The sequence below is a fragment of the Leptodactylus fuscus genome, chromosome 6 (assembly GCF_031893055.1).
Source record: "Leptodactylus fuscus isolate aLepFus1 chromosome 6, aLepFus1.hap2, whole genome shotgun sequence".
Classification (NCBI taxonomy): Eukaryota; Metazoa; Chordata; class Amphibia; order Anura; family Leptodactylidae; genus Leptodactylus; species Leptodactylus fuscus.
Window position 1 is genome coordinate 110940113 of NC_134270.1, and position 144179 is coordinate 111084291.

Genomic DNA, 144179 nt, shown 5'->3' on the forward strand with positions numbered 1-144179 from the left:
TATTTAATAGGGGAAGCAAAAAACCCACTGAATAACATTGTGGTAAAAAAAACTTTAGCCTATGACAGTGACATTATCAGACTGCGTATAAACACACCTACCTGGTAAGAAGAATGTCAATTTATTAATACATTTCCAGAAGGAATTACAGATGACACAATGCAGACTTTTACAAAAGATACTATATGTTTACATTTCAATGGGAATACTAGTAGTGACCCTACTAACATAGACATGAAAATAGGAGTCCTCTTTAGGGTTAGGAAGACTGGCGGGGTATTTGCCCTGGGTACCAGGGGAATTATATTTTCACATCAGCTGTAGTGCGACAGGTTGGAGATCTCAGCTATACGTTATTTCCTCAAGACGGCTACAGAACAGAGCGAATCAGTCCATTTAAGTGACTGCTACATTCATTTCGGTTTATTGCAGGGATCCGCGATATCACACACATTCTGCTCTTGTTCTTTTACCGTACATAGAGTTCAGACGAAGAGCCTCATTACCTTATATTTCATACATGTCTGGTCTCTTTGCTTGCCTCCCTGAGTTAAGCATAGTCCTGCTTGTCTCTCTTACCGGTTCTTGACGTAAATGCAAGGTACTTTAGCAGTGATGAGCAGCGACGGTGTGTCTGGCTGCTCATTCCAGCCGCTCTTCATCAGCCATCTTCCAGTCATCTACACTATTTAAGTAATCAGTCTACCTTGTCCAGAAATGATCCGTAGCATTGTATTTCCATAGCTCCTGCCTATGCAATCATCCCAGCAGCTTGTCCAGAGAGGTTCTCAGCAGTCAATCCCAGCAGTCTATCACTTAGTGACCACAGACAGTCTCATCTCCCATTCATTCCGTCATCATCATTTTTGTGCTAAAAAGAAACCGTACAATACACAGTATATAATAAAGCATCTGCAGCAAAGCGATAATTCCCCTCAACCTTTCACTATATAAGCCTTTGTGAGATCCTTTTCAGATACATTCTCCAGAACTGCTCAGTGCAACAACAGGCAGAATGGAAACAGTCCGAAGTCCACACTGTACAGTCTTACTGCTTGCAGATTTCTTCCAGTGTAGCAAACTTTGGATCAAAATCATCCAGGAAGCTAAAGTCCATGGTATTGTCTGGGAAGGCGATAGAGTCCATTGAGTCAATCTGCTCCAGCTCTCCCTCGTAGGCATAGGTGCGGGGTTTGTATGTGCTTATTTCATCATCGACGTTGATGCCTTGAAGTCTCTGATAAGAAGAAGCAGTAAATTCATTATGAACCAGCTGTTTAAAAACCCATCAAAGGGTATTCCCAAAATATAACGTGATAGCATATTATTAGGACAAGCTATTACATTCTGATCAGTCGTGGTCCAACCTTCAGGATCCTCACCAATCCCTAGTGCTGTAATGCTTATACACCTCTGTGTTTAGTTCTAATTTTTTCTTGCACAGTGGTGCTCCAAACCACAGATGAGCAGAGGAACAGCAACACAGCTCTATTCAAGTGAATGGGGGCAGCTACAGCACCGCAAGGTAAAAGGTTCGCGGTGCTGAGTCCATTCATTCTTATGGTTCAGTAGGGATCCCAGAGATTAGACCTCAATTGACCATAAAACATACTTGACAACATCTGACAGCATAGATCCAGAAGAATGGCACGATTCATGCATCACACACATATTTAGGCAAAGTCATGTCTCTATATCCATGACTCCTACCCCTTTTGTGCATGCTACGACCATTTGCGACATGGGAAGACAATATGCTGGTTACTCCCCTTTAGCATTTTATCTTTATAAAGAGAGAGTGCACCCAGGGGCTGCGGGAGCCTTCCACAGTGCCTGGGAGATTTGCCCACAGTTACGGGAGTCGAGGAGGTCACCTCTCTTTTCACTTTTGAAATTGGCAAATATGTCAGAAAGTGTTTCTCAGACTGGAATACCTATGTAAGTGAAGAGAGCTGTGTCCAGAATCTCCATCACTATCCTCTCCTGTGTTATACAGACAACCCATTCTGGTACTGTATTTCCCCCTATACTGCAGGACAATTGCCCAAATGAAAATGGACTCAGATTTATTAACTCTCTATGTTGCTCACAGCAACCACTCACAGTCTAACTTTCATTTTCAAACTCCTTAAACAGTAAGAAATGAAAGCTGCACTGTGATTGGTTATTTTACTATTTGGAGAGAGGGAGCAAACAAAAAAAAACTACAACAAAAGGGGGGAATTTATTAAGACTGATGATTCTGATGCCAGTCTTAATTCATTCTCCACCAGGTACACGACTGGTCACAGATCTATGCCAGTCAAGGACTAGTGTAGATTTGTGGTATAACACACCAGTTTTCTGAGTTACAGTGAATTAACCAACTGTCTATAAAAGTGGCAAGTGGGACGCAGAGGCATTTTGCAGGTGCATCTGCATTAGTAAATGTGGGCCACCAAGCGGGTGTTCGCCACGCAGTATAAATAATACATTAGTTTCATAGCAATATTCATTATAATCATATTATAGTGATGCTATATCTGTAAATGTTTTTTGCTTTACATAATTATTTTTCTGTGAAAACAACATCATGGCTTTTCTGCTTTTTTTTTTTTCTTTTTTTAAAGTAAGTTTATTTTTTTTCTATATTTTTTTTCATTGTCCTAGTATGAGACTTAGAGGACCTTTCATGTCCGCAGGCACATGCGGCTTTATATACTGCTAGAAAGATAGTGCCCTGTTGTGTGCCCCTGGAGATATCGGTGCCGTTGTAACCACCCAGCGATGACACTGATCTGTCAGGAACGCCCCCCTCCCCTTCCTGAGTGTATTCATCCATGGACTAATACTGGGGGTGTTCTTCACAGCTCAGCGTCATTGCTGGGTGGTAAGGAACGCCCCCTCTGACAGTACAGGCCTATGGACAGTACTGTCAGTAGGGGCATAACTCACAGCCCAGCTACGCAGTCAAGATCAGCCTTCTGACAGTGGACAGAGATCAGTAATGGCACCAATATCTCCAGCCCCGGGGCACATAAAAGGAAACCGGACAATGTCCTGAATTCAGCGCACCGTCAGCTTCTATAACTGCATGTGCCTGAGGACAAGAAAGGTCCGGTTTAAAGAAGTTGTCCAGGAATTGGACTAACCCCTGAGGAGGCTAGGGGAGGTGTAAAATAAAATAAAAAAATAAAAAAACATATTTACCTGTCCCCCACACACCTAGTTGCAGGAAGTCCTCATATATGTCGCCAGTTCCTTAACATTGACCAATGAGGCCACAGCAGTCATGCAAGGCACAGAACTTCTGGCAACAAGACCCCAGTTATCCAGGGTATTAAAATATATGGCTTATCTTTAATATAGGCCATTACTTTTAGATAGGTGGGGGTTTGATTCCAAGTATCTCTGCCGTTCAGCAATGCTCTCGCCCAAGCTAGAGCTTCTTCAATGTTAACCTCAGATGCCATGTACTGCTTTATTCAGAACACGGTGTTTTTCATAGTGGCTGCTCTGAGTACTGCAGCATTATCCCTTTCAAGTGGTAACACTACATGTTTCATTACAGGACTCTGATAACTGCACTGTAAGTGCTAAAAGTGATCATGGTAAAATGAGACCCCACTTCAGTTCAGGACCCCATGGTTATATGTAACTGGAGTGGTTGCAAATACAAGAAATGTTTGCAGTACTATAGCCAGAAACTCTAGGTAGCACTTCCAAAGTAAAAAGATCCCTTTATTCCCACAGATGCGATGTTTGAGCCCTTAGGTGAGCTTTTCTAAAGCATAATTCTACTAATAAATTGCAAAAATCATGCCAACAGGTAATGTCCTCAAAAACTGTGAAGTACGATAAAATGTATGCGTTATGAGGAAATTGCTATAATTAACTACTGTGCATATATATTATGTGCTAGTGTAATTCCTAGAATAGGAGAAATACCAAGAATCATCAAATTTCAGCTTTTATTTGTACCCAGAATTTTGTTTCATGTTGCAAAGGTGACGTCTTCAATTGTGCACCTGGGCTGGAACTGACAAGTGGTGGCAGATCACAGCACGCCGTGACACGCGTATACCTTGTACTATAAGACATGCGTGTGTCCGGCTGTAATAGCATATCAACGCCTTTGATGGGTTTATTACAGTCACCAGCTGTGCAAGGTGTGCATTCCTCTGACTTGGATGTGATCCAGTAGTCGTGACTCATTACAGTTGTACTTAACACTTAAAGGTGTCTTCTAATTTGCCATGTTATTAGATTTGCCTATTGTTACTGCAGGGAAATGCCAATAGGTGTAACGATATAATTGTCGGAAGGGTGGTAAGTTTATATAAGCAGGACGTAACTTGGCTCCGACACCAATGAACAAGCTACGGGCTGTGGAAGGTATAATTATGTGCTGAGCTAGAAAAAATGCAGCTTACCACAGAAAGTTACTGTCAGGAGCCATCAAATCCTGTTCCTGCTGCTGTAATATTCGGAGTACACAAAAATGCTTATTATAGTAGATTAACTTTTAACAATTTACAGTCTTTCCAATCCATATACCCTGGGTTGGTGATGAGCACCAATGTCCTGCACAATGTGACAACTCAGCAAGGAGCACAACTGAGTGATGTCTACGACGAGTCACATCCTTAAGGTGACAGTTTGAAAAGGGCATGTTGGACATTAGAACTTTTCCAAGTAGAACAATGGAGCCCTGAACTTAATAGGGATCAATCACCTGCATGGAGACGCGTAGAATGGGAGGGAGTGCTCTTTATCACTAGCAGACTCTTAAAGGGCATGTCCATTTTTGGACAACCTTTGTCTCCTGCTTATAGTTTATTACAGTAGCAGAGCCAAATTGTTACAGATTATTTTCACTGCTGCATCTTAACAGAAAATATAATGCATATAGTAGAAGTGTTAAATAATAAATCTATAGAACTGGGTATACGATGGACAGACTTCAGAAGAGCTTGTCAAAGTTGAAGTGTTTTTTCCACTACTGATACTACATACTACATATGCTATCATTCTCTGACTGGTCAGTACCTAACTTCTGGGACCACATGATCCTTTTAAAGAAGGGACTGTAGTGCTATCTAAGTGTTTTTCCAATTCTCAGTGCTTCCCTGCACAGGGACATTAAGAAACATATACCATGCAGGAAACAGCAGGACAGCCCAAATATTTGACTCTTGCTTACACAGTGTGTGCTCATAAGGGTTGATGAACGAGCCAAAGAGACACCAGTCCCTCTCTTCTATGGATAAGAGGAGATCCTAGAAGTTGTAACCTTTACCAATGATAATACTATGACATATATTCTTCTTTAAAGGGAGTCTATCACTAGAACTCAGCATATCAAGCCACCCAGACACATAGATTAGGGTCACCTGAATCAAACTGTGTTCTGACCTTGTGAATCTGTGTCTCTGTTGCTGTTTTTGTCAATATGCAAATTAACTATTTGGAGCAATGAAGTTGTTGCTGCTTACATCTTTGAAGGGATGTCAATATCCTTGTTGCTCCAAAGAGCTCTTTTGCATATTAGTAGAAACATTAATGTCTCATGATGGTGAAAATTCATTGAAGATTTTTATTTACCTGACTGAGCATTTCTCCAATTTTCTCTGTAAATGCATTTTCATATCTGTGCTTAAGTGATCCAGTCCTCACGTATTTGCCATTCTATAGTGAAAACAAGAAATATGAAAAATCAATAAAAGCATACGTATTATGTGTTTGGTTTTTTTTACAGATTTATGTTCATTGAGCACACATAACTTAAATACTAGAAAGGGATGCCTTCTACCTGCTTGTAGTTTTTTTGGGGGGGTTATTATTTTATATTCTTAGATTGGTTAACTGCTTTATCTATAGGCAGTATTTCTTTTACGTTTAGGACATCTAGTGGTAAAACAGGGAAGTGCATGCATACATTGACCTGTTCAGGAGATAACTGCTCCATCACAGATAACACAATTATAGTGGTTGGAATTATTGCCAATCATTGTCATCTCCTTGTTAAATTGTTGGTTTGCTAGGCCATGTGTGCTTACTAAGGGGAGAATATGTTCCAAATATCTTGCCATTGTACAGACGATACCAGTTTTAAAGCAGCTTGGGAAAATAGAAGAAATCATCTCATTGCTTGCTGTTGGTGATACTACTACCTTACTTTTGCACTTATTTAAAACCAAAATCCTGGAAAACCTTTAAACTGAGTCTATCAACCCCCAAGCCAATACAACTGTCACCACTGTGCTATAGAGTACATTACAGTGATAAACAACATACAGTACTTGCGTAAGATATGTAACTTTTATAGATTTGGAGAAAAACAACTTTGAAATCTTATGCAAATGAGGCAGTTGGTGCACTGGGGGTGGGCTTTCAGCTCTGTGGGGCACCGCTCTTTTCACTCACACCCATACCATCTTCTGCGTGTGACACCCTGCACAGTGGTAGCTGAACCTCCTACTGCTATGACATCCTCATCCTAGTATAGTAGCACAAGAGGAAGTGAACACCCGCCCCCAGTGCACCAAGTGCATACCGCCCCAACCGTCACGATTTTCGCGGAACACTCACACTTTCCTGCCCCTGTCCCGCCGTCCCGTGCAGCTCCCTACATGTCCCACTATATCCCTTTAATGATTTACTGATCAATCATTCCTCCGATCACCGCCTGCTCTTACAACAGATAAGAGGCTGCGGTGATCGGAGGAACGCTTTACTATGGTTCAAGGACCTTGTGTGACATCACACGGTCATGTGACTAGGTGGGCGTGTCAATGTCCCGTGCAGTGAAGAGAGGAAGAGATCCGTGTAAGGTACTGAGAAGGGAGGGGGAAGGGGGGGGATCTGAGATGCAGGATGAAGAGAGTGTCTGTGTGTCTGTATGTCTGTCTGTGTTTGTCATTATACTGGGGGCAGAGATGGAGGAGGGACATGAAACTGGGGGCAGATTAAATGGGGATATGAAACTGAGGGAGATGAAACCAGGGGCAGAGATGGAGGAGGGGACATGAAATGGAGCAGATAAAGGGGGCACTTAAAATGGGGAACAACTGGAGAGGGCATTAAACCGTGGGATGAGCTGGAGGGGGACCTGTCTGCCTCTAGTTGCCCCCAGTTTAATGTCACCCTCCACAGATACTCCTACGGTTTAATGTCTGCTTCTAGTTGCCAACCGTACTTCATGGCACTTCAACTGCCATTTATTTATTGTCCCCCTCCAACTACCCCCACTGCAAATGTCCCCCTTCAGCTCATCCAGTTTCATGTTTAAACTGGGGCACCAGGAGAGGGACTTACTACTGTGGGGCAGTTGGAAGGGGGACATTACAATGTGGAGACATATAATGTGCGGGTGACTGTAGGAGGATTATACTGTGTCGGGGGACATGAAAAATGAATAAGATTGGGCGGAGTCCACATAAAAGAGGGCGGCACTAAACTTGCTGTGGCACGCCATGCACGCCGCACATTTTGTCCCTCTTTCTATTGTTCAAAAGTTGGGAGGTATGCAACTGCCTCATTCGCATGTCACTTCAAAGTTTTTTTTCTCTAAAGCTACAAATTTAACATAACAATGATCAACAAATATTCTTGGGGGAGCAGGTAGACTCCCTCTAATGACTGTTTGACAGAAGTTAGTTATTTTAGATCTGTGGCATCTCTATGGACATTCAAGTCATTACATATATATTTGTATCTAGGCTGGCATTTTATGTAAGTGCAGTTCTTATCTACAGCAGGTATAGATTGTATAATGCAAGGAAAAGACCTTACCTGATGCCATGTGCCATTCTGGCTCAGCATGGACTGGTTTCCCTAAAATACATTCACATGTTATATACATTTCACATCTAGCCAGACAATAAATGCAGTGTGAACCTGGACTAGCTTGCGCTGAAGAGAGCACACAATCCAGTTATAAAGTCCAACATGACCCTTTTAATAATTTTATTGAATCTTATGTATCAAATATGGGTATAATATTATATCAGAGAATGGGCTCACATGGGCCCTCTTGTCTTTTTATGGTCTAGTCGGAGCCCAGTTAGTGATCTTATACAACCAACGATTTCCTCCCTCCTCTCTTACTATATGTGCCATCTGACCATAACTAATAATACTAATAATTAGAGAATTGTTGTTGGGGCCATTTCGTAATATTTAGTCAATTTCCTCTTCAACCAGTTATTTTAAGTTGACTTACCGGTGGTGTCCAGGTCTGATTTTGTCCTGTGCGCTTTGAAGCAGATCGTATAAGTCCAGCACCATCCTGTTAATACATATATGATTTCTAATATATACTGTTATACATCCTATTAACTTATAGAAGAATATTGAATATTAGAAACCAGCAGAACCTTTAAGGCGGCTCTGGGCTATGAACTAAATAACTTAAACTTACTAGTAGGGACTGGGTGGAGATACTTAGAGACTAGTCACATCTCTACAATAACATACTTGTGTACATTCAGAATTCTCCTTTATTGGAGCCACAGTCTTTAGACTACCTATTATACAATTATTAGAACACATCTCCCTTTTTTGTACAGTCAAAAGGGCAGCAAAATGTTTTTGCAACTTTTGTGACTGGGTTACCAGAGATAGTATAGGAACAGCCACCCGGAGCACAATCTGTTGCTTTAACAAGTAAAGTACTTAAAGGATCATGAACATTCAGGAGCATAATCCACAAGCCAGTTATTTACTAATCCCTTTTTACACTCACAGTTTCCCAGGGCTGATGCTGTGTGCGTGCTGCAGGGGATCGTCCAACTGCATCCTGATACAAGAAAGCATAACATTTATTATGATTATGGTATATGGAGTGTGAAGTAGCAAAGTACCAATAAGAAAAACACTTACTGCATCCCAAGAATGAACCTGAGCCCTTGGAAATGTACTCGAGAGGGGACGTCCAACTGCTTCTTTATCCTGCAATGAAGCAATATATGATAAGGTAAATGTCCAATTCAAGGCCTATACAAATATATGTCACCATAGCAAAACTTAATATGCCCACAATTCAGTGAGAGTTCTAAAAAATGTACAACTTTTCTTTTATTAAAGGGAGTCTATCATTATAAAATTATGTTTTGAAGTAATGGCACGTTGGAATAGTCTTTTAAAAGGCTATTCTACTCCTCTCATTTTCTTGTGCTCGTTTCTGTAACAAAGCGTTTCTTCTGATATGGAAATTATGCTCAGGGTGCACACGGGGTTTTCCCCCAGTGCTCAAAGCACACCAGTATCATCAACAGTTCGCCACCCCTTAGTGCCTCCTGTTCACTCTCCCTGAATCTTCTCCTCTTCTTCTACCTTACGTAGCCATACAATGCTGCGCTATACGTGGTTGAAATCCTGCGTATGCGCAATCTGCTCTGCCACTTCCGGTTTGGGCAGAGCCGACTGTGCATGTTCAGTCGGCCATTTTGTGGTGGTCTGTTACATGATTTCAGCCGCAATTAACGCAAGATCGGATGCCTACGCAAGGCTGAAGACGAGGAGAAGATATAGGGGGGTGCACAGGAGGCATTAAGGGTCGGCGAGCAGTTGATGACACTGATGTGCTTGGAGCAGAAGGGGAAAGCTCTCTGTGCTCCCTGAGCATAATTTCCAGAAGAAATGCTTTATTTACAGAAATTGCAGAGAGCACAAGAGAATGAGAGGTAGGAGTAGAATAGCCTTTTACAAGCTATTTGAATGTGTCATTACTTCAAACCGTCATTTTCTAATGATAAACTTCCTTTCAAAGTGTTTTTGGAGCCCCATGGCACTTTTCATACTAAAACTAGGGCTGGACGATTATAACCCCCAAAAAAATAATGATTAATTGAACATTTTACCTCAATTCTGATTAATGAACGATTAATTTGAGGACACTCCTTTGTTACCAAACAGGCCCACTATTAATTTTCCACTGAGTTTTGCTTTCATTTAGTGACTTTTCAATCTGATCTAGGAATCTTAAATTCTCATTAAATAGCGTACAGTTACTGACATATCCTTCAGTAACTGGAAGTGTAAGACAAGATGGCATGGATGGAAAGTAACTGAAATAATTGACGTCAGTAACTTCCTATTTTATTAACTGAACTGACTTTGCATTTCAATTATTTTTCAATCAATTGTTGTGCCCTACTGATGACCTATATAAGAACAGGCCATCAATATCTGATCAGTGGGGGTACAACCCAACCCTGCACTGATCAACTGTTCTGGGACTAGAAGCCTTCAAGTTGATGATCACTGCAGCTCTGTCACGCTGTGCCTCACATTTTACACCAGACAACAAATCCTCTCTTGTAGTGATTGCAAGTAAATACTGTGGATATATAGTTGGGAAGCAGGAGGAGTCCAGCACCAGGCCCCCTCTCACTAATTGGCCTTTGGCTTCATGTTGAGTATCCCACTGGTCCAGTTGTTAAAAAATTTATATAAGGTAAGTAACTACCTATGGCTTAATGTTTATTATCTATTTTTCATCAGGGTGCAGATATATATATATATATATATATATATCAGGGCACAGTCACCTCCTGCCTTATCTGAAGCTCAAACTATAGCTATGAACCAATGACTCTGAATAAGCACAAGCTTATTGCAGGCTTGTAGAAAGCTAGTGCATGTAAAACTGTCAGATGACCCACAGGGACACATCCACCAGCGGGCCTGCACTTGTGTTGAATGTAATCTATCCCATAAAACTGGCACAAATGACAGGACAGCCAGTCTAGCCCTCTTTTCAGGAAAGTGATATGGTTGGAGTAAAAAAATGCCACTTGCAACAAGTACTGTCACAAGTGGCATTTAAAGAGTTGCCGGCCACTTTTTTTGCACCACAAAAGTGACATAACCCATAAAAAATGTGCCCTAATGAGTAAAAAGAATGAAAACTGAATTCCACATCTCACAGTAAGGCCTTGTGTACAATGCCATAGTACAGCTCCATAAAGAAGATCATGGGGCCTTTACTGCAAATCAGTTTGTCGCCTAGCACAGAGTTTTTTCTGACACATATACGTCAGAAAATAAAACAATGGCATGTTCCATTAGATGCCCTACAAGAGCAAAATTTGTGTGTGCTGCCTCAAAAACTATACATAAGGCCTTTAACTCAGAAGGTTTACAACTATGGTATTAGTTTACCTTTATAGCATGACCAGTATTTCCATTTCCATTCGCCATGAGAACAGCCGGGGATGCCTAGCAGTGTAGAATGAATAGAATTTAATGAGATGATATCTTGATATTTATACAAATTATATTCTTGTAGTAATATTATAAAAGAATTATAAAATGGCTTATATACTAGATCATACTATATACAGTACATACGGTGGTAGATGGGGCTATAGCTAGAGACAAATCTGTTAATCCAGAGAGTTCTGCTACAGCTCAATAAAAAAATATTTATACACTTGTATTATATACAATATCATTTCTTTAATCCATAAATTTTAAAAGCCTTCAGGGCTAAACTGCCAACATTCAACATCTGGTGGAATCTCATAAGACCACCTGATGAAACTACTAAGTATAAAAGATCTCGGTGCTCCAGGATACTGTGATCAATGAAATGTTGGCTTCTGTGTTTCACCGACAACAGATGTTTCTTGATAAAGGCTTACAGCCGAAACATTGCTGTTACTGAACCTGGTTATTAAAGGATATACTTCAACTACCAAGCTGGATATAATTGATGCAATAAACAAGCATTACATCCATCACAGTAACCTCGAGTGCCATGATCTTTTATACTTATGGCACCCGTACTCTGCAGGAGTAACAGCTGTATTTATGTCAGGATAAAGGGATGTTACTGCATTGTTCTTTTGTTACTCATTACATACTGTATATATATCCACATAGAAAATCATAGGAGAGGTCTACATTTTGTCAACTACACGATATGCCACCTGGTGGCGATAAAAGGGGTTTGAATTACAATGGAAACTTGCATGTATCTGTAGTGTAATGCTTGTGGAGCAGGAGCATCTACTCCTCGTATCTAGCAATACTTACGTGAGAGAGGGCACTTCCCCCCTCCTCATTATACTGAATCAAGGTTTGATTGCCCTCATCATTTGCAGGGATGTTATGACCTTTCTTTGCATCAGAGCCACAGAAGAAGCACATGAGCAAACATAATGCCACTGTTATATAAAAAAAAAAAAAGAAGTGTAACTCCAATTATGAAACAGCTTTTCACACATGAATAGTAAGAAGCTTTGTAATAGAATATTATTAAAGAAATATTTCCTTCTCCACTCATTAGGCTGAGTTACTTTTTACGCTAGGTTCACACCTGCGTTCAGGTTTCTGTTCAGGGGGTCCAAAGGGAGATCTTAAAAAAGCGGTTACCCATAGAAACCCACAGACCCCATAGACTATAATAGGGTCTGCTGGGTTTCCACCTGAAAGGGGATTTAAAAAAAAACTGATAAAAAAAATCTGCTTGCAGTGCTTTTCTCTCCACATTTTTCAAACGAAATTCCCCAGTGGATAGCAGGCGCAGGTGTGAACCTAGCCTTACATAATAGTCTATGGAGAGGAGAGTATGAACAGGAGTCTGCTGGAAAAGACATACAAATAATTGCTGCTGCTAAACTCTGCTACCCTGTGAGTGAGTGAGTGAGTGAGTGAGTGACCTCTCTCTCAGAAACAATACCAGGTCCATGCAGGACAAATAGCAGAATTACTTAAATGTACAGATGCAAGTAAAGTACTTTGATTGTGATAGAAAGTTTCTATTTAGCTGCAGCATCAGACTAAGCCTGTGTTTCTTCGCTTATCTTCTGCACTTTCTGTTCACTCATCCCCCTACCCGCTCCACAGACCTCTACAGACATGAACAATCTGAGTTATGTCCTGCAGGCCATCTTGAGATACATATAGCAGGAATTTTCAGAGTGATAGGTACAATAAGGACGGAATCAAGAAAACAGCAGAAAGGGGCACTTCTCTGTCAAGATATATAGCATGATTTCTGATATTCGTTTGCTCTATTAATTTATGCAAATTATGCTGAAGCAAAAAAAGCTTATTTAAAAATCACAAACAAAACAGACAAAATAATGTGGTCTTGGGTTCAGTACAGTTTTCGTTCATGCTCCAAAAACAGGTATATTTGCTCCCTATGAAATTGGTTTGAGATTTTCTGTCTGTGTGTGTGTATGTATATGACATAGGGAACACTCAATTTTGAGTGCTGTGAACTATGTTCATATATGAACAATAGCAATTAAACCAGATACAAAACTGAGCTCATCTTATACTTACATAGGAGGAAGATCAGAGTCCCAATTATGGCCCCAATCGCCCCACCACCCAATTGATGTGAGGCTGGAGCCAACTTTTCACAATTCACTCCATCTGGACAGCTGCACACCCGTACATTGAGGATTTGTTGGCTATGAGTCCCCTGTCTGTCATAAATTTCCAGGGGTATTGTGTAGTTTCCCTTAGTGAGACTTTTTCGCATTGAGAATTCAACAGAATCGTCTGAAAAAAAACCCAAAATTAAACAAACAAAAAACAAACAAAATTACATCTACAGCATCTGAAAATGTTTGCATAAATTTGCACAATTTGACAATTACAATGCAAAATAGATATCCTTTACAAGAAAGAAAACTGCCTATTGGTGACACCAGGGGAACACCAGGTTTCTTTGTTCAAAAGGGAAGTTCTTCTGAGACAAAGCTAATGACAGGACTTACCACTGCTCTGTCTCATATCCCAGGTTTCTTTCACACTCCTGGAATGATCTGCTGGAACGTCAAACTTAAATGGTCCAGCATATGGATCCAGATCTTTGTCTGCAGCCTGAACAGTGAAAGGCATGTTGTTCTGCTGCTCACATCTCTGGAGATATGGTGTTACCAACTGTGGAGTGTTGTCATTGATATCAGATATGTAAAGAAGAACAGTACCAGTCCCAGTTTCTGGAGGGTCACCTAATGATAGAAATAAAGAGTGACTGATGTAGTATAAACCTTGAAGAGCAATTGTTAAAAAGGAGAAAAAAACAGTTATCCTTGTTTCCACAATAGCGCCACTATTGTCCTTGGGCTGTAAAGGAATATGAGCAGTGCTGTTTCCAACCTAAAATCAAAACTTTTTTCTGAATTTATCAATCCCTTTATTAGGACAATTTCTTCAAATATGCCAGGGTTCTACAACCTTCAGCACTCTTACTATTGTGACACTACAACTCCAGGCACCTCTATTCCTCCATTCATCTCTGAGGGAAATTCAGGAATAGTCAAACAACTGTTGCCCCATTGTACACATACAAAGTAGTAATATCTGCCCCATATTTTCACCATCTACCCAGTCCCAGTCTGTGTCTGTCCTTAACTGTCCGTTCCCAAAGATGTCCGACTTTTCAAGCGGACAGTAAAAACCTACATGTCGGGATTTGCTGTCCGCTTGAAAAGTCAGACATCTTTGGGAACGGACACTTAAGGACAGCCACGGACAGTAAAAGAACACACCTCAGGGGCCACATGGTGGCTCAGTGGTTAGCACTGCAGCCTTGCAGCTCTGGAGTCCTGGTGTTCAAATCCCACCAAGGGCAAAAAACCATCTGCAAGGAGTTTGTATGTTCTCCCTGTGTTTGCATGGATTTCCATCCCATATTCCAAAAAGACTTACTGATAGGGAAAAAAATGTGCATTGTGAACTCTATGTGGGGCTCACAATCTACATTTAAAAAAAAACGCACGATGTCCATTTAAATCAATGCAAAATGTCACGGACACAGGTAGTGTCCGATGCTAATGTCCGCACAAGATTTTGAACGGACACTAGCTGTCGGACACCGTACATATGTATAGGGGTATGCTGTCATCTGGCAATCTAATACACTAAGCTGCTGACAGTGTAAACAATGGGTGAACCCAACATTAGCCCAAGACAAAGTTATTTTTATGAACAACCTTATTAAGGTTACATTACTACATTACTCTCTTTTCTGTTGTACTGATTCATCAAATACAGCAGATACAAATGTAAAAAATTGTGTTTGTATCCATCTTTTTTTCACTTCAATGTTAATAAAAATGAATGGATATCTTCCCTTCTTGATGGAAAAAAAATTGTGCCGTAGTCTGGGTTATTTTCTCAATCTAAGGCTAGGTTCACACTTGTGTCATATTGCAATAGTTTGGGTTAATTACTCCATCTAATGCTAGGTTCATTGTTGTGCCAGGCTTCTGCTAAAACAGCGGTTACCCATAGACTATAATGGGGTCCAGCAGGTGCCCATCGGGTTTCCACTGTTTTATACTGAAACTGGCAATGAGGAAAGTCATCCATGCAAGATCTTTCTCTCTGCTGGTTTTTGGCAGAATTTCTGTCAGAGTCTCTGACGCAGATGTGAACCTAGATTAAAACACAGATACCTGGAGCAACAGAGTTAAACTAAACCAAAGAAAGAAATAGTCCTTTTTGGTTGTAACGATTCTCTTACAGATCAGTACAATGGAAAATGGAAATGTGAAGGCAGCCTGATATAAAATTGATCCTACCATATGTTGTGCTCTTACCATCATCTATAGCATGAACAACGACCTTGTACAAGGTCTTGTTAACATAAGGAGATTCTCTGTCCAGCTCTTGAACTGTTGTAATAACTCCTGTATTTTCATCCACGGTTACCCAACCAGCGGGATCTTCAGCTATTTTATACCTATCAAAAAAGATCAGTGAATTAATTGATCCACAGTAAAAACACAGTAAGACTGTAGATTTATTATTCCATATTCAGTAGACATTATTGCTATGCCTAGGACTAGGTTATTAGATCAGAAGCTTTGCTGGGGATCTGCCCTAAACCGCAGGCTTCTTATACATGCCTCACACATTAACCTATTACACCTTTCTCTTTCCTCAACTAATTTTCTACCTTTGACACCTCCTTATAAACCAACTGGGTATTACAGTGACCTTAATTGATCTTAAATGGATTTTCCAGGACTATGATACTGATGGCCTATCTATGGCAGACTATCTCCCCAGCAGCACTACAGCAAGCATGGAGTCTTTCATTCTTCAACAGGTATACCACCATACAAATGGCAGTGGCTGTTCCTGATACTGATTGAGACGCAGTTGCAGTGAACTTTAATATTTGGCACCCTCACTACTAAATGTATAGCACCGCGCTTTTAAACAATGCTGGAGACATCAATATCTATCTAATCCATCCCTCTAAGGGTAAGTTCACACGTAGTTTTTTGGTCAGAATTTTGAGACCGTATTCGCCTCAAAATCCTGACCAAAAAGACGGCTCCCATTGAAATCAATGGGAGCCGCATAGGAGCTTTTTCTGGGAGCCGGCTCACGGAAAAAGAAGCAGGATGCTCATTCTTCAGGCCATTTCACCTTGCGATTCGGCCTGAAGACACTCCCTCCTCTGGACTAGGCCCATTCATTGGGTCTAATCCGGAGTGGAGGATGCGGCTGGATGCCGGTGTAGTGCACCTTCTTTCAGTCACGGCTACCCGACTTTTGGATTGGAACCTGAGGCGACCTCTGCCTCAGGTTCCGATCCAAAAAGCCACGTATGAACTTACCCTAAGACTGAGTTCACATGGAGTTTTTTGGTCAGGAATTTCGTCAGGAATCCGTCTCAAGATCAGCCTCCAAAAAAGCCTCTTCTGCTGTGAGGCTTTTTTTTGGAGGCTGATTATGAGGCGGATTCCTGACCAAAAAAACTCTGTGTGAACTCAGCCTAACTATCTCTGTCTCTCATGTCCATCCATTTATACCTCCTATCTATCTATCTATCTATCTATCTATCTATCTATCTATCCATCTACCTATCGCATATCTTTCTCTCTCCATAAAAACTTAATAAGCTCATGATTGATAAATATGCAGGATCCAGAGTTGGATGCTATAAGATGGACTCAGATACCAGAATACCCTGTTAGTGAATATGTTCGACTATACCTGATTTTATTTGGAACCTTGTCAGGATCAGTTGCATTAAATGTTCCCAGGACTGTGCCCGGCTTGAGACCTTCTTTCTCTCTGATTGTTTTAATTGCAGGAGAGAAAACTGGAGCATCATTTGAGTCTATCACACTTATGATGACCGTTACGTTGCTCCGCGCTACTGTTCTGTCCATCCTGAGTTTGTTACTTTGACATGAGAAGAATGGCTCTTCATTTTCAACCGATATGTCAAGTGTTTTTGTGACTGTTCTTTCAAAATCCAGAGGCTGAAAAAATTGAGACAAAAAGTTGTAAAAGTTGGGGCTGTAATAGCTCATTAACCATCCATCGAAGCTTATGTACAATGGATATTTATACTATAAGGCTATGTTAAAGGTCCATTCACATGGAGGAATGATGAGGAATTTTGTGTGCAATTTCAGCGCTGAAAAAAAAAAGCATCCCATTGACTTCAATGGGTTCTGCTAGCTTTTTTTTTTTTTTCCGCTAACAGAAAATTCTGCCAGTGGAAAAAAAGCTAGCGGCACTCATTGAAATCAATGGGAGGCTTTTTTTTTCCAGCGTGGAAAATTCAGCGCCCAATAAAGTGCCATTTTCCTCCATATAAATGGACCCTAACAGTGGTTCAACTATCTATTGTTCTGGCCCTCTGACAGACCAAAACAATAGAAAGGCGACGCTAGCATGAACCTAACATAAATGTGCTAGATTCTAATTTAACCTGCACTAAAAAAAACTGGCCTACATACTATGGACTACATTTATTATGTGTTTTAGACAAAGGCTAAACATACTAAAACACAGCTAAAACAAAACACAAACAGAAACACAAGAGGAAAAACCTAGCAAAACATAGTTTTTCACTGCTTGACTGTTGCCTTATAATATTTTGCCTTTGCTCCCCACCCATATAAACATATGAAGAAAATGCAGCATTTTCACATATAAAACTAACAATGTTGCATCTTGCAAAAACACATGCCTTTTTGAAAACACATTTTCCACATTTTAACATTTTTCTTTTTACACTGTGTGGAAATTAAAAGAAAATTACATTTCCTTTTGAGCTCCACACAGCGTAAAAGCCACAATTTGGCAAAATCTGCAGCGTTTTACAGTGCCTGAAAAGTGGATGATATTCTGGCTAATCCCATCCACGCATTGTAGAAAAAATCCACAGCAGAAATGATTTTGTAAATTATACCTATGGAAACGGTAGCATTTTCCATATAGGTCTAATAGAGGCAGAAAGTCTGGAGAGGAAAACTCTGCAGACTTCTATGAATAACTCTAGAAAAAAAATGTGATGCATCTTTGCAGTGTTCTTTTATGCAGTGTTTTTCGGCTTAAGCTTGCTATGTGGGGCGGCGGGGCCTTAGGGTTAGTTCACACGTAAATAATGTGTGGCTTACTTTGGCACCAGAAAAAAAAGCTTCCTAATTAGGAAGCTTTTTTTGGACCTTGCCAAGCTTTTTTTGGTGTTTTTTTTTTGTAAAAACAGCTTTAAAAAAAGCCAGGCTGCTTTCTCCTCCTGTAAAGTGAATGGGCTGAAAAAACCACGTCATGTTTTTTTCTCGCAAAAAAACGCGCAGAAAAAAACGCGCGGTTTCCGCCTCCCTTTCCGCCTGAAGAAAGGTCATGTCGCTTCTTTTTCTCTGCTAGCAGAAAAAAAGGCTAGCAGTCTACATAGACTAACATTGTATGGAGGAGGATTATGACGTGGATTCCGTTGTCAAAATCCTCCTCCATGTCCCCGTGTGAACTAGCCCTTAGCCTTAGACGGGAGTGGACAATCTGTCTGCAGACCTTTACCTTTATAATACTGAGAATTCCTTCATTGGTGACCGGGTCCGTCGTCAGGTTGTAATTTTGGTCATCATTTCCAGTTAATATCTTGAATTTGGCTCTCCAAGCAGGTGTCTTTGGCGCATCCTTGTCTTCTACTTTTAGCCGTAGGATATCATTCTTGACTTCCCCCTCATGAACAGATAGTTCATACTGAAAAGAATAATGAGACACATGTAATGTCTTATGGGGTTTTTTAAGCATTTACTTACACAGGTGTAGCATTAATTTTAGCTTCTTCACTTTAAATAATAGCGACTCACATTTACTAAGCAGTTTATACCAGTTAGTACCAAACTGCTCCAAATGTCAACTCTGCATTACAATTTGTAGATTTCGTATTCTGGTAGTTTGTTTCAAATGCGGCAACATTTATTAAGAGGTGTGCATCTTTTAATAAATTTGGCACACGTTAATACAAATATCTTGCAAAAACGCAGCGCTCAGGCGGCAGCAGAAACACCGTGGCAAATAAAGTTAATTATTGTGAAAGGTCTTTTTCTGTTCCAGCACGATTGAGCCCCAATGCGTAAAGCAACATCCATATGGTTGAGTGAGGTTGGTGTAGAAGAACTTGACTGGTCCACACTGACTTCAACCACATCAAACATCTATGGGATGAACTAAAACAGAGATTGCGAGCAGGTCTACTCATCCAACATCCGTGTCTAATCTTACAAATTCTCTTCTAGATGAATGTGTAAAAATTTCCACAGACACTACAAAATCTTGTAGAAATCCTTCTTAGAAGAGTGAAAACTGATTTAGCTGCAAATGATGAGAGGTTGGCACTCCATAATAATGCCTATGGATTTTGAATGGGTAGACACTCCTGTAAGTGCCCCTATATTTTTGTCCATATAATGTATGTATATTTTCCAGGTCAACAAAGCAGCTACGTTGGCGGGTTTAGGTTGGCATGCAGGTAAATAATTTCCCATTATTTGTATTTTAGTTTATAATGAGCTTATTTATTTTTGGTACATAATATGTCCAGGGGGTCAAAAGATACCTCTAAAGGATATTTACAATTTAGAAATGTATTATATTTTATTTAGCAGTTTTCCACTGTAATTCAGTCATCCATAAGAGCTCCAGTTATAGAGAAAAACAGATCCCTGTCGTGACATTATTCACTGGCAAAGCTGATCAGCCATACAACGTTGCTGCTTCCCCTGTTAGCTAAATACTGTTGTGATCAGTGAAAAAGCAAAGCCAGAAATGGTTATAAATCACTTCCGTGTTCTTTTCAGAGCACCGGACCTGTCCCAGCTAGAATACATGTACAGAAGTGTTACAAAGTATGGGTGAAAAGGATGGAGTGCCCCTTGTCTTTTGAGGAGATTTTATATATTATTTATATTATATATAGTTTATATATAGTTTAAGGTTAAAGCCCCACATTGTGGAAAATCTGCTTTTTTTGTTGCAGACTTTGCTGAATTTTTTTGAGCCAAAGTCAGGAGTGGATTTAATAGAAGAAAAAAAAAAAAGCTTATCCTTTGTATTTCCTATCTCTTTTCAAGCCACTCTTGACTCAAAAAACTGCAGTAAAATCTGCAAGAAAAAAAGCAGATTTTCTGCAACGTGGAGCCTTAGCCTAAAAGATTATGTTTTCAACAGCAAGATTGCACTTTGACCCAGAAAAGGTATGTTCATTATGCCACTATCAGCACCTACAACACCATATAGACGGTTTAGAAAAGATTTTGGTGTTGGTAGACATCCTATAAAGTCTATGACTGTGTAGCAAGAAGGGATTTTAACTATTAAGTAACAGAATAAATTACAATTCAATGTTTAATAATACTCACTTTGTCGGTAGTGAACACAGGCATATTATTGTTCCCATCCTCTATACGGATAATAACGGTAGTGGTGCTTGCCAATGGTTCGGGGGCATTGTCACGTGCACCTACAATCAGCCTGATCATGTTCGTATCCTAAGTGGCAAATGTCAGAAAATGTCATTTAAAAAGTGCCAAGCTCTCACTGGTTTAGCATTGCTTTATGTGGAGAATTGGTGAGGTCCCAGCACTTGGAGTCCACTTAGTAAAAACTTGGCGTTCACTTTCTGTGGGGAATATCCAATTAAGGACAGCTGAACTCAGGGGTACAAGTAAAAAGGCAGTAAGGTTCAATGGCAGATTATAACCAAAAATAGTTATAGTGAATAAACTAAAATAAAATCAAAATAACAACAAACCTCAAAATTCAAGCAGCCTTTCCCACGAATTAAACCATTGACAGGATCTACACTAAATTTTATATTAGGAAGGTCAGGAATCTGATTAACAAGATGATATGAAACTTTAGAATTTAAGGTGTCTTCCTTATCATGGTCTATTGCCGTAACATGAAAAATTGGGTTATCTGAAATAAATCGGAAAGGAGATTAGTGAGTTTCACAGCCCAAATCCTACTGAAATACCTCTTATATTATACAATTAAGTTCAGCTGTAAGTCACTGTAGCAAAAAACACCTGGAATCAGATGGTATTTGCTGCCACTCACCTACAGAAATTGCTGGAAATATTCCACCACAAAGATTGAAATTTATTCTACTAGTTAAAGTAAAACCCCCAAAGAAGGTCACCTCACAATATGTGGAAGAGTTTTGCTGCTACTGTAGATTGCAATCCCTCCATGTATAGAGATAAGCTTTCAAGCTGAATTTTCTAAAACCCATAGAACTACTATTGTCTTTAGACTCCACCGTATAATAACCGGAAGCGTGGAAACACAAAAAAAAAAAAAACTCACTTTCTCTCACCTCTCCTGGGGTTCCTCCCAACCTTGCGGTCCTCCCTGGATCATCATGCACAGAGTCATAACTTTGGTGCACCCCATGTGGCTTCTGAGTACCTATCAGGCCTCAGGGGTACTGAAGAGGAACCCAAAGAAGCGCTGGATACCACAAGAATGCCCAAGAGAGGTGAAGGAAGGTGAGTATAACTGTTTTTATTTTTCCATGATTACACTTGTTATACTATGGAGTCTGAAGAGACCCTGGAGTATATTAAAAGCACTTCCAGTTTGTGACGAACAAGTACAGCCCGAAATGAAAATTTTAACCTAACCACCATAACTAAATGAATCTTCAGCGGTTTGCCCATCCTCTATCTAACTCATCCAAAAGTGTAGGATTTAGGAGTACTGATTTACATAGCCATACATAGGGAACGTAAATCAACAAGTTAGCTTCATTACTAGAGTTGTGAGCATTAGAGTAGTGGAGTTTGTGATCTCACTGTAAAGAGCTATAGTGAAACCACTAAAATAGTTCTAGTTCTGAAGGCCTTCAAAAACATACTAAGAATAAACAATGGGTACAAAGGTAGATTATAAAATTTGTGGAGGGTTTCAATGATAAAACCTATAAGAGGAGGTATAAAGAGCATTTGTATAACCTGGAGGAAAGTATGTGTTAAGTCTTCTATGATTCTGTAACTTACCCAGATTTGCAGTTTCTTTTACTGTAACTTCATATATTTTTTTATCAAATACTGGGGCATTGTCATTTAGATCCTTTACTTCTACATTAAAAATAAGTGACTTGTCCACAATGGTGCCAGTTAATCTGTCTGCAGCATCAAAGCGAATCTATATGCAAAAAAAAAAAATGTTACTATAAACTTGGAGTGTGTAATCCTAGGCAGCCTGTCCAGCCAAACATCTATAGGCACAAACAAATTACAGTATAATATTTTGTTATACCTTATGAACCCCATGTAATACTTCAGTAAATCTAAATCTGCAGTTTCTAAATTAAGGGAACCCCTTCCTCTATGATCATTATTTGGAGCCTAACAGGTGTAAGGTATCACCCTAAACTGAACTATCTCACGTTTCTATAGGTATGATATACAGTACACTGGTTGTGCGAGTAGACTTGCAATGTCTGCACGCTTGACTAAAGAATATATGACTCCTATGTGTGACTATAAACTAGGTGAGCTGGCTATTCTACCACAGCATACAAAACATGTCTGTGCTAGGAGAGAAAGCTTCATTGTTTGCTCTATGACATTGTTTGTTCTTTGAGCTATATAATGGCACGAAGCCTGGAGCCAGTATATTGTGTGACATATAAGAGACTGGGTTTCTCATACTCACAACAAAAAGCGGTGTCTTTTCTCTGTCAATAGCACGGTTCACAAAAACCTGGCCGGTGTGATCATTGATAAAGAACAGGCCAACTTCAGGTGGTTCATCCACTCCAGGCCCGCTGATAAGATACTTAATTGTGTAGTTTTCTGATCTGTCATTGAAGAGCTGCAAACAGAGAAAAATTGCAGATGGGTAAAGTAAGAATGCTGAACAAGTAATGATAAAACTACTAGAGACTAGTGATACTGCAGATCCACTACCTGTGGTCAAGAGAACACATATTTCCATATTTGAGTATTTGTCTGTACACCATGTATGAATCAAGATACATTGCTATCAGCTCTTACAACATATCTCCTAAAATAGCAATTCAGCTGTATACTTTCTTAGAACTCCGCATTTCTTAGACATCGGCACAGCATTGGTGGCGGGGCCTGATTTGCCTACAGAGAGATCTATCTCACCCCTAAAATTGTAGCCCAAAACCACCCTGTAGCAGTCAATAACATTTACCACCTTGTCCAGTGTCACTGATGTCTGTAGTCAAATCATCCCCTGCCCCTGATTTACTTGCTTTTTATATCTATAAATCTGCATTATTTCATCAGGCTGTCATCAAAAAAGATTGTTTCAGATTAAAGACCCTTATACAGCATAATGACGCTAGGTTCACTCTAGCGTTCAGGTTTCTGTTCTTCCAGTCTGCTTGAGTACCCACAAAATTAAAATCCTATCTGTTTAAAAAGTGGTTACCTATGGAAACCTCCAGATCTCATAGACTATAATGGGGCTCTGCCAGGTTTCCACCCGAAATGTAGGACTTTTGTCTCTGCATACTTTAAACAGAATGGGGCACGGAGTCCCCAAAATGTCGCACTACACAAGTATGGCTGCAGCCTTATTGGTTTGGGAGACATTTCTGCCTTAATAGACACTGTTACCGATTTTTAGACAGACGTTAGTCATACTAATCACTGGCTGTCCCCAAGGTTATATGCTTTATACTCAAGGGTAATGTGGATTGATGTGATGGTAACACCAAATTTATTCATACATTGCCAGGAGGAAAACAGAAAAGTAGCAAAGCTACAGTGTCACGGAGTGACACTGTTTGGCTTGAAAGCTAACATACTATTACATTTACTTGGTTGTACTTTGCTTGGGGGGAATAGTAGTATTGTGATAAGATTGTAAGCTTTGGTGTTATACAGCCGGTGCCTCTGTCACCCTCATTGAATTGTTCCTGTGTATTAGGGTGCTAGAAGGTAACAGGCAGCTGTATAGTTGCAGCCTGCAGATAGGTAAAAGCTTGGAGTATATTGAAGGCCACATTAGTGGGCACCGCGCTGTACAACACCAGAGTCTCAGCTTCCGGGCTGAGTGAATGTAAATATCCGGGAGTGTTCTTTTGGGGAAAGGTAGTTACTAAACTAAGTAAAATCTTGTCTTTGCTAAATTGAGTTGGACTCACTTCCTTTGTTCATGATTTTGCTGTATCCTGGGGAGCCCACCCCGCTACACGGCTTACACTCTTTTGCCTCAGGGGCATTGAAGCCTCTTTTTTTGTGTTTTGGTCCACTCTTAAGCTATAACAATCACTGACTTTTTTTTCCAAAGCCAGAGGAACGTTGCTGTCCTTGTCTGACCATGGCTGTCAGCCAATTATAAAGAAGTCTAAGCCAGAGATGGATTCAAGCTGTGAAAGTATAGGGTCAGCATAGCTCTCAACCGTCATTGATCCAGCGGGATAGTCATGATTTTACACTGCTGTCCCACCATTCCTGATAGTCTGCAGTTTGTCCCGCTATGCACCTTAAGTGTTTTGCTGTTAACAAACTTTGTGAGGGTAGGGTAAAGGCTAAATGGTAGATGCTAAATCCTTGTGGGCTAAAAGACCTTTGATGGCATCAGGACCATACGGTCAGACTCTTATGTGGGCGGAGCTATTCTGGATACTACAAGACAATGTGGTTGGTCTTACACAGAAAGTGGAAGCTGCTCGGAATGGGAGACTGATGCAAGGTATTGAGGAGAGAAGAGACAGCATGTGTGAGCAAGAAGGGGGAACTGCGGGCAGATGTAAGGGGAAATGAATCTGAAGGCAGATGAAGGGAGCAATTAAACTGAGGTCAGATAAAGGGGGATATTAAGCTGGTGGCAGATAAAGGGGGACATTAAAGAAAAAAAAAAAGATGCTGCAAGTTGTGTTCAGTGACAGCTAGAATACATCTAGTTAAATATAGGCACAATCCACCCATCTGACTGAGGCCAAAGTCGCATCTGCATTTGAGGATCCATTATCAGTTTTTGCTGCAGATTCCATCAACAATCGTGGGCAATTATTCTGTCTGGAAAAATGACAGAGACCATAACAGAAATCCATCACATCCCATCATAGTCAGTGGGGTCTGTCAGGTACTTTTGGTGGCTGTGGGTTGTTGTCCGGTTTTCTGTTGCTACATTTTAAGACTACATTCATATCTCTGTTGAATGTCTGTCCGGAGCAGATCCACCAGAATTTACCAGATGCAAAAGTGCTGGAAGCTCAAATTTGTCTTCCTGCGTTTTCAGTTAAAAAAAATGGACACATGATAGAGACACGAAATACTCCATTATAGTCATGGGCTTTGTTCGTGTCCATCATGGTCGGGATCCTTTCTTTCCTATTTCTCCAATAGACCAAAAGAATGGAAATGAAGGCGCAGATGTGAACATAGTGCAACAGAAGAGAAAAAAAGTTAAAATGATGGAGATATGAACCCGGCCTTAAGACAGAAAACACAGACTTTTTCCAGCATGACAGCATGTGTGTATACATACACATATAGACACAAATATACATCCTTCACACATGACTATCACATGACAATATGACATAAAGAAAAGTTACATGAGAATTTGAGCTCAGTTCAGTCTGATTCTTACATCTCCAGCTAATTTTGGGAAGGGTCCTGGATCATTTTCTTCTAATACGATAGTTGTCAGGACCCATCTTCTTTTGGAACGTCGGAGTGGACGGAGGCTGTCTGCTGTATCTACATGCTGTATAGAAAGAATAACCAGTGTTAATTTAAGTGTATAGAACTAAGACAGACATAGTGAGCACAGGCTTAATAGCTTTACTGCCTTTGCCAGCATTACAGGATAAAAAATTCTTTAAAGAGAATGTGAAACTTTTTTTTTATTTTTTTTATTTTATTAGAAAGCATTAATGAAACAATGTTTAAAAAACTTTTATTAACTTTTTATATTTTATATGTTTAATAGGGTCTTGTTTGGACTCTGTTTCTGTAAATAAGTTTTTTTCATAGTCTGAAATTTTGTTGTTTGACCACAAGAGGTCACTGTTACAAGACCACAAGACAAAGGGAAAAGGCTGTATGCCCCTGGAGTAGTGACGTGGAGACCCTGTTCGGGGGAGGTGGGGTCAGAAGCAGTAGAGAGTGTGTGCAGCAGCCATATTGGACAGTGTGTGCTTTGATCTGAAGTAGAAGGAAGGACTGCAGTGGCATCCTTGTGTGGAGAAGATCCTTATGGGATCAGAGCTACAGCAAAGTGGAGCTGAAGTAGAGACTTCCAGTGTTTATCCAGACACCATCCTGAAGGAGAAGATTCAGAAACTTGGCTGAGAAGTGACACTGTCAGTGAGACTGCATGCTTTCTGGACGAGCCCCTCATCCAACTGCTCCAAATAAAGGTTAAAAAGGTACCTAACAGAAGTAACCGTGCACGCACCACACTGCAAGTTTGGCGCCAAACTGCTTGGGACTGAGTAAGAGCCTGAAGTTAGAGAGTTAGCCATAACCAGCATCACAGGCTGCACTACTGGTGAATTATCTACTGTCCAGTGGCAAGGACTAGGACTTAGAGGATTCTACAGAGTTATATCTCTCAGAAAAGGACTTCTAAGGAAGTCTGGGAGTGACACTGTTTGGCTTGAAAGCTAACATACTATTACATTTACTTGGTTGTACTTTGCTTGGGGGGAATAGTAGTATTGTGATAAGATTGTAAGCTTTGGTGTTATACAGCCGGTGCCTCTGTCACACTCATTGAATTGTTCCTGTGTATTAGGGTGCTAGAAGGTAACAGGCAGCTGTATAGTTGCAGCCTGCAGATAGGTAAAAGCTTGGAGTATATTGAAGGCCACATTAGTGGGCACCGCGCTGTACAACACCAGAGTCTCAGCTTCCGGGCTGAGTGAATGTAAATATCCGGGAGTGTTCTTTTGGGGAAAGGTAGTTACTAAACTAAGTAAAATCTTGTCTTTGCTAAATTGAGTTGGACTCGCTTCCTTTGTTCGTGATTTTGCTGTATCCTGGGGAGCCCACCCCGCAACACGGCTTACACTCTTTTGCCTCAGGGGCATTGAAGCCTCTTTTTTTGTGTTTTGGTCCACTCTTAAGCTATAACAATCACTGACTTTTTTTTCCAGAGCCAGAGGAATGTTGCTGTCCTTGTCTGACCATGGCTGTCAGCCAATTATAAAGAAGTCTAAGCCAGAGATGGATTCAAGCTGTGAAAGTATAGGGTCAGCATAGCTCTCAACCGTCATTGATCCAGCGGGATAGTCATGACTTTACAATGCTGTCCCACCATTCCTGATAGTCTGCAGTTTGTCCCGCTATGCCCCTTAAGTGTTTTGCTGTTAACAAACTTTGTGAGGGTAGGGTAAAGGCTAAATGGTAGATGCTAAATCCTTGTGGGCTAAAAGACCTTTGATGACATCAGGACCATACGGTCAGACTCTTATGTGGGCGGAGCTATTCTGGATACCACAAGACAATGTGGTTGGTCTTACACAGAAAGTGGAAGCTGCTCGGAATGGGAGACTGATGCAAGGTATTGAGGAGAGAAGAGACAGCATGTGTGAGCAAGAAGGGGGAACTGCGGGCAGATGTAAGGGGAAATGAATCTGAAGGCAGATGAAGGGAGCAATTAAACTGAGGTCAGATAAAGGGGGATATTAAGCTGGTGGCAGATAAAGGGGGACATTAAAGTGGTGGCTGGTGGTAGATAGAGGGGAGAATTAAACTGAAGGCAAATGAAGGGGGCATTAAGCTGGTGACAGATGTAGGGGGACATTACCCTTTCCCAACATCCATCGTACTAGTACAGTGGATGCCGAGTGTTTAACTATGGTGGCCGCCTCAGAGCCAGAGTGGGCATTAACCCTTCTGGCACTTCGGGCACAGCTAACCAAGGCGGCATTTTTCCAGCAATTGCAGGCACCCGGAACAAGCTCCAAGGCCTGCATCCCGTTGTTATGACAGCCGGGAGCCTTGTGAAGGCTCCCTGGCCTGTCACTCAGTACATTCTATTGCAGGCTACTCTATGCACTACTCTAGGCACTCTTCTCTATGTAGCCTGCAATAGAAATGATGTTTGTAATAAAATAATATATATATATATATATATATATATATATATATAAATTTAAAAGTGTTAAAAATTCAAATCACCCCCTTTCCCTAATGCTCATATAAAAGTACTTAAATACTGTAAAAGTCATATATTAGGTATCCTCGTGTCAGAAAATGCCCGGTCTAAAAATCTTTAAAGAGGACCTTTCACCACTTTTGGGCACATGCAGTGTTATATACTGCCAGAAAGCCGACATTGCGCTGAGTTCAGCGCACTGTCGGCTTTCCCGATCTGTGCCCGGTGTAAAGAGCTTACGGTGCCGGTACCGTAGTGCTCTATGGTCACAAGGGCGTTTCTGACCATTAGCCAGAGATGTCCTTCTGCCTCGCGGCGCCTATCGCGCTGTACTGTGGAGCGGGGAGGAACGCCCTCTCCCTCTGCTCACACAGCTCGTCCATAGACGAGTATTATCAGGGAGGGGAGGGGGCGTTCCTCCCGGCTCCACAGCACAGCGCGATAGGCGCCGCGAGGCAGAAGGACGTCTCTGGCTAATGGTCAGAAACGCTCTTCTGACCATAGAGCACTACGGTACCGGCACCGTAAGCTTTTTACACCGGGCAGAGATCGGGAAAGCCGACAGTGCGCTGAACTCAGCGCACTGTCGGCTTTCTGGCAGTATATAACACTGCATATGCCCAAAAGTGGTGAAAGGTCCTCTTTAAAAATATTTTTTCTGTACGGTAAATGTCATAATGGGAAAAAAGTCAGAAGTGCCAAACCAACGTTTTTCACTGTTTTGCCTATGATAAAAAATTTGAATGAAAAGTGATCAAAGCAATAACAAGACCCCAAAATGGTATAACTAAAAACTACACCCGGCCACGCAAAAAAGATGTCCTATGCATCCCCATACACGGAAGTATAAAAAAGTTACAGGTATCAGAATATGGCAACTTTTAGAGAAAAAGAAACTGACACAGTTTTCAATTTTTGTTAAGGGTTTATCAAAATCGTAAAATATAAAATACAGTTGACATGTAATTTTGGCTGCACAGTGAATGCCGTAAAAAAGAAGCCTGTAGGAAAGTCGCAAAAATGTGCTTTTTCTTCAAATCCACCACATTCTGAATTTTTTTCCAGCTTCCCAGTATACTTTACAGAGTAATAAATAGTACTATCAGGGAGCCTTCACACGGAGTAAAGCTCCGCGCATTTTGCCCCAAATTACACGTGTAAAAATACACGTGTAAAATGTAGTAAGCCATTGAGTTCCATGGCTTTTTTTTTTTTGTATAGCGCATGTCCAGAGAAGAGCAACCAAAATGGTGGAAGGTCTGCAAACCATGTCCTATGAGGAGCGGCTGGGATTGTTTAGTTTGCAGAAGAGAAGGCTGAGGGGAGATTTAATAGCAGTCTACAAATATCTGAAAGGTAGTCACAGTGCAGAGGGATCTACCCTATTCTCATTAGCACAAGGAAGTACAAGAAGCAATGGGATGAAACTAAAGGGAAAGAGATACAGATTAGACATTAGGAAAAACTTTCTGACAGTGAGGGTAGTGAGAGAGTGGAATAGGCTGCCACGGGAGGTGGTGGGCGCTCCATCAATGGAAATCTTCAAGCGGAATCTGGATAAACATATAGCTGGGATGATTTAGGAAAACCTGCACTCGCAGGGGGTTGGACCCGATGGCCCTTGAGGTCCCTTCCAACTCTACCAAAAAGTAAAAATAAAGTAAAGTAATTTTGCGTGCGCTATATGAAAAAAAAAAAGCTATTGAACTCAATGGCTTACTACATTTTACATGTGTATTTTTACACGTGTAATTTGGGGCAAAATGCGCGGAGCGTTACTCCTTGTGAAGGCTCCTTCATGAAGAACAATTTTTCCCACAAACATTAAGACCTCAAATGGCTCTGAGAGCAGAAAAATAAAAAAGTTATGGGCTTTGGAAGGTGGGGGAAGTCAAAAAAAGAAAACAAAACTGGGGACAGATTGAGGAGTGGACAATGAACTGGAAGAGCAGCTGGAGAGTGACATGTCTTCCTCTAGTTGCCCCCAGTTTAATGTCACCCTCCAGCTGCCCCAGTTCAATGTCCCCCTCTAGTTTTCACCAGTTTAAAGTAAGGTATGAGGAGAGGGACTTAAAAATATGGGGCAATTGGAGGAGAATATTGTAATTTGTGGGCATATAATGTTAGGGTGACTGCAGGAGCAATATACTGTGTTGAGGCACATGGGAAAATGGATGAGAATGGGTGGAGTCAACATAGAAGTGGGTGGGGCTAATTTTTCCACGACACGCATAGCGCACCGTACACCGTACTTTTTCCGTCCCTTGAAAGTTGGGAGGTATGAGTCAGACTCAGTGGTTTGGCCTAGCAACTCCACTGCCTTGTTTAGCATGTTCAGGTATTATGGAAGACTGTTCTAGTGACTGTGGGGAGGCTCTGCGGTCGGATGTGCTAGATATTATTGAAGTGCTGTGGGGAGCTTAACATCTCTGAGTAATATGCTCCACTTGAGCAATATACAGAACTATGTATAATGTACCCCCATTATGTTACAAAATAAAACTGAAATACAATGTGTTAGTGTAATACATTTTGTAATTATGATGTATTTTAGTAGTATTCTGTGTTTATAAAATGCATTAGGTCTCAAAATGCACTGAGAACAAATGGCTTCCCCGAATTAGAAGTAGGCTGTATTGTCTATTATTGGAGCACCCATGCTGGCTCGTTTGGGGCTGTGATGGCTATTATATTGGGAATCGCTTTAGGGTTTGTTTTTTTCTTTTACTAGGATGTGCAATAATGCATATTTGATTCATGTGTGCGTAATTGTATTTTCTGCCTCTGTTATAAAATTAAATTTATAAAAATAGAAAATTGACTAGTGCATGCAAAGAGTTTAAGACTTTTTCTAGGAAAGCCAACTTCCTTCCTTCAGAGCTTTGAGGAAGAGATCCCAGGGGTTTTGTGTTGGTTCCTGAAACCAGATCATGTGTCGCACATCTCTCCACATCCTCCTTCTTCTCCTATGTTCACTGCTAGTTACCTATGTTTTGGGATCTGGCAAAGTAGGAGAAGGGGCTGCGACTGGGTGCTTACTGCTGGTTCCAAGCACATGGACCAGGTCAGAAACAAGCCTGGAACCCCTGGGTTTGGCTCCTCAAAGCCCCAGACGACCCCCTTAGGGTGCATTCACACGGTGGAAAATTGTGATGCAAAAAAGGAACTCATTGAAGTCAATGGGAGGCTTTTTTTCAGCGCTGAAATTCCACACCAAATTCCATTTTGCTCCACGTGAATGGACCCTTATGCTGAGTTCAGACAGAGTATTTTTGGTCTTGAATTTGAGGTGGAGGCTACCTTAGATTCCGGACTAAAAAAACGGTAGCTGCGACTGCATGCCGGTGCAGTGCAGTGCACCGGCATCCAGTCACGGCACTCCGCTCTGGATTAGGACCAAATGAATGGGCCTAGTCGGGAGGGAGTGTCTTCATGCAGACATCCGCGGCTGTACCGGCTGCAGCATCCGCCTAAAGAATGAGCATGTTGCTTCTTTTTTTCCAGGAGCCGAACAGCCCGCTCGCGGAAAAAAGAAATGACTGGCTCCCATTGATTTCAATGGGAGCTGTTTTTTTTGGTCAGGATTTTGAGGCAGATTCTGACCAAAAAACCCCGTCTGAACTCAGCCTTAAGCTTCAGTTAGATAAATAGATGGATTCCATCAGTGTAATGGGTTAATCTAGGTGTGGTTGTGTCTGTCATGAACCTCTCAATCACACCCAACAATGTGGGTTACTTATTTACTTATGTACTGCAGCTACATACCCGCTTTATGCGCCTCTGGATCGCTTTCTTTGGCCGCTCTCCCATGGCAATTACCTGATAATGAAGCAAGGGATTAGATTAGATGTTAATTTTGTTTACGTTGAATATATTTATCTAAATTAAAATGAATACATTAATATTTAGAATCTGTTGATATATAAGAATCATATTTCCTAGAAATATAGAAACCTTTTTCTTATCAATAGTGGAAGAGCAGTTACTGGTTACTTTGGTAGGTTCTAGATCTTTAAACCCTACAAAATGTGCCACCCAACTTTCCTATGATACTGTAAGGCAATCTGATCCATTTGTAGTGAAAATATTTGACAACTCTCTGCAAGAGTGATTGTTGTGGCCATGTTGGGGTCATCCAGCTATTCCAGAATAAAAGCAAAGAAACAGCTAATCTCATATGTCAGTATTGAGAAATTATGATGACTCAGGATGTACATGTACAGTATATCTAGTGGGGAGGGAAATGCCTTACAAACAGCAAGGTAGTTAAATGTGTGGGTCTGCAGATCTACCGTAGCAGTTGGGACCCTTATTGATCTCACAAAAGAGGGATCACTCAAGAGCAGAATATAATATAGGTGGTTTAGGCAGATCTCTGGAGCCTAAGGTTTCGGGGGGGGGGGGGGGCAATGGCTGCCCAAACCATCTACTAAGTTCAATTTAGCCCTATACAATTAACATACATGCAGCGCTCCATAGGGTGAGTTCACACTGGTGTTTTTGTAATGCACCTCAAAGGCCTACTCAAAATATGCCTCCTATTTACCAGCACAAAGAATGAAACACAATTAATCTATTTAGCAATAAAAAAAAATTAATGTTACAAATAAATGATATCATTTGAATATTGATATTTCAGTATGTGAAGGATCTTACGGTGTCTATGAAGCCTGAATCAGACGCCCACAAAGCCTCAATATTATACTGTATTAACCATATTACAGTTGCAGCTAGTGTGATTAGACAAGTAGTCAGGACGGGATTTGCAGTCACAATACCAATACATTAAAGTACCTTGTAAAAGTGTTCATACCCCTGGAACTTTTTCATATTTTGTCACCTTACAACCACAATGTAAATGTATTTTATTGAGACTAGCAGATAATTGTGGACTGGAACAAAAATTACATGATTTTCAAAATGTTATCAAATAAAAATCTGAAAAGTGTGACATGCAAAAGTATTCAGCCCCCTATATCAATACTTTGTAGAGCCACTTTTTGCTGCAATTACAACTGCCAGTCTTTTGGGGTATGTCCATATATTTAATTATCCCTGCGTTTTCACCTATGTATGTTTTTATACATGTAATAATAAAATGCCATTATTTTATTTGGTGGTCATGATTTTCTCATTCTTATATAAGGGTATATGTAGCAGAAGAGATGCTTTTTTTTTTTTTTTTTTTTTTTATAGAAGAAACGCATTTTGTGTTTCCTCTGAACTTATTTAGCTATTTAACTGCCTAATCTTACAAACGATCAGTGTATATGTGTGTTTTAAAACATTTCCCTACTCTGTCCCACTTAAGGCTAAAGCCCCACAGGACGATCTGCAGCACTAAAGCTCTACGGGAAAAACCGTGGCGGGAATGCATCACTGTTCTTCCTGCAGCGCTTTGAACAGAAAGTTCGCAGAGTTTTTCTCCACGGACTTTCCATTACCATTATATCTACGGGAAAGCCGCTGGCGTTTCTGTAGATATAATTGACATGCTGTGATTTCCAAAACCGCGCCAGTTTTGGAAATCACAGCGTGTCAGTGCTGCAGTTTGGAACGCGAAGTGGGCATGGGATTCACATGAATCCCATCTACTTTGCAGATACTGTAAAAAACCATGATTTTTTCCCGCTGTGTTTACGGCCTGTGGGGCCCCAGCCTAAGGCTACGTCCCCATGTTGTGGAAATGCAGCTTTTTTGTTGCAGATTTTGTTGTGGTTTTTTTGAACCAAAGTCAAGAATGTCTACAAAAGGATTGGGAAATATATAGGAAGTTTTTATACTTCTACCTTCTGCTCAATCCAAACCTGGCTTTGGTTCAAAAAACCGCAACAAAATCTTCAACAAAAAAAGCTGCATTTCCACAACGTGGGGCCTCAGCCTTAAGCCCAAAGAAAATCTGTCACACCCCAATGACACATGGCTGAAATACTTGTTTGCTGTCATCTTAAGGCATAGTGTGGAAAATGGATGTCTATTAACAAATTGCTCCAGACCAGTCAATAAAAATTTGGGCAAAATTTCATTCACCTTTGGAATACTGATTTATGAATACAATTGTATTTCGTCTATACCACAGGCATAAAACACAACGCCCATGGGTCAAATCCAGACCGCAGTCTTGTTTTTGATGCCTGAGGGGATAGCCTCACACGGCATCTCATAGAATGAACTGGGGGTCAGCATTCTTTTTGAATTGATGGCTACATATTGGATTATTGCAATAGGTAGTGGCCAATAATTAACTCACCCATCCATGCTCCTGTCCAGGCTGGCCTCTACTGCCTCCTCTAGGCAGCGCTGCTCGTTGCATCACGACACTACAGTATCTGGCACAGCACACCCTGTTGATGGCAGCAGAGGCCAGCTTGGACATGAGTGTGGATGGGTGAGTAAATTAATGACCACTACCTACTGCAATAATCCAATACGTAGCAGTCAATTCAAATAGAATACCGACCCCCATTCCGTTCCATGAGACGCCAAGTGAGGCTATCATATATTATTTGGGCCACAATTATTTGAGTGTATTTTCCTCCCACTCTCCATAGACTTGTAGAAAGTAATTCAGCCTAAAAAGTAAAGGATACATATTTCTTTATTAAAATATATTCCAACCTTTCTTATATTCACCTACACTATTCATTTTTGCAAAATTGTTGATAGCTGGAGATTTGCCTTAGTTAACTATGATCATATATATTGCATGTTAGATGACAAATTGAGATGATGTTTTGTTAACACTTGACCACAGCAAAGACATAATGGTTTACCAGAACCTAAACACATTACTGGCCATATCATATGAAACATTGTTACTTTAATAGCTTTAAAAGGAATATCAAATCCAGCTCTTTCCTTATGTCTGCTATCTGTAGTCTGTGTTATCTCCCCTCACTGGAGTGAAAGTTCAGGGAGTGTTTAGATTCATTTTACATTCAATCTATGCAGTGAAAAAGCCACTATTCACCTACCAGAGGACAAAAGAGTGCGATTTTGGCCTCTGCCAGGATGGTCTCTCCACCATTTCTGTTTCAGTGCATAGAAAAGTACAACAATTTTCCTATACAATTGGCCGTACCTCTGACAAGTGCCTCTGACATTTGCCACTGGTTAGGTCAGAAATTTAAGGCAGCAAGAGGCTAATGTAGATTTCTTTTTGGGCACATGCACCCCCAGAGGATGCCCCTAATATATGACCAGGTATGACCAGACGGGGACCTCATCAAAAATTAGGCACACACCCCAGAATAGCAGGGATGATCAAGATCAGCGTGGAAAAGGGTCCTGGTAAATCAGCCCCATTGTTTTTGCATCTGTCTTGTGAATAGTGGCCTTTGGATATGTTTTATGTGTAAACTAGCTTTCCCAGGGTATACAGAACACACTGCCAATGCCACATGGGAATGTATCTTTTCTCTTTATAATTCATTGTTTTCAGTTTATGTTCACAAACAAAAAAGCTACAATAACATTAGTAACAATGAAATTCCCTCTTCAGCACACTGCCTGCCATTACAGTGTCCATATTAGGACATCCTCAGATATCAGAGTCAAACATCAGATTAATGCTAGTTTACAGCTCTGATACCTGACTTCTGACATCTGATTTGTCTGACACCTGACTGTGATACCTGACTCTGACACCTGACCCTGACACCTGACCCTGATACCTGACCCTGATACCTGACCCTGATACCTGACTCTGACACCTGACTCTGACACCTGACACTGATACTTGACTCTGACACCTGACCCTGATACCTGACTCTGACACCTGACCCTGATACCTGACTCTGACACCTGACTCTGATACCTGACTTTGACACCTGACTCTGACAACTGACACCTGACTCTGATACCTGACTTTGATAACTGACTCTGACACCTGACTCTGACACCTGACAACTGACTCTGATACCTGACTCTGACACCTGACTTCTCACTCCGTCAGAGATCAGACTCAGGCATCACATACAAGCCAGCACATACACTATGCCTCCCAATGATTGGCCAGGATTACAGAGCCCCCTGCTGACACTCAGGAGTAGAAGATACAGTGTATATAGGAGCTGCAGGCTGAGAATCTCAGATGAGACCTGATACCTGACTTGTGACTCCTTCATAGATCAGACTCAGACATCACATACAAGCCAGCACATACACTATACCTGCTAATGATTGGCCAGGATTACAGAGCCCCCTGCAGGAGTAGAAGGTACAGTGTATATAGCAGCTGCAGGCTGAGAAACTCAGATGAGACCTGATACCTGACTTGTAACTCCTTCATAGATCAGACTCAGACATCACATACAAGCCAGCACATACACTATACCTGCTAATGATTGGCCAGGATTACAGAGCCCCCTGCAAGAGTAGAAGATACAGTGTATATAGCAGCAGCAGGCTGAGAAACTCAGATGAGACCTGATACCTGACTTGTGACTCTTTCAGAAGTCAGACTCAGACATCACATACAAGCCAGCACATACAATGGTGGAAACTTATCAAGTGAAATGCTCCAGAATTCTAGTATCATTTTCACCAAGTAAACCCTGTAACATGTTGGGCACCACATTTATCAAGTGTTTTAAATACTTTTAAAACTTGTGAAAAAAGGGGCGTAGACTCACAGTAAAGGGGCGGGACCTACAACATTGTGCTACAAAAATTCACCAATAAGCTCCAAAGAACCTCAACTAATCTTCCATAGGAGACCCTGCTGCAGATTTTACCAAAAAATCATCAGAAAGAAAAGTCCTGCACAAAGTAGAGGAGGAGTAGAGCTGATTGGATGAGACTCTTGCAGCAATTGTCATTGACAGCATCTCCACCAATCAGAGCTTCTGAGGGAGGAACGTTCCAGACTTCAGCAGCTTTATGAAGTTCCCTCCCTCAGAAGCTCTGATTGGTGGAGATGCTGTCAATGACAATTACTGCAAGAGTCTCATCCAATCAGCTCTACTGTGATGTGATGTCTGAGTCTGATCTATGAAGGAGTCACAAGTCAGGTATCAGGTCTCATCTGAGTTTCTCAGCCTGCAGCTGCTATATACACTGTATCTTCTACTCCTGCAGGGGGCTCTGTAATCCTGGCCAAACATTAGCAGGTATAGTGTATGTGCTGGCTTGTATGTGATGTCTGAGTCTGATCTATGAAGGAGTCACAAGTCAGGTATCAGGTCTCATCTGAGATTCTCAGCCTGCAGCTCCTATATACACTGTATCTTCTACTCCTGAGTGTCAGCAGGGGGCTCTGTAATCCTGGCCAATCATTGGGAGGCATAGTGTATGTGCTGGCTTGTATGTGATGCCTGAGTCTGATCTCTGACGGAGTGAGAAGTCAGAGTCAGGTATCAGAGTCAGTTGTCAGGTGTCAGAGTCAGGTATCAGAGTCAGGTGTCAGTTGTCAGAGTCAGGTGTCAGAGTCAGGTATCAAAGTCAGGTATCAGAGTCAGGTGTCAGTTGTCAGAGTCAGGTGTCAAAGTCAGGTATCAGAGTCAGGTGTCAGAGTCAGGTATCAGGGTCAGGTGTCAGAGTCAGGTATCAGGGTCAGGTGTCAGGTATCAGGGTCAGGTGTCAGAGTCAGGTATCAGTGTCAAGTGTCAGGTGTCAGAGTCAGGTGTCAGGGTCAGGTGTCAGAGTCAGGTATCAGAGTCAGGTGTCAGACAAATCAGATGTCAGAAGTCAGGTATCAGAGCTGTAAACTAGCATTAATCTGATGTTTGACTCTGATATCTGAGGATGTCCTAATATGGACACTGTATGCCATAACAACCCTCCCATTGAAGGATACACAGGTCTCACATTGTAAGCCCTACAGGAGGAGATAGGGCAAGGTCAGCCCATAATAAAGTAACAACAGGAAAACGGTCACTGAGAGATCCAGTGCTTCAGATACTGCAGCTTGTGCATCTTAAGGAATGTGTGGAATGTATGTTTTGCTAAATAAGGATCTAGCACGTTTTGTGGCAGGTAAATACAACCAGAGAGGTACATCAGGGTATGGAAATGAGTGGGTTTAAGGGAATGTGTAACCAGAAAATGACCTTTTTTTTTCAACATATTTTTGTTTATACTTTAATTATTTTCCACGTCATTATTTATATTAGACCACAGGTCTAATATTAGACTAACAGTTGCCAATTGTGTAGTGGTTCTCTTTGCAGTAGTTATCTCAGTCAGGAATAGAGTAGAAGATAACACCTCTGTAGATAACACCACTGATCCCTCATTGCATCCACTACTGACAATCAATGATATCTACTCCTCCTCCCCACATAGAGTTTGCCTAGAAGAATTTCCCATAGACCTCAGTGAGTCGTCCCTAGTCAACTGCTATCTATTGTCATTACACGTCTGTAAAGCATATCACTAAATCTTGTTAACAGAAAGAAAAGCTCAAGCAAAATGGCAGCCCCTATGATCATGTACAGAAAGTAGCATTTAAAAATCTATAATCAGAGAATGAAAACACATTAGAAAAAAATGATATATGTCACTTTTGATGGTTTTAATAAAAAAAATGGTGATACATTCCCTTTAACTCATTAAAAGAAAACTTCAACTATTGCCATTACTATAATGGCAAATGAAAGCAGCAGTATATACACCATGTATACAGTCAAGTAGACAACATCTACAATAGACTTACATTGCTCACAAAAAAAAAACGGGGGTTGGCAGATACAATAGCCCAACACACTTATGACCTTCACTTCTTCATAGGCAAAACAGCAGAAAGCAACTACAAGGTATCGTCATTAGGTAGGTCGGTATACAACCGCATTATCTACTCTCTGAGGAAAATTCAACCCCCTTCTTTATGTGCAGGGATTTAGAATAAACTGAGAACACAGGATTATGTCGAGAATATAAACTGGGTTGGTTTTGGAGTTATGGCCAAGATAATAAGGGATGGGTTTCAAGTGGAGTATGTATTATATAATGCCCTAAATTGCCTCTGTATGGCACCATGTTATTTAATCCTAGAAGCAACGCTTATGCAATAGACTAGATCCATAATACAGTGTCTGGTAAAACACCACAACTTTTTTTCTGTTAAATTCAGTGAAATAGTATAATATCCCTTTATTACAATCTAATCAGAGGAGATATATATCAATGTTATTCACTGACATATACCTGAGGCAGAAGCTTGTGACGTGTTGCTATAAGCATATAGTGCAATACATTGGCCACTGTCTACCACTGCATAAGAATGAATACTACAACGTATACTACCTGATATATGTTTTATTGGTTTGTCACTTTGATGACGTAGTGTCCCGTAGAGTCCCACTGAGAACACTACAGAAGGTTTACATACATCTATGTACTTGTCTATGTATCTGTCCAATAACAATGAATGCACCCAACATGGTTTTAGCCCTTCAGTCCAGGATACCCATAGCAACTGCATGATCTCCCTTGATGGAATACATGTAGTTCATGTCTTACAGATACCTGTAATTATATTGAGGGGATTATCAAGTACAGCAAGATAACAGTGTCTGACTTACCCATGAAAATCAGACTCCATTCATTGAATACAGCACTATGATTGGATGTGATGTTTATCTGTCCCAATTATCATTTGCACTACTTTTTATGCACCTGCCCCTACTGAAATGCATGATAGAAAATGATGTTTTAATTCTATTTCCTACCATGTTCTTATGTAGATATTTACAGTAAATGCAACATAAAACACCAACTTCTCCATGATACAGACACCTTAGAACTTGACCACATTTTTGGTTGTCCCAAGCAGATTATACAGTTGACGCTCAAGGCAATTGAAAATGAAGACAATCTGAACATGTGAGCCAGACAAAAGAAAGACCCATCCTTGTTCATAAATCATGGTTAATAGTTAGTAAACCTATAATTATGGCAGGTGATGATTCCTTCTTTAGCCTCATAAAGAACAACAGAAAACATTACACCATGTTCTATACGACCCTGAGGCAAATTTTTTCTCGAATGTCCCGTCATTACAGGATTAAGCTAGACAGATGGGTGTTACGTAGCAGTGATCAACGTTGCCATAAATTGATCATTATCTCCTCTTTGATTGAAAACTTCATCTGTCTTTCAATTACTATCAATGTAAAAAAACAGCGCAAAAAAACTACGCCCAATGGTGTTTCCAGTTTAAGGGACAGCACTTTATATACGGAACAGACTATTCGCCTCCAGCGTCTAATAGCAAATGAGTGGCAGGGACAAGTTAGAAATAGACATTTACATAATTGAGTATAATCCTCATAATAGGACCCGCCTTTCTCTGGAATCACACTGTAATGATGGGTCAACCATGTAACAATGGGTAGCACTGTCTGTAGAAACATTTTAATGCTCAGTCAGGGGAATCAGGTGGGAATTGAAATCTGCAACATTCAGCATTTTCGCAGAGGACAATGGAATAAAATGAATGGGACATGTGATTTACAGTTGGGTCATTGTACTTTTAGGTACAATGACATAAAGATTCAAAGAAAAAACAACCACCTATTAGTATTAACGCCCTTCCCTTTGCAGCAAGTTTTCAATTATTTTTTTTTGTTTTTTTACTTCCTGCTTCTCAAAAGCCTCACATTTTTGAATTTTTCTAAATGTATTAAATTGCAGGACAAATTGTACATCCTAATGGCTACTTTTTATATCCCATAAGATGTATTGGGAAGCTGAAATATTTATATCATTCTTCTTCTGTGGGTCACTACAATAATCATGATGCCAGTTTTGTATCATTTATACTGCACAGTGTTTAAGTCTTAATGTCTTTAAAAAGTTATATTTTTCCAAAGTAAAATTTCATTTCATCTCTATATTCTGACCCTCCGGGGTAGGAGGGAGCGAGCGAGGGAATGGAGGAGCGGGTAGGGAAAAAAGTTGGGGGGCCAGGGGCGAGAGGAGGGGAGCACTGGTGTTGGGCTGGTCCACTGCGCCCACAAGGCAAAGGCGGGGGGGGGGGGGGACAGCACTGCAGGTGGGGCACGTAAGGGGTGAGGTATAAATAGTTATAGAATAAATTTGACTTAATATGAGAATTTGCAGATTTACCTGTTTTTTTTTATCATGATGACCATTCGTGATAAATATTTTTATAGTTTAATGCTTTTGGCATTTTCATAAACGGTGATACCTGAAATATTTATGTTTTTATGCGTAAAATGAGGAAACTTTTAGGGTATGTTCACACAGAGCTTTTTGCAGGCGGATTTTGACGTGGAATCCGCCTCAAAATCTGCATGCAAAAAAGGCTCCCATTCAATTCAATGGGAGCCACTCGCTTTTTTTCCCTGCTAGCACTTTTTTTTCAGCTAGTTGGAAAAAGAAGCGACATGCGCTATCTTCCCACAGATTCGGCGGCTGAGACAGCTGCGGCATCCACGGCGCAAGACTCACTCCTGATTAGGCACATTCATTCAAGCCTAATCAGGATGCTACAATGGGATGCACTGCATCGGCATCCCATCGCGGCTAGATGCGCAGAGAATTCACACAGTGGAAAAGGTTTCTCCCGTGTGAACAAGTGGATTTGGTTGTACTTTTTTTTTTTTTTTTAAACTGTTATATTTAGTTCTATTAGTTTGATTGCTCATACAATGCTCATACAATATACTGTATTACTTCTGTATTGCAGTATATTGTATATATGATAGACTTCTATTACATGCCTGAGGCAGGCTTGTGGTAGGCGATTCCTTATACATTTTTAAGCCCTTGTGGGAAAGATTCCCTTTTCCACGGTACCATTATCAACTCTTATCCCTTATCCACAAGACAGGGGATAAGTGTCCAATTGCTGGGATCCCGAACACCAGTTCCCCAGTGATCATCCTCCATGCGAATGGAGTGCCAGTGCGCTTGCATGACCGCTGCTCCATTCACTTCTGTGACAGAGATTACAGTCCTAGCAGCTCCAACTAAGTGAATTTTACACATTACCTTTCCATTCTGTTAAATGTAGCTATAGAGGGTGAAGAAGTTGCAGCAATACTTGGGCCTATGTGCCTAAAGAAGCCTAAATTCTCGAATACCATTTAGAAAGACACCAATATTATAAATAACATCTGGTGGATGGGAGCTTTGTTACAGACTTTGCAATGTGGCTACTTTTGGCTATCATGCAGTGTGGAGAGGGTAGCAGAAGAAATATAATACTACTTATTGAAACTGGACACTTTGATGCATTTTCTAAATTTAGTAACAACAACGGTAATTGTGGAATACTGCCCATGTCAATAAACAAGAGGTTTATACGCTGCAACATAAGAACTGTTCCTTAGGGTGATTTCATTGCTAATATTTACATATGGATGGGCAAAGCTAAACAGGTTCCAGTCTAAACTTGTAGAACAGAAATGAAGAAAAGCAAATTCTGAAACATCAAAAGCCATGTTCATGTTCACCATCTCATAAATATTTCAGTAACTCTAATTTATAAGGCATAAAGTTTTATCATGCTATAAATCTAACTACGTACATAAAAGTGGGTAAACAGTAACGTGCTTATAAAATCCTCTGCAAGAGATAGAGTCAAAACTAGCAGAAAAGTGCAAAATGTATCGTCCTAGAAAAGGGTCCTTAATTCTGTTCTGGGGGATCGCTGCTTCCCTGTGTAAATAGGAATACATATTTCCAAGGTCAGTTTTGACCCACATAATAAAGAACTTGTAATATTGCCAGGTAATTCTTATATGACTAAGATAGACATCTCGAAAGGCGTCAGCTACTAACGCTACATCTATCCTACTCAACCATACCACCATGTGTCTGTGACTGTCATGTTTTTTAAGGTTTTGTGAATCAATAAAAGAAGTTATTTTATTTCAAGAGGACGCGCTGGATGTCAGTTTTTACCGCACATGAATTCTTATATTACCCAATAATAGTACCATCCAGTTTTCCAATAATACAATATTAATACCATACAGTGCCTGAATAATGAATTATTTGTGCACTGTATAACATTACTGGTGTATTATATGACATTATAACTGGAGGACACAATAAATAGATTAAATATCAATTTTGAGAGCTGTTTACATATAAAAAAAACCTTAAAAATATATCAATATTGCCAAAAAGATCAGTTGTACATAAAACTGCAGTATTTTGCATGATTCACCTATTATAAACAAAACGTAAAGATACAAGATACAAAAGACCAGATGTGAACCCTTTATATAATTTACAGATTCACCACATATATAATTCTGCCATATAGGGGGCCACACGGTGGCTCAGTGGTTAGCACTGCAGCCTTGCAGCGCTGGAGTCCTGGTGTTCAAATCCCGCCAAGGGCATAAAACCATCTGCAAGGAGTTTGTATGTTCTCCCCGTGTTTGCATGGATTTCCATCCCATATTCCAAAGACATACTGATAGGGGAAAAAATGTACATTGTGAGCTCTATGTGGGGCTCACAATCTACATTTAAAAAAGAAAAAAAATAATAATAATTCTGCCGTATAGAACTCATAGATTTTTTCTCTACAGAGTGCTAAAAATAAAACTGCCATATGGTGACAAAATAACACCCACACATACAGAGGAGTAACAGAGGACACCATGCAAAATCTGTAATAGAATATTTTATGTGGCAGAGAGACCAATATAGAGGACAATATATAATACTTCACAGCATTCTTGTTCTATCCAAACATAAAAAGTAACAAAAAAATAAAGTTCTATAAATGGTTGTACGATCATGGATGGATTACTCACATGACTAGCGTTCCAGTTGGCACTAGGTTCACACTAACATCGGCTCTCCATTCTCCTGTCCATAAGGGGACCCGAACAACACAGAGGTGGGCCGCTAAAACAGCAGTTTGACGCACCCTACTGACTATAATGGTGTCTGTCCAGTGTCCTTTCTTTTAAAACTGAAATCAGTATGCTTTTTTCCTTGCAATTTTCAGGTGGACACTGCAATGAAGTCTCCAATGGCGAGACAACAACACAGATGTGATCATAGCTTTATTTGACTTTGCAGGAGACCGTATCCTTGTAACCGGATTCCATGGAAAGTTGTTCTGCTACTTCCTTGTTCATTCATTTATGGCTACCACATTTCCATCTTAATCACTTCTATTGTTCAAGGACAATCATCATTCATTTCTGAAACTCCAGATACTACACTGTCTACCAATAAGTATTTGGATACCTGTGGTAGAATAGAAAATAACATTTATTCCTACTCAATAGTTGGTAGATCCTCCACGAGCAGCAATTACAGCCTCAACCCTCTGGGGCATGCTTTCCACAAGTCCTTGTATGATGGCTAGTAGTATTTTATTCCATTCGGCTTGGAAAAGACAGGTAAGTTCTTTCACCGATTTTGGACGGCTGCAGTTTCGGGGGTCTGCCAACTCGGGGCACGTTCGACATAGGCCACTGTTGATTTTGGGTAATTCAGTTTGCTTGCTATGTCCCTTAAGGATACCTAGCAAAAAAAGGAACCCATTGAAGCCAATGGGAGGCTTTTTTTTCAGCGTTGAAATTCCACACCAAATTCCTCACCATTTTCCTCCATGTGAATGGACCCTAAGGCCAGAGTCCACACAGCGTTTTATAGTGCCTACAAAGTGGATGGGATTCTGGCTAGTTCCATCCACACATTGCTGAAAAAAATCTACAGCAGAAAAGCTGCGATTTCAAAAAGTCTTGCGTTTTTGAAGATCGCAGCATATGAAGTATACCTATGGAAATGCTGATATTTTCTAAATAGGTATAACATGGACGGACTTTCTATGAAAAACTCTGCAGAAAAAACCCAAAGTATTTCTGTTGCAGTCTTTTCCGCAGCATTTTCTAACCTCACAGGGTATTCCCATTTTAGACATTTACGGCACATCCACAGAACATGCACTTATTCTGGGACCCACAACCATTCCCATTGCCTCTGGCCAGTACATCTAATCTCTGAATTGAGAGGAGGCTGAGAATATTGAAACAGTTGGGCTTGCTGTCTTATGGCATTTATGTGAATGTCATATACGATACGTGAATAGGAGCTATGGAAAGAACTTTAACTTTATTGTAACTCACAAGTTATGGAAAAAGTGTAGCAACACTGGCCTCAGCAGACAGACAGAATGTGGTTGGAGGACTCCCATTCTATAGATCAGGACTTTTCAAACATTTCCATTTCGGGCCTCACCAGTCAATCTGTTGTGATGCTGGGACCTTGCCAGCAAAGAAATACTATCATGGAGCACAATATAAGTGCAGCGCACATAATACACTTAGTGACACCAAATACTACATAGAAACACAAAATATCTTTCCAGCAGCGCCAAATACCAGTAACCAGCAGAATGTACCATCCCAGACATGCAAAAAAACACAACTGCGCAGAACAAAGCACCTAAACAAACCTATCAAAAACCCCATATAAAACGTGTCAAACTTGCAGAAAATCATGACATGAGGTAAGGGCGGACATTTTATAGGAAGCAGTATCAGCAGAACAGCATGTGTAAAGTGACTGAAGCTGCCATATACCTGTATCTACACAGGACTCAGTATACAGTCCTGATATGGAGATCACATATAGATCACTAGATGCCATATATAGGTAAATAAGGAACAGAGAACAGCACCGAGCTGCATATGGTGAGGTACCGTAAAATAAGATGATCAATATGACAAGAGAGCTTCTCACCTTGAAAAGTTGTATACACAACTGTTTGTTTCGGCTTTTAAACCACTTATGGAAGGGAGGTTTCTTTGCCCCTGGTGATGAGCCAGCAGGATCCACGTCACCCTAGGTGTCAGCAATATCGATAATGGACCGGACAAAGAGAGGATCACCGCGCTCAATCAATCGTCATTTAAAAATATATTTCTCTTTATTTCGGAAAAGGCAAACACAACGCGTTTCGGGCTTATCGCCCTTTTTCAAGTGTATAGACTTTAGTATGTAGATTGCCTCAGTGGTTTCTGAAGAAGTCCTATTTAGCATATGAATAAAAACGGACTTCTTCAGAAACCACTGAGGCAATCTACATACTAAAGTCTATACACTTGAAAAAGGGCGATAAGCCCGAAACGCGTTGTGTTTTCCTTTTCCGAAATAAAGAGAAATATATTTTTAAATGACGATTGATTGAGCGTGGTGATCCTCTCTTTGTCCGGTCCATTATCGATAGATGCCATATATAGGATAGGGCAATAATAACACCAGCACATAACTTTTCTCAAGTCTATACAAACCCCTTCCTCTTGAGGGGGAAGTCCTTGGAGCTACAAAGGTCTGGCCGCCAATCTGTTCCATCATTCCAAATTACCGTAAGCACAGACTCAGGGGCACCATCACTCCCAGAATGGCAGTTTACCATATATAATAACCCACTCCCTGGGGCACCACCCAGCAGGAGCCCAAAGATCAACCAGACCAAAATACAAGTAAATTCTAGGGGAAACTAAGCACCATGTTTATCCACCCCACCATCAAAAAATAAAATAAAATTTCAACCAACTCCCATCCCGCCAATTAAATAACCTGTGTACAGTATGGGTATACACAGTATGACCTATATACAGCCCTGAGAAATTACATAGAAATTATTAACTTTAATTCATCCCCAGCATGATCAGTATTAGCAGAGCTGAAGACATGTACAGTGCGCTCACCGGCCGTGAGTGGCGGTGAGCGTTTTATGCTCTCCGCCGCGAAACCGGATTTTTTTATCCGGACACAGAGTACTGCATGTCCGACTCTGTGTCCGGATTATAAAACCTGGTTTCGCGGCGGAGAGCATAAAACGCTCACCGCCGCTCACGGCCGGACATCTCTCTCACCCATTCAAATGAATGGGTGAGAGAAACTCCTGCAGGTTTCCGTCTCTTGCCTCTGTTTTAGGCAGGAAACGGAAACCTGAACTACGGAGACCCGAACGCTGATGTGAACGAGCCCTGACAATATTAAGGAAACAATTGTTACCCAGTAGAGATGAGCGAGTACTGTTCGGATCAGCCGATCCGAACAGCACACTCCATAGAAATGAATGGATGCACCTGGTACTTCCGCTTTGACGGCGGCCAGCCGCTTAACCCCCCGCGTGCCGGCTACGTCCATTCATTTCTATGCGAGCGTGCTGTTCGGATCGGCTGATCCGAACAGTACTCGCTCATCTCTATTACCCAGACAATGGTTCATTTTGACGGACATTTCCTCTGTCTCTATATCATAAATTGAGATCCAACTGAAATTCCCGAGCCACAGATTATCATGTATAACTTCACCCATGCATCTTTTGGCCTACGCTATTTTTTTGTAGGAACTTGTGCTGTGCTGACTTTACTGACATTTAAGGGTCCATTTACACTGATTTTTTTGGCGCTGATTTTGACACTGAATCCTCCCCAGAATCCACATGGAAAAAAGCCTCCCATTGACTTCAATGGGTTCCTTTTTCCGCTAGCAGAAAAAGGAACCCATTGAAGTCAATGGAAGACTTTTTTTCCACGTGGATTCTGAGGAGGATTCAGCGTCAAAATCAGCACCAAAAAACTCTGTGTGAATGGACCATTAGGTTGACAATACAAAGGCAAGTGTCATTGCAACTTGGAAGCTTGGCTGGACAACTAGAACAGACAGCAAGACATGTTAAACTATCTATATCTGTAGAGTGATCTAGTATAAATGTCCATTTCAGTGAGCATGCTCAGAACCATTGCCAGAAAGAAAAGTGTCAGCCAAGGAACCTGTGCCCTGCAAACAAATAGGATAAGCCATGTTAAAAATGGTGTGTCTTAGGCAATCCTTCCCCTTTCACAAATGCTGAACAAAGACTGAAGTTATGAAATCTATGACTTAAGCTCATTATTTGTGATATGGTTCTACTTCTATTGTACTTTCCTCTAAGGAGTGTTCTTCATTGGAAGGGGCGAGTTTTGGCATGTAAAATGTATATTTGTATAGACCCCATTTGCTGCCATCACATGCCTGATTATGGCTCCTGCGAGCGGCAAAGCTGTGTGCACGGGTGCGTGTAAAACAGGGCAGACACACCGTAAGCTCCATAGTATGGAACTTACGTGTGCTGTCATACAGGATCTGTTAAGTACCAAACGTATAAGAGATAAAACCTCTGCATATATACAGTAGTAGATGATGGGACATGCCACTATCGCAACAGAAAAAACTCCATAGGGAAGATTTACTTTACTGACAATCTAACAAATTTATCAGCGGGCTTTCATACTTACGCTCCTGTGCACCTTGTGTCAGTCCACTGGGTTTCCATCCTATTCGCCAGAGAAACTGCATAGGGGACAACTTCCCCACAGTCAGTTTTAAAATCCATTCATTTGAATGGGTTTTAAAAGCAACCCGCCGGTGTCCATATGCAGCCTCTCCACGGGGAAACTTTTTTTTTGGCCAGACACAAAGTACTGCATATCCAACTTTGTGTCCGGCCAAAACAAACAGTTTCCCTGAGAGACTGCAGACGGACACCGGAGATTTGCTTTTAAAATCCATTCAAATGAATGGGTTTTAAAACTGACCGCCAGGAAGCCGTTCCCTATGAAGTTTCTCTGGGGAATAGGACAGAAACCCAGAGGACTGACACAGGGTGCACAGGGTCACAAGTGTGAACGCCCCCTCAAAAAGTCTGTTGAATGAACTGTCGCATTATTAGACTGCTTCGTCTAATTTTACGCCTCTTATTAGTTGGGTTAGTTTATACAAGGAAAATGGTGTTGCATCTTAGGCCATGCCCACCTTCCTTACAGTCGTGGCCCTTTCATGTGAAGCCCAGATCCTTTACACACAAAAGTGTCTAAAACATGTCTAATTATTTGGTAGATATGGCAAAGATATGTTATATAGTTTTTTGATGCAGATAACACCAGAATTATGGCCCATGCTCTCATGGCATGCCTCTGCATGGAATCAGAGTATAGAACATGCCGCACAGGCTTCAATGGGAAACCTATTACAGCTTCACATAAAACACAACTGTTGTTTTTTTAGTCCCTCGCAGCCAAATGGTGACTTTCAAAGATGTTTTCTGCTTCTCGTTTTAAACATCCAAAGCAAAAATATAGTTGGCTGGTATTGCCCTGTATATACAGTAAATATCTGGGCTTCGGCACAGTAGGAGGAATTCATAAAGACTCATGCTTTGTACGTCAGTTTTAATCTATTTCCCCACTGGCACTAAGTGTATCTGAATTATTTCAAGCATAGTTCACACTAGTTTTCAGGTATAACTCACAACAGTACATTTTTCGGGCCAAGGCATCACCACTGTGGCCTGCCTTGCCAATCACCCCACTCTGCCCACATTCATTTAAAAAAATGGGGAACAGGCCAAAGAAGGAACAATGTAACACATCTTTAGAAAACGGCAGTGCGACAAAAATGTCCCACATCTACATCCATCTATGTTAGAAAACTAGCAGTTACACCCCTAGCTAATTATTTTCATAGGCACTCAAAATTACTGGAAAAGCATCAGATACAATATCTGCAACAATGAAGTATTAGCTTGTTCAAGCCTATATGAATGCAAATGTTTCCTTTTTAAACATAGAGCAGAGAAAGGACCAAAGTGCCCAGTTCCCCAAAGCTCGGCCTCCTAACAATAGCACATGAGCCTTTTGTATCTGCTAAGTTTATGAAGATATTTTATGGTTCTGCTGTTGTAATAAGTTCAAACAATCCACCACAACGCTATAAGGGTGCATGCACACTACGTAACGCCGGGCGTGTATGAGAGCCGTACACGCCGGCATTACGGCAGACTGCCGAACACTTCCCATTCACTTCAATGGGAGCGCTCGTAAACGCCGCTGTTACGAGCGCTCCCATTGAAGTGAATGGGAAGTGTTCGGCAGTCTGCCGTAATGCCGGCGTGTACGGCTCTCATACACGCCCGGCGTTACGTAGTGTGCATGCACCCTAAAACTGCAATAAATTATAATGTAGGTTGGAGTAACAATATCCATAGCTTAGGGAGGTACTGGACTTTATATCCAGCTTTATTGTTTCTTAAGCATAAAATACTGTGATGACAGCTTGAGGGTTCAGACTTTGTTACTACTATCCCTGACATCATCTATCTTCTGTATACCAACAACTATATTTCCAGAAAATATCAAGGAATTATTTTTTTTTTTTTATGAATGCAGCTGTTATGCTGACCTATGGATACTGAGCACAACAAATCTGTACAGTCTTCAATTCATCTTTAGAATAAACACATAACACAAAAAAAAAAAAAAAGATATTTGTACAGGAAGAAAGACAGACAATGCCCATAAAGTCACCCTACCAATAAATGAAAGCCAGCTCCTTCTGCTGCTCTAACCTACTAGCCCCAAATTCCATGGCGTCACAGTTATCTGCTGTAATATAAGTCTCTCTAGGTACGACTGTACCTACTGGTCAAGTCGGGGCGTCTCAGTTGACAGTTGTGGCTCTGGTTGGTGCTGCGACCTGAAAAATTTCTAGATACTGTACTGGGCCTGGCTGCTGCTGCTTTTACTTATGGCTGAGTGAGATGGACTGGGAGTGAGCAGAGTCCACCTGAGTACATGTGCAACTGGCAGTTGCAGTGCCATCCCTAAACACTGCAGTAACCTACGTATTCCAATTTTTTCTAATAATATTCCATTTTTTTCTTCCCTTTGGGAAGATAATGAATTCCCCTATTTTGTCTTTATAGCACTTCCATTCAGTACTCTTCCTCTGCTTGATGCTAATAATAGACTTATTGCTGCCATGCTTGCCTGCTTGTGCACAGTCCCAGGACCCAGCCGTGGTTAGTGTTTTTAGCAAGTGTGGTTGTTGTCATCATAATCATTTTGGGAGTAATTATGGTCAGCCTCCTCTCCTGGCTGTGTCATATCAAGGGCCTGCACTCACCAACATTCTTATTGTTAGTATTTGCAAAATGTTTCTTCTTCCCCTCCTTTTTCCCTGTCCTGTTTTATTTTTCCTTTTATTTTTTTTCAAGAGTTTTTTTTTTTTTCAGATTAGTGCAAGCTATTAGACTGTATATTGGGTGAACAGCAAATAAACACTTAAATAACATATTTTTTTATGTACAGGCGGCAATACTGTATATTTGAGCAGGAACAAAAAAATGCTTAGGAAGCTAAAAGTTTTTCAGATTAATAGTCTAGCTCACTGTGTATTGGTTGAGCAGGGCAGAAGACAACAATAAAACATGAACAAAAAAATGTTCCAGATCAGTGCAGGCAGTAACAGCAATTTTTATGTATTTAATGAAAAAAAAATTAAACTCTTGCCCAAAAAAACCTTCAGAAAAAAAGTATATCACTAATCTGCCTGCAATTGGTTAAATCTGACTAAATTTTCCTATTCCTAACTATTGCATGCAAAAATTTAAGCTTTTCAGAATGTCTCATGATCATGCTTACAGCACCTTATATAGTGAATATCAGCATTATAAGGTGTCCACCTACCACTGTCTATTGGCTGAGAAGCTGTCAGGTGGAGCTAGAACATCATACAGTACAGTAAGTCACAAGACACGTCTCTTCTGTATTTCTCACTCAATACATGTGGTCTCAGCTTTTTATGTTTGTCCAAGGCTAATTGGGATTTGTACGGTTTCATTAAATACCATTTGGAATATTCTAGTTGAACCTGGTATGGGATGAATAAGTTTGCCCATCTCTAGTCACCAGTATCTGATCGGTGGGGTCTGACATCCGGACCTCACACTGATCAGTTGATCCAGTTGCTTTCAGAACCTGGAAGCTGTATACATGGTGTACGGCCATAAGAAGCCCTACTCTTATTCAAGTAAATGGGAGCAGAGCTGAAATTTCCTGAAGCCTTTATGTACATTGCAGTGGTATGAAAATGAGCATGTGTGTGGTATAATGTTATTGAATAGCTTCACAATAAAGCTGTCAGTAAGTTATGTGCTTCCATTTGAAACACTGACCTCCACTCCTTTATTGCACAAAGTGTTTTCTTTATGAACAGATCAAACTAACAATGAAATTGGAGTCAGATTGAGAATCTAATAGACCTGTATTGTGAGCTTGACCTCCTCCTCATACAGAAAACACTTTGTGCATCAGAGAAGCATTGAGGTGGTCAGAGCTCAAAAGGAGACTATTGTTATATAGAATGAGTGATCTGACCAGTGGCGTAACTACCGCCATAGCAGCGGAGGCAGCTGCCACAGGGCTCGGGACATTAGGGGCCCAGTGACAGCCGCTACCGCTGCTATCATTATACTCGGGGGTCTTTTCGGACCCCTGAGTATAATGATTGGCGGACCGGGAGAGGTAAGAAACATAAAAAACATGTTACTTACCTCTCCACGATCCGGGCAGGCTTCGGCCTAGTCGTCTGACGTCACATGAGCCGGGCCTTACGTCTGACGTAATTGAAGAGCGGCTACTTTGGAGGCCGACAGCGTAGGAACTGGGAGATAGGTGAGTAACAGAGGGTTTTTTTATGTTGTTCTCCCCCTGGGTCTCCGATTATTATACTCTGGGGTCTGAAAAGACCCCAGAGTATAATAATTGTTTATGGGTGTTCATTATGGGGCATAATACTGTGTGCAGGGGCCACTATGGGGGATAATACTGTGTGCAGGGGCCACTATGGGGGATAATACTGTGTGCAGGGGCCACTATGGGGGATAATACTGTGTGCAGGGGCCACTATGGGGGATAATACTGTGTGCAGGGGCCACTATGGGGGATAATACTGTGTGCAGGGGCCACTATGGGGGATAATACTGTGTGCAGGGGCCACTATGGGGGATAATACTGTGTGCAGGGGCCACTATGGGGGATAATACTGTGTGCAGGGGCCACTATGGGGGATAATACTGTGTGCAGGGGCCCCTATGGGGGATAATACTGTGTGCAGGGGCCCCTATGGGGGATAATACTGTGTGCAGGGGCCACTATGGGGGATAATACTGTGTGCAGGGGCCACTATGGGGGATAATACTGTGTGCAGGGGCCACTATGGGGGATAATACTGTGTGCAGGGGCCACTATGGGGGATAATACTGTGTGCAGGGGCCCCTATGGGGGATAATACTGTGTGCAGGGGCCCCTATGGGGGATAATACTGTGTGCAGGGGCCACTATGGGGTATAATACTGTGTGCACGGGCCACTATGGGGCAAAATAGAGTGCACAGGAATGCGTAGGAGGGGGTCGGTCGAGGTCGTCGGTGTCGGTCGGGGGGGCCCCATGTCAACAGTTCGCCACGGGGCCCCGCCATTCCTAGTTACGCCACTGGATCTGACTAACTGTAATAACATAGGTACATAGCTAGCAAGGTTGAAACATGACATATATCCATGAAGTTTAACCTGTTTTGCAAAAAAAAAAAAAAAAAACATAAAAAACTATTGTTCATACAGTAGAGGTTCCATAGGCTCATTGCCCTTACAGTAGAGATGTCACAGTCTCACCTCTTTTATGGTATTTTGGTTTTATGGTATTCTATGATATTTTTCCTCTAGAGAGAGTGGATGTCCTCTTGTGATAGTTGAAGTCCAGTTTGTACATACATCATTAGGCAGTGACATTTGATATATTTATGCATAGTTTTTAGTTTCCCATCAATTTTCCAAACTAAATAAATCCAATTTTAAACTGAGTGCTGTGGATCACTTGTCCAGTGTCCTTTAAAATTAACTTCTTTTTGTTTCACTTATCCAGTGTTCTCTAAACTTAATTTATTTTTTTTTTTGCTACTGTGTCAGGGGTGCTGATTAACATATTTGCAATATGCTTAACTAACCTATCTAACTTCCATTTAATAGCAAACAGGCTCTAAACTTCTCCCTATCAACCCTTTGACTGAGATGTTGCAAGGGAAAATCTGAATACATTTGTATTGCCAGTATGTACATGTGCACCTCTGAACTCCATATTTCTATGCAGTTTTACACAATATTCCAATATTGTGTGGTCTGTCTTCTGATACCCACTGATAATTACTATGTGTAAATGACGTAGACTATGTTTTAACACTGACTATGTAATCCGATGGAATCCACTTTCTTCCATTTTTAGCATCCACTTTTGCATCCATTATACTATACCAATGCTAAAAATGTGATGTGAATGAGCCCTATAAGGCAATGATGTATGTTATGTGACGGATGTAAACAGAGCTTTAGACAATCTGATGAAAAAATGAACACAATGACACAAATAGCCAAGCTAATGTCATGAAAGAAACATCCTTATTTTATCGAAAAAGGAATTGAACAATAATCCACATAATGGTCTTATTGTAAGTCTTCACAGCTATACTTGTGGTATCACAGAGATAAGCAGTTTCAGAGCTGCACATGCTATGTAGACAGGATGTCAAACAAGATTTCAAGATGTGTTGAGATTAGAGGAATTTATCTTAAGATCTGACCTTGTGGGTGAGTTTCATATGGGTAATTTGGAGCTAAAATGCTTTTTAACAGCCCAGAAAATATAGTTTTTACAGATACCACTGATGCATGTTACTTTGATCAGGGCTGATAGTTCAGTATTGGTTTTTATTGTATACTAGCAGAAGGACTCGGCTTCGCACGGTATATTTCATTTTTTGTTTGTCTTATGGCCCCATAAGAATTTAAGTATCTCGTTTGTGTGCAGTTTAAATACGTTTCAATTTATAAGAATGCTGACATCCAGTATGGCAGTCCAGTATAGGTATAGTCTATTTATCGCTGTGTTGTTATGGAAACCTGGTATATTAAATGTGAAGTTATATTGGCTGATACACGTCATACAACTGAATATTTAAAGACCTGCAAACTGCTATTGACTAATACAGGTCATAAATAGCTTGGTTGCTATTGAAACTTGATGTAAAGCTGTGTGTATGTCAAGACTGAAGAACCTGTGAGTTTCCATTGGTCCATAATTGTCATGTGATCATGTGTATCTCAGTTTGTATATCAGTGAAAAAACCTGCAATCAGTTGTTATGGAAACCTAGAGTAAAGCTGTGTGTATGTGACCTTGTGTAACAGTAAAAGATCACCAAGTTTTCGTGTTTTTTTTATATTTCCTTGTGTAACAGTGTCATCCACAGCACCTTGCCCCTTTAAAGCTGACCTACAGCAGTGAAGTAAAATGGCTGTGTTGTTATGGAAACCTGGAGTAAAGCTGTGTGCACAAGGAGACTAAGCGTCTGCGAGCATAACGGACATGTGGTTGTGTGTATGGCAGTTGGAATATGAGTGAAATACTTGAAGGCTTGTATTGGCAAATGCAAGTCATTTTTTGTGACTACTGTATCTCAGGAACAGTACATCCTACAGAACTAAGACTTTGTATAAAACCTTCCTGGACACCTAATGTAATTGTGTGCCAAATTTGGTGAACATCAGTCCATTCGTCTGGTTGCGTGTAAAGAACAGACAGACAGAAACTCATTTATATATATATATATATATATATATATATATATACAGCCCTATGAAAAAATTTGGGCACCCCTATTAATCTTAATCATTTTTAGTTCTAAATATTTTGGTATTTGCAACAGCCATTTCAGTTTGATATATCTAATAACTGATGGACACAGTAATATTTCAGGATTGAAATGAGGTTTATTGTACTAACAGAAAATGTGCAATATGCATTAAACCAAAATTTGACCGGTGCAAAAGTATGGGCACCTCAACAGAAAAGTGACATTAATATTTAGTAGATCCTCCTTTTGCAAAGATAACAGCCTCTAGTCGCTAGTGACACCATCTGCAGCAAGATGATGCTGCAGCTCTTTGGAGGTGGTCTGTGGATTGTCCTTGACTGTTCTCACCATTCTTCTTCTCTGCCTTTCTGATATTTTTCTTGGCCTGCCACTTCTGGGCTTAACAAGAACTGTCCCTGTGGTCTTCCATTTCCTTACTATGTTCCTCACAGTGGAAACTGACAGGTTAAATCTCTGAGACAACGTTTTGTATCCTTCCCCTGAACAACTATGTTGAACAATCTTTGTTTTCAGATCATTTGAGAGCGGGCTGTCCATGTTCGGCGACCATCAAACTTAACTGAACTTGAATTGTTTTGTAGAAAGAAATGGTCCAAAATACCTTCATCCAGGATCCAGGAACTGATTAAAAGCTACAGGAAGCGACTAGAGGCTGTTATCTTTCCAAAAGGAGGATGTACTAAATATTAATGTCACTTTTCTGTTGAGGTGCCCATATTTTTGCACCGGTCAAATTTTGGTTTAATGCATATTGCGCATTTTCTGTTAGTACAATAAACCTTATTTCAATCCTGAAATATTACTGTGTCCATCAGTTATTAGATATATCAAACTGAAATGGCTGCTGCAAACACCAAAATATTTAGAACTAAAAATGATTAAGATTAATAGGGGTGCCCAAACTTTTTCATAGGACTGTATATATATATATATATATATATATATATATATATATATAAGAGCTGTTACAGCTGTACAGCTATACAGCTGTTTATCTGCAGGGCAATGTAACTAGACTGTGTAAATATATGATTTATAGCTGTCTGTTTTGTACGCTTACATGCGGCCTTTTTCTTGCAACTCCTTTCCCACCATATGTGAACATACCCTCAGTGAATGTCACTTGCAGTTATTGGCAAGGAAATCTGCCCCAAAAAAACACCAATTCTCATAGATTTTAGTGCAGACTGCCAAACACTTACAGTACATGCAGATTCCAATGTAAAAAGAATGTATTTGAACATGTACATATAACCTAAAAGGTGTTTTCTCTTACACCCTCTTAGGGTCCATTCACACCGAGTAAACGTGTGCTCATTTTGGCAAAATACACGTGTAAAGAATACACGTGTAAAAAATGTCATTGAAGTCAATGGGAGTCTTATTTTTACACGTGTATTCTTTACACGTGTATTTTGCCAAAATGAGCGCGCATTTACTCCATGTGAATGGACCCTTAGAGGTCTGGGACCCCTGCCCAAAACAAGCATAGTGATCCTCTTCAAGATCATCACTCCATTTACTTCTATAGGACTGATGGGATGATCTACTTGGCTAACTCCATTAGTTCCATAGAAGTAAATGAATGAAGTGGTGGTCACACATGAGCACTACCTCTCTAGTTACACAGGGGACTCTGAGACCACTGTTCTTGCCAGGGGAATAACTATAGGGGTGCAGCAAAAGTAGTTGCTACTGGGAATTAAACCCTAAGGGTGACCTAAAGGTACATCTTCTACATAAAATATACCATTATTCGGAACAGCACAAGATATGTAGGAGCCTCATTACAGGCTCTGCACTGGTGCCCTAGGAGCTTCAAAGTTGCAATGGGAGATAAGTAGAGATGAGCGAGTACTGTTCGGATCAGCTTAACCCCCCGCGTTCCGGCTACGTCCATTCATTGCTATGCGAGCTTGCTGTTCGGATCGGCTGATCCGAACAGTACTCGCTCAGCTCTAGAGATAAGTATTTTTAAATGAAGCCCATTGTAAAAGCCAGAGAATGACTCTTTTGCACTTGTGGACTAATATACAGTATATTGTGGACAGTATGGCAGGTTGCCACTGCAGGATGGGGTGTCATTTAAAACATACAAACAGCCAGTTTTATGTACATATACACTGTGAAAGAAACATGGAAGCTATGGGTAATCATAAAGTCCAAGTACAAAGTACTTTGCATATGTTACTATCATAGAGTATGGAAGTCTGTGCACTGGTAGAATTCTTGGTCATTTATCTACCAAAGACATCTAAGATTATGGTATAGGGAGGGTCAGCTGATAAGGAAGCTGTAATCTCAGTGCAAGCAACAGGGCTGATATAACATGATAACCAGAAATTTCAAGACATGCATAAATGCTTCTTTGTGTAGGTTACATGTACACAGTGTATGAATAATGTCCATCAGATCATTTCCTATGAAAGTATTTTTAATATTTCATTATTGTTGTGGGTTATGACTTGTGGCTCTCTTGCTGTCGGATGGAGTCTGGGGTATGTTGACAGGGGTTGTCTAAGAAAACCCCTTTATCTAAAAAACTGCTATTCTGGTTTATAGATACATTGATATTTATGTCTTAGTAGTAATAAATATTACCATACTGCTCCAAGTATATAGCACGGGGAGAGAACACGTTTAGGAAGCAGCTTTTCATACAGTGGAAAACAAAAAGATTACAATATACGATAAAAAAAAGAGGCTGAAAATAAATTGCCTTGTAGTATAATGTAGGCATCAGATTATCCAGCAAATCCACGGAATGACATTTCAGAAATTCAACCTGTCCAACTCTGCCTTTACGAAAATATGATGAACAAATTTCTTAGGATACTCTATAAATTCCCATACAGAAACTTATCACATAAAAAGTAATGGCAGGAGATTTACAGAAAAAGGCAAAACAAAGAAAGTCTGTCGGGATTTTCATAAATTACTATTAACTAAACTGTAAGACTTAGACAGTGATTTGTGGCTCAAAAATGCTGATAAAAGTGAAGCTAAAGTGGCGCAAAAACAAGCTGACAACTCAACTCAATAAACTCCACTGGTGCATTTAGCATTTACCTAACCAGGTAACTCATTTTAAGGGCAGTGCAGTGTACAGTGAACCTGAAGGATGGTACAGTCATGTATTACAGAATAATAAGCACCCCATGGGCTGCGGTATAGTGCCTCTCTACGGCACCACATTTGCAGACATTCACTCTTATACCCCTGAATGTGTATTTCTAGCAGAAAATCAAATGTGTAATTTGCTGTGCATAAAATGGAATATGACCTATCGCCACCTATTCTGAGATCCCCCTTCATCATTTTTGTACAGACTGAGAAATTAGATGTCAAAATTCCCTTCCATATCCCTGCAGAGTTCACAGCTTTGAAAGTTTCACCAAACTCGTACAATAAGCCCTATTCATGAAATAGATCAGGGATCATCACCACAAGATTAGAAAAAACTCTTTATCATCAAAGTTTTTCTCCTATTAGATGCTAAGCTAATAAAATAAGCCAAAATCTGGATGAAACATTGAAACTGATTAGAACAAATATTATATACGATATAATATACGTATCATAGAGCTAAGCAAAACTTAAGCTCTCCCCAGCCTCACTGTCATACAATTGAGAAGTTAGCTGCAGCGCTTTATTCTCCCAAACTTGAAAAACCCTATAGGGGATAAAAGTTCAAAGACCAGGATAGTCATATATATTGGGGGTCATATTTTTCTGGCAGTATTCAAAATTTACTAAGAAATAATTAAGGAGACACTACTTTGTATTTCCACTAACATACCCAAGCATTACTGTGGATTACCTCCCATATAGTTAATGGTACATGTAACTCTCATAAGAGGAATATGGACTTTAGTATAGCGGAGCCCTCCCATATGGGATCCCCTTCAGTCAGCCAGAACCTACGGGACCTGACCTGAATACGTATTACATAGTAAACAATTCATTTGATGCCATAGGGAAAATATAAGGGCTGATGTAGCTTATCTTAAAAAGACAGCCCCTTTAAACTGGTCACCCGTAATAAAGACTCCAATATAATGTCTGACCAATGTACTTTACTATAGCAGCCGATAATAATATTCTGACAAAACCACATAAGATCTGTATTATTAATGAATACGTCTTGCTGAACAATCCTACCTGAAATTACTCTCCATGTAATGTATATGACATTGGTTACATTCGTGGGAATTCTCCCACTAGCTGTGGTGAAACTACAACTCCCAGCATGTTAAAGAATGAAATTCTGCCACTTAGAGATTTTCACATTGGATATATAAAGCTATCACAACAGATTTAGTTCAGTACATAATATTTGTACCCCACATATACAAGGGAAGACGTGACAGAGGGGATTTATTTACTCACCATTACCAGTAGAAGGATAAGCAGCAGATATAGGGTCCTCATTTTAATGCCTCTCCCTGCAAAGAAATAGAAATGTTTGTTGTAGCCTGCAGTATTGAACGCTGGGTGTTCTTGAACTTCCAGAGAAGCTCTTTGAGACCAGTCAGACCAGATTCTGCACCCTCCTTCTGTCCCACCCCTGCAAGTCCCTCTGCCCAACTATAGCAGAATCCCCCTCAGACAGCAAGTAACACAAGCCTGTGTTTAACCTGATCCTCAGTGACAATGAGACACACCTTCCCTGCTGGTATGAGGACTGCTCCCAAGCAGTATAATGGCCCTTTAACCCCTGCCTTGCCAAAATGTGTCACGCAAGACGACTCCTTTTTTCTGTTATTGTTGAAAGCTTGCGGCAGATTTGCTTACTCGAGAGAACTGGAAATATAAAAAACAAAAACTTGAGAGTCTTCAGTAGGTGATACCTTTTTTAATGGCTAACTTATAATGATGACAGATTACAACGTTTCGAAGCTCTCGGCTTCTTCTTCAGGTATATCTAAAAACAATTTCTGAAGGTTTTTAGATATACTTGAAGACGAAGCCGAGAGCTTCAAAACGATGTAATCTGTCATCATTATTAGTTAGTAGAGATGAGCGAACAGTGTTCTATCGAACTCATGTTCGATCGGATATTAGGCTGTTCGGCATGTTCGAATCGAATCGAACACCGCGTGGTAAAGTGCGCCATTACTCGATTCCCCTCCCACCTTCCCTGGCGCCTTTTTTGCTCCAATAACAGCGCAGGGTAGGTGGGACAGGAACTACGACACCGGTGACGTTGAAAAAAGTAGGCAAAACCCATTGGCTGCCGAAAACATGTGACCTCTAATTTAAAAGAACAGCGCCGCCCAGGTTCGCGTCATTCTGAGCTTGCAATTCACCGAGGACGGAGGTTTCCGTCCAGCTAGCTAGGGCTTAGATTCTGGGTAGGCAGGGACAGGCTAGGATAGGAAGGAGAAGACAACCAACAGCTCTTGTAAGAGCTAAATTCCAGGGAGAAGCTTGTCAGTGTAACGTGGCACTGACGGGCTCAATCGCCGCAACCCAGCTTTCCCAGGATCCTGAATGGAATACACTGTCAGTGTATTCCCGTATACCCGATATATACCCCGATACCCGTTCCAACGGTGTGCCCCCCCACCTTCACCCCAGAAATACCCTGCAAGTCCCCTAGCAATAGAATTGGGGCTATATACACCCACAATTTTTACTACTGGTATACAGTGCCATTGTCTGACTGGGAATTCAAAGAATATATTGGGAATACAAATACCCTCATTTCTTGCTACTGCCATATAGTGCCAGTGTCTGACTGGGAATTCAAAGAATATATTGGGGTTACGTGCACCCACAATTTTTACTACTGGTATACAGTGCCATTGTCTGACTGGGAATTCAAAGAATATATTGGGAATACAAATACCCTCATTTCTTGCTACTGCCATATAGTGCCAGTTTCTGACTGGTAATTCAAAGAATATATTGGGGTTACGTGCACCCACAATTTTTACTACTGGTATACAGTGCCATTGTCTGACTGGGAATTCAAAGAATATATTGGGAATACAAATACCCTCATTTCTTGCTACTGCCATATAGTGCCAGTGTCTGACTGGGAATTCAAAGAATATATTGGGGTTACGTGCACCCACAATTTTTACTACTGGTATACAGTGCCATTGTCTGACTGGGAATTCAAAGAATATATTGGGAATACAAATACCCTCATTTCTTGCTACTGCCATATAGTGCCAGTGTCTGACTGGGAATTCAAAGAATATATTGGGGTTACGTGCACCCACAATTTTTACTACTGGTATACAGTGCCATTGTCTGACTGGGAATTCAAAGAATATATTGGGGTTATAAATACCCTCATTTCTTGCTACTGCCATATAGTGCCAGTTTCTGACTGGTAATTCAAAGAATATATTGGGGTTACGTGCACCCACAATTTTTACTACTGGTATACAGTGCCATTGTCTGACTGGGAATTCAAAGAGTATATTGGGAATACAAATACCCTCATTTCTTGCTACTGCCATATAGTGCCAGTTTCTGACTGGTAATTCAAAGAATATATTGGGGTTACATGCACCCACAATTTTTACTACTGGTATACAGTGCCATTGTCTGACTGGGAATTCAAAGAATATATTGGGGTTATAAATACCCTCATTTCTTGCTACTGCCATATAGTGCCAGTTTCTGACTGGTAATTCAAAGAATATATTGGGGTTACGTGCACCCACAATTTTTACTACTGGTATACAGTGCCATTGTTTGACTGGGAATTCAAAGAGTATATTGGGAATACAAATACCCTCATTTCTTGCTACTGCCATATAGTGCCAGTTTCTGACTGGTAATTCAAAGAATATATTGGGGTTACGTGCACCCACAATTTTTACTACTGGTATACAGTGCCATTGTCTGACTGGGAATTCAAAGAGTATATTGGGAATACAAATACCCTCATTTCTTGCTACTGCCATATAGTGCCAGTTTCTGACTGGGAATTCAAAGAATATATTGGGGTTACGTGCACCCACAATTTTTACTACTGGTATACAGTGCCATTGTCTGACTGGGAATTCAAAGAATATATTGGGGTTATAAATACCCTCATTTCTTGCTACTGCCATATAGTGCCAGTTTCTGACTGGTAATTCAAAGAATATATTGGGGTTACGTGCACCCACAATTTTTACTACTGGTATACAGTGCCATTGTCTGACTGGGAATTCAAAGAGTATATTGGGAATACAAATACCCTCATTTCTTGCTACTGCCATATAGTGCCAGTTTCTGACTGGTAATTCAAAGAATATATTGGGGTTACGTGCACCCACAATTTTTACTACTGGTATACAGTGCCATTGTCTGACTGGGAATTCAAAGAATATATTGGGGTTATAAATACCCTCATTTCTTGCTACTGCCATATAGTGCCAGTTTCTGACTGGTAATTCAAAGAATATATTGGGGTTACGTGCACCCACAATTTTTACTACTGGTATACAGTGCCATTGTCTGACTGGGAATTCAAAGAGTATATTGGGAATACAAATACCCTCATTTCTTGCTACTGCCATATAGTGCCAGTTTCTGACTGGGAATTCAAAGAATATATTGGGGTTACGTGCACCCACAATTTTTACTACTGGTATACAGTGCCATTGTCTGACTGGGAATTCAAAGAATATATTGGGGTTATAAATACCCTCATTTCTTGCTACTGCCATATAGTGCCAGTTTCTGACTGGTAATTCAAAGAATATATTGGGGTTACGTGCACCCACAATTTTTACTACTGGTATACAGTGCCATTGTCTGACTGGGAATTCAAAGAGTATATTGGGAATACAAATACCCTCATTTCTTGCTACTGCCATATAGTGCCAGTTTCTGACTGGGAATTCAAAGAATATATTGGGGTTACGTGCACCCACAATTTTTACTACTGGTATACAGTGCCATTGTCTGACTGGGAATTCAAAGAATATATTGGGGTTATAAATACCCTCATTTCTTGCTACTGCCATATAGTGCCAGTTTCTGACTGGTAATTCAAAGAATATATTGGGGTTACGTGCACCCACAATTTTTACTACTGGTATACAGTGCCATTGTCTGACTGGGAATTCAAAGAGTATATTGGGAATACAAATACCCTCATTTCTTGCTACTGCCATATAGTGCCAGTTTCTGACTGGGAATTCAAAGAATATATTGGGGTTACGTGCACCCACAATTTTTACTACTGGTATACAGTGCCATTGTCTGACTGGGAATTCAAAGAATATATTGGGGTTATAAATACCCTCATTTCTTGCTACTGCCATATAGTGCCAGTTTCTGACTGGTAATTCAAAGAATATATTGGGGTTACGTGCACCCACAATTTTTACTACTGGTATACAGTGCCATTGTCTGACTGGGAATTCAAAGAGTATATTGGGAATACAAATACCCTCATTTCTTGCTACTGCCATATAGTGCCAGTTTCTGACTGGGAATTCAAAGAATATATTGGGGTTACGTGCACCCACAATTTTTACTACTGGTATACAGTGCCATTGTCTGACTGGGAATTCAAAGAATATATTGGGGTTATAAATACCCTCATTTCTTGCTACTGCCATATAGTGCCAGTTTCTGACTGGTAATTCAAAGAATATATTGGGGTTACGTGCACCCACAATTTTTACTACTGGTATACAGTGCCATTGTCTGACTGGGAATTCAAAGAATATATTGGGGTTATAAATACCCTCATTTCTTGCTACTGCCATATAGTGCCAGTTTCTGACTGGGAATTCAAAGAATATATTGGGGTTACGTGCACCCACAATTTTTACTACTGGTATACAGTGCCATTGTCTGACTGGGAATTCAAAGAGTATATTGGGAATACAAATACCCTCATTTCTTGCTACTGCCATATAGTGCCAGTTTCTGACTGGGAATTCAAAGAATATATTGGGGTTACGTGCACCCACAATTTTTACTACTGGTATACAGTGCCATTGTCTGACTGGGAATTCAAAGAATATATTGGGGTTATAAATACCCTCATTTCTTGCTACTGCCATATAGTGCCAGTTTCTGACTGGAAATTCAAAGAATATATTGGGGTTACGTGCACCCACAATTTTTACTACTGGTATACAGTGCCATTGTCTGACTGGGAATTCAAAGAATATATTGGGGTTATAAATACCCTCATTTCTTGCTACTGCCATATAGTGCCAGTTTCTGACTGGTAATTCAAAGAATATATTGGGGTTACGTGCACCCACAATTTTTACTACTGGTATACAGTGCCATTGTCTGACTGGGAATTCAAAGAATATATTGGGGTTATAAATACCCTCATTTCTTGCTACTGCCATATAGTGCCAGTTTCTGACTGGTAATTCAAAGAATATATTGGGGTTACGTGCACCCACAATTTTTACTACTGGTATACAGTGCCATTGTCTGACTGGGAATTCAAAGAGTATATTGGGAATACAAATACCCTCATTTCTTGCTACTGCCATATAGTGCCAGTTTCTGACTGGGAATTCAAAGAATATATTGGGGTTACGTGCACCCACAATTTTTACTACTGGTATACAGTGCCATTGTCTGACTGGGAATTTAAAGAGTATATTGGGAATACAAATACCCTCATTTCTTGCTACTGCCATATAGTGCCAGTGTCTGACTGGGAATTCAAAGAATATATTGGGGTTACGTGCACCCACAATTTTTACTACTGGTATACAGTGCCAATTTCTAACTAGGAATTCAAAATGCGCAAGGCTCCCGGAAAGGGACGTGGACGAGGCCGTGGGCGAGGTCGGGGGAATGGTTCTGGGGAGCAAGGTAGCAGTGAAGCCACAGGGCGTCCCGTGCCTACTCCTGTGGGGCAGCAAGCATTGCGCCACTCCACAGTGCCAGGGTTGCTTGCCACATTAACTAAACTGCAGGGTACAAACCTTAGTAGGCCCGAGAACCAGGAACAGGTCTTGCAATGGCTGTCAGAGAACGCTTACAGCACATTGTCCAGCAGCCAGTCAGACTCTGCCTCCTCTCCTCCTATTACCCAACAGTCTTGTCTTCCTTCCTCCCAAAATTCCGAAGCTTTACAGAACAATAACCCAAACTGTCCCTGCTCCCCAGAGCTGTTCTCCGCTCCTTTCATTGTCCCTCAACCTGCCTCTCCACGTCACGATTCCACGAACCTAACAGAGGAGCATCTGTGTCCAGATGCTCAAACACTAGAGTCTCCTCCATCTCCGTTCGATTTGGTGGTGGATGACCAGCAACCCACCCTCATCGACGATGATGTGACGCAGTTGCCGTCAGGGCATCCAGTTGACCGGCGCATTGTGCGGGAGGAGGAGATGAGACAGGAGTTGGAAGAGGAAGTGGTGGATGATGAGGACACTGACCCGACCTGGACAGGGGGGATGTCAAGCGGGGAAAGTAGTGTGGATGTTGAGGCAGGTGCAGCACCAAAAAGGGTAGCTAGAGGCAGAGGCAGAGGTCAGCAGCTTAGGCGAAGCCAGGCCACACCCGGAATCTCCCAAGATGTTCCAGTTCGTACCCAGCCCCGAAAAACTCCCACCTCGAGGGCACGTTTCTCGAAGGTGTGGAGTTTTTTCAAGGAATGCGCCGAGGACAGATATAGTGTTGTCTGCACAATTTGCCTCTCGAAATTGATTAGGGGCTCTGAGAAGAGCAACCTGTCCACCACTTCAATGCGCCGTCATTTGGAATCCAAGCACTGGAATCAGTGGCAGGCAGCAACGGCAGGACAAAGGCCGCCTGCCGTTCACGCCACTGCCACTGCCTCTGCCACTGCCTCTGCCACTGCCACTGCTGACTGTGCTGGCGATGCACTCCAGAGGACGAGCCAGGACACCACTTCATCTGCCTCCGCCACTTTGTTGACTTCTACCTCATCCTCCCCTGGTCCTGTCTTATCTCCTTCTCCTGCACCATCAAAGGCACCATCAGGCGTTTCTTTACAACAACCCACCATCTCTCAGACATTGGAGCGGCGGCAGAAATACACTGCTAACCACCCACACGCGCAAGCCTTGAACGCCAACATCGCTAAACTGCTGGCCCAGGAGATGTTGGCGTTCCGGCTTGTTGAAACTCCCGCCTTCCTGGACCTGATGGCAACTGCGGCACCTCGCTATGCCGTCCCTAGCCGTCACTACTTCTCCCGGTGTGCCGTCCCCGCCTTGCACCAGCACGTGTCACTCAACATCAGGCGGGCCCTTAGTTCCGCGCTTTGCACAAAGGTCCACTTGACCACCGACGCGTGGACAAGTGCATGCGGACAGGGACGCTACATTTCACTGACGGCACACTGGGTGAATGTAGTTGAGGCTGGGACTGCTTCCCAAACTGGCCCGGTGTACCTCGTCTCCCCGCCTAACATTCCTGGCAGGGACACGAGAAGAACACCCCCCTCCTCCTCCTCCTCTACCGCCTCCTCCTCCGCCACCGCCTCCTCCTCCGCCACCGCCTCCTCCTCCGCTGTTAGATTGACCCCAGCTACGAGTTGGAAACGTTGCAGCACTGGCGTTGGTAGACGTCAGCAGGCTGTGCTGAAGCTGATCAGCTTGGGGGACAGACAGCACACTGCCTCCGAGGTGAGGGATGCCCTCCTCGATGAGACGGCAATATGGTTTGAGCCGCTGCACCTGGGCCCAGGCATGGTCGTTTGTGATAACGGCCGGAACCTGGTAGCAGCTCTGGAGCTTGCCGGACTCCAACATGTTCCATGCCTGGCCCACGTCTTCAACCTAGTGGTGCAACGTTTCCTAAAGAGCTACCCCAATGTTCCAGAGCTACTGGTGAAAGTGCGGCGCATGTGCGCCCACTTTCGCAAGTCGACAGTAGCCGCTGCTAGCTTAAAATCTCTCCAGCAACGCCTGCATGTGCCACAACACCGGCTTTTGTGCGACGTCCCCACACGCTGGAACTCAACGTTTCAGATGTTGAATAGAGTGGTTGAGCAGCAGAGACCTTTGATGGAATACCAGCTACAAAACCCTAGGGTGCCACAAAGTCAGCTGCCTCAGTTTCACATCCATGAGTGGCCATGGATGAGAGACCTTTGTGACATCCTACGGGTCTTTGAGGAGTCCACAAGGAGGGTGAGCTCTGAGGATGCGATGGTGAGCCTTACAATCCCGCTCTTGTGTGTTCTGAGAGAATCCCTGATTGACATCAGGGATAACTCAGATCACACAGAGGAGTTAGGGATAGCATCCGATCCGTCACAGCTGGAGAGTAGGTCCACACATCTGTCCGCTTCACTGCGTTTAATGGAGGAGGAGGAGGAGGAGGAGGAGGAGGAAGAAGAGTTGTCCGATGATGTGATGGTGATACAGGAGGCTTCCGGGCAACTTCGAATCGTCCCATTGTTGCAGCGCGGATGGGTAGACATGGAGGATGAGGAGGAAATGGAGATTGAACTTTCCGGTGGGGCCAGAGGAGTCATGCCAACTAACACTGTGGCAGACATGGCTGAGTTCATGTTGGGGTGCTTTACAACCGACAAGCGTATTGTCAAAATCATGGAGGACAACCAGTACTGGATCTTTGCTATCCTTGACCCCCGGTATAAAAACAACATCTCGTCTTTTATTCCGGTAGAGGGGAGGGCCAATCGCATCAATGCTTGCCACAGGCAATTGGTGCAGAATATGATGGAGATGTTTCCAGCATGTGACGTTGGCGGCAGGGAGGGCAGTTCCTCCAGTAGGCAACCAAGTTCTCACCGGTCCACACAAACGAGGGGCACACTGTCTAAGGTCTGGGACACCTTGATGGCACCCCCTCGCCAAAGTGCCGCCACGGAGGGTCCTAGTGTCACCAGGCATGAGAAGTATAGGCGCATGTTGCGGGAATACCTTTCCGACCACAGCCCTGTCCTCTCCGACCCCTCTGCGCCCTACACGTATTGGGTGTCGAAGTTGGACCTGTGGCTTGAACTTGCCCTATATGCCTTGGAGGTGCTGTCCTGTCCTGCCGCCAGCGTCCTATCTGAGAGGGTGTTCAGTGCAGCCGGTGGCATCATCACTGACAAGCGCACCCGTCTGTCAGCTGAGAGTGCCGACCGGCTCACTTTGATAAAAATGAACCACCACTGGATAGAGCCTTCATTTTTGTGCCCACCTGTGTAAAGCACCCCAACATGAAACTCCATGTCTGTACTCAACCTCTCCAATTCCTCCGCATCCTCATACTCATCCACCATAAGCGTTGCACAATTCTGCTAATACTAGGCTCCCTCCAACATGATTTCCCCCAACTCTGCTGGTTAGAGGCTCCCTCCACCCTGATTTCCACCAACTCTGCTGGTTAGAGGCTCCCTCCACCCTGCTTTCCCACAACTCTGCTGGTTAGAGGCTCCTTCCACCATGAATTTGCCAAAACTGGGCTGTTTAGAGGCTCCCTCCACCATGAATTGGTCCAAACTGGGCTGGTTAGAGGCTCCCTCCACCATTAATTGGTCCAAACTGGGCTGGTTAGAGGCTCCCTCCACCATGAATTTGCCCAAACTGGGCTGTTTAGAGGCTCCCTCCACCATGAATTTGCCCAAACTGGGCTGTTTAGAGGCTCCCTCCACCATGAATTGGTCCAAACTGGGTTTTTTAGAGGCTCCCTCCACCATGAATTGGTCCAAACTGGGCTGGTTAGAGGCTCCCTCCACCATGAATTGATCCAAACTGGGGTGGTTAGAGGCTCCCTCCACCATTAATTGGTCCAAACTGGGCTGGTTAGAGGCTCCCTCCACCATTAATTGGTCCAAACTGGGCTGGTTAGAGGCTCCCTCCACCATTAATTGGTCCAAACTGGGCTGGTTAGAGGCTCCCTCCACCATGAATTTGCCCAAACTGGGCTGTTTAGAGGCTCCCTCCACCATGAATTTGCCCAAACTGGGCTGGTTAGAGGCTCCCTCCACCATGAATTGGTCCAAACGGGTTTTTAGAGGCTCCCTTCACCATGAATTGGTCCAAACTTGGCTGTTTAGAGGCTCCCTCCACCATGAATTGGTCCAAACTGGGTTTTTTAGAGGCTCCCTCCACCATGAATTTGCCCAAACTGGGCTGTTTAGAGGCTCCCTCCACCATGAATTTGCCCAAACTGGGCTGGTTAGAGGCTCCCTCCACCATGAATTGGTCCAAACTGGGGTTTTTAGAGGCTCCCTCCACCATGAATTGGTCCAAACTTGGCTGTTTAGAGGCTCCCTCCACCATGAATTGGTCCAAACTGGGGTGGTTAGAGGCTCCCTCCACCATTAATTGGTCCAAACTGGGCTGGTTAGAGGCTCCCTCCACCATTAATTGGTCCAAACTGGGCTGGTTAGAGGCTCCCTCCACCATGAATTGGTCCAAACTGGGTTTTTTAGAGGCTCCCTCCACCATGAATTTGCCCAAACTGGGCTGTTTAGAGGCTCCCTCCACCATGAATTGGTCCAAACTGGGCTGGTTAGAGGCTCCCTCCACCATGAATTTCCCAAAACTTGGCTGTTTAGAGGCTCCCTCCACCATTAATTGGTCCAAACTGGGCTGGTTAGAGGCTCCCTCCACCATGAATTGGTCCAGACGGGTTTTTAGAGGCTCCCTTCACCATGAATTGGTCCAAACTTGGCTGTTTAGAGGCTCCCTCCACCATGAATTTGCCCAAACTGGGCTGGTTAGAGGCTCCCTCCACCATGAATTGGTCCAGACGGGTTTTTAGAGGCTCCCTTCACCATGAATTGGTCCAAACTTGGCTGTTTAGAGGCTCCCTCCACCATGAATTGGTCCAAACTGGGGTGGTTAGAGGCTCCCTCCACCATTAATTGGTCCAAACTGGGCTGGTTAGAGGCTCCCTCCACCATTAATTGGTCCAAACTGGGCTGGTTAGAGGCTCCCTCCACCATGAATTGGTCCAAACTGGGGTTTTTAGAGGCTCCCTCCACCATGAATTGGTCCAAACTTGGCTGTTTAGAGGCTCCCTCCACCATTAATTGGTCCAAACTGGGCTGGTTAGAGGCTCCCTCCACCATGAATTAGTCCAAACTGGGTTTTTTAGAGGCTCCCTCCACCATGAATTTGCCCAAACTGGGCTGTTTAGAGGCTCCCTCCACCATGAATTGGTCCAAACTGGGTTTTTTAGAGGCTCCCTCCACCATGAATTGGTCCAAACTGGGCTGGTTAGAGGCTCCCTCCACCATGAATTGGTCCAAACTGGGGTGGTTAGAGGCTCCCTCCACCATTAATTGGTCCAAACTGGGCTGGTTAGAGGCTCCCTCCACCATGAATTGGTCCAAACTGGGCTGGTTAGAGGCTCCCTCCACCATTAATTGGTCCAAACTGGGCTGGTTAGAGGCTCCCTTCACCATGAATTTGCCCAAACTGGGCTGTTTAGAGGCTCCCTCCACCATGAATTTGCCCAAACTGGGCTGGTTAGAGGCTCCCTCCACCATGAATTGGTCCAAACTGGGGTTTTTAGAGGCTCCCTCCACCATGAATTGGTCCAAACTTGGCTGTTTAGAGGCTCCCTCCACCATTAATTGGTCCAAACTGGGCTGGTTAGAGGCTCCCTCCACCATGAATTGGTCCAAACTGGGTTTTTTAGAGGCTCCATCCACCATGAATTTGCCCAAACTGGGCTGTTTAGAGGCTCCCTCCACCATGAATTGGTCCAAACTGGGGTGGTTAGAGGCTCCCTCCACCATTAATTGGTCCAAACTGGGCTGGTTAGAGGCTCCCTCCACCATTAATTGGTCCAAACTGGGCTGGTTAGAGGCTCCCTCCACCATGAATTGGTCCAAACTGGGGTTTTTAGAGGCTCCCTCCACCATGAATTGGTCCAAACTTGGCTGTTTAGAGGCTCCCTCCACCATTAATTGGTCCAAACTGGGCTGGTTAGAGGCTCCCTCCACCATGAATTGGTCCAAACTGGGTTTTTTAGAGGCTCCCTCCACCATGAATTTGCCCAAACTGGGCTGTTTAGAGGCTCCCTCCACCATGAATTGGTCCAAACTGGGGTGGTTAGAGGCTCCCTCCACCATTAATTGGTCCAAACTGGGCTGGTTAGAGGCTCCCTCCACCATTAATTGGTCCAAACTGGGCTGGTTAGAGGCTCCCTCCACCATGAATTGGTCCAAACTGGGGTTTTTAGAGGCTCCCTCCACCATGAATTGGTCCAAACTTGGCTGTTTAGAGGCTCCCTCCACCATTAATTGGTCCAAACTGGGCTGGTTAGAGGCTCCCTCCACCATGAATTGGTCCAAACTGGGTTTTTTAGAGGCTCCCTCCACCATGAATTTGCCCAAACTGGGCTGTTTAGAGGCTCCCTCCACCATGAATTGGTCCAAACTGGGTTTTTTAGAGGCTCCCTCCACCATGAATTGGTCCAAACTGGGCTGGTTAGAGGCTCCCTCCACCATGAATTGGTCCAAACTGGGGTGGTTAGAGGCTCCCTCCACCATTAATTGGTCCAAACTGGGCTGGTTAGAGGCTCCCTCCACCATTAATTGGTCCAAACTGGGCTGGTTAGAGGCTCCCTCCACCATTAATTGGTCCAAACTGGGCTGGTTAGAGGCTCCCTCCACCATGAATTTGCCCAAACTGGGCTGTTTAGAGGCTCCCTCCACCATGAATTTGCCCAAACTGGGCTGGTTAGAGGCTCCCTCCACCATGAATTGGTCCAAACTGGGGTTTTTAGAGGCTCCCTCCACCATGAATTGGTCCAAACTTGGCTGTTTAGAGGCTCCCTCCACCATTAATTGGTCCAAACTGGGCTGGTTAGAGGCTCCCTCCACCATGAATTGGTCCAAACTGGGTTTTTTAGAGGCTCCCTCCACCATGAATTTGCCCAAACTGGGCTGTTTAGAGGCTCCCTCCACCATGAATTGGTCCAAACTGGGGTGGTTAGAGGCTCCCTCCACCATTAATTGGTCCAAACTGGGCTGGTTAGAGGCTCCCTCCACCATTAATTGGTCCAAACTGGGCTGGTTAGAGGCTCCCTCCACCATGAATTTGCCCAAACTGGGCTGGTTAGAGGCTCCCTCCACCATGAATTGGTCCAAACTGGGTTTTTTAGAGGCTCCCTCCACCATGAATTTGCCCAAACTGGGCTGGTTAGAGGCTCCCTCCACCATGAATTGGTCCAAACTGGGGTTTTTAGAGGCTCCCTCCACCATGAATTTGCCCAAACTGGGCTGTTTAGAGGCTCCCTCCACCATGAATTGGTCCAAACTGGGTTTTTTAGAGGCTCCCTCCACCATGAATTGGTCCAAACTGGGCTGGTTAGAGGCTCCCTCCACCATGAATTGGTCCAAACTGGGGTGGTTAGAGGCTCCCTCCACCATTAATTGGTCCAAACTGGGCTGGTTAGAGGCTCCCTCCACCATTAATTGGTCCAAACTGGGCTGGTTAGAGGCTCCCTCCACCATGAATTTGCCCAAACTGGGCTGTTTAGAGGCTCCCTCCACCATGAATTTGCCCAAACTGGGCTGGTTAGAGGCTCCCTCCACCATGAATTGGTCCAAACTGGGGTTTTTAGAGGCTCCCTCCACCATGAATTGGTCCAAACTTGGCTGTTTAGAGGCTCCCTCCACCATTAATTGGTCCAAACTGGGCTGGTTAGAGGCTCCCTCCACCATGAATTGGTCCAAACTGGGTTTTTTAGAGGCTCCCTCCACCATGAATTTGCCCAAACTGGGCTGTTTAGAGGCTCCCTCCACCATGAATTGGTCCAAACTGGGGTGGTTAGAGGCTCCCTCCACCATTAATTGGTCCAAACTGGGCTGGTTAGAGGCTCCCTCCACCATTAATTGGTCCAAACTGGGCTGGTTAGAGGCTCCCTCCACCATGAATTTGCCCAAACTGGGCTGGTTAGAGGCTCCCTCCACCATGAATTGGTCCAAACTGGGTTTTTTAGAGGCTCCCTCCACCATGAATTTGCCCAAACTGGGCTGGTTAGAGGCTCCCTCCACCATGAATTGGTCCAAACTGGGGTTTTTAGAGGCTCCCTCCACCATGAATTTGCCCAAACTCTGCTGGTTAGAGGCTCAATCCACCCTGATTTTCAAAACAAATGTTGGTGCCAACCTCAACTTACTACAAGGGCCAAATTCACTGCTGGTGACAAGCTCTCCTCACTGCAAGTGCCAAATACACATGTTTCAAGGTGTTTTCCTACTGTCAGAGAGGTGGTATTGAGTGTGTAAAGTGTGTAGTTGTTAGGCTGTGATGTTGGGGTAATAGAGGGTCTTTGGTGTGTTAGATGCCCCCAGACATGCTTCCCCTGCTGTCCCAGTGTCATTCCAGAGGTGTTGGCATCATTTCCTGGGGTGTCAGTGGACTTGGTGACCCTCCAGACACGGATTTGGGTTTCCCCCTTAACGAGTATCTGTTCCCCATAGACTATAATGGGGTTCGAAACCCGTTCGAACACACGAACATTGAGCGGCTGTTCGAATCGAATTTCGAACCTCGAACATTTTAGTGTTCGCTCATCTCTATTAGTTAGCCATTAAAAAAGGTATCAACTGTTGAAGACTCTCAAGTTTTTTGTTTCTTATATTTCCTACCCACTGGCTAACACGGTACAAAAAACATTTTCCTTATACTAAATCGAGAGGACTGTGCAGAGTACTTGTTTCAGGAAAAACTAGGAACCCCACTGTTTACTATAAGAATCACGTTTTAGGGTAAAGCCCCAGGTTTCTTAAACACAAATGCTGCATTTTATAGTATAAGCAAAATGAATGAGACTGCATGTACTCTCCTCCTCACACTGCTGGAAAAAAAGCTGAAAAGCTGCAGTGTGTTAATTTTCGCTGCAGAATTTTCCTGTACATTTAATAGGGGAAGAAAAAAACACAGAGGAAAATGCAATTTCACTGCATTTTTTTTCTACAACATTTTGCAGCTAGGTTTATCTACATCCCTCTAATTAATATAATGTTTCCTTACACATAAAAGTATCAAGAACTTAGCAGTCAATTGACAGAAGACGAAGAGACTTCCGGAGTGCACGGAGAAGCTAATTAGTATATGAATAAAAACGGACTTATTCAAAAACTACTGAGGCAATTTACATACGAAAGGTATGTGTGGAATAGCCTTTCTAAAGGATATGCAAGGATGTGATTAGTTAAAAAATAGTTTTTCAAATAATAGAGCCCCTTTAAGTATGCTATCAAGGACTAAAAAAAGCCATGGCTGATGTTAAAGAAGGGTTACATAATGGCATTATGTGAAAGACCAATTGTTTGTATTTGTCTCTCAGACAGGGTAATGCTAGATTCACAAAAACGTTTGGATTTCCATCCTTCGAGTTCGCTTGGGCTTTGGAAAAACTGAAACCCTGACTGCCTAAAGGGATTCTATCATTAGAATCCCTTTTTAACTAAAAGCACATAGAAATAGCCTTAAGAAAGGCTTTTCTTCCCCTACCTTTAGAATTCTTCTCCACGCCACCGTTCCGTAGATATCCCTGTTTTTCTTGGTACGCTAATGAGCCTCCAGACAGCACAGGGGGCATTCCCTCATGCTCAAACAGCACTGGGGGTGTCCCCTGTGCTTCTTGAAAACTATCCAGCGTCACCTTCATCTTCTGCAATCACTCCTCTCCACCTCATCCTCTGCGTTGTCTTCTTCCGGTGATCTGTCTTCAGGATGTAAATCTGGCACATGTGCAGTTGGCTCTGCCATCAGGCTTCAGGCACAGCCGACTGCACTTGTCAGTTTGGCTATTTTACAGTGGCCATTTACAGGAACAATATGTGGGCACCGATCACGGGTATTAACCCTCCTGGAGCCTCAGTCAAAGCTGACCGAAGCGCCATTTTGCCAGCGGCTCGTGGGCGCCGCCATTTTGTCGATGATCGCCGGCACCTGGAGCAAGCTCCGGGGTCGGTGTCACGTTGGCATGACAGCCGGGATCCTTGTGAAGGCTCCCAGACCTGTCTGTGCTTTATTTCTATTGCAGACTACTCTATGTACTACTCTACTACTACTACTACTACTACTCTATGTGCTACTCTATGTAGCCTGCAATAGAAGTGCTGGTTTTATGCAATGCATTACAATGCATTAGCATTGTAATGCATTCCATTAATGATCAGACCCTCTGGGGTTCAAGACCTCTAGGGGGTCTAATAAATGTAAAAAAAAAAAAAAAGCTTTAAAAAAATTACCAAAAACGGGGTAGCCATGACTGAAAGCTGCGCAGTGCTCCAGATTAGGCCCAATGAATGGGCCTAGTCCGGAGAACGGAGTTTCTTCAGGCCGAATCACGAGTCGACTTGGTCTGAAGAATAAGCATCTCGCTTCCTTTTTCCGGGAGCTGGAAGAAATGGCTCCTGGAAAAAAGACCTGAGCGGCTCCCATTGGACATCTTTTTGGTCAGGGTTTTGAGGTGGACACAGCTTCAAAACCTTGACCAAAAAACCCCGTGTGAACTTACCCTTAGGTATCCCTGTGTCCGAAAAAACCTAGTCTACAAATCTATAACAATATTTTTCACATATGGTAAACGCAATAGCAGGGGGGAAAAAATAAAAGTGCCAAACCGCCATTTTTCACAGTTTTGTCTGTGATAAAATTTGAATAAAAGCTGATCAAAGCAATAGCAATTCCCCAAAATGGTATAACTAAAACGTACACCTGGTCCAGCAAAAAAAGACGCCCTATGCATCCGTGTACATGGAAGTGTAAAAAAGTTACAGGTGTCAGATTATGGCGACTTTTAGAAAAAAAAAAAATTGGATTTTTGTTAAGGGGTTAAAATGTAAATAAAACCATGTAAATTTGGTATCGTCAGAATCGTACCGAAACATAGAATACAGGTGACATGTAATTTTGGCTGCACAGTGAACGCCCTAAAAATGAAGCTGTATGAAAGTCGTAAAAATGCACTTTTTATTCAAATCCACACCATTCTGAATTTTTTTTCCATCTTCCCAGTACATTGTACAGAATAATTAATGGTAGCATAATGAAGAAAAAAATTTCCCACAAACATTAAGACCTCATATGGCTCTAAGAGCAGAAAAATAAAAAAAAATGTGGGGTTTGGAAGGTGGGGGAGTAAAAAAAACGAAAAATGCCCGCGGTGAGGAGGGGTTAAAAAGTGGTTATATATGGAAACCTGCAAACCCCATAGGCTATAATAGGGTCCGCCCGGTTTCCATTTTATATTGAAATCGGTGGAGAATTGCTTGCAGGACTTTACTCTCCGATGATTGTAAGCAGAATCTGAGATGGAGTGCCTGAATGCTGCTCTCAACCTAGTGTAATTTAATGACTCAGAGACGCTGGTTTGTACAACCTTAGAATTTGGTTCATGTACCTTTTTCATTGTGTTGTCTTATTTGTAAAATGATATAAAAGGCTGGACCCTTTTACAATAAAGGGGAACATTTATACATGGCCCCATGTAGCAAGCGATAGCAAAAAAGCGATGAAGGTAAAATCGTGGCAGAATCGCATTGTGTTTTTTTCCCTCAGCGCTTTTCATAGAAAGTTATCAGACTTTTCCTCTGCGATTTACAAAAATGCAGCAGTTTTTGCAATCGTAGCATGTCTGCTGTAGATATTTTTCTGTGGATGGGATTAGCCAGAATTCCATCCATTTTGCAGGTACTGTAAAAAAAGATGCGGCATTTTTGCCACAGCAAAATCCCGTGTGTATATGCTACATGGGGCCCGACCTAAAGGGGTTATCCAGGAATTGGAGAAACCCAAGGGAGGTGTAATATAAAAGATTCTTTGATGCTTACCCCTGGTTCACATTAACGTATGTATTCCATCCGGGGGGAGTCCGCATGAGGATTATATGAGCATTACAGTCTATGGGGTCCATGTGCTTTTACAGCACAGCGCTTGCAATTGCAATTGTATTCCATCCGGGGGATCTTCATGTGGACTCTAACCGGAAGGAATACATACGCAAATGTGAACCGACCCTTAGTCCCCACATTGTGGAAACTCAGCTTTTTTGTTGCAGATTTTGCTGCGGTTTTTTTAGCCAAAGCCAGGAAAAATTTGAGCAGAAGACAGAAGTATAACAGCTTCCTATATATATATTCCAATCCTTTTGTAGCCGTTCTTGGCTTTGGCTGAAAAAAATGCAGCAAAATCTGCAACAAAAAAAGCTGCGTTTCTGCAACGTGGGTCCTCACCCTAAAAAGCACACTCAGCAGTTCCCGTTGTCGGTTGAGGAAGTCCTATGGACCCACGTGATAGCTGAGACCAATCAGTTGCCTCAGTGGTCACTGGTAAAGAACTGGTGATGTATATGAGTGACATCACCTGTCTCTCTCCAGCAATGGATGAGCCCACAAATTGATCTCCATAGATTGGGCACAGGACTTCTGGACATGGGTTACTCCAATTCCTAGACAACCCCTTTAGGGTTAAAGCCACAAAGCAACAAAAGTGTGTGAAATTAGATCGAATGCAAAATTGTGATCTTAAGATTTTCAATGCGGTTGTGTGAATGCTAAAAAAAAAATGTAAACTGCTTAATATTTGGTAACGTGCGACCATAGAGTGCAGCTTCTATCTACTTTCCTGACCAGGGATTTGGTTGCTCTTTTTCACATCCAAATTGCAATTCTAGAATTGCTGTACAAATATTTCTGATCTTGTGACTTGCCTGAGATTTGCTGTTGAACAACATGTCACTATGCAGCCCTAGCCCTAGGTAGGTTCAATAAAGGCAGAATCTGCTGCAAAAAAAATTCTACCTCTTGTTCATTTCAGTGGAAGGCAGGCACTTTATTTTTCCCTAGCTGAACCTTAACCTTCCATTCATGTGAATAGAAGTAGGAAAATTTAATGTTGAGTTCACACAGAGTTTTTTGGGCTGGCTTCTGATGCGGAGGCCACCTAAGAATCTGGTCCAAAAAACAGCTAGCCGCAACTGGATGCTGATGCAACGCACCGGCATCTAGTCATGGCATTCCGCTCCAGATTAGTCCAAAATGAATAGGCCTAGTCGGGAGGAAGTGTTGCGCTGCCTCGGAATCCCAGGCAAGTAAGGGCAGCTCACTTCTTTTTTCCACGAGTGGCAAAAAACGCTAGCGGAAAAAATAAGTGAACGGCTCCCATTGAAGTCAATGGGAGGTGTTTTTTGGAGCCGGATTCTGACGAGAATTCCATGTCATAATCTGGTCCAAACAACCCCATGTGAACTCACCCTTACATTGCAGGCAGGAAAATTTCTGAAGCATGATGGGTGCAAAATCTGTTGAGTGATCTTGGATACTCAGGAACTATATGAAGAGGATGAATTTAAACGTGGTGACTTTTGCAGCAAATTTTACTCATCGCTGCAGAATATGCATGTAAAATCCACCATGTCAGAATGTGACCTTAGGGTTGATAGGTAAAATCTGATTCACCATACATTTTTATTGCACAGTTCTTCCTCCTTCCAGTAGTGTAAGAAGAGATGAGAGGAGGGCAGTGATACCATCTAAACTCTTTTGACCTTTGGTTTAAAGATATGTCCAGGGACACTGCCACCAACTCCCACTCTCACACAACTACCCAGAACTGAACAGAAAAATGCACCCAGCGGCAGTACATTGTGTCCGCTTGGTGCTGTCTCCATCTGCAGTAACCAGTCCCCCTCCAGCAGTAGAAAGTGACAAGTAACTATGTGATCAACCAATAATACACTGTGAAAGCCATCTTATTCAGCCTGGATGCAAACATTGTTATGTCACCTGCATAATAGATATGTTATACAACTAAATTGTTGTCAAACTTTGGCATTCTGTGACTTTTGTTTCTCTTTCAGTAGCACTATGAAGGAAAGGGGAAGTCTTAACATTCACCTTCAGTAGCTTGTTTGCCCAACAGCTTCATTGACTGCTCAAGTGACACCCTGGGGGGGGGGCTACATGTATATTCAATGAGAACAAAATGTTAAAATTGTGTTCAATATTTGATTTCAACCTGATGTTTCTTTTTTCTAACATTATCGTTTGTGGGAGAGTTGGGACTCAATCACACAAGAAAGTTGTCTGATCCTACTGAAACCAGCTGGTTTGATTGACTGATGTACAGTATATGGGGGCTGCCTAAAGATTATTCTGATATCTATGAATTTCTGTAATAGACATACAGCTTTATAGAATAAAAGATAAACTCCACCAGCATCTGCTTAGCAAAGTAGGAACAGTAGGGGAGCCAAAAGGGTAACAGAGGAAATCTATGTAATAAAAATAGCCCCCAATTATGAGTATTAGCCTCAAATCTGTCACAAACCTTTAAGGGTCAGTGCACACAGAGTTTTTTGGAGATGATTTTGACGCTGAATCCGCCTCAAGATCAGTCTCCAAAAAAAGCCTATTGGGAGTGGTACTCAGAAAGAACTATTTTGTTAGTCTCTGGGTGTAATAAAATAATAAGTTCCAAATTATAGCCATCTTTTTGTCATATGAGATCTTTAACAAAATATCGTCACTGACAGCTGCATGACATTTAAATTTTGGGGGGATGTGGCGCGTATTTTTTAACTGAATATAATTTGGACTGCACTAAGTTTACATTGCTCTACAACTTCACAAGTGGAACTGTAATTCTATCTGCAATAGGAGCTTCAAGCCCTCTATTTTTGGGGGGTTGGGGAAATTCACCAATGCACCCATGAGTAGTGCATGCTCGATAATGTATAAAGTACTCAGTGTTTACGTGAATCTTTCTCTGCTATTAGCCTTGATTTCTTTTTAAGAGTCACCCTGTATTGGGGTAGACCAATTGTCACCAGATGTCTGTTGCTTAGGGACATAAGTATCAAACTTGATGGAATTCAACATGATTATTCATTTAATGTAATTTCCTGTAACAGAAGCCCAGACATAGATGAATATCATCAACATATCACCCTATCTATCTTATATTTAGCGTACTTATATAGCGCCATCATATACTGCAGCATTTTACAGAGATATTGTCACTGTCCCAAGTAGGGCGCACAATCTAAATTCCTTATCAGTACAGTGTGTTTTTGATGCAGAAATAAACATATACCCTTGGCCCATACTGGGGGTGAGAGATAGGATTGTTATTAGCGCAAGGGGTAATTGGGGAAATCCACCTTATTTCTATGTCACTATCAAACCTGCTGAATACATTGAGAAGGCATATATGACAAGTAATTGTCAACCTGCAGGTAAGCACTGTGCGACAGAACACATGCTCAACCATACAAGTCTTCCCAATATGCAGTGGCGTAACTACCATAGAGGCAGCGGAGGTGGCTGCCACAGGGTCCGGGCCTTTAGGCAGCCCGGTGACAGCCGCTACCGCTGCCTTTTTTTATTTATTTTTTTTAATAGACCGTTACGGGCCCTATTCACTTGGCCGGGATCGGCCAGTGCAAACCGCGAGCCCCACAAACACTATCATTATACTCGGGGGTCTTTGCAGACCCCCAAGTATAATGATCAGCGGACCGGGAGAGGTAAGGGAACCTAAAAAATACTGTTACTTACCTCTCCACAATCCTGCCAGGCCTCCATCATTCGTGTCTGATGTCTCTGACGTCACATGACCCGGGCATGCTTCCCGGGTCATGTGACGTCCGATGTCATTAAAGCAGGACAAGAGCGGCGGCCGACAGCCTAGGAGCCGGGGGACAGGTAAGCAACTGTTTCTGTTTTTTAAATGTTTTTATTCCCCCGGGTCTCCGATTATTATACTCTGGGGTCTGAAAAGACCCCAGAGTATAATAATTGTTTATGGGTGTCCACAGTGGGACATAATACTGTGTGCAAGAGCCACTAAGGGACATAATACTGTGTGCAGGGGACACTGGGGGATAATACTGTGTGCAGGGGACACTATTGGGGATAATACTGTGTGCAGGGGCCACTATGGGGGATAATACTGTGTCCAGGGGCCACTATGGGGATAATACTGTGTCCAGGGGCCACTATGGGGATAATACTGTGTGCAGGGGCCACTATTGGGGATAATACCGTGTGCAGGGGCCACTAAGGGACATAATACTATGTGCAGGGGCCACTAATGGACATAATACTGTGTGCAGGGCTTACTAAGGGATATAATAGAGTGCGGAGGAGGGGGTCGGTCGAGGTCTTCAGCGTCAGTTTGTGGGGGGGGGGGGTTCCATGTCAAAAGTTCGCCACGGGGCCCCGCCATTCCTAGTTACGCCACTGCCACTATGGATATGCTGGTGGCTAGGAATAGAGGATTGGGTTGGCCTGTTCTAGTGATTCGTGGAAGTCAAATTTGCTTAGACACCCACAAACTAGTAATAGTATTACACAAGCAGGTGTAGTAACAATTGTTGCCCAACAATATGCCTATTAAATGGTGTTCATTAATACCCAGTGCAATGGTAGGTGGGGAAGGGGGGGCAACCAATATTTAATGTGATCGCTCATGCCCTCTTCCTCTAATGCATTTTGCATTATGTCAACAGGGCACCCCCTGATTATATGGGGAGGTGTGTTGGCAAATAGTGATTTTTTAAAATTTATTTTTTAATAATCTTCTAACAAATGAGCATTCAGCCAATCATCAAAGTGGATAACTGATAAATCTAAATGCCTTAAATAACTCTCTTAGCCCCACATAGCGAAACGTAGCAAAAAAATGCTGACATTGCATTTTTTTTCTGCAACGTTTTACATTGCATTTTCATAGAGTTTTCTTCTGCGGACCTTCTGGCCCATCCACACCTTGTTTTTTTTTTGTTTTTTTTTTAAAATGTAGATTGTGAGCCCCACATAGAGCTCACAATGTACATTTTTTTCCCTATCAGTATGTCTTTTTGGAATATGGGATGGAAATCCATACAGACACGGGAAGATCATACAAACTCCTTGCAGATGGTTTTTTGCCTTGGTGGGTTTTGAACACCAGGACTCCAGCGCTGCAAGGCTGCAGTGCTAACCACTGAGCTACCGTGTGGCCCCTGTGCCCATCCACACCTTGTGCAAAAAATTCGAGCAGCGGACATACTGCGGTTTCAGAAAAAGCAGCATGTTAATTATACCTACAGAAACGCGAGTGGTTTCCCTATAGATCAGTGGTTCTTAACCAGGGTTCGATCAAACCCTAGGCCCTATGCACGGATCATTTTGTGTACCAGTAAAAAAAACCATATACCTATGTCTTGAATTTGGAAATAAATCATATTTGATTTATCACTAAAGAAAGGTTTGGTGACTGTGCATATGAAACTGGTGAGTTCGGTACCTCAAACAAGGTTAAGAACCACTGCTATAGATATAATTGAAGCAGAAAGACCACAGAAGGAAAAAAAATCCACCCACACACCAAAGTGAAGGAACCCAGTACTAAAGCTATAGAAAACTATGTAGCAACCTGAATACAGCTTCAGCCTCATTGTTGTCTTCCTCCTGATTATTTGCTTTGTCTACAGCTTGTCCTATTTATCTGAGATTTGCATTATGATGATGTCTATACTTACTACCTAAGTCAATAAGAATAAGCTGAGTATTCATGTATCAGAATACACAATCACATTTATGTACTTTAGGCTAAGGCCCACATTGCAGAAACACAAAGGAAAAAAAAAACACTACATTTTACAGTACCAGCATAGTGTATGAGATTCGGTGTAATCTCTTTCAATCCTGAAATGCAGAGTTTTCTAAAGGGCACATATTTTTTGAAAAATATAGCATGGTATGTGTTTTTCTCAATTACGTTATATGGGATGGAGAAGGTAAATATGAAAAAAAAAGCTGCGAATAAATATATTTGGAGCATTTTTTCCAGTGCAACATTTTCTGCAACATTTTTGTCTGTGTTTCTGTAACATGTAGCCTTAGCCTGAATTGGGCTTCTGCAGATCGGTTCTAAACCCCCCAGGCTCGAACTGACACAAAGGTAAATCCACCAGTGGGCCCCTGAGACAGAGTGGGCTCCAGAGCTCCTTGACCAACATATGCAACCATATAATAAACTGGATTGAAAGATTCTTTCAAAGGGTTGTGCAGGACTCAAAACATGGCTACTTTTTTCTTCTCTGCAGAAAGGCCATGTGACCATTGGACATGTTGTAACTTCCTGAGAAAAAGAAAGCGGCCATGTTTTGAAGGTCTTGCACAACCCCTTTAAAGCTGCCCAATTTGTAATTATAGTAATGTCCCCCAGTAGCCCCCTGACAACTAAATAATGTCCTTGAGTAGCCCCCTGACAATTAAATAATGTACTCCAGTGGCCCCAGATAAGCAATAATGTTCCCTTAGTGGCTCCCAAGCAAGGAATTGTGGTCCCTAGACAACTAATAATGTCCCCCTGACAAATAATAATGTCCCCCAGTGGCCCCTAGACAAGTAATAATAGAAATTGCCCCTGCCACGAATTATTGTCATAACCCACCTCCAACCAAGTCAGTGACTAATACAGGCTGCTTGGCGTCTTACACACATTAACCACCCACTGCTCCTCATTGCCAGTGCCCACCACTTTTTTGGACTGTGTCAAAATCCAGTCTAAAAAACCCCATGTGAACTTACCCTAAGGAGAGTGTTTTAAGTGAAAAGATTAATGCTGTGGACATTATTTGTAAACTTGCTGCAGTTAAAGGGAACTGTTCAGGATGAGTTTGGACAAGAATTTCAGCCCCTGGGAAAGCGTTGTTTACAGGGCAAGATAAGCTCATTACCTTAGTGGAGGGTACTGCAGTTTAGTAGCCCAATGTGAAGTTGCAGACTACGTGTAGGAGTGGGTACTTGAGCCACCTTACCATTGGATCAACTTTACCTGCTAAGTTAGGGCTAGTTCACACGCAATTACGTGTGTGCATATTCCATTGTGGCTGCCGCAACAGGATGCCGGTGCACTGCATCGGCATCCCGTCGCGGCTTTCCACTCCAGATTAGGCCCAAATGAATGGGCCTAGTCCAGAGGGGGATGTCGCGAGGTGGACACCGCGGCTAATTCAGCTGTGGAATCCACCTGAAGAAAGGGCAACTCCTTTCTTTTGCCGCTAACGGCATGTTGCTGCTAGTGGAAAAAAAGAAAGCTAGCGGTCTACATAGACCACCATTGTGAGGGGGCAGATAATGATGTGGATTCTGCGTCAAAATCCGCCACGTGTGAACTAGCTTAAGACGCCAAGCAGCCTGTATAAGGGGGCATAAAACACGTTCAGAATAAGTGGCGTATAAAGCAGTTCCATTCATTTCTATGGGAGCCGGCATGCGAGCGCTCCCCATAGAAATGAATGGGATGCTTCTTTCACTACGAGCACTCCCATTGAAGTGAATGGGAAGCGCTGCGTGTACGTGTTGGGTCTGAACAACAGCTGAAAACCTTCCATGAACTGCTTTATACGCCGCTTATTCTGAACGTGTTGGGTCTGAACAACAGCTGAAAACCTTCCATGAACAATTCAACCAGTTCCATCCCACCATCAACCTGATGCTCAATCACTCCTTCTCCGAAATAAACTTCCTAGATACAGTCATCAAGATACAGGACAACAAAATTGTCCTACCTACCTAAGATGGGATAGCTTTCATCCGAAACACAAAGAATTCCATTGTCTACAGCCAGGCCATCAGATACCATCGCATATGTTCAGACCCGGTGGACAGAGACAAGCACATTGGGGGCCTCAAAAACACATTCTTGAGGCAGGGTTACCATCCAAGAACAGTTGAAAACCAAATTAACAGGGCCACGAGAATACCAAGATCGGAGTTATTAAAATACAATACCAAGCAGGAGAACAATCGGGTGCCCCTGGTTGTCACATATAACCCCCACCTGGAGATGCTGAGAGGAATTACACGTAAATTACATCCACTACTGCAAAAAGACCACCATCTAAAATCCATATTTCCAGATCCCCCTCTCCTGTGCTATAGACAGCCACCAAACCTCAGGAATATGATTATTAGCAGCTCACTGTCACCTCCAACTAACAAAGGAATATTTCCATGTGGAAATAAGAGGTGCAAAACCTGCCCGCACATACTGACTACGGACAAAATAAAGATCCCGAACTCTGATCGACACTACAAGATCCCAGGTAACTTCACCTGCAGCACACCTAATGTAGTGTATTTGATATTGTGTACCAAGTGTCCTGAGGGCCTGTATGTAGGTGAGACAGGACAGTCACTTAGGATGAGGATGAACTCACACAGACATACGATTAGAGAACAGAGAATGGACCTCCCTGTGCCAAAACACTTCTGCAATGAAAATCATAATATGACCCAGGATATGAAGATCCTGGTACTAAGAGGAAACTTCAAGAGCAGAAAAGATCGCCTCATATGAGAGTTTAAACTTATGGTGACCCTTAACACTCTCCAAAGGGGGTTAAATCAGGCCCAGGGTTTTATGACCTTTTACAACCACTAGACAACACATCACTGATCAAAGAAGCTATAAACCCAGAGAACTTTCCTGTGAACTGATATATATGTTTTTTTACTGTTTATTTACATTATGTTCTGTTCTCCATCTATTTTGCATCTAACACCCCACTCCTCTGTGTATATATATGCCTACCTTCAGAAATTGTGTTATACCATCCTGATGAAGAGACCTCTATAGTCTCGAAAGCTCGATATGTCATCAAAAAACTTTTTAAGTTAGCCATTAAAAAAGGTATCAACTACTGAGGACTTCTCTCAAAAAATTTCTTTCACCTTAATTTTAGTGCACGAGTGTTTTTCCTTTTTTATACACAAATAAAAGTTTTGTTATAGTCCTTTGTTTCCTTTGTAACACTTTGGATGGACTGAACAATGACGAATGATTTTGTTTCTAATTCTGCTTCTTTTTTTTTTTTTTTTTTTTTTTTTAAGTTTTATGCTGTGTGCACAAGCTTTACCATAAGTTTACTCCTATTTGAAGGAGTTTTACACAATTCTTGTCTCTTCACTTTTTTTTTTGTAGGGGAAAATGGGCATTGTTCATCTATAATAAAATTTTACAAAGAATTTACATGTGCACTCCAATATATAGACAGTATTAAATAACAGCATTGAAGTTACAATGAAAGTGAATTTCACACAAGATTTATGATGCCATTGTTCCTTTCCATTAAATTGTGTGCATGGAATGATAAGGCATAGAAAAGATGCACACCAAAAAAAAAAGTGTAAAAATATTACACAAGTGATAAATAACCCCCTCTATATCAATTTTGCTATGAACCCCCCATTCAGACAACCAAGTTTTAGCCGTAAAACTCGGTCAATGTGTATGCCGCATTTACCTGACTGCACCTCATGCCATGAGCAGGACTCCAAGCAATACAGTAATCTAGGCTGCTAGGAGTCCTTGCCTCTCGCCACATACTGTCCCATACTGTAATCAGTATAGGACAGTATGTTGCTGGGAGGCAGGAACTCCTAGTATCATAGATAACTATACTGCTAGGAGTCCTGCTACCAACATGAACTAAATACGTCCAATACACATTAAACTCAGTTGTGTGAATCTAAGGGCAAGTCTGCCTCAGAATCCGGTCCAAAAAATGGCTAACCATGACTGGCTGCATCTCCGGAGTAGCCAAGCTGAGCACACGGCCAGCTCTGCTTCATCTCCAGTGTAGCAGTGCTGGTCGTGCGCTCAGCTCGGCTGCATCTCTGGAGTAGCCAAGCTGAGCGCACGACCAGCACTGCTACATCTCGGCATTGGAATGCATTGACCAGCGTTGATTGGCCGAATGCCATATAGAGTACAGCATTCGGCCAATCAACACTGGTTCTGCCGGAGGTGGCGGAGTCTATGATCGGTCCACAGCAGTCTCCATTCTGGTCCGATCTTAGACTCCGCCTCCTCACAGACGAGCCTCCGGCAGAACCAGCGTTGATTGGACGAATGCTGTACTCTGCATGGCATTCGACCAACCAACGCTGGTCAATGCATTCCTATGGTGAAAAAGTCAGCTCCCGCATATCGCAATCTGACAGGAATCCCGACCAGATAGAGCCCCCAAAGAGCTGTGTGAGTGACATTCCCACCTAAATAAAGGTAATCCCTAGCTAACCCTGCCTGTACATCTATCCCTGTCTCATAGTCACATAGTTCACAGTCCCAAATTAACCGAACGTTAAATCCACCTTTCGTATAAATTGGAGGTCACCTGATTTTGGCAGCCAATTACTTTTTCTGATTTTTTTCGATGCCTCCATTGTCGTAGTTCCTGTCCCACCTCCCCTGCACAGTTATTGGTGCAAAAAAAGCGCCAGGGAAGGTGGGAGGGGATACGAATTTTCTAGTGCGTTTGCCTCGTGGTATTCGATTGGAATTGAATACCTCGAATAGCCTGATATTCGAATATCTATTCGATCGAACAGTGTTTGCTCATCTCTAGTAGACATTGCAACGGAGTCGTCAACGGAGACTCGGCTGCAAATCTGAACGTAGCCTTAGAGGAAGCATTCCAAGGTCTATGATACTCTTATTTGGGGTCTGTAGAGGGACAAATTTAGACTAAGTCAAATACAATAGATTTTCTTTCCAGGACAAGCAAAGGAAGAAGAGTTAAACTGACCTGTCATCTTTCCTGACATGTTTTTTTCATGAATTAGTTGTATTGCCTATAAGACTTTGTATTGCTCTGTTATTCTTCCTGTAAATAATTCACTGTTATGCAAAAAACTATATAAAAAATGACTGTATCAACTGTATATTACCATTTACTTGTCAAGCTTTGTCCCTACAAGGTCTGGCACTGATGAATTAGTAACACAAGATACTACTGAAGCAGCAGCAGCAATGCCACAGGACTGAACAGGTGACTGACTGTTCTGCCTGAAAGCACCCATTCCAGATCCAGGTACACAACAAAGCTTGTCAATGAAAGCACACATGAGTTGTGTGCTTTCTGAAGCCTAAGGCCTCTTTCACCCTACTGTAGTTTTACGGTCCACAAACACTGATGCACAATTTGCAAGAAACATGTCCATATGACATCCACAAACACGGATCCACAAAAAGACTTGTACGATCAATTGTATGTGTTGCAAATGCAGGCAAAATAGGATATGCCTCATAGTTTTCAATACTTGTATATGGCACAGACACACAGCTGCAATACATGCGGTCATGTGTCTTGGCCCATAGAAATGCACGTGTCCATAGTTTAATCTGCAATTGTGGATCTGCAATTGCAGATCAAAAGTATGGTCATATGCAGGAGGCCTAAGGCCTGGTTCACATCTGCCTCGGTAATCCATTCAGGGGAGTCCACATGAGGACCCCCCTCGAACGGACTACCAAACGCATTAGCAAACAGTGTGCAATGAAAGTACACAGACCCCATAAACTCTAATGGGATCCGTGTGCTTTCTGCACAGTCTCCGCACGAGTCATGCGGACAGGAAAGTAGATCCTGAAATACTTTTCTGTCCCCATGTTCCGCGCGGAAGCACACGGACCCCATTGTAGCCTATGGTGTTTGTTTGCGTTCACTGCACACCGCTTGCCAATGTGTTCGGTAGTCCGTTCGGGGGGGGGGGGTCTCTCCCAATCGGATTACCGACGCAGATGTAAACCAGGCCTAAGAGTGCATTCACAAGGTGCAGTTGCATGCAGTTAAAACTGCATCAAAACGGCATTGGAAATGACTGCATTTTTTGTTTTAACTGTGCCCAGTTGCACTTTGTGAATACACCTTGAGAAAAACCACAGTATACACAAGGGCTGAATTATTGCTCCATGTGTTGGAATAATGAACAGATTTCTGATACAGCAGACATAACAACAGAATTGTTATAATTAGTACTAATGATAAGGATAAAGATAACGATGAAGAAAACTGACTGTCTACTTATTTTTTTTTTTCCTCCTTCACAACTCCCTCATCACCTGTGCTTGTTTAATACAGGAGGGCATTGTGGAGCACATACCCTGGATATCTTCTCAGTGTGCTGGTCATGGTCTAAGTAATTAAAAGGTGATTATCAATCCATCATGTAGAGAACTCCACTTACCACACTAATCTACACAACTCGACCCTATTGATGAATGTAAAGAGTGGATTGTCCGACAGCTGAAGACTGTAAAAAGAAAGTGACATTACTAGGTTAACTGCAGGCTTATGTCAACAGTACTATAACCTATGACTCTCAACTTCCTTTTAACTCTCAAGTCATGTTGAACTTCAATGACCCATAAAATTCATTATATGTGCAGCAAAACTGTCAATATGTGCCTGACTTTTCCTCTTCCCCTAACTGCTAGATCAGTCTTTCTCAAAGTGGGCGATAACGCCCCCTTGTGGGCACTGGAGGCCTATAGGGGGGCAGTAAAGGGCACAGAGAAGATTGGGGGGCGTTGAAGCGGTTTAGGGGGGCGATGGCTAATTTAAAGGGGTGGTATCATAACAATGATTCTATACTGCTTGTTAATGTGGATTTAAGACTTTTCCTAAATACACTGCTTCAGCAAAACTGCTTTGTTTGTCCACTATCTTACTTTATTCACTTCATTATGGACACTAGCACCTGGCCCCCTGCTCATTGCTGAGGGAGCCACATGACGTAGCTCCCTGCTGTGTGGGGGGAGAGAGGGGGGGGCTGAGTGTACGGAGCCAACCTGTGTCTGCACCACACATACACATCACATACACATCACCTAGCTCCCTGCTGTGAGATAGAGGGGGGGGGGGGTGGGGGGGTGGAATAAGTGCTGCTTTCTTATATAAAGCAGTCTAAATCATACTGGGCTAAAGGACCTGGTCTCTCTGTTCACTAGGATAAAGCTTTATTATATAGAGCAGGCTGCTAGTGGGCAGAGGAGCCAGGTCCTTTAGGAAACTCCGTACAAGGTAAATCCAAGTCTACAGGACCTTTTGATGACATCACAGGCCCTTCAGTCATTCAAAAAAGAAGAAATTGTGGAGAGCAAGGCATAAAACACATATCAGATGATAAATATCGGAAAGAATAAATAGAGATGAGCGAACAGTGTTCTATCGAACACATGTTCGATCGGATATCAGGGTGTTCGCCATGTTCGAATCGAATCGAACACCGCGTGGTAAAGTGCGCCAAAATTCGATTCCCCTCCCACCTTCCCTGGCGCCTTTTTTGCACCAAGAACAGCGCAGGGGAGGTGGGACAGGAACTACGACACCGGGGGCATTGAAAAAAATTGGAAAAAGTCATTGGCTGCCGAAATCAGGTGACCTCCATTTTAGACGAATAGTGGATTTCAAATCCGGGTCATATGAGAATGTGAACTTTGTGACTATGAGACAGGGATAGCTAGGGATAACCTTTATTTAGGGGGGAATGTTATTAAAAATAACTTTTTGGGGCTCTATCGGGTGTGTAATTGTGATTTTTGTGAGATAAACTTTTTCCCATAGGGATGCATTGGCCAGCGCTGATTGGCCGAATTCCGTACTCTGGCCAATCAGTGCTGGCCAATGCATTCTATTAGCTTGATGAAGCAGAGTGTGCACAAGGGTTCAAGCGCACCCTCGGCTCTGATGTAGGAGAGCCGAGGGTGCACTTGAACCCTTATGCACCCTCGGCTCTGCTACATCAGAGCCGAGGGTGCGCTTGAACCCTTGTGCACACTCTGCTTCATCAAGCTAATAGAATGCATTGGCCAGCGCTGATTGGCCAGAGTACGGAATTCGGCCAATCAGCGCTGGCTCTGCTGGAGGAGGCGGAGTCTAAGATCGCTCCACACCAGTCTCCATTCAGGTCCGACCTTAGACTCCGCCTCCTCCAGCAGAGCCAGCGCTGATTGGCTGAATTCCGTACTCTGGCCAATCAGCACTGGCTAATGCATTGCATTGGCGTGATGAAGCAGTGCTGAATGTGTGTGCTTAGCACACACATTCAGCTCTACTTCATCGGGCTAATAGAATGCATTGGCCAGCGCTGATTGGCCAGAGTACGGAATTCGGCCAATCAGCGCTGGCTCTGCTGGAGGAGGCGGAGTCTAAGATCGCTCCACACCAGTCTCCATTCAGGTCCGACCTTAGACTCCGCCTCCTCCAGCAGAGCCAGCGCTGATTGGCCGAATTCCGTACTCTGGCCAATCAGCACTGGCTAATGCATTGTATTGGCGTGATGAAGCAGTGCTGAATGTGTGTGCTTAGCACACACATTCAGCTCTACTTCATCGGGCTAATAGAATGCATTGGCTAATCAGCGCTGGCCAATGCATTCTATTAGCGTGAACTGAGTTTGCACAGGGGTTCTAGTGCACCCTTGGCTCTGCTACATCAGATTGCTACATCTGATGTAGCAGTGCCGAGTGTGCATCAGATGTGTAGTTGAGCAAAACTGACTCAGCACTGCTAAGTCTCTGCATTCGCATAGGAATGCATTGGCCAGCCTTCGGCCAATCAGCGCTGGCTCTGCCGGAGGAGGCGGAGTCTAAGGTCGGACCTGAATGGAGACTGGTGTGGAGCGATCTTAGACTCCGCCTCCTCCAGCAGAGCCAGCGCTGATTGGTCGAGTTCCGTACTCTGGCCAATCAGCACTGGCCAATGCATTTCTATGGGGAAAAGTTAGCTTGCGAAAATCGCAAACTGACAGGGATTTCCATGAAATAAAGTGACTTTTATGCCCCCAGACATGCTTCCCCTGCTGTCCCAGTGTCATTCCAGAGGTGTTGGTATCATTTCCTGGGGTGTCATAGTGGACTTGGTGACCCTCCAGACGCGAATTTGGGTTTCCCCCTTAACGAGTTTATGTTCCCCATAGACTATAATGGGGTTCGAAACCCATTCGAACACTCGAACAGTGAGCGGCTGTTCGAATCGAATTTCGAACCTCGAACATTTTAGTGTTCGCTCATCTCTAAGAATAAACAATCCATAATATATATAAAATTATATCAAGTTTATTAATAAATATGACAAAACATAAAAAGAAGCAGCAGGGCAAGATGTTACAAAGACAGGAGAATGATATAGGATATATCACACAAGCATGTACTGTACCCAGAACAAAACACACCAATATAATCTTAGGGGTATAGTTATCCTAATAGACAAAAGATGAACACCTAAGTATGGTGCCCACCACTATACATATATATTAAGCCCCTAATGTCAGACTAAGGCAGCAGATACTAGGCATATATGAAATAGGACATATGTAAATCACAAATAGCAATCCACAATTTCTGAGGGAAACAAGATTTATAATCCTGCATATATATATGCTTATTCCTGACAAAAAGTCAGTTCTAGACTGAAAGAGATAAAGTGGTGTACATACAATAGCCTAACACTATAGCCCATATATAAGTAATGCAACAATAGCTTAGTGGTAATAATACAGGGCAAGGCAGTAAAGCAGTCTAGATAAAGACATAACAAGAAATAAAGACGCTACCTGTAGTCATGGTGATAGTAGTGACTGGTACAGTGCTCGTGATAGAAATGGAGTACTGGAACACCCTCGACGCGTTTCACCAGAAAGGCTTCATCGGGAGGATAGTAGCCATAACACAAAGACGCAGCCTATTTATACTGTGGACACATGTGGGGTTGATTGGAGCGCGTACCAGCGGCGATGCCGTCCAGCGAGACGCCCCGAGCCCGCGCGCATGCGCCGGCATCACCGTAGTGTGCCGGTCACATGATCGCAAGGTCTCGCGCGAGTCACACGAGGGCAGTGCACCGCCCCTACGCGCATCCTCCACAAAGATCGTTGGATGGGTAAGTTTAAAAATGACATAAGTGCACCGGTGAAAGGATAAATGCAGCGCCGACTAAGACTGTGTCGACAAGGAGATGATTGCTACATCCAAAAAGAAATCATGTGTAAGAGCTTACTATATCTCAACACATAAGAAAATTAGTAAGTGAAAGTGCAACAATAAAATGAAGGATCAAAAAACAAACAAAGCAATGTGACCCAATCGTGACACAAGTATATAAGTGAAAGTGCAAGTAAAAAGTGTCAATAAATGACAGCAATAAATGCTGAATTAAAAAGATTCCACACAGTAGAAAAAATTGACAATAACAAAAGTATACAAATAAGTGCAGTGTAGTGACTAAGAGGTCGTGCATATTTATTTACGACCAAATATGTGAAACACAAAATAGAATAAAAGACCCAAAACACAAATAGAAAAAATAATTTTTTTATGTCATACCAAATATTATCTATATTTAAAAAAAATAAAAAATATATATATATATATAGAGAGCATACTATAATTAATAATATGATAAAAAAAAATAAAAAAAATAAAAAAGAGACATGAGATGGAACAAATACCATATATAATTGATATAGATTACATAAACCAATTATACAGGAGTATATAATCCAACAAAATTGCTATGGATCTTTTGTAGCAAAAAAATTCCTGTCGCTCTGTATTCTTGATTCCAGATATTATTATGACATAGCGGCGATGCATCCATAAAGTACACCAAGGCACATCAGCAGGAAGTGAACCACAGATGATGGATAAACTGTATAACAACATAAAAGAAAAAAATTAATATACATAAAACACAAGACACTATACAGGACTACGCCACTGCTGAATATAAAAACACAGTACACCATTATAGGAATGCACCAAAAGTAACCGCTTCATTTAGGCCCCTTGGAGACGCAGTGTTCAAGGTAACAATCCATCTGGTTTCTTTCCGAAGAAGCGCCTTCAGTCATCCCATAGGATCACGCTATGTGGTGGGCGGAGCTACACACTAATTTGGGGGCGGGGCTAATTGACACGAGCAAACAGAAAGAAAGAAGATTTTTAGGCAGCTTAGAAGGCAGATCAAGCTTCATGAGGCTCCCCTTTAAAATTGTTTTTTTGCTTTTAACACAAACTTTACCGCTCCTTACACACATAATTTAATTATTAACATAATGACTGCGATTGTGATTCTTAAGATGTAGTAAAGTAAAAAAATAATTAATTCGCGAAGTGGGCGGTAGACAAAATAAGTTTGAGAACCTCTGTGCTAGATGATTACCTAAGGCCTTATTCACACGTCTGTCTATTCATGTATGTGTGGCGTTTGCAAATTTTGCAGACACCATATGTACCCATTCATATCAATGTTTTCATTCAGACGTGTTTTTAGGTCCGAAAACAGACAGCAGAAGCATGACCTCCGCTTGTCATCCGTTTTTCGCCCAGAGACACACAGAGAATAGAAAATGAATTAAAAAGTTGACCTACTTTTAACAGACGTACAACCTGCAAATAAGCACTTGGAGGGGTTGGCCCAAGTTTTATTGTTTACCACGGGATAGAAAGTATCATATTGATTGGATGGGGTCCAACTGCTGTACTCAGTTATGTACACTAGTCCTATAGACATTGAATAATGTGGCAGTGTGCATGCTTGGCTTGACGCTCTATTCAGATGGGCAAGTGCAACTTTGGGTCAAAACCCCTTTAGGCTAAGGCCCCACCTTGCAGAAACGCAACTTTTTTTGTTGCGTTTTTTTGGAGCCAAAGCCAAGTATGGATACAAAAGGAATGAGAAATATATAGGAAACTCTTCTACTTCTCCCTTCTGCTCAATCCACTCCTGGCTTTGGCTCAAAAAACTGCAGCAAAATCTGCAACAAAAAAAGCTGCATTTCTGAAGTTACCCAGGGGAGTACCTCTTTCTGCTTGGATTGTTTATGGCCAAGAAATCGTTTATGGCCTTCCTCTGTTCGGTCAGTCCAACATATGGAGGGTGGAATTCCAACAGGTGGAATTATTGCATATCAGCCTATGTTGAGGGAGGCCATTTTGCCGCTGCAGCTCAAAGAGGGTGTGCTTGACGGTGTATGAGTGGCTGAAGTGCATGCAAAGCTTCCTGGCCATGTTTAGGATGTCTTGTAGATCGGTGGAAGACTTAAGGAAATGCTTGACAACCAGATTGAACATGTGCGCCATGCAGGGTGCATGGCTCAGTCTTCCTTGGCGCAGTGCCAACACCATGTTCTTCCTGTTGTTCACCCAGTGGGCTGTAAAGGACATATATTGTCCTTGACCGTAGTTACAGCGCCACATGTTGGCACTGCCATGCACTTTGGCAGACAATAATAGGTTCAAAGACTGGCCCACTTTCTGTTCTACATAGTTGCACAAGCCACCAGTTTTCTGAAAGGTGCAGAGTCCAGCAGATGGAAAGGGAGGGACTGCAGCACCAGTAACTTGAACAGGAGTACGTTCAGCTTCTGCACCGTTGAATGAGTGCATGCATAGTGTATTCTCTTCAAAATCGCTTCGATGATCGATTGCTGATGCAATGACTGACTAGGAAGAAGAGGAGCATGAGCATTAGAACACGCAGATGATAGGAAGAATACACAGCTTCCTTCGGCTGAGGTGGTGGAGCCATGACTACCTGAAATGGGGTGCGTGCCACTGGTTGAACCACCACATTGTAGCCACGGTTTTCCCAGGCCAATTTATAAGGATGCTGCATATGTTGACGCAGGGCTGTAGTGACAACACTGGCACCCTGGCCACGCTTCATCTTCTGCCCACAGATTCAACATATGGCCATGTTCAACTCCTGTGGTGGCTTAACAAAAAACTGCCAACCTGCCAAATAGGTGAATTTACCCACAACACTCCACACTGACTGGTTTCTACCTCCACTGCCTCTGTGAACCCCTGCACTACTGCTTTCCGGGTAGGTAGGCTCCTGCAAAGCAGGTAGTCTACCCCGGGTACATTTAGCTCCCAACCTACCACTACTGCCACCCTGCTAACTCCCAGCCACACTACCGACTTGCTGGCTCCACTGCTTCCTCATATGCAAGCTGCCTCTTCTTCTCCCAATGATGATGAAGCCCATTCGTCACCTGGCTCCCAATTGTGATCGGCTACATCATCATCAAGTACTGTCTGCATGTCACTGATGTCCTCCTCAACAGTTTCTGAGCCAGGAACCTGACCCCTCATAAGGCCAGCTTCCACACTACTCACATCATCTCCACTACAGGAGGAAGCGGCAGATGTCTCCTCCAGATCTTGGCTGGGCAGTAGCAGCACTGACTGTCCTCTAGTAACTCGTCCTCGCTGTATAGTGGATCTGAGCTCACAGCATAGAGTACTTCTTTGGCTAAGGGACAGAAAAGGACAAAAGCAGGTTGAGGACATGCTCCCGGGCCATGCCAACTAAGGGTTGTGTCTGACAAACCCACCGACTCTTGGCTGGTGTCTGATATGACTTGGGATGAAGTGGATGACCAAGTCAACCATTCTAGAACTGCTGGGTTGCTGGTCAAGACACGACCACTAGTTGACACTTGGAGCTCAGGCCTCTGGAAGTGACTTCTGCTGCCATGACCCATTACTCTACTGCGACCTGTGCCTGCGCCAGAAACATTTAGGACTGCGTCCCTACCCTGTGGAGGGCCTGTTACTTCTGTGTCTGACATACTTTTAGATCAAATAATTAAATGAAAAGGAAATTAATACAAGGTAAAAAGGCCTGTAATTTTCTCCCTTCAAAATACAACGGCTAATAAGCCACTTATTTTTCCCCCACTAATAAATGCCAAGAAAAGGTGTTTGTAACAGATAAAATGCAAGATTAATGGATAACAATCCTTTTTTTGCCACTAATCTGAATGTTTTCAAGTCTTTTCTACCACTTTCCCTTTCTCCTGCTGAGGTCTCTCCCTGTAATAAGTACACTTGAAAATGCTTGAATCCAAGATGGCGAAGGGTATTTATAGGGCTGTCACATCACAGGACTGACTGGCTGCTGATTGGCTGCCCGCATGTCATTGTGGGGGATCCCACATTCCTAGAGTTCCTTGCCCCATGTCCTAACACGTGCAGCAGCCATTATAGGAAAATGCCATTCGTTACCACGAAGTGTGAGGAAATCTAGATTCGATGCAAATTGAATATTTCCTGAAATTCGAATCAAATTCCACTTCTTCATCTTTGATTCACTCATCTTTTGTAGTAGCTAAAAGGGACACACTTGGAAGAAAGAGTAGAAAAAATATGAACAAATCCAGCGCCTAGGCATCCAATATGGTTTAAAAATAAAACGTAGCTTTTATTGCATGGTAGACATGCTCCAAGTAAAAATAAGCATTAAGTCCAGAGTGCAGGATGGATTTGTTTATATTTTTTCTACTCATTGTTCGTCCCAAGCCGGAAGGGATTATCCGTTCACACATCAGGTATTACCACTACAAGATTTTTTTCACAAAAATACGGGACCTCAGAATTGTAAGTTTCATTTTTATTTCCTTTATACCAGTACTTTATATCGGACGGTATTGTGGCTGTTTGCATTTTTTCACTTTTTACACTTGGAAGAAACATGAGGAATGACATAAAGAGGAAAACCTCGTATTTTCCTATGCCTGGTAAGCATACACCTCTTATAAGCAATATTTGTTTTCTTACAAAGCTGTAACCAGTGGTGCAGAAGACAGTTTGGTCCCAATACTAGTCTGTTAATCTATACTCAAGAGTACTCAAGAGCCTCAATACTTGTGAAAAGTCAGGACACAGATTATTAATTGATATGAAGAACTATGAATGGTTTATTTTCACTATATACATGCTTGAAGAATTTGTTAAATAATACATTCTACACTGTATAACATTTAGGTATGTGGGTGACACATTTTACCTAGGGCTTAAAGCATGACAGCTTAGAAGATGTATGTCTCAGATGAGGTCAAGGACTTTCACATAGCAGAGTGTGGGAGTGGCGGCTGAAGACTAGAAGACATTCCTATAATACGTAGAAATGACTGTGGTTAAAATGAGTCATGATAATATATTTATATACTTATGTATAAATCTATAAATGACTGCATCATTTACTATACTTGTTAAATGTTACTAACTTTAGCAGTAGCATAACAAAAGTCTTGTGGGCCCGGGTGCAAATTTTTGTCCGGGTCCCCTCCCCCCATCTTCTGCAAATTTTTGACAGTGACGGTTACGGGTGCTGCAGCGGTATCTCAGATACTTGAAAGGGATACAGCTGTAGTACCCAAAACTGTAGATATCAAGAATATGATGAGTGAGCAGCGCAGTGCCCGGTAAATAAACATTACTAGATGCTGTGTGCTTTGGGAAACAGCTGATTTGCAGGGTCCTAACAGTCTAAGAGATATAAAGATCAGTGGGCGTCCAACACCTTTGGCCCCTGCTGATCAATTCTTTGAAGTTACTGTGGTGCTTTTGTGAGTGCTGTGACTCCTTCCCTATTCACATTGCACAGCATCAGTTTTATGATCACCAAACAATGTTATTACAGCCTGTAATAATACTGCACAGCTGCTATAAAACAGATCACATGTGATGTGAACAGTGAATAGTCCCACACAGTATTTTATGCTCCACAGTGGCCCACATACAGTATTATACGCTCCACAGTGGCCCACACATAGTATTATATGCTCCACAGTGGCCCTCACACAATATTATATACTGTACAGTGGCTCCCACACAGTATTAAATGCCCAACAGTGGCCCACACATAGTATTATATGCCCATCAGTGTCTCCGACACAGTATTATATGCCCAGCAGTGGTCGTCACACAGTATTATATGCTCCAAACACCCCCCCCCCCCTTCCCTCCAGGGAGTATTATTATACGCTGGTGTCTCTTCAGTCCCCAGAGTATAATAATTGAAGGCCCAAGGAAGGTAAATAAAAATAACAAACACTGATACTGTTAAGAACCTGATGCAAAAAATAACTTTGTAAGTCCTGGGCAACTAGAATCCCCAAGCGCTGAGGCAAAAAGAGACCTGGGTGTGCTACGCTCTCCTAACTGGAGCGGAACCAGGCCCCGGAGTTCTTCACCAGAGCTCCTGATGGTGAAGTTGGACTTGATAAAAGTCCGAGGCCCGGATCTGGAACTGCCCAGACGGCAACGCACACCCAGCAAACCCAAAGTAGGAGGACCCAGAAGGACCCAGACACTAACCTTAGAGTGAGAGAACTAATTTGCATACCGACGAAATCCAGGATTTCTACCAAACGGCGGCGTGGAGAAGACATTTAAAAGTAGGAGAAGAATAGCCTTTCTTAAGGCTATTCCTATGTGTTAGTCACAAAAAAAATTGCTTTTTAATGATAGGATCCCTTTAATGGAACTGTATGTCTAGTAATTCTGAGAGGCTCCTTGGCTTTACTGAAAAATCTATAATGGGAGTCAGTTAGCAGTAAACTGGTACCTTGTAGAGGTGATTCTACAGTTTCCAAACATGCTTGTTAGTCTTCTTTGGAACCCCCTTTTTAATGTAAATTGTTGTTTTATTCATGTGCATATGAAGGACAAAGTGCTTTGAGGGTATAGCTTAGCTTGCTTACTCTTTGGTCTCAGCTGTAGAGTCACAGATATAACACTTTTCTTCTCATTTACAGGTGAATAAATTGGTGATGTAAATGAAATTAAGGCTCCAAAGCTGTATAAGAGAGGCATATTTGGAAATTGCGGAATCACCTCTACAAAACACTGTGATTAGGTTTATAAGCAATTTACTGCTGACAGACTCCCTTTAACAGCCTACCTTAAACCTACCATTTGCCCTTTATAATACTGATGTTTTCCTATATGAAGCTCAGGAGAGAGGGAAGGGACTGCTACGTCTGCACTCTCCATAGCACCAGCAAAAATAATAGCAAACAGAATCATTGTTAGAAACCAGGAGCAAATTTCTTTGGAACCTGTAGGGCTACTGCTTCTTTGACATAGGGAGAGCATAAGTTTCATTTACGCCCGGAAAGAAGAAAAATCGATAAGCCTCTGCTGAATTTCTGAAGAATAATGTGGGGCTTGTGGGTTTAAAGAGAAAACATTGTCAAATATCATGCACAGCTACTAGTAGTCTAATACTAGAAAGGTAAAACGACTTGTTTTCTGCCCTGAGGCTGAGATCAGTACATCTTAGAGAACTTCTCAGTTTTATGTCAGTATAGCCTAGAGAGGATCTGTCTCCACTCCTGACATGTCTGATTCAGTAAATACTTGCTTTCTGTTTAAAATAAAACTTCTTAGGAAAACTCTTTTTTTTAGGAAAAATAGTCGTATATATTTCTGCCACCCAACTATATTCTCACACGTAATACCCAGGTGTAGACCAGAAAACTATGTTTTTTCTAGTAAATGGAGCCCGGTATGTAAGATAGTGGAGGACAGATGTGATATGGGACCTTCTGGATTCCTGGAAAGGGGTGCAGAGAGGTTCCCTCTCCCTGTTGGAAGTTGGTCTGTGTTATGGTCAGCAGGGTTTATTAAAAAAAACAACTTAAATGAAAACCCTACGGAGCCCTCTGGGCCATTACTGCAACCAACCTGGTGTGAATACAGACTAACAGTTCCTGTCACTGCCAGCTAAATTAAATGACCAGGTGCGCTCTGTTAATATTCACAGAGCTCTGTGCAGTCAAAGCAGCCGCACAAATAAACTGGCTAGCCTGAACTCCAGGACTAGCCAGAGACCAAGTAACCCTGTGTGTGGTAGTTCCACCCAACCACCCAGGCAACTATTGCCAAGCCCACTCCCAGTCACCCTGTCTGGGAATTACTGCTAGCTGACCCTACAGAGTTTTACCACAAACACACACATACAGGGCAGCATGCTGCCTGACAAACAGTGGCATTGCTATCTCAGGGGTCTTTTGCTAACTAGGGCAATGTTTACAGGCTGGAACCCAAACATACATACACACACACACACACACACACACACACACACACACACACACACACACACACACACACACACACACACACACACACACACACACACACACACACACACACACACACACACACACACACACACACACACACACACACACACACACACACACACACACACACACACACACACACACACACACACACACACACACACACACACACACACACATCATTTCGGGTTTGGAATGCGATCATAGAGCACCGGGTGTCCAGACCAGCCCCCTTATATAGGCAAGGGGCGGTCACCAGCAAATAGCCCAGCTGCCCAATCCGAGCATCCATTGGTTGACACACATGTCGATCAACCAGTCGACCACGCCCGGCTGTTGCAAGGCAGGTTAACCCTTGCAACCCTGGATTTTGCAGAGGAACAGACAGTGACGCCCATATCATGGCCGCAGTCTCTGCATAATCCTAACAGTCTGTTATATATTGGTCCCTCTAACTGAATAGCAGCCCTTCCATTAAGATATAGTAATGTTCCTAGGTTACCTGGTTTATGAATGATAAAATGAACTTGTTAAAGGGAACCTGAGTTTTCATGAAAAAGCTGAAATATGAGCATGGTCTTGCTGGGCAGTCTGTGCTATGACTGTCTAAGCCTTCATACATGATCAGTTTTTCTGCTGCAGCTGCAGAACATTTTAGATTTCTCTCTCAGGCAGGTGGCCCGTGCAATAAGAAGCATTCCCAATGTAAATGCTAAAGGAGAAGAATGTGGAGGTGGTGAAAGGTCCTCTTTAACCCCTTCCCATACTATTACGGCGGATGTCGGGTATTTAATTATGGCGGCTGCCATAGTTGACAGGTCTCTGCTATATTATATCCTGGCACCTCGGTCAAAGCTAGCTGGCAAAATCTGGGGCCTGCATCCCATTGGCATGACAGCCAGAAGAATGTTGAAGGCTTACAGGCTTGTCTGCCATTCATTTGTATGGCAGGCTGTTTATATAGTTTCCCAGCCCTCTCTTCTATGCTTGCTATTAGCTTATCTGAGCTTGCTGGCCATCATACTGTTTTCTGTATATATGTATTTATGACTTTGGCTATCCTCTGTGATTACGCTCTTGGATTCCAATTCTGTACTTCGCTGCTCGACTGGTTCTGACTCTTGTCTTTGTTGGTTCCCCATATATGTTCGTTTGTCTTGTCTGCGTTTTGTGTTTACACTTGTTTTTGTAGGAAGGGACTGTCGCCCAGTTGTCCTCTACCGGTTAGGGCAAGTAGTTAGGGACAGGGGCTGGTAGGAGTTTAGGACTCACTGTCTCTGTCATTCCCTTCCTCCAAGTTTTTAGCAGCAGCTACTGGGGAATTGCTCATCAGGCAATTCCCTGACTCATATATTTCCAACGTTCATATATTTTGTTAATTAGGAAGCCACAATCTCTTGCACTATTATACTAACTCTTTGTGTAAATGAACAGAGAGTCAGGGTATTTATAATTTGTTAGAAGTAGATGAGTGGTGTGTGTTACTATTATAGCATCTTATGCTACAACATAGGGGTATCTGGTATCTGTACCTAATGTAGTTCCTAACTGTATGTTGTGATAAAATATTATCAAAATATACTGACACTATGAATGGTAGAAATATATGTGTTAGGGAATTGCCTGTTGAGCAATTCTCTGTTAGCTGCTGGTGACACCTGGATCTGTGACATTCTGAGACTGAGTGTCATTCTTGTATCATGACCATGGCTGAGACGTTTCCACTACATTTTCCCACATTAGAACCCTCTGTGCCCCTTTATTTCTATTATTTAATATTTGAGAGTTCTAGGTATTTTTGTGTTTAATAAAAGTTGAAATTTAGGGACAAAGATCCCATATGTCACATTAGCCATTCTTCTGTTGCTTTTTTCCCCTTTTCCAATAGTCATTCATGAATCTCTTCTTTAGCTGTTTCTTCTGTTATTATTGTCTCCTAGATATTTGTGAATACATAGACAAATGGGTGTTCTTCTCATTTGTTGACCTATTGAAGGGCCTTTTATACAGTCCAATGATCTGGAACTAGCGTTCCCACAAACTCTTATTTGTCTGAATGTCAGCAGTCGCAAAACAGCTTTAGATTTGAGAGGATTTCAACCTCTAGATGTAAACAAGATTGTTCTTATTGACTCAGAAGAAGTTGAGCTTTTGAAAATTCTAAAGCCCCATGTTGGGAAAATGTAGAATTTTTTTGCCCATGGGGAAGCGCCACAGAAAATCACCAATAGCTTTTTTTTCTGCTCCACTGATGGATAAGAATAACAGATAATAAAGTGCACATGAAGATGGGGATTCAGTTTACCTAAAATAATAAAAAAATAATGTTGCTATTTAGCTAATAGTAGCTTGTAATGGAAACATACAAAAGGTACCTAATCAGTGGCATAGTTTGCAGGGAGGTGATGGTCCCAGGCCCACTGACCCTGTGGGGCCAACCCCGGGTCTGCTACAATTTCAATTGTATTGGTGTCTACGACGACACCGATACAGTAGGTATGCATGATAGAGCAGGAAGCCCTAATGGCATCCTGTGATACCATTGTTACTTGTAAGCCAGTGGCCTTCAGGGTGCCCTGACCACAGCAAAGACGACTGCATTCCAGCACAGATGGACACAATAACATCTTTGCGTCACACCTCCTATGCTAGGAAACAGACATCATGTGGCTATGGCACCTTGTAGGTTGTAAGCCTAAGGAGGTTCACAGCCTGCAAGTAAGAGTAAGGAAGAGATGCACAGCTCCCGTGTATCAGAGGATTGGAAGTGACTGGAATATAATTTTTATTTTTTTCCTTTTTTTTTACACTTTGGGGGACATTATTAATATTGGAAATGGGGCTAGGATAGATATATGGGACTGTAATATACAGTAAAGGGGCATCTTTAAAAGGATTGTCTGGGGGATTTTTATGGCTTAACCTTAGAACAGGCTATGAATATTTGACTGCTGAGGGGCCAACAGTTGGCCCCCCACGGATCAGCCATTTAGGGGCGATTACAGTCCCTGTGCTTCGTACACTCTATGGCTCAATGACATTACTGCATCACCTTCCATTAATATCAACAGAAGATATGATGCAGTAATGCTGTTGGGCCACTATAGAGTTTAAGGAGCTATCTGTTTCTGTTCTCTATGCACTGTATAGTATAAGACCCGGGAATACCCCCAAATGACTGATATGTGCACGGGCCAGATGTCTTCCCCTCACCAATCAGATATTTATGGCCTATCCTAAGGATAATGCATAGTAAAAAAAAAAAAATTGCAAACATTTTCTTTAACCCCTTCCCGCCGATGGCATTTTTTGATTTTCGTTTTTCGTTTTGACTCCCCTCCTTCTAAACCCCATAATTTTTTTATTTCTCCGCTCCCAGAGCCATATGAGGTCTTAATTTTTGCGGGACAAATTTTTCTTCATGATGTTACCATTAATTATTCTATATAATGTACTGGGAAGCAGGAAAAAAATTCAGAATGGGGTAGATTTGAAGAAAAAATGCATTTCTGCAAATTTCTTACGGGCTTTGGTTTTACGGCGTTCACTGTGCAGCCAAAATGACATGTCCCCTATATTCTGTGTTTCGGTACGGTTCCAGGGATACCAAATTTATATGGTTTTATTTACATTTTGACCCCTAAAAAAAATTCCAAAACTGTGTTAAAAATTTTTTTTTCTAAAAGTCGCCATATTCCGACGGCCGTAACTTTTTTATACGTAAGTGTACGGGGATGCATAGGGCGTCTTTTTTTGCGGGGCCGGGTGTACTTTTTAGTTCTACCATTTTCGGGAAATGTTATTGCTTTGATCACTTTGTATTCAAATTTTTATCAGAATCAAAACAGTGAAAAAACGGCGGTTCTTTTTATATTTTTTTATATTTTTTTTAACTTTTTTTTTTTTTTTTTTTTTTTTTTTTTTTTGCATTTATTAGACCCCCTAGGGGTGTTGAACCCCAGGGGGTCTGATCACTAATGCAATGCATTACGATGCTAATGCATTGCAATGCATTGCAAAAAAGCATCCTTTCTTTTGCAGGCTGCATAGACCAGCCTGCAAAAGAGAAGATTTGCAGACAAGCCTGGGAGCCTGTACAAGGCTCCCAGCTGTCATGGCAACGGGACGTCAGCCCTGGAGCATGCTCCAGGAGCCGGCGATCCCGGGCAAAATGGCGGCGCCCATGCGCCGCCGGGAAAATGGCGCCGCGGCGCCGGAGGGGTTAATGCCTCCGATCGGTCCGGGGACCGATCGGAGGCATTAGAGACGGTTGTCTACTGCTTTAAGCAGTAGACACCCGGCGGCTATGGCGGCCACCCGGCTCCCGGGCGGTCGCCATAGTTACAGACCCGACATGCGCTGTACTATTACGGCGCATGTCGGGAAGGGGTTAATATAAGGGAAACATTGGGAGCTATATTTATGTAACCGTTAGGGGCATAGTTAATACAAGAAGGTATTATTAACATATGGGGAATGGGGCAGTATTAAATAAATACAGCATTCAGGTGTATTATTAATTGGGGAACATTATTAATTGCAGAGGCACTATTCATTTAAGGGAACATACAGGAGCATCATTAATCTAAATATGCATGCAGCGGGTATTATTAATGTCCAGGGGATTTTTATAATGTATATTTACGGTAATAATTGGAGTGGCAACAGGATAGAGGTTTTATGTAGGTGAAGACAATGTGGGTCAGGTGCCTGTAAAAGTTACGAGCCAAAGATATCTGTGCTGCAAACTTTACATAGAAAAGTCACAGCTCAAAGAAGATCACAGGTATGTAAAAAGCAATGGTACCGCACACTCAAAAAGGTGTAGCATGGTGCTAGCAGAAAAGGGTCCTTCAACCCCACAGCAAAATATGAAAAATATGAAAAAATGCTGCTGCATACACTAAATTGCAAGGAGTGCAATTAATTTATTTACAAGGTCAAACTTGGTGTTTACAATCGTTGTGTCATGGACATAAGAAAATCGGCATACAAGAAGAACAACAGATCAATAATTCTTTTAACCACCCAACACATACGTGATCGCATTTATAAACACAAGTCAACTATCAGGAATCACGTGGATTCTCTACCAATACCAGCCCACTTCAGCAGAGCAAAGCACAATGTGTCACAATTGCGCTTCCAAGTAATTGAGCATGTCAAACACCCCAGACAAGGCGGCAACCATATTGCCCGCCTTAAACAAAGAGAGTCGTATTGGATACACATGCTCAACACGATCGAGCCAATGGGCCTCAACAGGGCCTACCATCGGACCTTTACATTCTGAACACTGTATGCCACTGGAAAGGTGGCATATGGCAATGGAACTCTGATACCCATTATGGACTCGTAGGCTCTGTATCACTGTGAAGAATGTATCTTTTAGTTGACAATAATCTGTGTTGTTACTTACTTAATTTGATTTATTCTTTTCTTTTAGAGCCTCCCGTACTAGCCAGACTTTATTTTTGCGCATGTCTCTCATGTTACACATTGTATTCAACTCAACCCTAACACATCTCTCTATTTTTCTTTATAGACGAAATGACATCTCCCACCGTCATGGGTATAGTATAGATATACTGTAGCATAAGATAACATAAGATATTCCCCAATGCCTATTTTACATACTTTCTTGTATTTTTTGACCTCTTGCATCTTTTTGATTCTCTGCCTTATCCTAATCCTGTTGTTCCCCCATTCACTGTACTCTTCTTTTTTTATTTCCCCCCTTTTTTTCCCCCTCTTCCCCCTATCTCCCCTTTCCCATTTATTTATCCCTTTCCATTGTGTCAGCCTTGTAATTTGTTGTCTTGTTTAACACATTTATGTACTGCATATGTCACATGTTTCTTTATGTTTTTCTGCTGTTATGTTTTTCTGGTTTGTTTATTCTCCTTTATTTCTCCCTTTTCATTATAGTCCCACTGTGTTCATATGGTCTGTTCATATTTCCTCTTGATTCCCTGTATACTATTGGCCTTATTATTATACTTCCTTTGTTCCATGGGGTAGATTCTCCAGTGCGTTCCTCTGTGGAACGCATGGCCTGAGCCCATGCATACTTCCGGATCGTCACTTCCGGAACGTCACTTTCAGCCGCTCACTACGGGCGCTCGGCAATAGTTTGCCGATCACCTGTTCCCCCTACCCTACTCATCTTCCAATTAGTCCCTTCTCACTCCTACTAGTGCCTCTTCCTCTTCACTCCACCACCTTCATTTTTATCCACTGTGCGGCCCACCTGAGTGACATTCCACGATGGAACGCACTCACTTCCAGTCCTTGACCAATAGTAGCCCTCACATACTCTTGCCTCCTCCAGCCCCTCCCCCCCCCCCTTTTCTGCCATCCAGCCCAAACTTTAGGCTGTAAATAGCCTCATACCACACTCCTGCACTCCTTGGACAGCTTATACCGGCCACCCCCTCTCTGTACATATATTCTGCTACTCCCTGCTCTTTCCCCTCTTTATACTGCTCCTCATGGCAACAACATATCTTATCTTCCTATATGGTGGCTCTGCCTCAAACCTATGTTATTTCTCTTTATGTCTGTATTTATATGTTCAGTTTTGTCAGCTTTATCTCTATCCCTTTCTAGCGCTATCCCTAGTAGAGATGAGCAAACACTGTTCGGATCAGCCGATCCGGACAGCACGCTCCCATAGAAATGAATGGAAACACCTGTGACGCTGACTTTGCCGGCGGCCGACCTGCATCACAGGTGCTTCCATTCATTTCTATGGGAGCATGCTGTTCGGATCGGCTGATCCGAACAGTGTTCGCTCATCTCTAATCCCTAGTGTTTCATCTCAATGTATATCTCCTTATTCTGTGTCTGTACATTTTATGGTCCTTCTTCTTGTTTTCTTCCTTTGTTGTGACTATTATACATTATGCCATATGATATGATATTCTAAGTCTTATTGTAATCTCTATTTCTCTATTACCGATTACAGATCAGTTCTGATGAAGGTCGAACGACCGAAACGTTAAAAGAATTATTGATCTGTTGTTCTTGTATGCCGATTTTCTTATGTCCATGGCACAACGATTGTAAACACCAAGTTTGACCTTGTAAATAAATTAACTGCACCCCTTGCAATTTATTGTGTGCAGCAGCATTTTTACAGTCAGAAACCTCACCGGTAAATCACTATATTTTTCTTGGATTGTACTAATTTAAATGGTATGCAGAGCCCTGTGTAGATCTGGTATCTACTATTATATGTTCACCATATAGTGGTAATATTGCTATTAGAGATGAGCGAACACTATTCGAGATGGCCGTTTTGAATAGCACACTCCGATTGAAATACATGGACGTAGCCGGCACACAGACTTTGACGGGGGCCGCTTAACCCCCCCCCCCCATTCATTTCTATGGCAGCCTGCTATTCGAAACGTCTGTTTTGAATAGTGTTCACTCATCTCTAATTGCTATGCTTAAGGAGGGGGCTCACTCAGATGTGATTGCCCCCAGTACCGAACCCCTAGCTACCCCTCTGTACATAATGTGTATGGTTGACAGTGGACATTTTGTAAAGACTCTATGAAGTGGACAGAAATTGTTATTACTTAGTTTTTAGAGGAAACCAAAAGCTCTCTTGGAGATACGTTGATCCAGCTCAGACCATCTTTAAAGAATGGCAAATGGATATTGCCCACTCAAAATCAGGAATCATTTTGGAGGTAATGAACAATGAAGGTGCAATGAACTCTTTAATATTTCTGCTTCTTCTGCCTTTAGCATTGCACTTCCCAGCCCTGAGCCACATATTCGCTTAATGGATTAATGGGCAGTTCTGAAACCTGAGCCAAGGCGCAAATAATAAAACATGGGTTTAACAATATTAGCAGTGTTACATACAGTCCTATGAAAAAGTTTGGGCACCCCTATTAATCTTAATCATTTTTAGTTCTAAATATTTTGGTATTTGCAACAGCCATTTCAGTTTGATATATCTAATAACTGATGGACACAGTAATATTTCAGGATTGAAATGAGGTTTATTGTACTAACAGAAAATGTGCAATATGCATTAAACCAAAATTTGACCGGTGCAAAAGTATGGGCACCTCAACAGAAAAGTGACATTAATATTTAGTACATCCTCCTTTTGCAAAGATAACAGCCTCTAGTCGCTTCCTGTAACTTTTAATCAGTTCCTGGATCCTGGATAAAGGTATTTTGGACAAACAATTCAAGTTCAGTTAAGTTAGATGGTCGTCGAGCATGGACAGCCCGCTTCAAATCATCCCACAGATGTTCAATGATATTCAGGTCTGGGGACTGGGATGGCCATTCCAGAACATTGTAATTGTTCCTCTGCATGAATGCCTGAGGATTTGGAGCGGTGTTTTGGATCATTGTCTTGCTGAAATATCCATCCCCGGCGTAACTTCAACTTCGTCACTGATTCTTGAACATTATTCTCAAGAATCTGCTGATACTGAGTGGAATCCATGCGACCCTCAACTTTAACAAGATTCCTGGTGCCGGCATTGGCCACACAGCCCCAAAGCATGATGGAACCTCCACCAAATTTTACAGTGGGTAGCATGTGTTTTTCTTGGAATGCTGTTTCTTTTTGGACGCCATGCATAACGCCTTTTTTTTATAACCAAACAACTCAATTTTTGTTTCCAAAATGAAGCTGCCTTGTCCAAATGTGCTTTTTCATACCTCAGGCAACTCTATTTGTGGCGTACGTGCAGAAACAGCTTCTTTCTCATCACTCTCCCATACAGCTTCTATTTGTGCAAAGTGCGCTGTATAGTTGACCGATGCACAGTGACACCATCTGCAGCAAGATGATGCTGCAGCTCTTTGGAGGTGGTCTGTGGATTGTCCTTGACTGTTCTCACCATTCTTCTTCTCTGCCTTTCTGATATTTTTCTTGGCCTGCCACTTCTGGGCTTAACAAGAACTGTCCCTGTGGTCTTCCATTTCCTTACTATGTTCCTCACAGTGGAAACTGACAGGTTAAATCTCTGAGACAACGTTTTGTATCCTTCCCCTGAACAACTATGTTGAACAATCTTTGTTTTCAGATCATTTGAGAGCGGGCTGTCCATGTTCGGCGATCATCAAACTTAACTGAACTTGAATTGTTTTGTAGAAAGAAATGGTCCAAAATACCTTCATCCAGGATCCAGGAACTGATTAAAAGCTACAGGAAGCGACTAGAGGCTGTTATCTTTGCAAAAGGAGGATGTACTAAATATTAATGTCACTTTTCTGTTGAGGTGCCCATATTTTTGCACCGGTCAAATTTTGGTTTAATGCATATTGCGCATTTTCTGTTAGTACAATAAACCTCATTTCAATCCTGAAATATTACTGTGTCCATCAGTTATTAGATATATCAAACTGAAATGGCTGCTGCAAACACCAAAATATTTAGAACTAAAAATGATTAAGATTAATAGGGGTGCCCAAACTTTTTCATAGGACTGTATGTGGACTTCAGTAAAGTCAGAGTGTCCCCTTATTTCCTTCTGCTCACAAAGAAGCACTGTAGTTTGTAAGTATGAGGTCTTCTGTTATTTTCTTTATTTCATATTTATTTTGTACCTGTTCATTATGTCATTTTAGTTTGTCTCATTTTATAAATTTGTAAGCACTGAATGCCTTTGTATTATGGTGTTTACTTTAACATTAGTCCCTGTTTGCTGTATGGATTCATTGCCTCTTAAAGTGTGTTTAGCTGTATGACTGCTGGAAAGCATTGAGTGCATGTGTGTTTGTTAGCTAACTATTGGTCTAGTTAGATTGTGTTAATGGATTAAATTAACCCCTTGTAGTTATACCAATTTCATGTCCTGGGACACTGTGTATGTGACAAATTGGTGGAAATTTTGGTTTATTACGTCCTTAAAGGGACCTGTCACCATGAAAATACAGTTCAATCTGCAGGCAGCATGCTAAAGATCATAAGGAGCTGAGTAGATTGATATATACACTGACTTTCAGGCTCCATATCTCATCATCCACTACAGCTTCAAACATGATACTACCATCATTTTATAGACAATCATCTTGGCTATCTCATACATAAATTTGCAACTATTTAGCATATGACTAGTTATATAGATTCTTGTCATGTAACTGCATTGTTACCATTTAGCACTGGTAGTGGAAAAATCTTTTTCTTCTTGTATACTACAAAGTTCAACTTGTTCTCACATTCCCTAATAGCTCGGTGTGTTATTAGGTTGAATCCCAAATGAAAGGTCTCTGGTTCAAATTGAGGATCAACAATGAAGTAGATTCCCAAGAAAAGCGAAACAGCATCATCCAGCTCATTGATAGTGGTCTCTCAACCAAGAAAATTGCCAAAGTGCATCATGTGAGAGTCTTGATAGTTAGAAGAGTATGAAATGAAGTCCATCTATCTATTCAAAATCGAAGAGGTGGATGTCCAGGCAAAATATCATAAGGTCTATCAGTTCTGGCTGACTAACAAGGAAGAGGATGCTTTATAATAGTGAGATCACAGATGTCCATTCAATGCGTGGAATGGAATGGTTGCCTGTAAAAGATGAAGCAGCCTTGACTTCAATCCCGTCATAAGAAGCGTCGGCTCAAGTTTGCAAAAAATGGCGAAGAGTGGACAGTAGAAGATTGGAAAGTGATGATTTGGAGCAAAGAGACGGAAGTCAAATGAGTCTAGAAGAAACATGAGAAAAGGGGGCTAATGAATCAAGAAATTGAAGGAACTGTTAAGTTTGGTGGAGGAAGCCTAATGATATGGGTTGTTGCACAACCAAAGGCATTAGATACGTGACCAGGATCGAAGGTGGTCTCAAAGCTGAGCTATACATGAGTATTGTGCAAGACAAGTTACTTTGTACTCTTGAGGACTATGGATGTGAAAAGGATGACATAGTGTTAAAGCAGGATGACAACCTAAAGCATGCATTGAGATTAGCAAACAAATTATTCAATGACAATGAAGGAGAGGTGCTGGATTGGACCCCACAGTCTCCAGTATTTGTACCAAAGTGAGTCAACCAGTATACACCAACAGGTGCTTGAATCTGATTGAGACCATGCCCAGAAAGGATTCAGGCAGTATTGAAAGCCAAAGGTGGATACACAAAATAATAAAAATTAAAATATATATTTTTAGGAGCAAAACAGTAACAATGCAGTTACATGACAAGAATCTGCATAACTAATCATATGCTAAATAGTTACAAGTCAAATTTATGTATGAGATAGCCAAGATGATTGTCTATAAAATGACAATAGTCTCGTGTTCTAAGCTGTAGTGGATGGTGAGATATGGAGCCTGAAATTCAGGAGTTGAAAACATTGTTACCCTTTTGCTCATCAGTGTAGTTTTGTGGGAGAAGATTCAGTATCTCCTGTCATTTTTTCATTGATATGTTTGTATTATATATGGAGTTTGATATATGGAATTATGTAAGGAGTAATTCACTCCAGTGGATAGTCCTATGAGTGATTCACAGCTATCTCAGTATGCACAGTCATAGAAGGAATACTGTCAGACATGTTAGGACCACCCACTGGACTCAATTACTCATTCTGAATAAATGAAATGTTACATTGAATCTTGTCTTACAAAACTATATGTCAATCTGCTCAACTTCTTCTGCTCTATAACATGCTGCCTGCATGCTAAACTGAATTTTCATGGAGACAGGTTCCCTTTACAGGCTTGTATATTCTTTTTGAGGAGTACACCAGTTCTACAGTTTTCCCTCCCCTGTTTTTCTTCTTTAACCCCTTCCCACTGGTGACATTTTTCGATTTTCATTTTTTAATCCCCGCCTTCCAAACCCCATAATTTTTTTATTTTTCTGTTCACAGAGCCATATTATGGCTTAATGTGTGTGGGACAAATTGTTCTTCATAATGGTGCCATTTATTATTCTGTACAATGTACCGGGAATCTGGAAAGAAATTCTGAATTAGGTGGAACTGTAAAAAATTACAGGCTTCGTTTTTATGATGTTCACTTTGGGTCTTCACAGTAACCCAGTGGCAATGCCCACAATTGGTGCCCTCACTGATCATGGGCGTTAACCCTGCTAAAGCCTCAATCAAACATGATCAAGGCACCATTACCCTTGTGGCGTATGGGTGGCGTGATTTTTGGGATGGATTGCAGCCTGGGAATGAGGTCCGAGGGCAGTGATCTGTTAGAATGGCGTAGGGGAGCCTATTGAAGCCTCCCAGACTGTGCCAGGCAGGATATAATAGAACTAAGATTTCTGAAGACATTGCAGTGTATTGAATTAGTGATAAAACCCCTAGGGGTTCTAAAACCTAACAGTTAAAAAAGTAAAATATATATATATAGTGTAGAGGTAAAAAACAAATAAATAAAAACCACTGAACTGAGAATTTTTTGCCATTTTGCCTTCCAGAAAAATCAGAATACAAAGTGATAAATTCTTCATACATTCCCCAACATGGTATAAATGAAAAGTACAGGTGTCCGTTCAAAAAAAGTCAACTTATTCAGCCTACTATATGGAAACATAAAGTTACAGCTATCAGGATACTCCAATAAATTTCTTTTTTCAAAGTTTAGAATTTTTTATGCCGTTACATACCAAAAACATACCAAAAACTAAATAAATTTTGCGTTATCATAATCATGTCACCCAAAGAATTCAGATAACTTATAATTTTCTCTGTAAAATGAACGCCATAAAAACAAAGCACGGTTTTGAAAATCGCAGCATGTCAATTATACCTACAGAAACGCAGGCAGTTTCTCCATAAGTATAGTTGTAACAGAAAGTCTGCAGAGGAAAACTATGAACTTTCTATCTAAAACGATGCGTTTTTTTTCCAAAGTGCTTTTTGCTGCGGGACATCCCGTGTGGCCTTAAGAGGCGTTCACAATACCATTGGATTCCATTAGCAGTGTCTGTGGCTATTGTCCGTACAAGATTTAATATTTTTTTTCAACTGTGATTTTTATAATTTTTTTTCAAAAAAAGGGAACAAATAACCATATACTAGAATCAACCACTAGAACAGTCTTTCTCAAAGTGGGCGATAATTCCCCCTTGTGGGCGCTGGAGGCCTATAGGGGGGCAGTAAAGGGCACAGAGAAAATTGGGGGGCGTTGAAGCTGTTTAGGGGGGCGATGGCTAATTTAAAGGGGTGGTATCATAACAATTATTCTATCTATACTGCTTGTTAATGTGGATTTAAGACTTTTCCTAAATACACTGCTTCAGCAAAACTGCTTTGTTTGTCCACTATCTTACTTTATTCACTTCATTATGGACACTAGCACCTGGCCCCCTGCTCATTGCTGAGGGAGCCACATGACGTAGCTCCCTGCTGTGTGGGGGGAGAGAGGGGGGGGGCTGAGTGTACGGAGCCAGCCTGTGTCTGCACCACACATACACATCACATACACATCACCTAGCTCCCTGCTGTGAGATAGAGGGGGGGTGTGGAATAAGTGCTGCTTTCTTATATAAAGCAGTCTAAATCATACTGGGCTAAAGGACCTGGTCTCTCTGTTCACTAGAATAAAGCTTTATTATATAGAGCAGGCTGCTAGTGGGCAGAGGAGCCAGGTCCTTTAGGAAACTCCGTACAAGGTAAATCCAAGTCTTATTTTCACATGACACACATAATTGAATCATTAACATAATGACTGCGATTGTGATTCTTAAGATGTAGTAAAGTAAAAAAATTTTGGGGGGCGCTAGAAAATAATTAATTCTCGAAGTGGGCGGTAGACAAAATAAGTTTGAGAACCTCTGCACTAGAACAACAAAAAGCAGTCGAAACAAGCAATAATGCAATTAAAACACTGCTACGGTAGGGCAAAAGGTAAAAAATAATTGACAGAGATAACGGAGAGAGACAGGGAGGCACAGGACTAGAGACAGGAGACAAGGAGGAAAGGGAGGGGGGATGGGAGGGATTGGAGACGTCAGTACAAGATTTTAGCAACAGACACTAGCTGGTCCGTCTGAAATTTCCATTTATTTCAATGGGATTTTATCTTGTGTCTGTTAGTGTCCATTTACACCCATGTCCATTTTTTCGAGCGGACAAAAAAAATCCTACATGCAGCACTTTTCTGTCCGTTTGAAAAAACGGACAGCAAGTGCCTGTTATTTTTTTTTTTAACATTGAGGTCTATGGGCAACGGACTTCTAACGGACAGTAATTGATATCCATTAGTCACTGTCCGTTATGATAGGTGTCCATTTTTTGTTTTTTTAAATAGACACCTTCTGAACGCTGTGAACCCTACCTTAGCCTGAGGGTCAATGCACACAGAATTTTTTGGCGAGGATTTTGACACTGAATCTGCGTCAGAATCCGCCTAACAAAAAACGCCTCACCATAGAGTTCTATGTATTCCGCTAGCTTTTTTTTTCCGCTAGTGGAAAAAAAAAGCGACATGACCTTTCTTCAGGTGGATTCCGCCTGAAAAAACCAACGGAAGTCAATGGGAGGTGGAAAAACCGCTAGCAGTTTTGACGCTGTTTTTGCAAGGTCCATACACTGTGCTGGAGGAAAAAAACCTAAAAACTAAATAGGCCTCAAAAAAACATTTCCTAATTCATGAAGCGGATTTTTTCCTTGCAAAAAACTCTGTGTGCATTGACCCTTAAACAGAAAGTCCACAGAGGTTTCCTAAGGCTAAGTTCACACGGCGGTTTTTGGTCCGTAATTTGGCGTGGATTCTGCGTCAAATTCCTGATTAAAATACAGCCTTCCTTTGAATTCAGTGGGAGCCAGGCATTTTGTTTTTCCGCAAGAGTGTTTGTTCCACTCGTGCAAAAAAGAAGCGATGTGCCCTATCTTTTGCGGCGGAGTCAGGCGCCGGAGACCGCGGCACGTCACTCCTTCCGGACTAGGCCCATTCATTTGGGCCTAATCCAGAGCAGAATGCTGTGACTGGATGCCGGTGCACTGGATGCACTGCACCAGTATCCAGTCACGTATAGCCGTTTTTTGGTCCGGATTCCAAGGCGGCATCCCGCCTCAAATTCCGGACCAAAATCCGCCTCGTGAACTTAGCCTAAACGAGACTGAGTGTGATTGATATTCAATTTGCGGCCTGAGTGACACATGAGTATAATATTGAGTGAGTGAAAAGTGAAGTAAATTAACCCCTTGCTGTCACACCCATGTGTACACTTGCTGAGACAATGTATACGTGACAAAACTATTTACAAGAAACACTGGATTCCTAGTTATGACTATACATTATTCACCAGGAAGCACTTCTTCACCTGCCAGCAGTGATTTATGGGATGTTTGCAATATCTTAAAACATGGACAGATTTGGCGACTGCCCTAGATGCAAACTCCTATAGGGGGCTTATGGCTGGCAAACCTCACACCAACATCAACACATATGATTTTATAGATGTTTAATGTATATAATTTTATTGTTCCAATCTTCTCAGATCCTCAAGAATTGTTTGTGCATCTCAATAAGGATCACGCAATGAAATTACCTTACTTTTTTTTTTTTTAATAACAATGGTAAAAATTCTACATTTACTAATTTACAATTAGTCAAATGCCTATTTAAGGCTGAGGCCTCACCTTGCAGAAATGCAGTGTTTTTTGTTGCATGTTTTGCTGTGGGGTTTTTCAGCCAACTCCAGGAATAGAGTGAGTAGAAGGTAGAAGTACACTGAGTGGCCAAAAGTCATGGGTAGGTACCAGATACGCTGTTAATACCGGGTTGCCCCTCCGTGAGCCCTGATAACTGCAGCAAGACAACAAAACATGGACTCCACAGAATCCCATAATTGTTCTATGGGATTGAGGTCGGGCAAGCAGGTAGGCCAATTGAGGGTTGTGAGGTCACTGGTGTGTTCATTAAGCCAGTCCTGTGCCACCAACGAGCGATGACATGTTGCATTGTCCTGTTGGTACACAGCATCCTCATCAGGGAATTCCAACACCATAAAAGGGTGCAGATGGTCTGCCATAAGTTGCATGTATCAAGCACTGGTCATTGATCCCTGCACCCAGACAATGGGGCCCAATTGCGACCATGTGAACATGGCCCAGACCATGACGGAACTACCTCCCGCATGGACATGTCCCTGTTGGCATGCAGGATCCATGGCTTCATGGGGCATACGCCACACTCTCATAAGCCCATCGGCTCTATACAACTGGAACTGTAATTCATCAGACCACGCCACATGCCGCCACTATTCCATGGTCCATTGATGATGGCCGTGGGCCCATGTCAGTTTTCGAGCTCTGTGTTGCTCGTCAGCAAAGGGATACAGAGCAGGCGTTGACTGTTGAAGCCTATGTGGTGCAGTTCTCGGTGTACAGTCCTGGAGGAAATGGGGTCCTGGCGCCCCACATTCAAATCGGTTGCGATTTGACCAACAGTAGACCGTCGAGAGCCCCGTATGATTCTGCGGAGGTGACGTGATGTCCATTTATTGAACACTCATGGTCAACTGGTGCGTCAGTTTACGCGGATGTCAACGTTGTCTCTGGGATATTGCAGGTCCACCTGAGACACTGTTGATCTCTGAAACCGAAATTCCCAGGTAATCTCCAAAATGCTATGCCCCATGCGTCTTGCACTGATTATCATCCCACATTCAAAGTCACTTAACTCGTGATGTGCTGCCATGTTCATGAGACACCTGCCTGCATCAGACTGCTCAGATATCCTGGCAACACTAGCCAGGAATGGCGGGGCCCCGTGGCGAACTTTTGACATGGGGCCCCCCCGACACTGAAGATCTCGACCGAGTCCCTCCTACGCATTCCTGCGTGCTCTATTATGTTCCATAGTGGCCCCTGCACACAGTATTATACCCAATAGTGGCCCCTGCACACAGTATTATACCCAATAGTGGCCCCTACAGGACCAAATACTGTCACGTCACCCGCTGACCGCTATACCAGGACAAATTGTGGATAAAAAATCTGGTCATGTGCATTACAATTTAGTAACTCCATGTGCCTCATATTAATAGCAGTTAACCCCATCATCTCCCTCATATTAACCCCTGTGTGCCTCACCATAAGAGTTACTGATATGTGAGAGACATGGAGGTAATAATAAAGTATCTTCATTATTATTACCCCCATATGTCTCACATATCAGTAACTCTTATGGTGAGGCACACAGGGGTTAATGTGAGGGAAATGATGGGGTTAACTGCTATTAATATGAGGCACATGGAGTTACTAAAACACAAGTAATCACCCCATATGCCTGACATTAATAAGTAACCCCAGTACGTACCTGTGTAGCTTTAGTTTCACTTTCCTTCTTCCTTTCTTCCTCCAGTGCAGGACGGCAGGAGCTCGGCAGGGATAAGCCCCGCCTCTTCCTCTCATTGGTGGGCAGAGGACAGCAGAGAAAGGGAGGGGGGAGAGAGGGGGAACGTCCTGCAGCGCTGAGAGGAGCCAGACCTGCAGCTCCTGTGTCTCAGCCGTTGCTGCAGCTTCGGGGCCCCCTGTTGGTGGAAAGTATTCCACCAACAGGGGGCCCCGATCATTATACTCGGGGGTCCGAAAAGACCTCCGAGAATAATGATAGCAGCGGTAGCAGCTGTCACCGGGCCCCTAATGTCCCGGGCCCTGTGGCAGCTGCTACCGCTGCTATGGTGGTAGTTACGCCACTGCTCTGTACACTGTATAATGAGTGGGCACTGTTACTTTAGCTCATCTCTCACTGAGACTATACAGTGTACAAAGCTATCTGCTTCTGTGCACTGTAACTCCATAACGCATGTTGGGTTGGATGCATTTGCTGCTAGCTGGTACCAGCAGCTTCCCAGTCACTAGTTCCTGGTTTGTAATTTTATCATTAGCTGGATCTTCTCATAGCTACTATTAAAAGCATTAAATAAAAAAAGATCCTCTTTAGGTCAGGGCTCCATGTGGCATAAACAGTTAATTTTATAGTCCCTGCAAAGTGAATCCCATCCAACATTGCGAAAAATATGTGCAGTGGACACAGCATGTCAGTTATAATTACTGAAATGCCGGCAATTTCTCTATAGGTATAATGAAACCTCTGTGGCTATTCCTGTTCTATTTGCAGCCCGTGCTTCTGTGACTCCTATTTATTTAATGAAAGGAGCCGCAGAACCACAGCCCATGCACGGACAGAACATGGGGACATCCCTTTATCCCCCGTGTGCAGCCTGTACTTTTAATTCACAGCATGCCGGTTGTACATCAGTGTGCCGTCCTAGGTTTTTAGTCCCCCATAGGATTCTATGGATGAGTCCGTTTGCAAACACTGACCGGAGTAGGACCTGTTCTATCTAATGCGGCACGGACTCTGGGCCTGCACACTGATCAGTGGAAATCACGGCTGTGTGCATGTGTCCATAGAAATGAATGGGTCAGTGTGCTATCCGGGAAAAACACGAATAGCACTCTGATCTCGCCCATGGTCATCTGCTAGGGGCATTACATTGAGTATAATTTCATGAATCTACACAAAAGTGACAGTTCACATTAAGAATATGCTGCAACCCAGATGGAGGAGATCGGAGGATGGAAGTTGTAGTGATGGATGCTGTGCCATCTGCTAGGCCGAGCACACTTCAGCTACCAGTCCCACTCCTGAGCCAGACACCGTCAAGGGGGGGACCTGTAGCACTACCGGATGGTGGAGGTAGTAGTAGTTCCTCCGGGGTGCTCCCAGTTGGAGAGGGGCCCTTTCCTCTCTGACCCGCTGTGGTGTTAGTCAGAAGGATGATGATAATGCAGGCACCATTCAGGAGTCCAGAGGTGCAGTGAAGCAGGTAATAGTTCAAGGATAACGGCAGCTTCCGATGGGGGTAGTAGTACACTGCCCAATCTTCCAGCCTTAGTTATAGGAGGGTGCACAGAGATGTTACAGGCTCTGTAATATAGTCCACTACTACACCTCCTCTCATGCCACTCAAACTATGGGTGCTGGACAGAGTAGTGAAGCAGGGAGTCTTAATAGGGATCTGGTTACTTTCTGATTTGGTCCTAGTGAGTTTCTCCTGTCAGTGTCCTCCAAGGCTCTTCCTGGCAAGGCAGTCAAATATCCTGTCAGCGGTATCCCCTGTCTCAGGGCTGCGTCTGGATGAGCCTGGAACAGATGATCCTCCTTGAGGCTGTAAGGCTGGCCATTGGCTCTCAGTCCAGAAGCTGGGGTCCAGGGATACCCTGCACTCTGTACTGCGCAAAGTCCACTCTGGAACTAACTGAGGACTAACAGTTGTGGAGACTAGTTTCCTACATCCCCGCTCATGGCCCTGTGATTGACCAGGGCTGAACCAAGGCAAGGGTATGAACAGTGAGGGGGAAATAACAAGGGAAAAAGCTGCAAAACATTGACATGTAACATATAACATAAAGAATGGAACATACTAACATAACCCAGAGACACAATCAACAAACACTGAAAGCAGTAGAACTCTGGGATTCTGCAAATATAATGTATGCTCAATATACCTGGATCCTTTACAGAGTACAGAGTTAAACCGGTAGCACACAACATGTACTAACCGGTTGCCATGAATGAATGGTAAGGGGTGCGCACAGGGGACATGCAGATGTCAACTGTGTGTCACACATGTAACTGGCTTTGCTTTCGTGGCCCCTTTCATTCAATGAATAGGAACTGTTCCATATTTTGCAGCCCGGACTGTTGGCCTGCACATATGACCGTGTCATTCACAGTCATGTGTACAGGTACATACAAATGAATGAGTTAGTGTGCTATCCGGATAGCACACGGACTAGAGATGAGCGAACACTAAAATGTTCGAGGTTCGAAATTCGATTCGAACAGCCGCTCACTGTTCGAGTGTTTGAACGGGTTTCGAACCCCATTATAGTCTATGGGGAACATATACTCGTTAAGGGGGAAACCCAAATCCGTGTCTGGAGGGTCAACAAGTCCACTATGACACCCCAGGAAATGATACCAACACCCTGGAATGACACTGGGACAGCAGGGGAAGCATGTCTGGGGGCATAAAAGTCACTTTATTTCATGGAAATCCCTGTCAGCTTGCGATTTTCGCAAGCTAACTTTTCCCCATAGAAATGCATTGGCCAGCGCTGATTGGCCAGAGTACGGAACTCGACCAATCAGCGCTGGCTCTGCTGGAGGAGGCGGAGTCTAAGATCGCTCCACACCAGTCTCCATTCAGGTCCGACCATAGACTCCGCCTCCTCCGGCAGAGCCAGCGCTGATTGGTCGAATTCCGTACTCTGGCCAATCAGCGCTGGCCAATGCATTCCTATGGATTCCTATATTCACACTCGGCTCTGCTACATCACACACTCGGCTCTGCTATATCAGATGGGCTGACCGGCACATCAGATGTAGCAGAGCCGAGTGTGCACACTCGGCTCTGCTACATCACACACTCGGCTCTTCTATATCAGATGGGCTGATTGCATGGAAATCCCTGTCATCCCTGTCATTGCATTGGCCAGCGCTGATTGGCCAGAGTACGGAATTCGACCAATCAGCGCTCGCTCTGCTGGAGGAGGCGGAGTCTAAGATCGCTCCACACCAGTCTCCATTCAGGTCCGACCTTAGACTCCGCCTCCTCCAGCAGAGCCAGCGCTGATTGGCCGAAGGCTGGCCAATGCATTCCTATGCGAATGCAGAGACTTAGCAGTGCTGAGCCAGTTCTGCTGAACTACACCGTGTGCCGGTCAGCCCATCTGATATAGCAGAGCCGAGTGTGCACACTCGGCTCTGCTACATCAGATGGGCTGACCGGCACACAGTGTAGTTCAGCAGAACTGGCTCAGCACTGCTACCAATAGGAATGCATTGGCCAGCCTTCGGCCAATCAGCGCTGGCTCTGCCAGAGGAGGCGGAGTCTAAGGTCGGACCTGAATGGAGACTGGTGTGGAGCGATCTTAGACTCCGCCTCCTCCAGCAGAGCGAGCGCTGATTGGTCGAATTCCGTACTCTGGCCAATCAGCGCTGGCCAATGCAATGACAGGGATGACAGGGATTTCCATGCAATCAGCCCATCTGATATAGCAGAGCCGAGTGTGTGATGTAGCAGAGCCGAGTGTGCACACTCGGCTCTGCTACATCTGATGTGCCGGTCAGCCCATCTGATATAGCAGAGCCGAGTGTGTGATGTAGCAGAGCCGAGTGTGCACACTCGGCTCTGCTACATCTGATGTTCCGGTCAGCCCATCTGATATAGCAGAGCCGAGTGTGTGATGTAGCAGAGCCGAGTGTGCACACTCGGCTCTGCTACATCTGATGTGCCGGTCAGCCCATCTGATATAGCAGAGCCGAGTGTGTGATGTAGCAGAGCCGAGTGTGAATATAGGAATCCATAGGAATGCATTGGCCAGCGCTGATTGGCCAGAGTACGGAATTCGACCAATCAGCGCTGGCTCTGCCGGAGGAGGCGGAGTCTAAGGTCGGACCTGAATGGAGACTGGTGTGGAGCGATCTTAGACTCCGCCTCCTCCAGCAGAGCCAGCGCTGATTGGTCGAGTTCCGTACTCTGGCCAATCAGCGCTGTCCAATGCATTCCTATTGGAAAAAGTTTATGTCACAAAAATCACAATTACATACCCGATAGAGCCCCAAAAAGTTATTTTTAATAACATTCCTACCTAAATAAAGGTTATCCCTAGCTATCCCTGCCTGTACAGCTATCCCTGTCTCTTAGTCACAAAGTTCACATTCTCATATGACCCGGATTTGAAATCCACTATTCGTCTAAAATGGAGGTCACCTGATTTCGGCAGCCAATGACTTTTTCCGATTTTTTTCGATGCCTCCGGTGTCGTAGTTCCTGTCCCACCTCCCCTGCGCTGTTATTGGTGCAAAAAAAGTGCCAGGGAAGGTGGGAGGGGAATCGAATTTTTTTGGAGTTTGCCACGTGATGTTCGATTCGAATCGAAAACATCGAACAGCCTGATATCCGATCGAACATGTGTTCGATAGAACACTGTTCGCTCATCTCTAACACGGACCAAACATACAGTTGTCTACAAGTGGCTTAGAGGTATACAGGCTTGGGGGCTTTCCTGATTCCTTGAGTCATCGTTTAAAAATAAGTAATTCTTCAAAACAATTATTTTGTTCCATTCTTTTTATGGCTCACAAAAAATGCCTGAAAACGAAATATGCCAGGAGGCAAGAAACTAAACAAACTATATATCATTTACTAGGCATATCCGTGAATGTAAAGTAAGGGTATGGCGGTGGACAACTATTTCAAACATGAAAGTATACAGTCCATTCTTCAAGACGATTTCAAAAGTCTTTCAAACTATTTTATCCCCTTCAGGACCCCAACAATTTTCGTTTTTGCAGTTCCGTTTTTCCCTCACCACTTTCCAAGAGCCAATTTTTTTTATTTTTTTAGTTAACAGAGTCATAACATGGGTATATTATTTGTGCAACAAATTGTACTTTGTAATTGAACCATTCAATAACCTGTGCAATGTCCTGGATAGCTGGAAAAAAATTGTGAATGAGGAGGAAATGGACAAAAACAACACTTCTGTGCCAATTTCATATGGATTTAATATTCAGCATTCACTACGTGGTAAAAATTACATCATATTATGTGGATCAGTACAATCACAGCGATACCAAGTTTGTATAGTATTTTAAATTTTTTTTAAAATGTTAAACTTTGTAAAATTTTGTTGTCACCAGTGATGGTATTTGTGGCAACATGGATGGCAGTATGATATGTAATACTATGATGAGCACTGCAGACTACAACATGCAGCTTGATTTTATATTACCATAATAATGGCACTTTGTATGCATTTATTAACCAGTTTTTTCAGTTTTTTTTGCCATTATAATGTCACTTTGTATGTATTTAATGAAAACATACTGTCACCTAAAAAACCCTTAACAAAACATTTTAAGTAACAGTATTATTGGCAATGAAAGGGTTAACTGTACAGTGTCTGTGCAAACTATAGTCACAGGCTCACAGCACAGTAGAGAAATTCTCCCTCCTCCCACTCCTATGATTTCTCTGTCTATCTGCCTGAAATTGATTACATCTAACTAAACTTCATTCCACTAGTCCTCCAATTCTTCTGTAGTTCTATTGCACTGCTGCTGTTGTTTTCCAGTAGAAAATGAAGCTAATGCTTTGGATCATGCAGTGATGATAGCACAAGCTTCTCTCTTGGAATGTATCCCAAAATGGCTCTGTCTTCCACTGTTAAAATCGTATCCTGTATTGTATCTGTGACACCAGCCCTGTATGGGCGTTATTGGCTAAGAGGCTCTGGTGTGATGCCAGAAGCCACCCAACATCACAGACATGTGATCTTTCATCTCCTGTATTTTTACAGCAGCCATTGTAGTTGGCCCAAGATGAATTACAAAGGTTTTGGTTTAGTTGAAAAACAAAACTTTTGGAAAATTCAGCTCATTGCGAATGGGTTCACTTATCTCTAGTGACTGATGTTTTTTGCTGCACAGAGCAGACAGGCATCAAACAAATTACATAGTATGCTATGCCCTCAAGTGACACAATGAGACAGCAAAGTCAAAGAATAGCATTGTTACCGAAGGAGCTGAGTTATTAACTTAATGACTGAGTCTATTGACTTAAAGTAAGGATGTCACAGCATTCTAGCAAGAGAAAGTATGTGAATTATGACATCAAAGGAAACATGCAAAATTATGAAATCTGGATTTTGAGAGGATTAATAAATCAGAAAAAAAAGTACAGTGTGAGATACGGACTACACTTATCCTCCACCTTGCAGGGCATATACTGTACAATACAGGTCTATGTATAGCTAAATTATGACATCTGAAGCAGTGAGGTTACTTAAAATCCACAGGACAGTGAGATGGGCTCAACACATTCACAGCTCATTAAAACTTTATTGGATGTGTTCTATTTCATCAACACAAGACATTAGTAAATCTTCACAGAAGAAGGGTGAATCGCATGTACCACAATGGAGAAGGAGCTGGAGAATTATCACATAATGCCGCTGTAGTAAAAATCATCCCAAAATTGAAGAAATTTGATATTTTCTTGAGCAAAAATAAATTAGCTGTTGCATGTCTATAAGAACTGCTTAAAAGGAATGTTACACCAAATTTTTAATTTACATATATATATTTAAATTGTGTATATTTTCTGACTGCATATATATTTTTTAAATTTTTTTTACATGATTATGGGCGCAGTCATCTTTCTTGAGCTTTTACTCTGGCTCATTGAGGTCTATAGGAGAGGAAAGTTTTCTAGACATGTTCTGTGCAGGGAGGAGGAGGAGATAAACTATTACATCATCTATTTTCAGTAATGGCTGCAATGATAGGTCACTATGGGTGGACAATGATTGTAATTGAATTGAGATTACTACTGCAGTGAAAACCCCTAATTGGCAAGTGTCAGTTTACTATTAGGCTTAGTATCGAGAATGAAAATTGAAAGATATAGTACCCTTTAATACGCTGCCTGGCCAAAAAAAAAGTCGCCTTGTGCAACAAGGTACCGTTCCACCCCTGATATAATTATGAACTGTTCATGACAGGAATTTGCATATATTCTTGAATATATATAATTGAGCTGTAGCCTGTCAAGAGCAGATCATAATTAAAGGTGTGAAGCGATGTCTACCAACGGAAGAGCTACCAGAGGAAGAGATGTTAGTGGCTTCAAGAAGGGGCAAGTCATTGGATTGCATCAGGCCAACAAATCGAGCAAGGAGATTGCTGAAATAACTGGTATCGGACAGAGAACTGTTCAGCGTATCATACAAGCATGGCGAGATGGTGGAGAACCCCCCTCCAACCGTGGAAAGCGTGGGTGTAAGACTATACTCGAAACTCGAGGTCATAGGTCCCTAAAGCGACTGGTGAAGAATAACCGCCAGAAAACTACCTTTGAGCTCACACAGATGTTCAACTCGATGGAGCGACACATTTCGGAGCGAACAATGCAACAAGAATTCAAAGGAGTGGGTCTCAACAGTTGTGTCACCACACGAAAGCCATTGGTGACAGAGACCAACAGATGTCGGCACCTGTCATTTGCAAGAGACCACAAGGATTGGACCCTAGAGCAGTGGAGAAAGGTCATGTGGTCAGATGAATCACGTTTTACATTGTTCCAGAGTGATGGTCGTGTCCGGGTGCGACGAGAAACAGACGAAACACTGGAATGGGCTGGAAAGGAACCTGTGCTGTCACTCACCACTTCAACGAATCTGCGTAACCTGGGCTCCCTGATACTCGAGAATTGGATCAAAAGCCCTTAGTCTACACTACAGAACATTATAGACTCCATGCTGAAACGGATGTGTGCTGTTATTCATGCTCATGGTGGCCCAACTAAATAGTAACACTCACGACTCTTTTTTTGGCCAGGTAGTGTATAATGACATGGAAAATTTAAAACAAAATCATCCAAAATTATTAAAAAATATGTTTCACATAAAAATCTGATTTACAAATAGGCCCATTTTGGTGACACAGATAAACAGAATGTGTAACGAAAAAAATTCCATATTGCTAACCACTGCCAGACCACCCATTGGGTGTTTTTACGTCCGGAAGGTGGTTGCCTTGTTCTGCAAGTACGTACCGATACACCCAAGCAGATTGCAGCTGCTGAAACGTGGGGCCGGCTGTGACTTCAGCCAAAACTCCCAGAGAGAAAGCAGGGAAGTTTTATTATCATTCCTGTTTTCTCGGATCGCTATGTACACCGCAGCCAAACCATGGCATTTACGCCACGTGAGGCCCTGGCCAATGGAGATCTTTCACTTTCTATACAAGAGACCTAAGAAAAATGTTATTAACCAAATGTCAACTAAATATCCATACCGTCTGTCACAAGTGATAAAGAAAAATGTTGCAACTCCCTTTTCTTATCAGCAGGTTTAATGTCCCCCCTAAACCTCAAGAAGGCCAAAGATAACTATATGTAGGAGAAAACTGCTATCTTTCTTGGAAGTTAAAAAAAACAGCAAGGAGGAACTAAGAATGCATGATCTGCACAAGTTCTGCTTAAGGCTAAGGCCCCACTGGGAAGAAACGCAGCATTTTTGTGCATTGAGGAAACACAGCGGAAAAAAACGCTGCATTTTACAGTATCAGCATAGTGGATGCAATTTTGTCTAATCCTAGCCACACACAGCGGAAATAAAACACTGCGGAAAAGCTGCGTTTTTGAAAAACGCAGCATGTCAATTATAGTTGCGGAAACGCTGAGTTTTTCCCTCCATAGATTTCTATGGAAAGTGTGAAAACTGCAGCAAAAACGCAGCATGATAAATGTGTTGTGGAAACTCCGCAGAAATGCTGCGGAAAAGCATCGAATCCGCAGACAAAAACTCACTGTTTTGTTTGGTTGAGGCTAAGGCTCCACGGGCCTTACACAGGTTGCCCATTCAACTACAATTTCACATCATATCTCACCAGTACCCTTAGGACAAAGACAAAATACCCACAGGTCAAACTTTTGGAGATGTTCCCGATGCTAATTATTAGATTTTATGGCTGTAATCCTACAAGAACTGTCAAAAATAGCCTTAGGGCCTGTGCACACGGAGTTAACGCGAGCACAATTTAGCAAAATACACGTGTATAGAAAACACGTGTAAAAATAACACTCCCATTGATTTCAATGACTTTTTTTACACGTGTAAAAAACGCGTCAAAATACGTGCCAAAAAACGCGACGCATATTTTGACGTGTTTTTTACACATGTAAAAAATTTCACTGAAGTCAATGGGAGTGTTATTTTTACACGTGTATTCTATACACTTGTATTATGCTAAAATGCGCTTGTGTTAACTCCGTGTGTACGGGCCCTTAACCCCTTCCCGCCGATGGCACTTTTTGACTTCCTGACCAAGCTCGATTTTTCAAAACTGACATGTGTCACTTTATGTGGCAATAACTTTGGAACGCTTTAACTTACCAAAGTGATTTTAAGATTGTTTTTTTCGTAACACATTGTGCTTCATGTTAGTGGTAAATTTTGGTTGATATGTTTTGTGTTTAATTATGAAAAAATTGGAAATTTGGTGGAAATTTTGAAAAATATGCATTTTATAAAGTTTGAAATGATGTGCATTACATACAGATAGTCAGACCGCCAAAATTATATCATAAATCTCATGTCCCAGATCTCTGCTTTATGTCGGCATCAAACTTTAGGCGCCCTTTTAATTTTTACGGACATTATAAGATTTACAAGTGAAACAACAATATTCAAAATTTTCAAGAAATTTCCAAAACCCATTTTTAAAGGGACTAATCCAGTTATAAAGGCGTTTTGAAAGACCCTTGTATTAAAGCCCCCCATAAATCACCCCATTTTCAAAACTGCACCTCTTAAATAAGCCAAAACAACATATACCTAGTAATTTAACCCTATAAGTGCTTAACAGGAATTAATACAAAATGGAGGTGAAATTTTCAAATTTGAATTTATTTTACTAATATTTTCGTTTAGCCCTAGAATTTTCACATTCACAAGGGGTTAAAGGAGAAAACGCATCCCACAATTTGTTAGGCAAGTTCTCCCGACTACCATAGTACCCCACTTGTGGGTGTAAACTAATATATGGACGCACAGCGAGATGCAGAAAGGAAGGCGCGCCAAAGAGCTTTTAGAGGGCAGATCTGGCTGTGATCAGTTTCAGGAACCATGTCGCATTTACAAAGCCCAAAACAGTGGAAACCTCTAGAAAGTGACCCCCCCCCATTTTGAAAACCGCACCCCTCAAAGAATTTATCAAGTGATGTAGTGAGCATTAGTAACCCCGAAGTGAATGTGTAAGCTGTGCAGAGTAAATTGGGTACACCAAATCCCATTCGGACGGACGGGGAAGAGGGGCATTCTGGGGGATCACCGCTGGTGTATTCTCTCTCATAATCTCAAAATATGGGGGGTCCCCTGAAAACGCTCGCACAGCTTATACATTTCCTTCTAGTCGCAGCCCCTTATGTCCTAATGATTTGGCGACTTTTGGGGTTTTTGTCTTCACATTGTACAAGCTAGATTTTTATTTTTATCTTCTGGCAATGTGGCCATATGAGGGCTTGTTGTTTGCGGTATTAGATGAGCTTTTCAATGCCACCATTTTGGGGCCTGTAACTTATTCACTACATTTTATTAACTCTTTCTGGGTGGGATGTAAAAGAAAACATCAATTCTGACATTGCTTTTCAGCATTTTTTTTTCCTGTGCAGCGTACAGCATAAGTAGCATGTTACCTTTATTCTGCGGGTCGGTAAGGTTACGGCGATACCTCATTTATATTATTTTTTAATGCGTTGCTATTTGTGCAGAATAAAATTCAATTTAGGGGAAAAAAATCAATTATTTTTGCATCGCCATCTTCTGAAAGGCATAACGTTTTTATTTTTCGCTAGACAGAGCTGGTTGAGGGCTTATTTTTTGCGGGAAGACCTCTTCTTTTTATTGGTACCATTTTGGTTTTCATCTGACCATTTGATTACTTTTTATTGAACATTTTGTAAGGGAAAGGTGGTGAATAATCATTATTTTGTGCAGTTTTCTACGGGGTTTTTTATGCCGTTCGGGTTAAATAATGTTTTAATTTTATTGCTCAGGTTATTACAGACGCGGTGATACCAAATATGTAATGTTTTTTTCTATTTTTCTTTATTTTACATAATAAAACATTTTATATGGGGAAAAAGGGTTTTTTGGGTCTTTATTTATTTCTATTTTATTTTAAACTTATTTAAACTTTTTTATTTTTACTTTTTTCAAACTTTTTTTTTCTGCCCCCATGGGGGATTGAAGCAGTGATCGGCTGATCACTGCTTCAATAGAGATACGCTGCAATATACGTGTTACACGTGTATTGCATTGTATAGGAAGCTGTCAGCCTGTGTAGACGCACAGGCTGACAGATTCATTTACGGCAGGATCAGCCAGGTGCGAGGACGGGGTAAGTGATGGGGCAGACCCGGGGTCACTGATCAGACCCCGGGCTGCCCCCTACGAACACCGGCACCCCCCGAAACCGGCGCGGGGGGTGCCGATCGCCACCACAACAAAATGACCGCTGGTATATCAGGGGTTAACACCCGCGATCGGACCCAGTTCCGACCGCGGGTGTTACAGGGCAATGTCAGCCGTAACATACGGCTGTCACCCGCAGCGCATGGTGCGCACACAGTTTCTGTGTGCACACCATGCATCCGCCGTAATAGTACTGCGGTTTGCGGGAAGCCCTATTACGGCGAATGTCGGGAAGGGGTTAAGGTCCCACGTAGCGGGCCTAAAAAAAAAAGTGCTGAGGGAAAAATTGTGGCGGCAACGCATCGTGTTTTTTCCCGCAGTGCTTTACACAGAAAGTCTGCATTGGTTTGCCATTTTCCATCTAATGAAACTTGTTTAGTATTTTGTTAGACTTTGCTCTCAGTACTGATGTCTTCTGTGCTGCGCCTACAATTTAGAATATGTGAATTTAGACAACCAGGCTTGTAAATCATTTCACTACACTTTGTAATGTTGATGGTTTTCAATGTTGTGGTAACCCAGTGGAAAAACAAATATTTGACATTTCCAGTAAATTGAATGAGATTTTATTTAATCTCATACACACATTTTGTAAAAATGCACCTCAGAAAACGCTGCATTTTCAAAAGAGTCAAGTTTTTTTTAAAAAAACGTAGCATGTTAATTTTACCTGTGGAAATGCTACGTTTTCCCCATAGACTTACACTGGGGAGGCAAAAATGAAAAACGAAGGATAAAGCCACACATAACAAAATACAGATAAAAAACACTGCCAAAAAAGGAGCAGAAAAACGCTTACGTTTTCCACTACTCTTTCAGTGAATTTTTCTAACACTGGGTTCACACCAGCGTTCGGGTCTCCGTTATCAGGTTTCCGTCTTTTGACAGCAGAAGATGGAAACCTGTCAGACTGAGTCCGGCCGTGAGCAGAGGCGAGCGATTTATGCTTTCCGCGGCAAAACCTTTTTTTTTTAAACCGGTTATGCCACAGAGAGCATAAAACGCTCACCGGCGCTCACGGCCAGACACTTTTGACACCCATTAAAATGAATGGGTTTGAAACATGACTGCAGGTTTCCATATCCTGCCCAGTTTTGTGCAGGAAACGGAAACCTGCAGAACAGAGACCCCGGGCACAGATGTGAACGAGCCCTTAGCTGCATTTCTTTACAATGGAATTAGCCTAAAACACTTCTAAGGAAGAAAAAAGCTCTTAGGGTGCATGCACACTGAGTAACGCCGGGCGTGTATGAGAGCCGTATACGCCGGCGTTACAGCAGGGCTGCCGAACACTTCCCATTCACTTCAATGGGAGCGCTCGTAAACGCCGCTGTTACGAGCGCTCCCATTGAAGTGAATGGGAAGTGTTCGGCAGTCTGCCGTAATGCCGGCGTGTACGGCTCTCATACACGCCCGGCGTTACTCAGTGTGCATGCACCCTTAATCTTTATACCCTAACATCTTAATTACACCGTGGTGCTGTTTTTGATAGATCTTTCCATTTCCAGTGTCATTAGCTTTGTATCCACTCTTAATGGACCATTATTTTTTTGGTCTTTCTATTTTGACCCATCACATTGATCCCTTTTTAGCTAATTCCATGCAAACCTTGCAGAAAAATGCATGCGGTGTACATGCCGCGATTACCAAAAACATTGCAGTTTTGGAAATCGCAGCATGTCAATTATACCTACGGAGACCCCAGGGGTTTCCCTATAGATATAATGAAAGCAGTATACCTCTGCGGACTTTCTGTGAAAAGCACAGAAAGCGCTTTTTTGTTGTGGCCCGCTACGTGGGACTTTAGCCATAAAGAAGTGTGTTTACCCTTGTTTTGATTCACACAGCAGTTTTCCTAAGTTTTATTGTGGCATTTTTTCCTATAATAAAGTCAATAAGAAAACACTTAAAATAAACGCCACAGTAGCAAAAAAACAAACAAACAAACAAAAACAATGAGGCAAAAGCCATAATGAATTGTAGAAGAAAAAAATACAAATATGAAAAATCACCATGTAAGGTTATTTATGTTTTGTTTTTGTTTTTTATTATGTAACACATGGCTTCATTATTTTAATGGTGTTAGGGTAAGTTCACATGGAGTTTTTTGATCAGGATTTTGAGGCTGTATCCGCCTCAAAATCCTGACCAGAAAGATGGCTCCCATTGAAATCAATGGGAGCCACTCAGGAGTTTTTACTGGGAGCCGTTTCTTCTGGCTACGGAAAAAAGAAGCAAGATGCTAATTTTTCAGGCCGAATCGCCTCACAATTCGGCCTAAAGACACTCCCTCCTCCAGACTAGGCCCATTCGTTGGGCCTAATCCAGAGCGGAGTGTGCGGCTGGATGCCGGCGCAATGCACCGGACTTCAGTCGCAGCTACCCGGCTTTTCGACCGGAACCTGAGGCGGCCCCCACCTCAGCTACGGTCCAAAAAACTGTGTGAACTTACCCTTAGTTTGCAGTTAAAAACAGCAAAAAAAACCCCACTTGTATGAAACTAGTCTTACTCTAGATTCACACAACTGAGATTCACTCATTTTCACCTGTACCTACTGTAATATGGGACAGTATGTCGCTGATAGGCAAGGATTCCTAACATCATAGATAACTTTACTGCGAGGAGTCCTGCTCTCAACATGAAGAAAATTCAGTGAACACACAGACCAAGTTTAACACATGTAAATCTAGCCTTCAGCTAAAGCCCCATGTTGCACTAACACAGCAATTTTGGCTGCTGCGGATATCTTGTTACATTAATGAATTTTTAATCTGTGATATATTTTCTACATAAGCATAATGCGGTCAATAGTTTTATTTTTGTACTACTAATAAAAAGGTGATGAAAATCTATGTATACAGTATAAGGTCCCACAACTTTTTTGCTGTAGATTTTCTCATTTTTTTAAGTCAAAGCCAGGAGTGGATTGAGCAGAAGTTAGAAATAGAAGAAAGAGCTTCCTATATTTTTACCATTGTTTTTGTAGCCAGTCCTGAAGCAGCAAAATCTGCAACAAAGAAGCTGCATTTGCTTTTATTCATTATGTAACATCTTGTCTTTTAAGACCATTTGACTCTTAGTACAACACTTACTGTTTGGTATAGAAAACAATAGTTGATAATACATTTCCACTCCGAGCTTATTTTTATTACCTAATCATCATTTAGGTTTATCAAAGTACATATTAGCTGCATCTCTGAATATCCGTATATATACAGTATAAAATAATGCAAGAAAATAGAGGTTTATACCATGAATAAGGGTAATCGTTATACAAAGCATAGTACTGTATAAATAGCATGTATGAAGACAATATAGTATTTGAGTATAATGCACTCTTTATAGTGATTAACTTTTTCTCCTTACTAGGTGGAGTCACCATTTAACAATTATTACTGAAATCTCATCTTGGGTGTAACAATATTTTGTTTTTCCTGTACTTATTTAATAAGCCAGGAGTGGGTGTCTTTAGGTTGCTGCAAGGCATACTCTATGAAAAATAAGTCACTTCAGTGAATCTAGAGTCCATAATAACAGCATACATTATGCATGTGCCGTGAGAAACACATAAGTAATGAATCTCACTTGTCAAGGTATTCACAGGAAAGAAAGTCTAACTCATTAAAATGTGTCTTCAGGAGAAGGAGGGTACAACAACATTTTCTGTGCAATCTTAAATCTGCTTCTGGCTTATCTACTTCAGTCATTGGAGATGAAATCACTAACTTGTTAACATTGCCCTTTCCTTCCTCAAGTGTATGAGTACAAGGTCTTTACCTTCCCTGTATCAAGAAAAGAGCTCACGTTACTGTTTTGGGCAAAGGTTTATTAGTAAGTTAAGCAATAGAAATGGGCGAACTGCTTCATCACTTACTGGGTTTGATGCGATTATTCCAATTGGTTCAGTATTTATCAAAACCAATCAAATGGCAACTTGTCTCGGTCTAACCAAAATGGCTGCCTCCGCATGTTTGGGCAGAAAATACAGAAGCGACACATGTGTGGCTCAGACTATGACTAAAAGGTGTAGCAAGTGTCATCACAAGCTAGTTGCAGTAATGGGGGCAATAGTGGAGGATCTGTCATTCGTCTCACTGCATCAAACAGAGCACAGTTCTGAAAAGCCTGCAGGCAATAGGAGTGAGGGCATAACTGTGCTGCTGTATGAGTTAGAGACTGCTGCATTCCTGCTCTAATGCAGAATTGCAGAGACACAGACAGGGCATTTAACCCTTTCACTGCCAATAACCTAATTTTGCCACGTTTATTGTGCAATAAAGCAGTTTCATCGGGATATATGCTTATATAGTTAGTAAGTTTGAAAAATACTCATGTCCATCAAGTTCAACCAGGGGATGGGAAACGTTATGACAGTCTATACATTTCCATAAACATCAATGCTATTTTTCTCTAAAAATGCATCTAATCCTTTTTTGAAACTGTTAAAGAGGACTTTTCATCAGATCGGGCACATGCAGTTTTATATACTGCTGGAAAGCTGACAGTGCGCTGAATTCAGCGCACTATCGGCTTTCCCGATCTGTGCCCGGTGTAAAGCGCTATCGGTCCCGGGACTGTAGCGCTTTAGTGTCAGAAGGACGTTTCTGACACTTAGCCAGGAACGTCCTTCTGCCCCGCGGCGCCTATCGCGCTGTAGAGTGTGAGCGGGGAGGAACGCCCCCTCCCTCTGTTCACATAGCTCGTCCATAGACGAGCATTATCAGGAGCGGGAGGAAGCGTTCCTCCCCGCTCCTCAGTACAGTGCGATAGGTGCCGTGGGGCAGAAGGATATTCCTGGCTAAGTGTCAGAAACGCCCTTCTGACTGTAAAGCCCTACGGTACCGGGACCGATAGCGCTTTACACCGGGCACAGATTGGGAAAGCCGATAGTGCGCTGAATTCAGCGCACTGTCAGCTTTCCAGCAGTATATAAAACTGCATGTGCCCGATCTGATGAAAGGTCCTCTTTAATGTTGCTGCCATGACCAGCTCCTGGCGTAGGCTATTACATATATTCACAGTCCTTACAGTGAAGAAGCCTTTGTCAGATTATATATATATATTTATACAGGTTTATCACATTTCCTCTTAAATGCCTCTTTTTAGACTAAACAGATTTAACTCCTTTAGTCTGTTCTCATAACTGAGGTCCTTTGTGCCCCTTATCAGTTTTGTGGCCAAGTCTATGACATATTTTCTATGAACTGCATAATCCAGATGAAGCCAGCCACAGCAATGACTTATAAAGTGGTAATATTACATCCATGTCCCATGAACCCATACCACTTTCATTATAATACAGTATTCTGCTGGCCTTAGAAGAAGCTTATTGACATTGCATGCTGTAATTTAACCTATAATCTAGGCCAGAGGTGCCCAATACGTCGATCGCGATCTACCGGTCGATCGCAAAAGACGTATAGGTCGATCGCGGGATGCAGCCAGGGATCCCCGGTGTCTGCTTGCTCACAGTGCAGGCTGAGAGTCGACTCTCAGCCTGCGCTGTGAACAAGCACTCTGGACAGTTGCAGGCCGGGCAGCAGCAGCAGCTCCGGGGGATGACGCGCTCCCAGCTCTTAGCGATGGAGGGAGCCGGGGTGCTGCTTGTTCACAGCGCAGGCTGAGAGTCATCTCCGGACACTGGCAGTGTCCAGGCTGCCAGTGTCCAGAGATAACTCTCAGCCTGCGCTGTGAACAAGCAGACACCGGGGATCCCTGGGCGGCCACAGAACGCCGCTGTCTCCTGCTCTCACACTCCGCCCGACCCCGCCCATATGCCCCGCCCACATACACACCCCGCCCACATGCCCGCCCTGGCCCCACCCACAGGCCCGTCCCGCCCACAAGAAGTGGGTAGTAGATCTTTTGCCTTGGTCAGTTTATAAAGTAGCTCACATGCTGAGAAAGTGTGAGCACCCCTGATCTAGGCCTTTTCCACTAGTGACTCTCCCACCATTATGCCCCCTAGGGCACACATTGCATGTGGATTATTTTTACCCAGATGCAAAACTTTACATTTATCCACATCGAACCTCATTTTCCATGTGGATGACCAATCACTCAGTCTGTCCAAGTCTGCTTGTAATCTATGTACATCCTCTATCGACTGTACTGTAAAGCATAGCTTGGTGTCCTCTGCAAATAATACGATACTTCAACCAGTTTTCAATCCAATTACAAACTATGTTTTCCAAGCCAATGGACCTGATTTTACTGATAAAACGTCTGAGGTTCAGTATCAAACACCTTTTCAAGTCCATGGGAGGGGGAGAGTTGGGGTTGGGGGTGGAGTTGGGGGTACAACAGTCCGTGGGGTCTCATCTTCCTCTTAGTTGGTGACCGCTGTATGGGGGGGTGGATGGGGTGATTTGTAGTATAACTCTGTTACCTTATATGCTCTAACTATACAATGGTGATGTGGGTATGATTTTTGCAATGCCACAGATATTTTTCAATTAGGTGCCCTGATTTTGTGATACTGTGGGCAATAGGAGCCTTTTTCTATTTCCATATACAGAACACAGGGCCTTCTTATATACACATTAATTGTGGCTGGTTTCATCCCCTACACCACTATTGAGACTTCTTGGCAGATTATACACCTGCTGAAGCTGCTCAGTCCAATGCGACCTCCACTCTTGTTGTTTGACATGTGGTGTTTTTAAATGTTTTTATGTGTTTGTGTTTTCCTGATACCATTACACTCACCGGCCACTTTATTAGGTACACCATGCTAGTAACGGGTTGGACCCCCTTTTGCCTTCAGAACTGCCTCAATGTATGTTTAACATTTAAAATTTTGTAACAATAAATTATTTAGATTTAAAACTGTTTTCTTGTGTTATTTATACATTGATACTTAGCTGGTGCTTTGAGTTTGTGTTGGGTTTGAGATTGCTTTGGGTTTGATATTCCTTTAAAGAGGACCTTTCATCAGATCGGGCACATGCAGTTCTATATACTGCTGGAAAGCTGACAGTGCACTGAATTCAGCGCACGGTCGGCTTTCCCGATCTGTGCCTGGTGTAAAGCGCTATCGGTCCCGGGACCGTAGGGCTTTACAGTCAGAAGGGCGTTTCTGACAGTCAGTCAGGAACGTCCTTCTCCACAGCAGTGCCTATCGCGCTGTACAGTGTGAGCAGGGAGGAACGCCCCCTCCCTCTGCTCACACAGCTCGTCCATAGACGAGTATTATCAGGAGGGGAGGGGGCGTTCCTCCCCGCTCACACTCTACAGCACGATAGGTGCTGCGGGGCAGAAGGACGTTCCTGGTTAAGTGTTAGAAACGCCCTCCTGACACTAAACTTTTCTGACTGGAAAACTTTTCTCAAACCTTTCCCTTCACTTTTCTAACAACCCATTATATTTGTGGCAAACAATATTCTCATATGAACCTGCACCTCATATACAGACATATGAACATGTCTTAGATTGGGCTCAAGTTCAAAGCCATTAGTGAGTCAATGTCTCTAAGGGTGCATGCACACTACGTAACGCCGGGCGTGTATGAGAGCCGTACACGCCGGCGTTACAGCAGGGCTGCCGAACACTTCCCATTCACTTCAATGGGAGCGCTCGTAAACGCCGCTGTTACGAGCGCTCCCATTGAAGTGAATGGGAAGTGTTCGGCAGCCCTGCTGTAATGTCGGCGTGTACGGCTGTGATACACGCCCGGCGTTACTCAGTGTGCATGCACCCTAAGAGACAAAGTTTGAGACTTTTGTGCGGGCCGCAGAGGTGCAATACTCTCACGGCTATTCGCTACTACACGCTGCTGTGTAGACATGACGTGACGTGATGAAGTCACATCGCATCTAAATCTTCAGGCGGAAGCCGCACGGAAACCGCGCGGAAGCCGGCAGCACCCTCCTATGTCGGCTCATTCATTTGAGCCGACAGCGGAGGGGAAAGCCGCGACCGCGATGGTCGCGGCAGGCGGGTTTTGACCAGAGAGAGACGCGGCTCGACGCGTCTCTCTCGGTGTCAAAACCCGCACGGGCAGTTCACGTGTGAACTAGCCCGAGAGAGAGAGAGAGTGCGGCGGGGGAGCGAGGACTCGGAGTCGTCGGAGAAGGTAAATTTAATGTGTGTACACATAGAGGTGGAACGTGAAACAGGGAAGATGAAGGAGGGGACGGCATGACACTGGGGGCAGAGATGGAGAGGACGGCATGACACTGGGGGCAGAGATGGGGGGACATGACACTGGGGGCAGAGATGGGGGGACATGAATCTGGGGACAGAGATGGGGGGACATGACACTGGGGCAGAGATGGGGGACATGAATCTGGCGACAAAGATGGGGGACATGACACTGAGGGCAGAGATGGGGAGACATGAATCTGGGGGCAGAGATGTGGAGACATGAATCGGGGGGCAGAGATGGAGGACATGACACTAGGGGCAGAGATGTGGAGACATGAATCTGGGGGCAGAGATGGAGGACATAAAACTGGGGGCAGAGATGGAGGGGACATGAATCTGGGGGCAGAGATGGAGGGGACATGAATCTGGGGGCAGAGATGTGGAGACATGAATCTGGGGGCAGAGATGGAGGACATGACACTGGGGGCAGAGATGGAGGGGACATGAATCTGGGGGCAGAGATGTGGAGACATGAATCTGGGAGCAGAGATGGAGGACATGACACTGGGGGCAGAGATGTGGGGACATGAATCTGGGGGCAGAGATGTGGAGACATGAATCTGGCGACAGAGATGGGGGACATGACACTGGGGGCAGAGATGTGGAGACATGAATCTGGGGGCAGAGATGGAGGACGTGAAACTGGGGGCAGAGATGGAGGGGACATGAATCTGGGGGCAGAGATGTGGAGACATGAATCAGGGGGCAGAGATGGAGGACATGACACTGGGGGCAGAGATGTGGGGACATGAATCTGGGGGCAGAGATGTGGAGACATGAATCTGGGGGCAGAGATGGGGGGACATGAATCTGGGGGCAGAGATGTGGAGACATGAATCTGGCGACAGAGATGGGGGACATGACACTTGGGGAAGATATGTGGAGACATGAATCTGGGGGCAGAGATGTGGAGACATGAATCTGGGGGCAGAGATGTGGAGACCTGAATCTGGGGGCAGAGATGGAGGACATGACACTGGGGACAGAGATGTGGAGACATGAATCTGGCGACAGAGATGGGGGACATGACACTGGGGGCAGAGCTGGGGGACATGAATCTGGGGGCAGAGATGGGGCACATGAATCTGGGGGCAGAGATGGGGGACATGACACTGGGGGCAGAGATGGGGGACATGACACTGGGGGCAGAGATGGGGGACATGAATCTAGGGGCAGAGATGTGGAGACATGAATCTGGGGGCAGAGATGGGGAGGACATGAATCTGGGGGCAGAGATGGGGGACATGAATCTGGGGGCAGAGATGAGGGACATGAATCTGGAGGCAGAGATGGAAAGGACATGAATCTGGGGCAGAGATGGGGGACATGAATCTGGGGCAGAGATGGGGGACATGAATCTGGGGGCAGATATGGGGGGACATGAATCTGGGGGCAGATATGGAGGGACATGAATCTGGGGGCAGATATGGAGCGACATGAATCTGGGGGCAGATATGGAGGGACATGAATCTGGGGGCAGATATGGAGGGACATGAATCTGGGGGCAGAGATGGGGGAGACATGAATCTGGGGCAGAGATGGGGGACATGAATCTGGGGGCAGATGAAGGGTGTATATGTAAATAGATAATTTTCTTTTATGAAACTAACAAAATCTTCTCAGAGAACAAGGCTGACTGATCACCACTTATAATCTAAAAAAGATTGAAAAAAATGATAGCAAATAAATGTTTAGTTTTTAATTGCTGTATTTTTGTTAAATATATATGTTGCTGTTACATATTACTACTTCATATCTTGTTTTCATGACTGCTGTTAAAATACGTGTGTGACATTAGCTGCTGTGTGCGGCCCTCGCAACAACCTCTTGTTACTCATGTGGGCCTTGGGGTACCCTGAGTTTGACATGCCTGGTGTACAGTATATACTCCATTACTACGCACAGTATATACTCCATTTCTATGTACAGTATATATTCCATTACCATGTAGAGTATATACTTCATTACTATGTACAGTATATACTCCATTACTATATACAGTATATACTCCATTACTATGTACGGTATATATTTCATTACTATGTATAGTATATATTCCATTACTGTGTACAGTATATGCTCCATTACTATGTACAGTATATACTCCATTACTATGTACAGTATATATTCCATTACTATGTACAGTATATGCTCCATTGCTATGTACAGTATATACTCCATTACTATGTACAGTATATATTCCATTACTTTGTACAGTTTATACTCCATTACTATGCACAGTATATACTCCATTACTATGTACAGTATATATTTCATTACTATGTATAGTATATATTCCATTACTATGTATAGTATATATTCCATTACTATGTACAGTATATATTCCATTACTATGTACAGTATATATTCCATTACTATGTATAGTATATATTCCATTACTACATACATTCCTAGACTTCAAGTTATGTAAATGAGGGCATTATGTCACACCAGAGGTCAACATTCCAGAGCACTGTGGTGTCATCAGTGTGACATCTATAACAGAATCTGCACAGATATTCTTCAGTCATTATTGGTGCAAATTATTGGTTTACTTTGCGACAAAATGGATTTTAATGCGACTATGGATCATTATTTGGGAACTGGGGATATTGGTAAGTAAAGAAATATAGATTGACAGATAGAAGAAACTTGTCTTGTAACTCCATTGGAACAATGTAAAATCTGTAACAGGGCCGTCACCAACCATGTACCATTTATAATATTAGCGCCTTCTTAGGGAGGGGCTCTAAGAACCCAAATGGTCTGAGAGGTGACTGCTACTTCTACACCCCTATCATTACCCCCTTGATATATAGAATGACTTCCTTTCTACAGGCTGAGTATACACATATATATATCCTTATCAAATATTGCTGTCCGCTCATAAACCCCTGCAGATAGGCCCTATATAAGCTGTGGTATAGAATAGTGATGGATCTAATGTATTGTTGTATAGTTAATAATAAAATCAGTAAAATGCTGGACCTCCTAATATCAATCTATAGGCTGTAGCAGGGTCCCTGGACGGGGCTTAGAGACCCTATATTTTAGAACAACTGTCCCATAAGTCTAGCTTCACCCATAAATGTTAAATTGAGAAATGGTTGTGAAATAAAGAAATAATCCCATAAAGAAGTATTCATAGCGGAACATTCCTGTGTGACCCTTACATGTGATATACTGAAAAACACAGTGCGGAGCTGCATGTACAATGGGGAGGAGGTAGGGATCTGTGCTTGTATTACTTCTTATTGAGCTCAGAACCAGAAAAGTCATGAAAATGGTGTAAATTTCACTGTTATGTAAATCTGTAATGATGAGGGGTGGGGGTGGGGCAGCAGCAAGAAGAAAATTATATTTTACTACTGACTTATACTGACAATAAACAAGGTATAAAGATTAATATATCAGGGAAATAGAACATGACAACCTCATTACATATGTGAAAGATACAATGAGACCTGGCTTACATGTAGCAGATCCTTCCCTGTAGTCAGTGACTATATAATAACCACCATTGTCCCCTCCTGATGTTCATTCACCTATGATTGTTTTATGCTTTCTCTGCAGGGTTCTCTGTGGCCAGAGTGGGAGAGGCCAGAATAGGAGAGGACAGAGTGGAGGATGGACGTGGTGGTAAGTATCATTTATAAGACAAATGAGACATTACACTCACATAGAATTTAGGCTCCATTCACACTACGGTCATGATATCACTATACTATAAACACCATTAGAATGTGACATCCTTTTTCAAAGACATCCAAACAGAACAGATCCCATTGACTACAATAGGTCCAGAATGTTTGGAAATGTGAAATATAGTACATGATAAAATGACTTATAAATCATCTACTGATAGTAACTTACATGACAGTAGTTCCATCAATGTTCAGAACTGTAGTAATATTTGTTATCATATCTTATCACTTTGTAGATTATAACATCTTCGTGAATGAAGTAGTGAATGAGGCCGTATTTATCCGTGCTGAACAGGAGAGGAGGAGGAGGAGAAGGCGGTATGAGGGTAAGTCATCATTATAGTCTGCTATCAGAAACTTAGGATGAGTAACTCTCACTTTTCAGTCTCTTGAACTCTGGTCAGAATTTTTAGAATAGATTTTCATGTGCGAGATTGTAGTGAAATGTTGTAAATAAAGGTTCTTATTGTTTGTTTTAGAACAACGAGAATATGCCAGGAGGCAGCTGATGGAGATGGAGGCTGAGCTGCAGGCCCGGGAGTCCGCTGGAGGCCCTGGTAAGTAGTAAATACTCTGAATGAAAACTCTATATGCTTTGTCCTTTGCTCTGATCTTATATGTAGTGTATCATAGTATATTACAGTATATATGTATATATTCATTGTGAATCTGTGTCATTTTGCAGATCTTCCAACAACATCTGGAAAGAGAGGACGGGCTGAGGAAGGCGAAACTCCTGAGCAAAGCCAAAAGAAAAAAAGAAAAAAGAAAATCCTAAAAAAAAGACCCCCCCCGCCTTCCCCCCGGCATTCCTTCCCTGATCCCTAGTCATTTCTTGTTCTCCCCCCTCCCCTTCCTTCCTGGCCCCCCTTGCCTTTTCATTCCTGTGTTCAATCCATTCCTTCAATAAAATTCTAAAAATTCACCCAATATACAGCCTAACCTGTGATAATTTGAGAAAAACTCATGTTATTTGTAGAGATGAGCGAACACTAAAATGTTCGAGGTTCGAAATTCGAATCGAACAGCCGCTCACTGTTCGAGTGTTCGAACGGGTTTCGAACCCCATTATAGTCTATGGGGAACATATACTCGTTAAGGGGGAAACCCAAATCCGTGTCTGGAGGGTCACCAAGTCCACTATGACACCCCAGGAAATGATGCCAACACCTCTGGAATACAACTGGGACAGCAGGGGAAGCATGTCTGGGGGCATCTAACACACCAAAGACCCTCTATTACCCCAACATCACAGCCTAACAACTACACACTTTACACACTCAATACCACCTCTCTGACAGTAGGAAAACACCTTGAAACATGTGTATTTGGCACTTGGAGTGAGGAGAGCTTGTCACCAGCAGTGAATTTGGCCCTTGTAGTAAGTTGAGGTTGGCACCAACATTTGTTTTGAAAATCAGGGTGGATTGAGCCTCTAACCAGCAGAGTTTGGGCAAATTCGTGGTGGAGGGAGCCTCTAAACAGCCAAGCTATGGGAAGTTCATGGTGGAGGGAGCCTCTAACCAGCCCAGTTTGGACCAATTCATGGTGGAGGGAGCCTCTAAAAACCCCAGTTTGGCCAAATTCATGGTGGAGGGAGCCTCTAACCAGCCCAGTTTGGACCAATTCATGGTGGAGGGAGCCTCTAAACAGCCAAGCTATGGGAAGTTCATGGTGGAGGGAGCCTCTAACCAGCCCAGTTTGGACCAATTCATGGTGGAGGGAGCCTCTAAACAGCCCAGTTTGGACCAATTCATGGTGGAGGGAGCCTCTAAACAGCCAAGCTATGGGAAGTTCATGGTGGAGGGAGCCTCTAAACAGCAAAGTTTTGGGAAGTTCATGGTGGAGGGAGCCTCTAACCAGCCCAGTTTGGACCAATTCATGGTGGAGGGAGC

At 42.5% G+C, this 144179-nt stretch overlaps 1 protein-coding gene across 1 annotated transcript; it reads right to left on the bottom strand.

Moving 5' to 3' along the window:
* Positions 1 to 270: 270 nt before the first annotated feature.
* CDH26 (cadherin 26) lies at positions 271 to 60308 on the bottom strand. The gene is made up of 20 exons (XM_075277004.1): positions 60222 to 60308; positions 32122 to 32175; positions 25843 to 25959; positions 22924 to 23082; positions 22263 to 22410; positions 21014 to 21180; positions 20622 to 20750; positions 18775 to 18960; positions 16957 to 17228; positions 15549 to 15691; positions 13719 to 13955; positions 13279 to 13500; positions 12022 to 12152; positions 11146 to 11202; positions 8863 to 8931; positions 8726 to 8779; positions 8209 to 8269; positions 7774 to 7817; positions 5584 to 5667; positions 271 to 1237 (listed from the first exon to the last, which is right to left on the bottom strand). Exons 1-20 carry the CDS (start codon positions 60261 to 60263, stop codon positions 1049 to 1051), a joined length of 2565 nt encoding a protein of 854 aa, XP_075133105.1. The 5' UTR covers positions 60264 to 60308; the 3' UTR covers positions 271 to 1048.
* Positions 60309 to 144179: the final 83871 nt, after the last annotated feature.

Coding starts and splice junctions, on each gene's coding strand:
- CDH26 (XM_075277004.1), bottom strand. CDS start 60,263: ATGAGGACCCTATATCTGCTGCTTATCCTTCTACTGGTAATG. Junction 32,176..60,221: donor TTATCCTTCTACTGGTAATG/GTGAGTAAATAA, acceptor CTTCATTATCAG/GTAATTGCCATGGGAGAGCG. Junction 8,932..11,145: donor ATACTGGTCATGCTATAAAG/GTAAACTAATAC, acceptor GCTTCATTGCAG/GATAAAGAAGCAGTTGGACG.